Source organism: Brassica napus, chromosome C9, assembly GCF_020379485.1.
Source record: "Brassica napus cultivar Da-Ae chromosome C9, Da-Ae, whole genome shotgun sequence".
In the NCBI taxonomy this organism is placed as follows: Eukaryota; Viridiplantae; Streptophyta; class Magnoliopsida; order Brassicales; family Brassicaceae; genus Brassica; species Brassica napus.
Genome location: NC_063452.1, coordinates 30,040,301 through 30,172,507, shown reverse-complemented (window position 1 = coordinate 30,172,507; position 132,207 = coordinate 30,040,301). Strand labels below are relative to the sequence as shown.

At 38.2% G+C, this 132,207-nt stretch overlaps 6 protein-coding genes, 1 long non-coding RNA gene, 1 other non-coding gene and 3 pseudogenes across 14 annotated transcripts; 5 read left to right on the top strand and 6 right to left on the bottom strand.

Annotated features, from left to right (window-relative positions):
* The first annotated feature begins 5,506 nt into the window (after nt 1-5,506).
* LOC125593639 lies at nt 5,507-5,612 on the top strand. The gene has a single exon (XR_007329539.1). It is a non-coding gene; the product is annotated as a small nucleolar RNA R71 (small nucleolar RNA).
* Nucleotides 5,613-34,620: 29,008 nt separating this feature from the next.
* LOC106359961 lies at nt 34,621-36,402 on the bottom strand. Its single transcript, XM_013799580.3, has one exon. The coding sequence runs from the start codon at nt 35,428-35,430 to the stop codon at nt 34,807-34,809; it is 624 nt and encodes a 207-aa protein (XP_013655034.2). The 5' UTR covers nt 35,431-36,402; the 3' UTR covers nt 34,621-34,806.
* A 50,546-nt stretch (nt 36,403-86,948) lies between these two features.
* Nucleotides 86,949-91,709, bottom strand: LOC106451819. 5 transcript variants are annotated; one of them, XR_001289672.3, is made up of 7 exons: nt 91,534-91,709; nt 91,200-91,450; nt 90,984-91,110; nt 90,787-90,903; nt 90,623-90,715; nt 87,424-89,244; nt 86,949-87,349 (listed from the first exon to the last, which is right to left on the bottom strand). It is a non-coding gene; the product is annotated as an uncharacterized LOC106451819 (long non-coding RNA). The 5 variants fall into 5 exon arrangements; XR_002658720.2 differs by having other exon boundaries at nt 86,949-89,244; nt 91,534-91,706; XR_001289673.3 differs by having other exon boundaries at nt 86,949-89,244; nt 91,200-91,428; nt 91,534-91,703.
* A 181-nt stretch (nt 91,710-91,890) lies between these two features.
* LOC106378022 lies at nt 91,891-94,775 on the top strand (annotated as a pseudogene).
* Nucleotides 94,776-96,715: 1,940 nt separating this feature from the next.
* LOC106378030 lies at nt 96,716-98,697 on the top strand (annotated as a pseudogene).
* A 4,294-nt stretch (nt 98,698-102,991) lies between these two features.
* On the top strand, nt 102,992-105,703 carry BNAC09G24360D (GTP-binding protein BRASSINAZOLE INSENSITIVE PALE GREEN 2, chloroplastic). 2 transcript variants are annotated; one of them, XM_013893782.3, is made up of 4 exons: nt 102,992-104,276; nt 104,344-104,511; nt 104,718-105,118; nt 105,345-105,703. In XM_013893782.3, the coding sequence occupies exons 1-3, from the start codon at nt 103,098-103,100 to the stop codon at nt 105,090-105,092; spliced, it is 1,722 nt and encodes a 573-aa protein (XP_013749236.1). In that variant the 5' UTR covers nt 102,992-103,097; the 3' UTR covers nt 105,093-105,118; nt 105,345-105,703. The 2 variants fall into 2 exon arrangements, with proteins under 2 accessions (XP_013749236.1, XP_048624563.1); XM_048768606.1 differs by having other exon boundaries at nt 104,718-105,703.
* Nucleotides 105,704-116,330: 10,627 nt separating this feature from the next.
* LOC106363331 lies at nt 116,331-116,863 on the bottom strand. Its single transcript, XM_013803088.1, has 2 exons — nt 116,594-116,863; nt 116,331-116,489 (listed from the first exon to the last, which is right to left on the bottom strand). Exons 1-2 carry the CDS (start codon nt 116,861-116,863, stop codon nt 116,331-116,333), a joined length of 429 nt encoding a protein of 142 aa, XP_013658542.1.
* Nucleotides 116,864-117,589: 726 nt separating this feature from the next.
* On the bottom strand, nt 117,590-119,484 carry LOC106451810 (DAR GTPase 2, mitochondrial). Of its 2 annotated transcripts, none has more exons than XM_022703137.2 (7): nt 119,288-119,484; nt 119,014-119,199; nt 118,782-118,914; nt 118,647-118,717; nt 118,400-118,496; nt 118,095-118,285; nt 117,590-118,013 (listed from the first exon to the last, which is right to left on the bottom strand). In XM_022703137.2, the coding sequence occupies exons 1-7, from the start codon at nt 119,456-119,458 to the stop codon at nt 117,771-117,773; spliced, it is 1,092 nt and encodes a 363-aa protein (XP_022558858.1). In that variant the 5' UTR covers nt 119,459-119,484; the 3' UTR covers nt 117,590-117,770. The 2 variants fall into 2 exon arrangements, with proteins under 2 accessions (XP_022558858.1, XP_013749247.1); XM_013893793.3 differs by having other exon boundaries at nt 118,782-118,932; nt 119,288-119,483.
* A 1,919-nt stretch (nt 119,485-121,403) lies between these two features.
* Nucleotides 121,404-123,722, top strand: LOC106363323. The gene is made up of 4 exons (XM_013803082.1): nt 121,404-122,477; nt 122,552-122,966; nt 123,063-123,580; nt 123,660-123,722. The coding sequence occupies exons 1-4, from the start codon at nt 121,404-121,406 to the stop codon at nt 123,720-123,722; spliced, it is 2,070 nt and encodes a 689-aa protein (XP_013658536.1).
* Nucleotides 123,723-123,992: 270 nt separating this feature from the next.
* On the bottom strand, nt 123,993-127,155 carry LOC106363313 (uncharacterized protein At4g04775-like). The gene is made up of 2 exons (XM_013803076.3): nt 124,433-127,155; nt 123,993-124,327 (listed from the first exon to the last, which is right to left on the bottom strand). Exons 1-2 carry the CDS (start codon nt 124,619-124,621, stop codon nt 124,049-124,051), a joined length of 468 nt encoding a protein of 155 aa, XP_013658530.1. The 5' UTR covers nt 124,622-127,155; the 3' UTR covers nt 123,993-124,048.
* A 329-nt stretch (nt 127,156-127,484) lies between these two features.
* Nucleotides 127,485-130,524, bottom strand: LOC106363306 (annotated as a pseudogene).
* Between the last annotated feature and the right edge of the window lie 1,683 nt (nt 130,525-132,207).

The following is a 132,207-nucleotide window of genomic DNA, read 5'->3' as shown; positions in this document are numbered from 1 at the left end:
TACTTTGTTCGGTTGAGAGATTACTGAAAAACTAGATTAAGCTTGAAATCCAAGGAGTTAGAACCAAAATCGTGATAATAGATTGGGAGTTTAAAGTTTTTGAATTTGGGGTTCTTTTTTTTGGGGAGGAGGTTTGCAGCGACTTTTGTGCTAAGTGGGGGAGTGGGGTGGTTTCCTTAAATAGGCAAACCCTAACCGCTTCGCCATCTCTTTTTTTTTTTTTTTTTTTTTTTTTTTTTTTTTTTATATTTGTGTCGAAAACTTAACTGAAGGAGCAGCTGTTATCCAGCGAGAACAGTCTTTACAGGAGCTCCTGTTCTCCAGCGAGAACAGTCTATGGGTGTTCCTCCGAGAATCTTCGATTTTCTTTTCCTACAACAGAATTCAAAACGAACTACAAAGAATTTGAAAGGAAAAATATATATTTACACTCACAAGTGGGTTGCCTCCCACCAAGCGCTCGATTTAAGTCACTAGCTTGACTTTGATCAGTCTATTGAGCTGTGGAGGGATTGCCCAAGGGAATTTCTTCACCTTCTGCAATTGTTGTTTCAGCAAGGTATGGCTTTAGACGCTGACCATTAACGACGAATTCTCTTCCATTCGTATCCAGTAGCACCACTGCTCATATGGTCTGACCTCCTTGACATTGAACCCTCCGGACCATCCGGATTTCAACTTCCCAGGGAACAGCTTCAGCCTGGAGTTGAAGAGCAAGACTCGATCATTCGGTTCAAAGCTTCTGCTGATGATCCGCTTGTCATAATAGGCCTTGGTCTTTTCCTTGTAGATTTTCGTTCTTTCATAAGCCAGGTGCCTGATCTCTTCAAGTTCGTGAATCTGGATGGTACACCTCTCCTGGGCTGATTTGATATCGAAGTTGAGTAGTTTGACAGCCCATGCCGCCTTATACTCGAGTTCCACAGGAAGGTGACAGGCCTTGCCATAGACCAGATGATATGGAGTGGTCCCTAGTGGCGTTTTGTCGCCTGTTCTGTAAGCCCATAGCTCATCATCTAATTTTAGAGACCAGTCCTTGCGTGTAGTTCCGACTGTTTTCTGCAGGATACTCTTGACCTCTATATTAGACACTTCCACTTGGCCACTTGTTTGATGATGGTAAGCTGTAGCAACTTTATGCTTGACACCGTTCTTCTTCAAGAGGCCTTGGAAACCTTGTTGATGAAGTGAGTGCCTACATCGCATATGACCATTCTAGGTACTCCAAACTTGGAAAGATGATGGTTTTAAACATTTTGGTTACAACCCGTGCGTCATTGGTCGGGCTGGCGATTGCCTCTACCACTTGGAAACATAATCCACCCACTAGAATGTACTCTTCTTATACGATGGTGGGAATGGTCCCATGAAGTCGATCCCCCAACAGTCGAACACCTCGATCTCGAGTATGAAGTTCTGGGGCATCTCGTTCCGCTTGCTAATGTTCCCTTGTCTTTGGCATGAATTGCACTTGGAGATGAAAGCTTGTGCATCATGGAACATTGTTGGCCACCAGAAACCGGCTTGCAAGACCTTGGAGACGGTCTTGAATGCCGCAAAGTGCCCGGCGTAAGAAGAACCGTGGCGGTTATGCAGGATCTCTGGAATTTCAGCTTCTGGAACACATCGTCGGAACACTCCATCCTTGCAGTGTCGATACAAGAACGGTTCATCCCAAAAGTAGAGTTTTGCATCCCTCAGGAATTTCCGCTTCTCGTTCCCAGTAAACTCAACTAGTCCCTTCTCTGAAGATAAAAAATTAGCTATCTCAGCGAACCAAGGTAGGTGGGAATATCTCTTCTTTATAGCAGCAATAAAGTGTTCCTGGTCTGCGGAACAGTCGGCGGAACAATCGGAGAAACTTTATGCGGAACAATCAGCAGAACAGTCTGGGGCGTGGGTATCTTGTCTGTTCTCGGCATACAGACCAATCGCGTAGACTTGTTCTTCAGGGAGACTGTCATCAAGAGTGGTCTCTTCGTCGATCTTCATTCTTGACAAATGGTCGGCGACTCCATTCTCAATCCTTTTTTTATTTGATCTCAAGGCCGAATTCCTAGAGTAGGAGGATCCATCAGAGCAGGCGTGGTTTGGCAGCTTTCTTCGTCAGCAAGTACCTCAGAGCTGTGTGATCTGTGTGCACTATCACTTAGAACATACTGGAAAATGGCTAAAAGCTCCTTCTTGGTTGTGCCATATCGGCATTAGGCTTCATCCATCGTCCTGCTCGCGTAGTAGATCACATGCAGTTTCTTATCTTTTCTCTGTCCTAGCACTGCTCCTTCTGCGAAATCACTCGCATCTGTCATGATCTCGAAGGTAAGTCCCAGACCGGAGGCTGAATAACCGGTGCACTAATCAAGGCTCCTTTTATAATGTGGAAAGCAGTCAAACAGTCGCTATCAAACTCGAATTTGGTGTCCTTGCAGAGCAGTCTCGTGAGTGGTCTTACGATCATTGAGAAAGCCTTGATGAATCCCCTGTAAAAACCAGCGTGTCCCAAGAAACTCTTGATTCCCTTGACTCATGTTGGCGGCTGCAAGCTCATCATCACCTCAATCTTTGCCTTGTCGACTTCGATCCCCTTCTTAGAGATCTTGTGCCCGAGAACAATCCCATCCTTGACCATGAAGCGGCACTTCTCCCAGTTCAGTACTAGATCCTTCTCCTCGCAGCGCTGCAACACCCTGCACTAGTTTTTCAAACAAACAGAAAAAGAGCTTCCATAGACACTAAAGTCATCCATGAAAACTTCCATTATGTCTTCAATCAGGTCAGTAAAAATAGACATCATGCAACGTTGAAAGGTCTCAGGAGCATTGCACAAGCCGAATGGCATTCTCCTGTATGCAAACGTGCCATATGGGCATGTGAACGTCGTCTTCTCCTGATCATCAGGGTGGATAGGGATCTGAAAGGAACTTGAATAACCATCTAAAAAGCAATAGTATGAGTGGTTAGCCAACTGTTCAAGCATCTGATCAATGAAAGGTAAAGGAAAGTGATCTTTACGAGTCGCAACATTCAATTTCCAAAAATCTATGCACATGCAATGTCCAGTTACTGTTCGAGTCGGGATTAATTCATTCTTCCTATTTGTTATGACAGTTATTCCACCTTTCTTAGGAACTACAAGAACAGGGCTAACCCAGTTACTATCAGAGATAACATAGATCACACCAACCTCTAGAAGTTTCATTATCTCTTTCTTTACAACATCTTTAAGATTTGGATTTAACCTCCTCTAATGTTCTATAGAAGTCATCGATTCATCTTCTAGGTGTATTCTATACATGCAAAGATCAGGTGAGATGCCATGAATGTAAGCTAGTGAATAACCTAGTGCCTTACGGTACTTTCTTAGCTCACACAAAAGTTTAGATGTTTCCACATTGGTCAGTTCAGAGTTCACAATAACAGGATAAGTGGAATTTGGCCCTAAGAACGTGTACATGAGCCCTGTAGGGAGTGATTTGAGCTCGATCTTTGGAGCTTTCAGTTCGCTCCATGGATCGTCGAGTTGCATGTTCGGCTTAGTAGCGTCTTTCAAAGCGACTGCTCCAGTGGCATCGCTCTCATTGCTCTCGTCTTTCTCCCCCAGACTTAGATAGGCGACAAGCCTTTCCATGCTTTTGGCAGGGTCAAGCATCTTGTCGTAGCCATCCGTGTCCACGCTCATGACGTTATGCTCTGTCTCAGAACTGATCAGGGCTAGCTCGAGTGGATCGTCGGTCAGGATTTCCTCAATCATGCCTTCTTGAGGGAATAGCGCCTGATCTTTATCCTCAACGGTTTAGGTCTGCGTATCTAGCATTGGTTTCTTCAGCAATTTTTTCATTTCAAACTTCATCGCAATGTCTCCTAGGTGAAGATCAATCCTTCCTTGTCGAACATCAATGATCGCACCAGCTGTGCACAAGAAAGGACGACCTAGGATGAGTGGCTCTCTCGGTTCTTCTTCAACCTTCAGAACCAAAAGCTGTCGGAACAAACGTGTTACCCACTCGGACATGAAGGTCTTCCAGAATACCCACCGGTGACTTGACTGATCTATCGGCGAACGCCAGGGAGATTCTTGTCGACTTGAAGTCTGAGAAGCCCAGTCGTTTTGCCACGGAGTAAGGCATGAGATTGATGCTGGAACCCATATCATATAGAGAACAAGCGAATACGGTTCTCCCAATTTGTATGGAGAGAAAAAACTTGCCTGGATCATCCAATTTCTTAATTGGCTTGTTATGAAGTACCGCAGTGCACTTTTTTAAAACCATCAATAGTTCACTGTCTCCAGTTACCTTGCCATAGATCAACCCTTTCATCAAGCTGGTATCATCTGGATCGCATCCACAAGAGGTAACTTGATAGTTAGATCCTCTAGCATCTTTTTACACTTGGTCTCCTCCCGATCCTTACGAGATGTCTTTGCCGGAACAGGATATGGAACCTTAGGGGTGTATTCGCGCGGAGGAACAAGATCAACGGGTTGAGCGACAGGGGTTGGATCAGTCTCAGCAGACTGTTCCAGTTCCTCGTCAGACAAAGGGGGTGGTTCAGATCGTGGTTGCTCACCCTCCTTTTGCTTACCCTTTTCCGCTGCTGATAACTTCTTGGGAATTGTATCCGGTAGGGTTCTTTCACTCCTCAGTGCTACGACATTGCATTCCTTAGGGTTTTTATCGGTCTTTCCAGGTAGAGTACCTTGCTGCCTCTTAATGATCTCGGCTGTCTGCGCGATCTGAACATCCATCTGGCGCATATGACTAGCTATGTTATCATATTTGGTACTCAAGTCATTGAACATGTGGTTCATCTTAGAGTTGAAGTCCGTGGTGACTTGATTCAACGCTTTCCCTTGAATTTGCTGACCCTGGAGCAACTGATGCATCATCGTCGCTAGACCTTTAACTCGTCTTGCGGAGCAATCTCTGGCGAAGGAGCGGTCTATTGAGCAGTTTGCTGTTTCTGGTTTTGGAACTGGTTGTGCTGCGCTTGGCTCAGGACATATGTTCATCCCTGGTATGGTTTCTGATAGCCGATGTTCTGCCCTTGACTGTTCTGCACGTTGTCAACCGGTTTGTCAACCTTGGGATACGCAAAGAGTTGAGGATTGTTCCTAATGTTGGGGTTCGGGTGGTAGTTTTTGTACTGCCATCCTTGTCCATTAACGTAGCTCACTTCTTGCTGATCATCCACGGTATTGTCTCCTTCAGGTGTAGCATCTGAAACATTGTTCTCTGATGCAGCTTCCTCCATGATGAACACTTGGCTCTGATTACCCTTCAACAGCTGGTCAACCTTGGCCGCGAGGTCGTCTATGCTCTTTTACGCTTTTGGAGCGATCATACTCCTTGTTCTTGTTGAGGGAGCTGGACGTTATATGTTCAATCAGTGCGAATGCACCATGTGTTGTTTGTGTCATGAAATCCCCATTGCTCGAGGAATCTAGAGCATTGCAAACTCATAGCTCACTTCATCATAGAACACTTCCAGTATATAGTCATCCTCAAACCCATGGTGAGGGCACTCCCTCGGTATTCCTTGTAATGCTCCCAAGCATCATAGAAAGGTTCGTCGGTCTTTTGCTTGAAATTCGAGATCTTATGCCTCAGAGCTGCAGTTTTGGACTTCGTGTAGAAGTGGCTTAAGAACGCTGCTCTGACTTGTTCCCATGTAGTGAGCGTACCGGTTGGGAGCGAGTCAAGCCAGCGAGCTGCTTGCCCTTCCAAGGAGAATGGGAACAACGTGGATTTGAGGTAGTCTGGTGGCACTCCATTTGCCCGAGAGAATTTGCAGACTCTCTCGAAGTTCTCGATGTGGTCCAAATGGATTTCAGCAGCGAGACCGTTAAACGTTTTCTTCTGCACCAAGCTGATCAAAGCAGGTTTGATTTCATAATCCTGTCAAGTGCAGGGAGGAGGGATGATGGCGGAGCGAGTGCTGGGGATTTTTGCGGAAGGTTCCGCTCTCCGATGGGAGTGCCTTGTTGCTCGACTTGCTGAGCAGCAAAGTCGGCGGCTGCTTGGCGAGCAGCTTCTTGTGCATTGATGGTCTGCTGCATCTGCTGCATCTGTTGTTGCATGAGCGCCATTGCAGCAGTGAGATCATCTTGGCCTCCTTGATCAACCATTGTGGTGTTAGTAGGCCGTGGTTGTTGACGGTTCTGTTTTTCTAATCTTGCGAGCTCTTCGTTACTTAGCGTGAATAATTCCTTGTGCGTTGCTCCGAGTATGTCTACTGGTCATGCACATGGATCATTAGCTGAAACAAAGAGAGAACAGCAAGTTAGATGTTTTAGACTAAATATAGAACTGAAAAACAAAGGTAAAATATCTGGTCCCTGGCAACGGCGCCAAACTTGATACACTAAAACTGAACCTTTCCTACTGTCAAGTTAACAGTGGTAATTGTAGTATTTGAGATTCAATCCAGAGGACCAGTCTATACTTTATTCTTATAAGTTTTCAACTTAGCTAAAACTAAAAGTGGGGTTTTGAATTAAGTTGTGACATGCAAGTAAAGTAAATGATTTCAGATGATTAAAATTTAATATTAGAGATAAGCCGATCTAGGGTTTCTCATTGGGTGTCAAGCTCAACCAAACATTTATTCAAGCTCCTTAAAACACAATCTAAAACACGGATCACTCTTAGTAGAACAACCCACTGTCGTGGTGCTGTTCCTTTGCGGTTCGACCTTGATACCTAAACTGTCGTTTGGATCAAGGATCGATCACAAGTAACAGAGATCAAGTCCGATAGGTTCACCAAGCACTCTGGTATCTACTTTCGCTGACTAGAGATGCGCAGCTCGTTCATTCAATATCAAGCAAACTACTACCACGGTTAATGAGTGGATTAAACCTAAGATCTAGCGGTAAGTGATCAGGTTTAAGCTAGCACTAAGAGCTGAGTGGAACGGAGACACAATAGAGTTGCTTATTATGTTTAGTCTTGCGATTAACACCCTAGAACCCTAGACAAGCTAGCTGACTACTCAGCCATAACACAAGATGAACAAGACATGATAACTGAATAATACTGCATATAAATCAAAGCTAAATCAATAGGGTTCAGGATGATCTTCTCTGTCAAGAAGAGGAGCCGTGTGGGAACCGAAATTCACACCGTCGAGATTTGTTAATCGGAGGAAAGCCAAGCTAACCTAGCCTTCCTGAAGGTCCGGTTATCTGCTGGGCCATGCACAACACAATCAATTTGAAAGAGTCGAAAGTAATAAATCGTAAAAGAGCGAAAAGAGAACAAAGAGGTCTTATTTCCGAATTCGCGTTTGAGCGTGAACAATAGGTAAGATCCTAGGCCACGAGAGCTGTCAGTACGTTCGCTAGTCTAGCCACCCAAGTTCTAACCTAGTCGAGTCGCAGCTCGGTAGTATAAACGGAAAAATGCCTAATTGCTCTAAGTATTAAGTTTGCTCTGAGAAAGCTCTCTCCTGCTCCTCGCCTTAAGCCCTCCTTATATACTCTCTTTAGGTCGGTTTGCACCTTTTCCTGGGCTGGATTCATCGCGAGATGGGCTTTTCCATTTTTTGTCACCCTTCATGATTCTTCGGAAACTTGACATTTATCTTTTCCTGCGAATAAAAAATAGACCGCCATATCAGCCTTGGGCTCAATCCTGTTCTAAAATCGTAAGTGGGCCGTTTAGCCGCGGTTCAGGCCCCTTTTGGGCCGTTTTGGGGCTTAGACGTTTTTACGATTTTTCCTAAGAAACAGCCATTGGTTTTCTGAAAGGATTCCAATTCCCCGTATAGTTAAGGCAACTGGTGTTCAAGCAAACCATAGCCGTTTTTTTGCGGCAGGCGGGAATCCGTTTCAACGACCAAATTTTTATAACTTTTCCCGAAGTCTTTCTTTGATAATCCTAAGCGAGACGAGACATGGGTATTGCGTCCGAGGGCCCGAGGATTGTGTTACGGGAACTTAGGCGAGGATGCACAGTTTCGGGACAGGAGGTCGGTCCTCGCCCATGGGCGAGGTGACCTCGGTGCGGGGTCATCCTCTCCCATGGGTGAGGTGACCTCGGTGCGGGTCGTCCTCTCCCTCGGTGCGGGTCGTCCTCGCCCATGGGCGAGGCGACCTCGGTGCGGGTCGTCCTCGCCCATGGGCGAGGCGACCTCGGTGCGGGTCGTCCTCGCCCATGGGCGAGGCGACCTCGGTGCGGGTCGTCCTCACCCATGGGCAAGGTTACCCGTGTTGAGACGGTCGTCGCCCTAGGGTGAGGTGGTCGGACCTTGATTTCGATTGAGACCTCATCCAGACTGATCCTCTTCTCGACGTTTCTCGGTTCTCATCCGCGAAAAACTGTCTTGTACTTGATTTAACCATATTTCGGGAATGTCTAATTTTCAAGGATCGATCGAGAGTTTGTTTTCCGGTAACTTTCAGGCATTGATTCCGTCATGACCGGTTTTGACCCCAACAGTTAGCCCCCAGCTAGCTAGGATCCGTGGACCTGGGTGAGAGGTCCTAGCTTGCGGTATGACTTGTTTTGGTGGAATTAGACGTAATCGTTTGCCGAAAGTCCGAGAATGAATAGTAACTTTTTTTTTCCTATATATAAGTGGAGTAAGGTTTTTCATAGTCTTTATTAACTTCTCTTCACAAGAAAATTTCTCCAAGGTAGAAATTTCTCTTATCCTCTCTCTCTTTACCTTTGTGTCAAAGTTTTAGTCTTTCAAAAAATGACTTCAAGAAAGAGATCCTCTAAGAAAATACTTCCCCTCAATCATCTTCTGGCAATCCTTGTACCAATGAGGAGATTGTTCCCAAAGAGGAATTCGAGGTCGAGCAAGAAGAGATGGAAGCGTACTGGGACGCTTTATGCGGTTCGATAACTCCTCAGCCCGAAGTCTTCTATCCGGCTATCCCACAAGACCCGCGACGCAGCTTGATCTTACCCTTCCGAGCAGGACCTCTCCCGCCTATCTTAAGACCCTTCAGGAGTTTTACAGAGTCCCGAGCGGGGTTGTGTTTCGAGTCCCGGTGCATGGGGATAGTGCGGAGGATCCCCTGAGGGATTCTTCACATGCTACGATGCGTTCCTGACACGTTTTCGCATGTGGTTCCCGATTCCTGAGGCCATCGTCCGCACACTCGACCGTTTTGAGCTGTCGATCAGTTAGCTAAACGTTGCGGCATTGCAGAACTTTCTTGGTGTATTGATCCTGAGCTACAAGCTCGGAATGGACCTCAGCCCCGATGACTTTGAAGGGCTATGGTCGACACGAAAGACCTCGATTGACTACTCACACCGTATGGCTCCTAAGAGACATATGTCCATAATCCAGGGGCATACTTCAAATGCCAAGGGATGGTTCGAGCGTTTTTTTTATGTTCGAATTGATGGCGCATCCGTCGAGGAGAACTGTCTCCCCTTGTTCTGTGGCAAATGGAGCTTTCATCATGGTACGATGGTTGGAAATTTGGTTCGTATAGATACTCGGAGGTATCTAACGCATTTTTTTTTTCTGTGAACAGTATCCTCCCCGCGACCCGCAGGGACCTGTTTGCTAAGCGCAATCTTCTCCGCAACGGTCCGTTCTTTTGGGATTCCTTCACCCTAGACAGGAACTGGAATGCAATGGCGCTCTACCGATCGCGAGGCATCTTCCGACCTTTACGTGCATTGGATATGGACGAGCCACACCCTGACGCTGTTCCCGATCAGAGCGAGAGAGTTAGGCCCCGAACGGACAAGGGAAGGTTCTCGGTTGATCAACGGGGTTTAGTCTCTGAAAAATTATTTTTTTGGCGAGTCTTTGTTTGTCGCTTCCATGTTAGACCCTTGATTCGTGTAGGGAATGCGGGTCTTTAATTCAGCACTTAACGGAAGTTTCAGAGAGGCGCGTCTTTCGCACTTCAAGGCCAAAGAGATCGAGAGGAAGTTCATCCGTTTTCAGAACGAGGTTGCGGAAAGAGAGCGCAGACAGGCTGAGTCCCATTCCCGAGCTCTCATTCGTGCGGAGAGGAAAGGGAGGAGGGCGATTGCTGCTTAGTTAGTGAGGAGAGCTACATTGTTTGATGCTGAGTTCAGGAGTTTCAAGAACGGTCAAGACTACGTGGGTGACTTCCGCGAATGCCGCGGTTCGGTTGGTACCCTTTGGAAGTCGCAGAACGCTGATTTCTCTTTTCTCTCCGAGGTCGCTGAGATGTCGGGCCTCATGGATGGGTGCGCCCAGGCCGAGTCGATGGTTCCTCCAATCGAGGGGAGGATCCGAGAGCTTTGGGAACCCATCGAGGTTTCGGAGGACACGACGGAAGCGGGAGCCGATGCTGCGGACGAGGGAGGAGAAGTGGATCAGCCCGCGGACTCATTTGGAACCTCGATGTCCGGGTATCTTGACCTTGATCTCTGAAGCTCGTCGGGATTGTTTTCCCTTTGCTTTTATCCCAAGATTTCGTGTAGTGTTTTAGGCCGAGTGTGGCCGTTCATTATTTGAGTGTGCTATGGCCTTGCAAGGTCCTTTGACTATGTATGCGGGACTGGCCATTGGTGGCTTCGAATCCCAGCCGCTCTGCGGCGAATGTTCTTTTAGCATTCTATGGGTTTTAGTTTATACTTATGCCAAGTGTCGAGGAAAAGACACGAGTAGTCACTACGTATCTTAACTCTTAATTTGCCGTTCCGTTCGTTTGCTCTTTCGAGGGTATTCGAAAACGTTTAGGAGTTTTTACGAAGTTTCGTGAGCGTTTTAGATGTGGACGATGAGACATGTTTTAAGATCTCGTATCAGTTTCGATATAATGCCTTAAGATGTTAATGGACCAATAGGACTGGGTTTAGGGCAAGACCTAGGTTTACTTTTGGCTCTAAGGCTATGCGACGACTAATCGGCTTTCGTTTTGCCCGTTGGCGATTTCTATCTGATTCTTTCCGATTAAAGTCTGCGACTGGGCGCCGGCTTATATGACTTGTGTGGGAAGAATCGAGCACTCTCCAGAGCACGTCTGGTGTGCTGACCAAAATTTCGGATTTTCTTGTATAGTGCGCTATGGTATCCTTGTCGGATGTAAGAGAACCTTTAGTTTTTATGAAAGGTTTGACTACGAGTTTTTTTTTAGAGAACGTTTTGGACTTGTCCTTCAGGGCCAATCGACGGGCATTTTGTATTTTAGAGTCACAGATGGACTGTGTATTTGGATAATATCTTTCAAGAAATATTTGCGACGTCTCGCTTTCTCAAAGATATGTCTTTTGCTGTGAGATGGCTACGATCTTCGTTTTTATAGAAGATGCGTTTTTCCGGTCTTGCTTGACCATGAGTATGTGTGAATTATGTAGGAATTAGTTTTCGTCCAAGGACTACTTGGACGGTATGCCCTTATCTTGGGCGTTTCTTAGGCCAACCTTAGATTACTGTGACTTATTGCAAGTGAATCGTGAGATCGGAAGAAGGTAGAATTTATCGAAAAAGTTTCGAAAATATCAAGTACATTCATGGATATTTCGAATTTTGTGGGAGTATACGAGTATACGTACCCACTCCCCCCTCTTTTTAACGAGGGGGATAGCTGAACTTGTCGATATGACAAGCTGCCTATGTACCTTTTCGAATATCAAGTCATCTCGTAGTTCTGCTTGTTGCTGCGGGTGTTCCTACTCGCTGGATGGGATCATTACGGTTACTTCAGCCGTTGGGGATTCAGTTGGATCGACGACCGTTTCAGGAGTCGGGCTGTCTGCTGGCAAGGCGATGGACTCGGGGACTATGTCGCTGTCTGGAGTCGTTGCCTGGTCGGGTGATTCTGGATCACTTTTTATGGAGCTCTCGGGAGCATTTTGAGCTTTCCTAGCCCGCTTTAGGTTGACCGCGGGGTGTTCCGAGTTTGTCGTAGTTTATGCTCGGCCAAGAACAGAGCCTAGACTGTTTCTGGCATCCCTAGGTTACCGCTGTTCCGTTTGGAGTTGGGAACTTGATGCCAAGTCGACGATACCGCTTTCATGGCATTGATCCAAGGAGTTCCCATGATGACATTGTAGATGGCCGGGTTATCGACTACCGCAAAGTCAATGATTTTCGTCACCTCTTTAGCCATCACTGGGAGTTTGATTGATCCGAGGGTCATTGACGTTGCACCTGAGAAACCGGTGAGAGGTGTTGGTTCCGCGACGACTTCTTCAAAATCAATGTTCATCCTCCGGAGGGTATAACCGAAGATGATGTTGACTGCACTTCCCGTGTCGATAAGGATCCTTCCCACTTCCAGGTCTCGGATTACCAGATCGATAACCAATGGGTCGCAGTGAGGTTGTCGATTCCTGTGGTTTCTCGCTCTTCGAAGATGATCTTATCGTTAAGGGCGTCGTCGGTTGGGGACCGAGCCAGCCAGCTTGAACTCGTCTCAGCCTTTCGTCCATAAGCTTTGATCGATGAGATCGAATCGCGATAGAATTGCGATTCCCCGATGATCATGCTCGCCCTTCGACGGTTGCTGTGTTTCCTCGGTCATCCTGCCTCCTTTCGCGTTTCTCGCCCAACTGATTTTCGCGGGTGTCGTTTTTGGGAGACTCTTTATCATATTTGGGAGAGCGATCGGAATCCAGGAGGAGGTCTTTTATGCATGTGACCTTCGAAATTTCGTCGGCGAGGAGCTCCGCAGCAAGCCTTGCGCCGAGAACCTTGTAGTTCATAGTGGAATGACCTCTGGTCGGGTGGAACTCGCAGTAGGAATTATCCTTGAACTGGTTCCTGGTATTTCCAGAAGTCTTTCCCTGTTCGGAGTTGATAGCGTAATTATTCTCGCCCTGGAGATCTTCTCCCTCGTGGTGGACATACCTGTCGTTACGAGGGTTTTTCCTTCTCGCGGACGTCTTCTGCGGGTTGTACTTCTGGGGAGGACTTTCATCTCTTCTTCCATCATGGTGAAGTCCGTTGCCTTGTGAAGAGCGTCCTGGATTGTTGTCGGTCTTTCAAGGGATATCTATTGTCGGAGTTTCGACCTGTACCAGAGAGTTTTCCGCAAAGCGTCGACTGCCACTTTGTTGCTGATTCCAGTGACTCTTGCCATTACCAGCTTGAACCTATTCATGAATTTGCGGAGTGGTTCGTCTTCTCTTTGAGATAGATTCCAAAGGTCGACGTCTGAGGTTTCCCTGTCCATGAACATGGAATACTGTTTGAGATACTCCGAGGCGAGCTGACGGAAATTTCCGATGGAGTTTCGTTTCAGACGAGAAAACCATTCGAGCGCGGCTCCTTTGAGGTTTTCGACAAAGAGGAGGCAGTAGCCAGCGTCTCGTTCGCGTTCCTTGAGTTTGCACCTTCCAATCGCGATCTGGAAAGACTGCAGATGCGCCTTCGGGTCGGTGGTGCCATCGTAGATGCGAATTTTGATCTTCCCAGGATCTGAGATGTTAGTTTTCGTGATCCGGGCAGTGAACGGAGTTTTCCGCGCTTCCTCAAGAAGTCTGTCGATCTCGGGTGCAGCGCTTGTCGCGTGGTGAATCTGCGACTTTACCGCCTTGACTTATGCTGCAGTTTTTGTGATGTACTCGCGGAGATCATGGATCTCATCAGGATTTCTAGCAGCCTGGCGAACCTGTCGGCGTTGGCTGCGGCGGACTGGCTTCGCGTTCTTCTCGGATGGACGTTGGCACCTCCGTCCGAGTGATCGGGCTGGTCCCTTATGTCCAGATCGATCTGCTTGATATCGCCTCCTTCGTTGCTCCTTTCGGGAGGTGGAAGGTTCTCCGCGGTCGGTTGTGCGCCTGGCGGGACTGTTTCGTCAGGGTTTTGATCTGAAGAATCATTGTCTGCCCGTGTGGCCCGATCGCTTGGAGTCTCGAAATCGAGTCTTCTGCCGCTGCGGGCTCTTGTGTCACCGCGCGGGTTTTTACTCTTGGCCTTCGCCGTTAAGGTTTCCACCTCTTTTGCGAGAGAGGCCACGAGCTTTCCTTGTTCGTCCGACTTTTTCTGAGCGGAGGCGAACATTTCTTTCATCTAGTCCAGTATCACGGCGTTCATAGTGACCGTGGATACGTTTCCAGCTGGAGTTCTTTCAGCGTTGGCATTGACGGAAGACCCGTCATGCATTTACTTGTCTTTATCAGCGTCGATCGTCATACATATCTGAGCGTGTGCGGTTGCGTGAGAGATAGATCCGTACCCCCCCCTCCTTCTAGGGCCAAACTGTGGGAACCGGAATTCACACCGTCGAGATTTGTTAATCGGAAGAAAGCCAAGCTAACCTAGCCTTCCCTGAAGGTCCCGGTTATCTGCTGGGCCACGCACAACACAATCAATATGAAAGAGTCGAAAGTAATAAATCGTAAAAGAGCGAAAAGAGAACAAAGAGGTCTTATTTCCGAATTCGCGTTTGAGCGTGAACAATAGGTAAGATCCTAAGTCGGAGCTCGAGCCAAGCTCGGTCGCAACATAGCGACCGAGCATTCGTTCCGCTCGGTCGCTACGTAGCAACCGAGCTCGAGCCGAAGCTCGGTCGCTACGCAGCGACCGAGCCAAGCCGAAGCTCGATTGCTACGCAGAGACCGAGCGTCCGTTCTGCTCGATCGCTATGTAGCGACCGAGCTCTTCCGAAACGTCGATACGACATTAGTCCATGCACTCTCCTCTACACTTCGATGCTATCTCCCGAAGACCATAGCGAACCCATTTCATGTTTCCCGCCATTCTAAGTCATTGATCAAACTTTACGGTAGAAACCGTGGAAAGTTTGTTCTTTATCGAAAGAAGCCGTAATAAATGCTTTGAGTCAGAAGACGGCCCAAAGAGACCTAAGACATGACTCGAGGCCCAACTTACGATTTCTTAACCAACAGTCCGTAAGCCGCATGACGGTTTATGTTTGGTTCGCAAGGAAAGATAAATGTCAAGTTTCCGCGGATAAATACGAAATTTTGAAGATAATTACGATGATAGGAAAAAATGGAATATCTCCATTTTTACGCTATGGCGGCTTTAGGGCAGAAGAGGAAAAACATAAACCGACCGAGGAGTCAGTATATAAGGAGTCCTAGGCGAGAGGCATGGAGGGGAGCTTTTTCTCAAAGCAAACTTAGCACATAGAGCAATTAGGCATATTTCTGTTTTTGTTATTCGAACTGCGACTCAACTAGGTTATTGCCGTCTTAGGATTTTAGAACTAGGAATCTCGCCGACAGCTCTCGTAGCCCAGGCTCTTACCTTGTTGTAATGCTCAAACGCGAATTCAGGATAAGATCTACTTTGCTCTCTTTTCGATTTTTTATACTTTATCGTTGTTATTCTTGTGTTCTGATTGTTTGGCGTGTGGCATTAGCAGATATCCGGGACCTCTGGAAAATTAGGGTTTTCCTAGTTTCCTTATTTTGACGGAAATCGACAGTGCGAATTTCGGTTCCCACAGTTTGGTGCTAGAAGGAAGGGGGGTACGGATCAATCTAACCCGTAAAAGCCACTCAACGATCAGGAACGATATGCAAGACTCAACGTGCGCGAACGTCATCTCGTTCAAGGGGGAGAAACGGTCGATCGAGCCAAACCTCGAAACGATCTCCTTGTTATCGAACTGACGATCCGAGATATCGACGTCGCTAGGGTGCTAATCGACACCGGAAGTTCGGCCGACATCATCTTCAAAGATACTCTCGAGAAAATGGGGATCGATCAATCCGAAATCGTGAAATACCCTACCCCACTAGTGGGACTTTCGGGAGAAACGACCATGGCCTACGGGTCGATTAATGTTGCAGTCAAAGCCGGAACCGTGACAAGAGTCACAGAGTTTCTAGTCGTTGACCGTCCCGCATCTTACAACGTTATCATGGGAACGCCATGGTTGAACACCATGCGCGCCATCCCATCAACGTACCATCTTTGCCTCAAGTTTCCAACCCCTAACGGAGTCGAGGTAATATGGGGAAACCCTTCCCCAAGAGTATCACATGTGTGTTACGCCGCAGAAAAAAAACGAAAAAGACCACACCTCGAGACCACTCCTAGAAAAACGGAGAAAAAGATCTCCAACCAGGATTCGCAAAGTCAAGATTCGGCTGAACTCTTCTGGCAGTCTCGTAACATCACGGCCCTAGAGGAAAAACGCAAACCAACTTGTGAACCTGTGGTCACAGTCTGTCTCGACGAAGAATCTCCGGAATGATGCGTCAAGATCGGAGCCAATCTCCGCGAGCGTTTGAGGACAGAGCTCATAACCTGTCTAAAAAGAACCTCAATACTTTCGCATGGGCCATGGAAGATATGCCAGGGATCGACATTAACATAACGTGTCACGAATTAAAAATCGATACGACCTTCAAACCCGTCAAACAAAAAAAGGCGAAAGCAAGGACCTGAACGGGCTTCCGCGGTAAACGACGAGGTTGAAAAATTGCTCAAAGTCGGGTCAATAACGGAAGTGAGGTATCCAGACTGGCTCGCTAACCCTGTAGTAGTCAAAAAGAAAAACGGAAAATGGCGAGTTTGCGTGGATTTTACCGACCTAAACAAGGTCTGTCCAAAAGATAGTTTCCCTCTGCCACATATCGATCGATTAGTAGAAGCAACGGTGGGTAACGAACTTCTGTCTTTCATGGACGCCTTCTCAGGTTACAATCAAATTATGATGAACCCTGACGATCGCGAGAAGACTGCGTTCATTACCGATCACAGAACCTATTGCTACAAGGTAAAGCCTTTCGGCCTCAAAAACTCTGGTGCAACTTACCAACGACTCGTGAACTGTATGTTCTTCAAACAACTCGGTAAAACGATGGAAGTTTATATCGACGACATGCTCGTCAAATCCCTCCAAGCAAAGGATCACGTTTCACATCTCGAGGAATGTTTCGCGCAGCTAAATTCCCATAACATGAAGCTCAACCCGACAAAATGCAGGTTTGCCGTAGCATTAGGGGAATTCCTCGGTTACCTAGTCACATTCCGCGGCATCGAAGCTAATCCAAAACAGATCAACGCACTGATCGAGATGGCTTCACCGAAGAATAAGCGGGAAGTCCAAAGGCTGACCGGTAGAGTCGCGACACTTAACCGGTTTATTTCACGATCAACGGACACGTGCCTGCCCTTCTACGATGTCTTACGGGGAAATAAAAAAATCGAGTGGTCAGAAGAATGCAAAAACGCTTTCCAACAGCAGAAGCGGTATTTAGCTTCCCCTCCAGTCCTCGCAAAACCCGTGGAGGGGGAACCTTTGTTCTTTTACATCGCTGTATCGGCAACAGCTGTGAGCGGCATGCTGATCAGGGAAGAACGCGGCGAACAGAAACCTATTTTCTATATAAGCAAAACCTTGTTGGATGCCGAATCTAGATACCCGCCAATGGAAAAATAAGCATGCGCGGTCGTAACATCGGCCCAAAAACTAAGACCATATTTCCAATCTCACACGACCGTCGTCCTCACGACTTTTCCCCTACGGACGATTCTGCATAGCCCGAGTGAATCGGGCCGGTTGGCAAAATGGGCGGTCGAATTGAGCGAGTACGATATCGAGTACCGACCGAGAACGAGCGCAAAATCACAAGTTCTGCAGACTTCTTGGTCGAACTACCGACAGAGACCATGACCAACGAGGAACCAAATTCCACTTGGCTCCTCCACGTCGACGGATCCTCATCCAAGCAGGGATCAGGCATCGGAATTCGCCTCACATCTCCGACGAACGAGATCTTAAAGCAGTCATTCAGGCTGGAATTCCACGCCTCAAACAACGAGACCAATTACGAAGCACTCATCGCAGGGGTGCGTTTGGCTCACGGCTTGAAGATACGAAACATCCACGCTTACTGCGACTCCCAGTTAGTGGCAAGTCAGTTCAGCGGAGAGTATGAAGCCAGGGATGAACTGATGGACACGTACCTCAAACTGGTCCAAAAACTAGCTCAAAAGTTGGACTATTTTGCCCTTACACGAATTCCCCGTTCTGAAAACGTCCAGGCAGATGCTCTCGCGGCCTTAGCATCAAGTTCTGACCCAGAACTTAAAAGGGTAATTCCGGTCGAGTTCATCGAACATCCGAGCATCGGACCACCAATCGTCGTCAACCTCATAGAAGGTCAAGATGACGAAGAAGAAGAAGTTACGATACAACCGCAATCGGAGCAATCAGATTACGGCTGCGATACCCCATGGCTGCAGACTATTCGAGACTATATTATCAACGGACAGCTGCCCACCGAGAAATGAACAGTCTGCAAAGTCCAAATACAGGCTGCGCGCTACGTAACAGTGGACGGCGAAATTTACAAATGGATATTCTCCGAACCACTCATGACGTGCCTGGAAGGGGAAAAAGCAAGAAAAGTGATGGAAGAAGTACATTATGGGTCCTGCGCCAATCATTCCGGCGGAAGATCGCTGGCAGTGAAGATCAAACGCCATGGATACTACTGGCCAATAATGATCGGAGATTGCAAGAAGTTAGCACGAAAATGCGAAAAATGCCAGAGGCATGCTCCAACCATCCGACAACCAGCCGAAGTTCTCTCCTCCATCACATCGCCCTATCCTTTTATGCGCTGGGCCAGGGACGTCGTTGGTCCCCTTCATAATTCAAAGCAAAAGCGTTTCCTTTTAGTCCTCACCGATTTCTTTTCAAAGTATAAAAGATGTCCAAGTCGAAAGTTTCGTATGTAGAAACATCATCTGTAGGCATGGAGTTCCTTACGAAATCGTAACCGATAATGGATCTCAGTTTATCTCCACTCGGTTCGAGGCGTTCTGTGAAAAATGGAAGATACGACTTAACAAGTCGACGCCCATGTATCCGCAGTGTAACGGGCAAGCTGAAACGATTAATAAAACAATTCTCGACGGATTAGAGGCCAAAAAAGTCTGGTTGGCCGACGAACTCGAGGGAGTCCTCTGGTCCCACCAAACCACCCCGAGGTGAGCAACAGGAGAAACCCCTTTCGCTCTGGTGTACGGAACGGAATGCTTGATTCCCGCAGAAGTAGAGTTCCCCGGTGTTCGAATAAGATTACTTCCCGAACGAGAGGAGCTCAACAACGCGATGCTCCTCGACGATCTCGATCTCATTAACGAGCGCCGAGATCGAGCGCTCATCCGAATCCAAAATTACCAACACGCAGCCGCTAAGTACTACAATTCCAACGTACGGAATCGCAGATTTAATCAAGGAGATCTGGTCCTTCGCAAAGTCTTCCAAAACACCGCTGAACGAAACGCGGGAAAACTCGGAGCAAACTGGGAAGGACCCTATAAAATCGAAAAAGTCATCCGACCGGGCTCCTACGAAATAGCCAACATGCAAGGCATAAAAATTCCAAGGACCTGGAACGCGATGCCTCTCAAAAAATATTATCACTAAACAAACCAACTCACAACGACCGAACTACGAGACGGCTTGATCTCCATAAGGAGTACGTAGGCAGTTTGTCGAAAGGCAAATTCAGCTATCCCCCCTCATTAAAAAGGGGGGGGGGGAGGGGATACGTATACTCGTATACTCTCAAACTCGAAAACATCCGACCACGCCGTCGATGTTTCCGACATATCTTAATCAAGCAAATTATTTTTCGTTTTTATCCGCAAAACATTTCCGATATTCGAAAATAAATCAGCCGTTAGGGAGAAGCAGCCTTTGGCATCGCGAGACGTCGCGAGAGATGCCTCGAGGGTTACTTCATTCGAACGACAAAAACGGACACTCCGTCAAAAAATGATTAACATTTTAACACATATTTTGCGCAAAAACTCTAAACGACGGCATCTGCCGCCAAGTTCGGTGCTGATCACATCGAACTCTTGAACGTCCAAAACAGACATAGCCATATCGCGAAGATGACTCTCATACATCCGACACAAGGATAATAGCACTATAAAAGAAACCTGAAATTTTGGTCCAACACTTCCGGTTGGCTTAAAAATTGTCTCCGGATAGATAATCAATTCATATCTAACAAGTCATATAAGCCGAAAACCTATCGTGGACTTTAAATCGGTACGAATCAGGTTAAAATCACGACAGATAAATCGATAGCCGGCTAGTCACCGCATAAAATCTTAAAACCGAAAGTAAACATAGGTCTTGCCATAAACCCAGCGCACTGGTCTCTAACATCTCAAGGCATGATATCCAAAAGATATGAGATCCCAAAACCATGCCTCTATGTTTATATTCGACATCTTCAGATATCCCGCGAAGTCGATATCTCGCGGAAAAACTCTCGAAACAGATCTCGAACAAAACATTCCACATCGAAGAAGGATATGAGACGACAACTCATCACCCTTCTTCCACGCCATAAGTAAGCTTATGAAAAATGCAACTCGACCATCTTGTCATAAAAAGAAAGCCGTAGAGCGGCAGGGATTCAAAGCCACAAACGGCCAGTCCCGAAACACGAAATGAGGCCATTTAAGGCCAAAACATCAAACATTAAAAAAAAAATCTCCCGCAAGAGATCTAACAAAAGTCATCCTCAGAGCTCACGCTCCCTTTTCACCCGTCGCTTCATCAAAGCCTGGAGCCGCATCACCTCCGCCTTCTCCAAGCACCGAATCTTTCCCCTCTGGGACTTCTGAACACGTCGGAAGAAAGCACACGGATTTCAGGTCAGCTAGGATGAGATCGAAATCTCCATTCACGACTGCCAAATCTCTCTTGCAGCCGGACAGTCGGACCTCTTCAGCCTCTAAGGTCGGAGGAGTCTCACTCTGGAACGACTGAACCACGGTCATCCCACCCTCAATCGTCGCCAAGGCTAAATCCATGTTCCGGATGCACTCGAGGGAGCCCAGAAAGGCGGAGATCTTCGCCAAGCGAGACTGAAACTCAGAACGAAGAGCGTCCTTGGCCTCCCGAATCCCGCGGCTCGCTAACCCTGCATCGCCCTCGATATGACTCTGAAGACGACGCACCTCCGAAGATTTGGCCTTCCTGGCTTTCTTCTCCTTAAGCAATGAACTCGCCGTCTTCCCGAGGTCCCTCTCGAGCTCCCCTATCGCGACCTCGAGCTTCGACCTCGAGGACGACCTGCAGCTCCAACAACTCCCCGGCGAGACGACTGGTCTCAGAACTGCACTCGCTGATCATCCCGTCGATCAACGACATGAACTGCGAAACGAGAAGAAAGTTAGGGATTCTTTGTCTTTCAAAGAAATATGTAACAATCGAGAAAACAAGTGAGCGACAAACCTTTCCGCAAAGCCCCGACGCTATGCTCGAGTCTCCATGCTGCGAAGATTCCCCGTCACCGCCCTTGGTAAACTTCCTCTTCCGGCCCTTAGGCTGAGCAACCGGAACAACACTAGGAGCACGCAGTGCTAGAACGATCTCTTTCCTGACCGGAGGAGGAGGCATATAGTCAGCAGCCCTCTCCTTATCTTCGATGAGAATCGGAGTCGTGGACGATCCAGCAGGTAAAGCCGAAGCATCTAGAGCGACCGACCCTGCGAAAGTTCCCGTATCTCGCGGAGTTACGACCTCGGTCCCATGCCCCGTAGCAATGGCCAGTGCAGAAGAGAACGGGAACTCGGCGCCGGTTCGAAACTGCTCCTTCTCGGCTTGGCGACGAACTAGTCTCTCTCGAAAGGAGAGATGGTCGGCAACGCATGCCGGCGCTTCGACCGGAGAAGTCGGAATCGGAGCCGGAGAGGTGGCCTCGCCCATCTCAACATCGGAACTTCTCTTGTCACCATGGGAAGAAGACATGTTAATGGCAAAAGATTTGGAGCTAGAGAGGTTTTAGAGGTTTGAAGAAGAGTAGGTGTGAAGCAAATGAATAACAAGAGCTCACTACTTATAGAAATATGGGCTCGGAATTTTATATTTTTTAATATACACTTTCTCGAGAGTTCTCTTCCGCAGAGTTTGAAGTAAACTTCGTTCGATACGCCTAACTTTGCCAAAATCGTCAAACCGCGCGCTAGAGTCTCGACTCTAACGAGTTGGGGGCTAACTGTTGGGGTCAAAAACGGTTACGACGAAGTTAACATTCAAGAACGTCCGAAGAAGAAAATGAAAAACCTTCTTCGACAAATACTTTTTCGGAATAGATTCTTCCTTACGAAAAGCTTTGCAGAGGAAACACGAGACATCAGACAAGAGCTCGAAAAGGGTCTCTACGCAGCGACCGAACGCGTGTTCCGCTCGGTCGCTACGTAGCGACCGAGCTCGTTCCGCTTGGTCTCTACGTAGCGACCAAGCTCGAGACATAATTATTTTTAATTGATTCCCTGATTCTTTGTTAAATAATATTATTTGCAGATTCCGTGATTTTATGGGTATCACGGTTCTCTTCCTTAATGAAAAGTTAAGTTAATCTTCGATTAAAGGCCGAAACATCAAACATTAAAAAAAAAATCTCCCGCAAGAGATCTAACCAATGTCTTCCTCAGAGCTCACGCTCCCTCTTCACCCGTCACTTCGTCCAAGCCTGGAGCCGCATCACCTACGCCTTCTCCAAGCACCGGATCTTTTCCCTCTGGGACTTCTGAACACGTCGGAAAAAAGCACGCGGATTTCAGGTCATCTAGGATCGAAATCTCCATTCACGACTGCCAAATCTCTCCTGCAGCCGGACAGTCGGACCTCTTCAGCCTCTAAGGTCAGAGGAGTCTCACTCTGGAACGACTGAACCACGGCCATCCCACCCTCAATCTTCGCCAAGGCTAAATCCCTTTTCCGGATGCACTCGAGGGAGCCCAGAAAGGCGGAGATCTTCGCCAAGCGAGCCTGAAACTCATAACGAAGAGCGTCCTTGGCCACCCGAATCCCGCGGCTCGCTAACCCTGCATCACCCTCGATCTGACGCTGAAGACGACGCACCTCCGAAGATTTGGCCTTCCTGGCTTTCTTCTTCTTAAGCAATGAACTCGCCGTCTTCCCGAGGTCCCTCTCGAGCTCCCCTATCGCGACCTCGAGCTTCGACACTTTCACGGAGTGAGAATCCTTGACAGCCTTCACTATGGCCTCGGTTTCAGACCGTCTACCCTGCAGATCCAACAACTCCCCGGCGAGACGACTGGTCTCAGAACCGCACTCGCTGATCATCCCGTCACTCAACGACATGAACTGCGAAACGATAAGAAAGTTAGGGATTCTTTGTCTTTCAGAGAAATATGTAACAATCGAGAAAACAAGTGAGCGACAAACCTTTCCGCGAAGCCCCGACGCTATGCTCGAGTCTCCTTGCTGCGAAGATTCCCCGTCACCGCCCTTGGTAAACTTCCTCTTCCAGCCCTTAGGCTGAGCAACCGGAACAACACTAGGAGCACGCAGCGCTAGAACGATCTCTTTCCTGACTGGAGGAGGAGGAATAGAGTCAGCAGCACTCTCCTTATCTTCGACGAGAATCGGTGTCGTGGACGATCCAGCAGGTAAAGCCGAAGCATCTAGAACGACCGACCATGCGAGAGTTCCCGTATCTCGCGGAGTTACGACCTCGGTCCCATGCCCCGTAGCAATGGCCAGTGCAGAAGAGGACGGGAACTCGGCGCCGGCTCGAACCTGCTCCTTCTCGGCTTGGCGACAAACTAGTCTCTCTCGAAAGGAGAGATGGTCGGCAACGCAAGCCGGGCTTTGACCGGAGAAGTCGGAATCGGAGCCGGAGAGGTGGCCTCGCCCATCTCAACATCGGAACTTCTCTTGTCACCATGGGAAGAAGACATGTTATAGGCAAAAGATTTGGAGCTAGAGAGGTTTTAGAGGTTTGAAGAAGAGTAGGTGTGAAGCAAATGAATAACAAGAGCTCACTACTTATAGAAATATGGGCTCGGAATTTTATATTTTTTAATATACACTTTCTCGAGAGTTCTCTTCCGCAGAGTTTGAAGTAAACTTCGTTCGATACGCCTAACTTTGCCAAAATCGTCAAACCGCGCGCTAGAGTCTCGACTCTAACGAGTTGGGGGCTAACTGTTGGGGTCAAAAACGGTTACGACGAAGTTAACATTCAAGAACGTCCGAAGATGAAAATGAAAAACCTTCTTCGACAAATACTTTTTCGGAATAGATTTTTCCTTACGAAAAGCTTTGCAGAGGAAACACGAGACATTGGATAAGAGCTCGAAAAGGGTCGCTACGCAGCGACCGAACGCGTGTTCCGTTCGGTCGCTACGTAGCGACCGAGCTCGAGCCAAAGCCCGGTCGCTACGTAGCGACCGAGCTCGTTCCGCTCGGTCGCTACGTAGCGATCGAGTTCGAGCCGAAGATCGGTCGCTACTTAGTAACCGAGCGTTCGTTCCAGTTGGTCGCTACGTAGCGACCGAGCGTTCTTTCCGGTCGGTCTATACGTAGCGACCGAGCTCGAGCCGAAGATAATTACGAAGCCAGTACATATGAAATTTTGAAGATAATAACGAAGAACGGAAAAAATGGAATATCTCAATTTTTATGCTATGGTGGCTTAAGAGCAGAAGAGGAAAAGCGTAAACCGACCTAGGAGCCGGTATATAAGGAGTCCTAGGTGAGAGGCATGGAGGGGGAGCTTTTTCTCAGATCAAACTTAGCACTTAGAGCAATTAGGCATATTTCCGTTTTTGTTATTCGAGCTGCGACTCAACTAGGTTATTGCCGTCTTAGGGTTTTAGAACTAGGAATCTCGCCGACAGCTCTCGTAGCAGGCTCTTACCTTGTTGTAACGCTCAAACGCGAATTCAGAATAAGATCTACTTTGCTCTCTTTTCGATTTTTTATACTTTATCGTTGTTATTCTTGTGTTCTGATTGCTTGGCGTGTGGTACTAGCAGATATCCGGGACCTCTGGGAAATTAGGGTTTTCCTAGTTTCCTTATTTTGATGGAAATTGACAGTGCGAATTTCGGTTCCACAATGCACAGTTTCGGGACAGGAGGTGACCTCGGTGGGGCACGTCCTCGCCCATGGGTGAGGTGACCTCGGTGCGGGTCGTCCTCGCCCATGGGCGAGGTGACCTCGGTGCGGGTCATCCTCGTCCCTGGGCGAGGTGACCTTGGTGCGGGTCGTCCTCTCCCATGGGCGAGGTGACCTCAGTGCGGGTCATCCTCGCCCATGGGTGAGGTGACCTCGGTGTGGGTCGTCCTTGCCCATGGGCGAGGTGACCTCGGTGTGGGTCGTCCTCGCCCATGGGCAAGGTAACCCGTGTTGAGACGGTCGTCTCCCTAGGGCGAGGTGGTCGGCCCTTGCTTACGATTGAGACCTCATCCAGACAGATCCTCTTCTGAACGTTCCTCGGTTCGCATCCGCGAAAAACTGTCTTTTACTTGATTTAACCGTTTTCCGGAAATGTCTAATTTTCAAGGATCGATCGAGAGTTGGTTTTTCGGGAACTTTCAGGCATTGATTCCGTCGTGACCGGTTTTGACCCCAACAAGCCGTCTCCCTCACAATAGCAATTATTCAAGAATAGGTCTAGGTCTCTTGCAAAACTTGCGTGAAAATAAAAGATAGATAGAGGCCGCTTTTATATGGAGGCGCCCATAGACTTCAAAGTAGGGAATCAGCAATTAGGGAAAATCTTTGAAAGATATGTAAACTTCCATAAATATCGAGAACAATCGTCTGGCTGCTCCTGGTAGGATCGACCGTCAGACTGCTCCGCTGGATTGTTCTTTGGGGAAAATCTCCAATTCTTGCTCCTTTATTCATGCTTCTTCCTTTAGCTCTTCAGTTTCCTTCAGACCTGAAATGACTCTAAAAAGACTAGACTAACTCGATAAAACACTGAAAACAAGTTAGAAAGCACATACACAATGATGTCAAAAACACCATATATCACTTGGTCGTAGTAGTCAGAGCATAGTCGATGGCCTCCTCTGCTTCTGGGATTCCCTGAACTTCAAGAAAGACAGTGAATTTTATGGGAATCATGGTTCTCTTCTTTGATTAAAAGGTAAGTTAATCTTCGATTTATCACACTTATTTAACATAATTATTTTTAATTGATTTCCTGATTCTTTGTTGAATAATATTATTTGCAGATTCCGTGATTCATTGGTTCATTCCGGCCGGACGTGCTAATCATTACAGGCCATCTTTGAAAGCATGTTCCATTGTGAAAGTCGATCGTTTTGAGGTTTCTAGGTGTTCAAGCATATACAAGATAACTGATCATCCATTCCTCATTTTTTTCATCCCACCAACCATTATTGATGAAGTCATCATGGGTGCTCCTGAGATCAATCTCTAGTATGATTAGACTGTTCGACAATCTCCAAGTGATTGCGAATACAAATGTCGAACTCCCAGGTATATTATCATATCGCAGCTGTGTTTATATTATGTTTCGATATCATAATTGATATTTAAACTCGCAGATGTGGTTGGGAAAATCCTTTCTGTTCAGGGCTCTGACCTCACCATAGAAACAACTCGACTCGCTATCTGTCTCCTCATTGAACCGTAAGAAACAATCAACACACAATTCCCTTCATATTGTCTATATTGTGCTAACATCAATGATCAAAAATATTTTCTACCCAAGATCTGTGTTCGTCTATTTATCTCCCTTACTTATCAAACTAATTTCACACAAACCTTTATTTTACAGCTTAAAAGAAACAACAACAATCCAAACAATCAAAACACCAAAAACTAGAATTCCAAAAAGACGAATCATTAATGATCACCTCTTTTAGTTGTCTAATCTTACAAATAAACTTCAAAACAAATATACCAAACCAATCACTTCAACTAAAACTCAACGACACATACATCGAGTCAGCTAAACAAATACAAACTTCACGGCCAGCTATTTAACAATTTACAAACTTACTTTCGCATATGCTTACTAAGAAGACGAAGACGACAACCAAGATCAGTGAAATCACCTAAACGAAAAAGCAGAGTAAGTTACGAACGCTGATAAATACAACTAACAACAATTTTTGTTTACAAATTACCCATCAAATAAAAGAGAAATACACACATGCACACCAAGAGATACAAGAGACAATTCCGAAAGACACAAAGGCGGCAACAATATCTCCACCTGCTCACTCCTCTTGTCTTATGAAAATAGCTTACATGTCCAATGTCAATAGACCAATGCTATTGTCTTCTTATGAGAAATACATAAATTCGTTTAAAATCCATTAAGGCTCAAATGCTCATAATTGTCAATCATTTTATAGTTATTTCTACAAGTCTTCATGTATTTGTTTTAAAGATCCGGTAAAAGCAACAAGTTTAAAAATAAAATAAAAACATATAACAAACATAATAAGGATAATAAAAATTATTACTTAATACACATAACTTACACAACTAAACTGGAGAAAAAATATCCCGAAACAAAAGGTACTCTCAACAACCTTATTATAATTTATGTACTCTCAACAGTACAAGAAACAAATCAAAAAGACAAACAAACAATAATTCTCAGTGACACAGCAAGCAACACCACGAACTATATCAATCACATTACTAACACAGCTTAGTCCTTCATAAGTGGAGAACGATGCCTACACAGTTCATCATCACAACTCTAACCCTATAACAATAAAAAAAAAAACTTGAAAAACAATGATCAACCCAAAACGCAAAATTCACAACTACAATAACCCTAGTAAATATTGAGATGAAACAAGAACTCTATCCACAACCCCGCGCTTGCAAGGAGGCAATGCCCCTACTAATTTATAATTTGTATGATTGAGATGTTTTATTCATTTTTGTATAATCTTTAATTGACTAAATATTTTATAATTACAGCAAAACTAAAAACTATCTACAAAAATATTTTACAAATACATATTATTTTGGGAAAATTGCCAAATATGACTCACAACTTGATTTCAAACACAAAGGTTAACCCAAACTTGAAACAAATGCAAAAGTAACCTAAAAGGCTATTGAAATTACAACCAACCCCTTGTGAACAAACAAAAAAACCGAAATTTTTTTACGTTTCTAACCCCCGTAAGTCGTTTGCCCAGACGACTTTCCAGTAAGTCGTCCAGACGACTTTCCAGGAAGTCGTCCAGACGACTTTCCAGGAAGTCGTCCAGACGACTTACCAGAAAGTCGTCCAGACGACTTATCTGGACAAATTTTACTTAGAAATAATTTAAAAATTTTGTAAAAAATATTTTGATAAGCAAAAAATTGAAATCATGTAATTAACATATGTTTTAAGAGATATAAATTAAGATATAACAAAAGTTAATTGTTTTCAACATAGATGAGTGAAAGTAGTGAGTCATGATATTCTTTGGTTTAGGTTTTGCCAACATATGTTGTAGTATTGTATGTGTTCTTAGGGTTAGATTTTGGAATGCATAAATGTTTTTTTGAAAACTTTAAAATTTACCTAAGTGTTTTAATTCTGTGTATAGTAAACACTATTTAAGTATAACTACGGGTTTATAACGTGGTTAGTTAGTTAATTTAGTCAATTTAGTTTAGGGGTTAAATTTAGGGTCTGGGACGACTTACTAGTAAGTCGTCTGATGTACAGTATTCAACAGACGACTTACTAGTAAGTCGTCCAACCGGACCAAACCTTTAATTTTACAATGTACTTTTAAACCTAACCGGATTATTTACCGGTCATATATAAGGTGTTTTTTTTTTTCACTGTTTATCGAAAATCAGAAGCCGTTTCTCTCAAAGGCGATTTCGAAGGCGATTTCCGTCGATTCTCTCTAATCCATCGTTCTCACCGCCGGTTATCTCTCCGCCGTTATCACCGTCGTTCTCACCACCGTTCTCACAGCCGCTTCCTCTATTTAAGATCCGAGAGGAAACCCTAGCGTGCATTCTCTCAGAGGCGTTTCGTTGAACTCCGCCGCCGGTAAGTTATATCTCTTACTGTCGAGTGATTGATTGAGGAAAAGATGAACATAAAACTGGAAGTCTTGGAAGACTTATAATTAAGTCGTCTGGGAAGTCTTCCAGCTGGAAGACTTTCCGGACGACTTAATTATAAGTCTTTCAGCTGGAAAACTTGCAAGACGACTTAATTATAAGTCTTTGATTGTTTGAGATGGTTGTCTTTGATTGTTTTGCAGGCAGACAAAAAAATGGAGATGCCAGAACTCCCCCGTAGGATATATACATTAGGGGAAGAGCCCCCCGCAGTGCATAGCATTTCGTATCATACTTGTTGGACGTTGCATGCTGCTTTAAAGAAAGCTCTTCATGATGACGAATATAAAGAGCTGAAGGAGTCGAAGTTGGGAGTTTTCATCAAGTTCCAAGAGCTGGGATTTGATTGGGCTTCAAGGCTGGTTCACTACATGCTCGGTTTCCAGCTGGACATAAAGAAGAAGTATGAGCTGTGGAGTCTCGTTGGTCCAGAACCTGTGAGGTTTTCACTGTTAGAGTTTGAACACCTCACTGGTCTAAACTGCGAGTACATCTAGGACCTTGAGAGACCTCACTCTGTTGTTACAAAGGAGTTGACTTCTTTTTGGGAGATGCTGGGAGTTCATGTCGAAGCTGGGCCATCTACTCAGGAGATAATAGCAGCACTTGAGAGATGCGAAGGGTGGTCTCGGGATGATCGCAAGCGGCTCGCGTACCTTGCCATCTTCACTGGATACATTGAAGGGAGAAAGTATTCAACCCCTACACGGGTTAGTCTGGCAAGGCTAGTGATGGAGCTAGAACGGTTTGAGAATTATCCATGGGGGAGAGTCGCGTTTAAGGTGCTGATGGACTCTGTGAAGGGCAGAGATATTTCGGGTTGTTACACTATTAATGGGTTTGCGCAAGCTCTCCAGGTCTGGGTGTACACAGCTCTTCCGGAATTGGGTGCTACTTTTGGTAATCTTCTCCCAAACAATCCGTCTCCCCCGATACTGGCTTACAAGGGTCGCAAAGGACGCATACAGTTTAAAGAGGCTATCCTCAGTCAGGTATTTACTTCAATCTGGACGACTTCGCAGAAAACTTATAATTAAGTCGTCTGATAAGTCTTCGAATTAGACGACTTAGTAGAAGACTTATAATTAAGTCGTCTGGAAAGTCTTCCAGCTGGATGACTTAGTAGAAGCCTTATAATTAAGTCGTCTGGGAAGACTATCCAGACTACTTAATTATAAGTCTTCTACTAAGTCTTCCAGCTGGAAGACTTTACAGACGACTTAATTATAAGTCGTCTACTAAGTCGTCCAGCTGGAAGACTTTCCAGACGACTTAATTATAAGTCGTCTGTGAAGTCTTTTCTTTCCATCTTTCTTAATTCGTCAAATATCTAAGTTCATATCTTCTATTTACTGCAGACTAGGGTGATCAACTTTATTCAAAAGGACACTGGTGAAATGTTTCCAAAATGGGAGTTTGATGTTGAGGACCCGCTCGCGGAGAACATAATTAAACTCATGTTTGTGAAGAAACCGTGGAAGTGGACCATGGATTGCTGGGAAGTCACCGGTACTTGGGTCAATACAAAGTCGGCGGCTGTGAGTCTAGCGAAGAAAAATTTAGTGAAGGAAGACAGTCCAAGACCTCGGAAGAAAGCTCGTGAAGAGGCACCTGCTGAAGCTAGTGAAGAGGCAGCTGCAGAGGCTAGTGAAGAGGCAGCTGCAGAGGCTAGTGAAGAGGTGACTACGACTGTTGGTGGTTTGACCAAAGAGGATATTAAAACTATGTTCAAGGACATAGCTGATGCCATGAGGGAAGGGTTTGGGACGTGCCTTAAGGAGATCAAGTATCTGTCGGAAAGGGTGGAAGCTGTGGAGAAGAAGGTTGGTATCACCACAAAACGGAAAGGGACATCATCTCAAAACACTACCTCTCCATCTAAACCGACGCTCGAACCCGGGGTTAGTAACAAATCCTTGTTATATTTAACTTTACCCAGACGACTTACTTGAAAGTCGTCCAGGCAGACGACAAACAAGAAAGTCGTCCGAGATAAGCAAGGTTTGACCATAATCTAGGAATTAAATCTGGACGACTTTGCTTATCCTGGACGACTTTCAAGTAAGTCGTCTTACTGGACGACTTCCGCGTAAGTCGTCTGGGAAAAGTTAAATTTAAGTTTTATTTTCCAATTGCAAAAGTAACCTGAGACGACTTACAGATAAGTCGTCCAGATTTAATAAAATATTGAAATTTTTGTTTTCCCGGAGAAGACTTACTGGTAAGTCGTCCAGGAATAGTCAAATATCTGACACAATTCGGTCAAATGCAAAACTAACCCATTTATCCTAGACGACTTATCAGTAAGTCGTCTAGGGTATTCTCTAGTTCTTTTTTTAACAAACAAAGATGACGACTTAAAAGTAAGTCGTCCGTTTGACCAGAAGACTTACCCGTAAGTCTTCTTCAGCCAGACTACTTACGAGTAAGTCTTCTACACAAACAGATCTGGAAAAAATTTCAGTTTCATACCTTAAACTAGTGAGATGACTTCCTTAGCACACAGAGTCTTCTCCAACCACCCAGAATCTCAAACGAAAGTAACCCACCAAGAATAGTATGCTTGAATGGCTCTATAAACCATAAAAAATTTTGAATCAAAAGCTTGAGTTTTTTGGATGAATATGGAGGCAAAGTGAAAGAGATGTTGTTTTTAGTTCATAGCAAGTGAGAAAGAGAGAGTGTAAATCGATTATAGGTGCATTAAGAGCTTCAAATTGGTTGTTCATGGTGGTTGGGGTATTGATCACAATGGCAATCTTGTAATTACTTGAAGATGATGAGGGTAAGAGAGTAAAAATATCATTTTCGGAAAAAAAAAATAAAAAAAATGTGATGGTATTTTCGTGAATATCATGAACTTGTGGAGGTGAATAGGACAAAAGAAAAATCCAAGAAAAGCATGGGTTAGTTTTAGGTTTGACTTTGAGTTTTGAGTCAATCTTGCAAAAAGCTCTATTATTTTTGTAGTAATATTTTAATTATTTTATACAAATAAAATACGGATACTTCAAAACATACTAATAACTAAATAAAATATTAACTGTCTATTACAATTTTAAAAATATATATATACATGAGATTTCAAAATATTATTGTTATATTCATTTATGTAATTTTGAATCGATCAAAAATTTAACTTATTTTTTATTTAATTTTGAAAATAATACATATAATGTTATATATAATATTAATAAAAGATATTTACATGTCTAAAAGAAAAATCTTTCTAAATTCAAATAACAAAATTAATCAAAATTTTAAATTATTTAGAACAAAAAATATTATGGCTGAACTCTTAGAAATTGATGCTATCTAATATATCTAGTATATACCAAAGGAATAACCACTCCGAATATATATTAGATAGCCAAAATCACCTGTCTAACTAAAAAAATAATTATTTGTTAAAGATTATTATTATGAATTTTAAAATAATTTTAGATTGAAAATAAATTATTAATTTTATTTTTGGTCCAACTAAATTATTAATTAATTATCAAAATATATTTACTTTCTAATTATGTATATCCGTGCATAAGCACAAGAGAATCACCGAGTATGCAAATATATGTTAAACACGTCTAGGGCTTTCTTTGCAAATACGAAAAGTTCTGGACCAAAATGCAATTCTTGAAACTTAAGCCAGGTTTTGCTAAAACCGATACACAAGGAGTATTGATCGACACTACTTCAAAATATCGACTCCGACTTCAAAACTTCGTGTTTTCTTCACTTAAGCTCCAAATGGCTCCATAATCTCCATACATAAAGACTCTATAAATGGATTTATACCATGGTTAAAACCGGTAAAACCAAGGTATATTAATCATCCTCGGCCCTAACTGTCGACCATAAGGTTCATCATTACGTTTCATCCTGATCTCCAGTTCGTCGAAATAGCTGTTTGCTCCTCTTCCAGATCGGTCATCCGATTGCTAGAAGTACATCGGTTGAGACACATATAACCCTTCTCGAAAATTCTTTCACTCTTTCCTGATCACTTCATTGATCTCGATCAATCTCTATACATCTGAACATCACTCTAGTTTGCTACAGACCCGGTCGATGCTCAATATTCTTGATACATACTCATTCACCATCGATTGTAACCGATATTGATGCAGTTATTCCTTGTGATTCATCTCTCCATCAGTATCACACCCATAAATGACTCAAACTATACCAGATCATCCATCGCTCGACTTTCAGCTAGTCGTCTCCACGGACTGCGATGCCCATCGGTCCTTTGTATCGTGTTTTCGATCAATTCCTCTTTTCTCTCTGCCTTTCATGTTCTTTTTATCTCAGTTCGGTTTCCCGCCAGAAACTCTTCTCTGTGTTTTTCCTACGAAAAGAAAGTTAAAAGAAACTATGGACGGTTTATGGATCACACCATAATCGTTCCCAACTGCTCTCGCCCAAGCAGGCTAATATCTTGATTAATTTGGCCAACTGCCCATAATCGCTAGGTGACGGGTCAAGAATTCAGTAATTTGTCATAGCAGTTAAGCCACTCAGTAACCGTTAATCAATCCAGTAACAATTCCGCCTCAGTCAACTGCCCATAACTGCTCCCTTATCAGTTCAGTAACCGCCACATAACTGCTCAAGTAGGCTAGTAACCGATGTTAATAACTGCTGGGTAACTGATTAGTGGCCACCAAGTAACTGATCCAACCATTTTCTTTGGTCTATTAGTATGCGTTTGGCTCAGTAATCGCTCCCACCAAAACGTATATATGTCATTCCGTAATTGACTAACTGATCTCGGATGACAATTCAAACATCCTCGTCTTTGGACTGTTCCAGCTCAATCCTCGAAACGCAGATGTTATAATATGCCCGTAAAATTTGGTTTATGTGTCGAGAATATTGAATCATTGTAAAACTTTTTTATATTAACATTAAAATATATATTTTATTACTCAAGCTTGAAGTGGTTTGGTAACCAGACCGAAATAAAATAACCAACAAAACAAAGAGTCCTATGAAAACAACTATCCATTATAGCTAAAAAGTCAGCATTCTCATTATGTCCCCGGAAAATGTGGGATAGCCTGAAATATGAAAATTCAGTATCAAATATGTTAAAGGTTCGAGCAGTAACTCAATATGAAAATTCACCTTTTATTGCATGTTTTATAAACACCCCCATACATTGACACAATTAATCCCTATGACAATTCAAAAAATTAATAATTTTAGGATTTGGATATTTTATTAAGTTACAAATTTATTGATTTACAGAAGTTTTTTAGATTTATATCTTTTAAAATATTTTTTATGTAAAAATAAGATGAATACTTTATTTAACAGTATATGTATTGAGTAAATTTTTTAGAGACACATTATATGTTATTCTTATTTGATTATTTGGTGCATAGAAAATATATACTGTAAATGAAAATGTATTTTAAGCATAAAATGAAATATAACATCAAATATTTTGAAATATTGATAAAAATAAAAATACAAATAAACTTTACCGTGAATAAAAAATCAAATATACAATATATTATTCATATTTATATAAACTTTAATTATTAAATTATGTTTATGTTGAGATAATATTATCTTATATTTCGCGAATTGTGTCATAGTTTCGGTGAGTTTATTAATTTATACCTAATGGAGTTTCTACTATTATACAAATGAAATCTATGAACCGCTTGTGGTTAAATTTGACTTGCAATGGCTAGAATATAAACTAGCGCTACGTTAGAAGCCTAACCATTGACAAAGGATTCTAAAACAATTAACATGACCAAGGCTTTCATAATTTCCTCTATATTCCACTTTAAAATAGACTTACTTTATTTTAGAAATTATAGAGTACCAATAGAGATGCTTTAAGAAACCCTACAAGGGTTAAATCTGAATATAAAGTTATAAACATAAGCATGGAGTCATTGACACACAAAAAAATTCAAAAGAAACCTAAACACTGACACAAGAACATTCAAAAGCTTAAACTTGGATAACAACTTTTTGTTGTGAGGACTCCTGTTGCATCCAAGTCAAATACTTCCTATAGCATTTTTCAGGGTTTTGCCCACCAAATCATTTGTATGATCATCTTCTCCCTCTTTATCCGCAACTTTAACCTTCTTCTTTACCCGATCTTTAGAAAAATAAGTCTCTTTGTTTATATCATCACTCTTAAAACATTTCATCTCCATTTGTGTAGAAACAAAATTTCTTATTCTGCCTTCATTCATAGGAGCAGAACCATCTTCTGGGTCCTCAGTTTCACATGCATTTCCCTTCTCATGATCATCCCAACAAGCAAACTCTCTATACTGAAACCTAAACTTCTTAGGCACGCAACCAGAACATTTCCACAGCTGACGTGACGAAACAGACGAAAAGTTTTCAAACAGAGACAAGTCTCCACCAGGAACTCCTTGAACATGAACCCTTTCTTCAATTGGGACCTCCTTGAACATGAACCCTTTGGTGTTTTTGATCTTGCACTTATGACAGGCAAATAGATCATCTCCTTTAGCATAACGAGAGCACCATGTGTGAACCCAAACGCCACATTCATCACAGTTCACCATCTCTTTACCATCATCAAAATTCACACCGCAAACACAATCTACAGTCCAAGATCCATCAACCCAATCATCGTGTGGTTTCATAATCGCGATTACAAGAAAACCCTAACGCCAAATTCTCCGATTTGTTCACCAATTTACCCAGAATCGGTCTAAAGTTGGAAAATTTATAAACCTAAATCCTCTCTTTTAAACGTAGAATTCCAATTCGCTGCTTAACGAGGATAGCTATTTGAAGATTACCGATAGAAAACCGACCCCGACAGGTACCAGTGACTCTCGACTCCGCTTTCTTTGCGGAGAAAAAGAAAAGGACAAATATTCTTCAACAAATGCAGTTCATCAATTTTAAATGGGCTTATGAAATTATGGGCCGGATTAGAAGATGGATTTTTACTTTTTTGTTGTTATTTCTGCTTCTTACTTTTTTCTACCAAATTCTTTTCGACATAAACCTTTAACAGAGAATCGCATAAAAATCTTCGAAATAGCATTTATTTACGGTTTAACGTTTGAAATTATTTAACGAGCATATTAAACTTTCAAATTGACATTTTATCGTAAAAAACCTTTAACTTGGCTTACTTATTCATTAAGTTAAAAATCTAACATGTTAACATGTAAATAAAAAGACATGTCAGTTTTTCTTTTTAAAATTGTTTTTATTTATTTGACTAATAAACTACATAAATATTTTAAGTCATTTTTAAAGAAAATAAAAAAATGCAGTTTTTGAAGAAAAAACAAAAATACTTTAGTTCTTTTTCAAAAATCATAAAATCTCCGATAAATAATTTCGAATATATCACCATTAACAATAAGTCAATAACATTGTTCGTCATGTCACGATTAAAAGTAACATTTTTTTTTTGTACCACCAATGATGATGGTGTCAGAACCAATTTTATTCATAAGTCATAAATTTTATTTTTTTGAAAAAATTATATAAAATAAGAATTCTTTTTTTTGAAAACAATCATATAAGAGCTCTCAAATTCTTTTCAAAAATAATTTTGAACATATGACCATTAACATTAACACTTTTTGTCATATCACCATTAAAAGCAATATTTTCTAAATTGTAAGTCATTTAGTTTTGATATGTTTGAAATAGTGATAGGTTGATATGTTTGAAAATGTTGCATTTTCTGACGTATGGATAACAATGGTTTACGATGCCATCGTCACTGGTGATATGACGAAAAATGTTACTCTTAATCGTGATATGAAAAAAAATGTTATTAATAATGTTGATATGTTCGGAATTATTCTTTTTTTTTTAATAATAAATTAGAGCATTTATATGTTTTTAAAAAAAAATTAAAAAAAAAAACTTTTTTCTTGTGACATTGCATTTCTAAAAATATTTAAAAAAAATAAGAACTTTTAAAATCGATTTATAAAATTTCCTTTTCTAATTTTTATTTATGTTTCATATTTTATTTTAATTGCTTTTATTAATTAAATAATTAAAAAAATATTTTTTAAAAAGAACTTACATGTCATCTTATTTACAGGTCATCAAGTCATATTTTCTACTCGATGAACGAGTAAACCATGTTGAAAGTTTATTACGATACAAAATCTAATTTGAAGGTTTAATTGTTATAAACCAAGTGGTGATCGACCCATATCAGGCCCAAACCGTCCGGCCCATCAACTATCCATCCGGTCCATTCGCTAATGACTTAGGTGAATGCGAGTTTACATTTATCTATACTTGATGTTTATCATTTTCCATATGTATTTAGGATAAGTACTATTTCATATTCCTATTAGGAATAGGATTTTCATTTATCTTATGACGGTCTAAATAAGACGGTCTAATACTTGTATAAATATAGACTTCTGGTCTTGAGTAATAATAAGCTTACATAGCATCTCTTTTATAACACGTTATCAGCACGATAGCCTCTAACCCTAAGCCCCCACGAAATTCCTTAAACTCAGCCGAATATCGCAAAACCCTAATTCCGGCGGAACTTCAAAGAGATCGTTCTCCAAAACCGTAAGGACCCAGACGATGAGCAATATATCAAATTGAAGCTCTCGCCGAGACGAATCAGACGCTGCAAACCACTTGTCGATCCGATCACTGACGCGTCGTCAAGCTCTGCTACACTATTTCTAGACGTGAACAAGTAAACCAGACGTTCTCCTTCTTCCCTGTTCGTGATCCGACCAAGCAAACAGCCCGTCCGCGACCCGACTCGAAGAACGATCAGCTCACGGCCTCCTTCTCTCTTTGGTGGTCCAAATCTACACTCCATAAGTTTCTAAAGGTAAAACTCGAAACTTAAAAGAACCTACACTGAATTTGGTTGATTGATAAAGATCTGAACCATTAAAATTTGAAGAACCCTAATCTAGGATAATAGAAACCCTAACATATGGAACTAAGTTTTGGTTAGATTGTTTTCCTGTTAAGTTGATAGATCAATGGATGTTAGGGTTGCTAGAACATTGATTGATCAATAAAGGGCATTGAAACCCTAAATCTAAATTATATGATCTGTTTCCTTTATGATGTTTTGAAAATCTGAAATATCCAAAATCTAAATTGATCCGACTGTTTTGATTGATTGATTTTGATGTATCTGAGGTTTAGGTTGCTAGATTAAAACCTTGAATTATTTTTGATGATTGTTTGAGTAAATAGAACTGTTTAGAATCAAATTTGATCTTAAAATTGTTAAATTGCTGAAAACCCTAATTTTCCTTTTTGCATAAATCAATTGATAAACAAGTTTCCATATTGTGATTAATTGTTTGAATATCGAATGAACTGATTAGGAAAATTGCTAGTTTTGATTAAAACCATAATCTGTCCAGAATTGTAAATTTCCTTTTTGTTAAAAGTATACAATTTCTTTTTTCCTGAAATTTCCTTTTTTCCTTGCTGGAAAATTTCCTTTTACTGTTAGGATTGCTAGAGAATTGCTAAAATTGACTGATTGATCTGATTTAATTCTTTTGTAAAGCTTGATATTGATAAAATCAAACCGAAAAAAAATGGGCCTTGAAACCCTAATATGATCTGATGATACTTGCATTATTATTCTGATTGCTTGATCATACTAAATGTTTTAAGAAAAGTAAAACATAAGAATTATAGACCTGGTCTCACATTGATTAAAAATCGGCCTGAATATGATTGTTGTTATGATTGATGCTTTGATTGCATTCAGATATAAAATCCGACCTCTAGGGTTGTTGCATCACAATTTTATAAGGTCGTGTGGCCTAAAGCATCATATAAACCTCGCATATTTGTTTTTCTCGCACCATGGTCGAGTAGTTAATTGTTTGGTCGAGACTTGTGAAACCGTATGCATTGATTTTATTGACTCGGTTGCATCTTGAACTGATTAATAATATGTTTCAGATGTCGAAATTTGAGCATTCGGATTATGCTGCCCTAAATCTCTCTGGAGATAATTATCTAGAATGGGTAATGAACACTTCAGTTGCCCTGAAGTCTAGAGGACTCGGGAAATGTATCATTGATGGCAATAATGCAATTGAAAGTGAAAAGCATAGAGCCATAACAATTATGCGCTATCATCTCACTGAGGATCTGAGAGATCAGTACTTAAATATTGAGGATCCTTGTGACCTTTGGACAAAACTAAATTCCAGATACTCAATGGCATTATGGCGAAAAGCCATGAATGAATGGAAGATTCTCAGGTTCCAGGATTTTGAATCCGTGGACGAATATAATTCTGCTCTGATGAAAATCGCCTATAGTCTTGAACTATGTGGTGAAGTGGTAACAAATGAGGATTTACTATATAAAACCTATTCCACATTCCATCCAAAGGATCTGTTGTTATCACATAAGGCTAAGGGTTTCACCACCTATAATGACCTATTGTCATGCCTATTGGCAATTGAGCAAAGAGAGCAGAAAGTTATAGATACCATTAGCAGATTTGAAAAATTTCAGAAAAGATACATTGAGCAACGAAACAGTGAGATGAGACCTCCTGAAGCCAATGAGGCTAAAAATGATAAGGAGGAATCTAAGGAAGCCATGTGGAAATATATGGATTGTGAGGCCGGCTTATACATTGACTAAGAAACGATATTTCGACATTCTGATTTTATGTTTTATGTTTTGCTTTGATTTGCTTGTCGTTTACAATTTTATAGCAATAATAAGATTTGTTTTTAGTTATCATGTTTGATTTGCTTGATGATTTCTTGATTGATAAATGACAATGAAAACTTAATAAAAGGATAGTCAGTCTATTATAGACCACGGCATTGCCTAAAGGGGCACAAATTTATTCACCCAATAAAAGACTCATTGAGTTATAAAGACTTGAGCATGAATGGTTTCCACATTGAACCAATGGGCAAAAGAAACAAAAGTTCATTTCAGATTATAAGAAAATCGCCTAAGGCCTTATAAGAAAGTGGTCAAGACTATACCTACATACTCTACTGATCTAGACTATGCCAAGGATCAGTATGATAAAGGCAAAAGCCATGGTAACCTGTATACCCACGAAATTTTATACACTTTATGGCATGACTGGATTAGCCATCCAGGTCTTTAAAAATTGATGCACATATTGCAAAAGGCACAAAGAGTTATCCCATAAAATCTCACGTTGTGTAACATGTACACAAGGGAAACTCATTAGGCTCTATTGTCCCAAGTACCACGTGATTATAGTATGTCCATGAGGGGGAGTGAGGACAAACTGTGATCCATGAACATACTACAAATCCGTGTGACATGGTCTATGACCATAGTAAGACTTGGCCGAATTCTTTATACTACAAAGGCCACTACCTAATGCTTGGGGACACAAGGATTTACATGTGTAAGGTTAATATGCATCAGGCCATATAAGTGAGCATAGATAATCCCATCTCAGAATGAATACGGGTCATAAACCAGACATATACCATCCTAAGAGATTTTGAATAAACCACCACATACATATGTGCCGTCTAGGATGGAACCTCAGAAGAGGATGAGAAAAAGATTGGGAATATATGTTGGATAGGAACATGTCTTTCTCCCACGTTTTTTAAGAGACCTTGTGCCAAATATGGGTGATCAAATTATGGCCAGGTACACGGATCGCATGACTGATGAATCCGACTATCCAACATCAGGGGGAGAAAGAAATAAGCTGGTAAAAGAGAATAAGAGAAATAGAATGGTATTTACCATCATTGTCTTGGCAAGATCCTCGGACTAGAAAATATGATTTAAGACGTCCAAAGAATGTGATCAAATGATACAAAAGCTAGCAGAACTAGATGCCAGACACATTGACCCGAAAAGAAAAGAATGACTAAGTCATACCAGCTTAGCACCACGAATTTGATGTCCTAAGAGACACAATCAAGTTGCTACAGTGTCTATACAAGATAGACCAATAAGTTCCAAAAGATAAGAAACCTCGGAAAGAAATGAAAGGTGCATAGAATGATACAAATCCGAGTTCAAAGGAAACCAGTCCAGATAGAGAGATAAGGCTGGCCAGCTAAACATCTAAGGTACCAAACCATGTAGTTTGGGACGCCAAACTGCAAGGTAGTAAAGGTCCTGGATAATAAGATCTCAAATCTATTAGATCATGTCTGGAACACTATGGAACTACATAAGAGTGTTAACACCAATGATGTATTTACATATAAGAGAGCTCATAAAAGAAAGTAGCACTTGAGTTTAAAGATATAAAGCGAGGATCATGAACCCACGTAAGAGTACTCATAAAGAATAAAGATCAGATTAAAAGAAAACGTGAGGTTTAAAGAGTTTAAAGAAGAGATGGGCGTATTGGCCAAATATATAGAAACGCCATCTGATGATATAGACCAGTGGATAAATGAGTCTTGTGAGGGAAAGAAAATCATGAGATGTGGAACGTGACCAAGTAGTCAAGAGGTCGTTCACATTACTACTTACAGCATTCAAAGAATGGCTTGTTACACAAGGATACTCATAGAGATCAAAGGAACAAATTATAAGGAAATATGCTCCTATGTGGTGGATGCTACTACACAAACTCGAAATTGATGAAGTCTGGAAACAAAAGAAATAATGATGTAGTAAGCAGTATATTAATCACTGGATAAAGAAAATAAAGGTACAAGAAAGATGAGAAAAGAAGTTCTCAAAGAACAGCATTGTTCCTAAGCTGTTCATTGACTGAAGCAAAAACAGCTGCATTGAATATGATAAAACTAAGTAAAACTTAGTGAAGGAGTTCGATAAAGAACAATCCAAATCAGTCCATATATTCTTATAAAAGAAATTCCTTGTGTTTATAATAAATCAGCACTGGAAGTAGGTCATGAGATGCCATCAAAGAGAGTGTGGACTGCGATGTTTTTCAAGTAGTAAGATTATAGTATGGGACTGCAATGTAAGCACAAGCCATTATGTTTATATCAGTGGATAAAAGAAAACCATAATGGTCCAAGAGAGTGACCAGAAATATGTCTGGTCGAGGTCAAATGGATATGGCATTGCTATGGCATTGCTGAAGGCAAGAAAGATCGATAACCATGTATAAAGGTCCTTAAGTGTATTTGACTGTAGATCCATAGTTTGATGAGATTATAAAACTCATTACAACAATGATTATTAATGATATGACCTTAGACACTCATGGGGTATGGACGAGTATAGACAATGTCTATAACTCAACATGGATCGACCAATGAAGAAAGATCGGCTATAATGGATAAGCCATTAGCACATACGGGTGATGTATGTCCGAATGGACGAAGGCATGTCCGTGAGAAGCCAAGTGATTCATATGTGTTTGGGTTGATGACTCAATATATATTAAAGTGTCCACGGTATGGCAAAGCCATGTGACTAGAGGATCCGTGGGACATGAGAGGACTTGCGAGTAAAGTTTGATCGCAGATTAGAGGTCCATCCGAGTACTGGTCGAGTGCCATCCGTCCGACCAGGACATAGAGTGGTCAGCTGCAAAGATGCACGTCTTGACCATGTCTTAATGAAGTTCCAGAAGATATGAGAGTTACAAGATAACTCAAGTTACAATTCGGCAAGAGCTATTCCTACATCAACGTTCAAGAAGCTCAAAGGACTACAAGTTCAGTCATATGATATGTCAGCCGACTTCTTCACCATGTCTACACCAACCACACGTCCATGAAATTTATCTATCAGTTTGGGACGTGCCAATTAAAGGACCAGTTCAAGACTTGGCGCCCATGAAGCTAAACTATCAAATTGTCCATGCGCCAACTTGAAGAACATGCACGGGGGTACAAGTCAGGGGGAGTTCATGTGTTGTACTTTTTTTCCTTATCCATGGTTTTGTCTCACTAGGTTCTCCTGGAAAGGTTTTAATGAGGCAACATTAAGCATGTTACAAGCCCTGAACCGGATGTGTCGATCAAGGGGGAGTGTTATAAACCAAGTGGTGATCGACCCATATCAGGCCCATCAGCTATCCATCCGGCCCATCAGCTATCCATCCGGCCCATCAGCTAATGACTTAGGCGAATGAGAGTTTACATTTATCTATACTTGATGTTTATCCTTTTCCATATGTATTTAGGATAAGTACTATTTCTTATTCATATTAGGAATAGGATTTCCTTTTCTCTTATGACGGTCTAAATAAGACGGTTTAATACTTGTATAAATATAGACCTCTAGTCATGAGTAATAATAAGCTTACATAGCATCTCTTTTATAACATTAATATATTAGTTGAGTAACTAAATTTTATAGTGTTAGTGAATGCTACTTTGAAGGTTTTTAAGCGATTTCCCTAAATCTTTATATTAACTTCAATATAAGATCGTCCCAATACAACGACCTAATTAACCAATGATCGGGATACAAAAATAAAAGAAATCACACAAGTAATAAAAGGGCAATATACTGATCAGAGAGGACGTCCACGTCGGACAATAAAATCGACCAATCAGGAGATCCCTTTTTGACACGTCATCTCGGCTGTGGGTTGTTGGGCTTCTAGAGTATATAATGTTGGGCTTCCCGAATTATTAGTTAACAATTAAGGGTTTCATTGTTCTATTTCTTCGACCTTTCAACTTTGCCGTCGTAGCTGTTTTAACAGACGATTTGTTTTCTTAAGAGAAGAAGGAGCCAGTGCGCCATAGGATGGAGCAGACGGTGGTGTGGATGAGGATGGCGGCTTTGGTGCATCGTAGGGCACAGCGTAAGGAGAGGAAGTCGATGACCGTACTGTGGATTGTTTCCGTCGGAGGAGTAAGGTAGCTGAGAAGGTGGCTGTTGATTTCCACAACCGTAACAGTAACCTGACATCGCTGGAAACGAAAAGGTAAACAATTTTCAAAAGAGATCGAAGAAGAGAATGATTTAGCCTTAAAGCTCTGTTTCTTTTAGATTTTGATAGACTTTTTTTTTGTTTCTACATGACTTTCCGTCGGAGGAGTAAGGTAGCTGAGGAGGTGGCTGTTGATTTCCACAACCGTAACAGTAACTGACATCGCTGGAAACGAAAAGGAAAACACTTTTCAAAAGAGATCGAAGAAGAGAATGATTTAGCCTTAAAGCTCTGTTTCTTTTAGTTTTTGATAGAGTTTTTTTTTTGTTTCTACATGACTTAGGAGAAAGAAGCTTTCAGGAAGTATTTAGAGTTTGTGGAGTTATTGATTCTCTCACCAAAGGTATTGTTTCTTTTTGTACATTACACCATTACTAAAACATACTGCAACAGTTTCTGTATCAAATAGTTTGATCGTTTTCTGACATAATAATTTGATTTATACTCATTCGTATGTTTTGGAACACAATGTGGGTTTCGAATGTACTTCTGGTTGTTTGTATGAGCAGGATGACAAGCAGTTCCTGGACACCTGCTTTGTTTCCAACCAATATGTACACAGGTGATCATAGCTTTTATGAACTTAATCCTCATATGACTTATGTTCGTATGAATAAGATCTAGGCCTTGCAGTTCAGATAGTTCATATGGTAATTGCTGCAACTTTGTTGAATTTCCCCGTAAACTCTTAACCGGTCAGGTACTGATAACTTTCTATTTGTTCATGAACAAGAACCAAACTACTAATATCTGAATATGTATCTCACACGGATGTTTCTGCGACTGCGGGAATGCAGCGTCCAACGCTCCATCCTTGGAGAGTGGTCAGGTCTAGACTATGGAGTTGAGCTTCAGGTGGATCTTCAGATCTCTTCGTTTTGAATAACAAAACAATCAGAATATTGTTCTGATCAAACGCAGTTTTGGTTTAGGTTTCTTTTTTTGGCAGGATACGTTGATGTTAGGTACAGGTTATTACCTAACTGAATCTGGGATTGCATCTCTATTAGCAGAAGGAAAGGTTCCAATTGGTATTGGTAGAGAGACAAAGATCAGGTAAGTTTTGAAAAGACAAAACTAGAAACTTTTTCAAACATCAATCAAATTATTTTCTGGTGGTTTATACAGGAAATGCATCATTGACAAGAACTCTCATGGAGTTTCAGCGCATCTTTGAACTGAAGGTGATAGTAGTACTCAGATTCTCTAAAAACCAATTAGGTTGAACACATAGTGATGTTCACAATTTCATCTGTTTGAAAGCCATCTTTAATACACAGAAATGTATATATTAATATTTGGACTGCCGGACACTAACTCTGAACCGTTTTGTGGTGTTGATGCAGGGTCTTAAGAAAGCTGATCAGCAGAGCATACTTGATGATTTTAACAAGCATGGACCAGGGTTTACAGAGCCCTCTGTTTCAGGGGCAATGCCACAAGTGGTTCCAACCCACCTGCACTGCCGCTGGTAATCACTAATCTGGGTACAACAGCTAGATTTATAGAAAACAGCAAGGATGTGTTGACGAGGCAGAAGCTCTTGACAGAGGAGCTGCAACCATTAGCTTTAATAATTTCATTGCACTTACTGAAGTTGCCAAAGACCTGAAAGATGGAAGTTTATCACAGTGAATGCTTAACTCCCACTCTCTCTCTCTCTCTCCCTCTCTCCCTCTCCCTCCCTCCCTCTCTCTCTCTCTCTCTCTCTCTCTCCCTCTCCCTCTCTCTCTCTCTCTCTTTTAACAGGACAAACATGCTTTCTTCAGCACTTTCTTCACGTGGCTTAAACCAGGCTCATCAGCGACTGCTGCAGGAGCTTAAAAGTTCCATCTCCTGAATTTTCAGAGTACATCAAACAGAGAAGATATGATCTCCATGATGTTCAAACATATGTGAAGGTTTGTTTCCTTTGTCAATGATGTGTTTCTGTGTGTGTCAAAACGTATGAAGCACGGGGACGGCAGTTTGGTTCACGTACCCGTACAGGAAACGTTTCCGGGACGGAAACACCATAGAAACAGCACGGGGACACTTTGGGGACGTGGTAGTTCATTTATGGAATATTTGAAATGAATTTTCTTCGATATTATTGTATCTTAAGCTAATTAATTTACCTTTTTCCAAAAAATAAAAGGAAGTAAAATTTAAACTGTATTTTTAACTTTCAATCTTGTTTCTAAGTTTATGAACTTTAATTAGATGAACCAAATTTTGATTAAAAAATGTTTAATTATTGTTTTTATTATTATTATTTAAAAATAATATATTGAATTATTTTTATGTTAAGATTTTGGTGTAATCTTTTCTTATTTTGTCCATTATGGATAGCATATATATATTTTTAACATATATATATTTGCCGTACCCGTACCCATAATTTTTTAGTTTTACCGTTTCCCGTCCCCGTTTCCTTACCCGTATCTGTCCCCGTATCCGTCCCGGTGCAACATAGGTCAAAACCCTTTGTCAAATTCTAATCTCTGGAACACAATATTCATTGTATATGCTAAAGACGCCGGTTTTAACGATGTGATATTATGACCGTATTTTGATCAAGTTTGGCTTATTTTTTTTTTTAAATTACTACATGATATATAACTATGAGAACAAAGTGAGGCCTGAGCCGTTCGGCCGATCACTTTTTCTTTGTATTATGAACCTTTAGGTGATCCTATTTTTATTATTAAAAATTAGCCTTTACTTTTCACAAAAAAATCATGAAGTATTAATTCAAACAAGTTAATTTCTAATTTTAAAATACAGCCACATCCACTCAAATATCAAATACAACAGTTCAACCCATAGTTAACTACAATCAAATTATAACTCACACTTTAAAAAGACGGAAATATATTTTTTTAAATATAATTTAATAAAAATATAATTTTTTGGGTATATGATATTATTATATAATTTTATGTCTTTGTATTTACATAAAATATAAAATTTATATATAAGATATTATTTTATTTTGTAATAAAATGTTTGTTAATTTATATTTTATTTAAAAAACTGATATCAAATATATTATAAATTTAAATGTCAATTTATTCATTTTAACATCTTTTTATATACAGTCTTTATTTAAATGAAATTTTGTTATGTTTAAATGAATGTGTTTAATATATGTGAAAATACAACTAAATTAATATATTAACTTAATTTATTTCATATTTTTTGGTATTAAAACCTGAAAAATTGTTTTTATAAATTTAAAATTTATCAAATAATTTGTATCAAGATTAATAAGAAAATGACTAAAAATTGAAATTTAATGTTTTATATGGCATGGACACAAATTTATTTATTATATTGTTTGGTAACAGTATTATTACCTTTCATGAATTTATTGTTTTTTAATTAGTTACATAATTACTCAACTATATTTTAATTTTCTTACCAAAAAAGGGAACATTCAGCTACATAATTTCAATACATCAACTGGTGGAATAAAATAACATGAAATTTGCATTTGTAAAATTTAATTAATAAATATACTTTAATTTTTTTGGGATAAATATATAATTCAAAATATGTAAATCTATAAAATCCTAAAAACTAGAATTCTATAAACTAATAAAATATTTTAATTTGTAGTTTTAATGTATATAAAACTCTAGATATGGAAACAACCCTTATCATAAGTTTACCCCCTAACATATACCCCACACATTAGGTTATTTATCAATTTTATATGATAAAAGTTATAATATATTAAAACAATATAGATAGTAATGTATTTATGAAATTTTAACTGTTATTTATTTAAGAGAGATAAATTTGATGACTGAATGTTATTAATCCAAATATATAGTAATATTTTAACCCGGCTGAAAATAATACAATAAACATTTGGACGAAAGAGGTCTCAACCGGTATAACAGCAAGGTCAGCAATCCTGAGAACAATAACTAAAAACTGAATATAATTGAACCTATAAAAATATAAATATGAAAAGAATTGAAGACAACAATAACTACAAACTGAATATAATTGAACCTATAAAAAATATGAAATTTATATAAACCGAGAACTTACATACTTTGCAAGCATAATTCATACCCTCATACGATCTATCTAGCCTTCTATCTTAAGTCAATATTTTATAACTAAATTTTGTTATACTCAATTTATGATTTTGAACTTTTTTTCTACGATGCAACTTCTTATTGTTTATGCTAGCCGGGCATACATATTATTTTTATTGGGTTAGTTTAAAGCTTAGGAGTTGAAGATATCTGAAACTAGCTTTTGGATTTATTTAATTAAAAAGAAAATAAGCAGAATAATAGGGGAAAGAGACTATATGAAAAAACAGAGAACAAAGAAAATCTCCGAACTAAATCAATAATATAAATGCTTTGTTATTATTATTTTTCAAGAGTAAGATATTGTGTATATATTAATATTATTGTTTTAAAGAGAAAAAATGAATAAAACTTCAGATTGTATAATTTAGTCAATGTATATAAGTATTTAAATGTTAATTTTCCAAAAGAAATAAACAAAGAATTTTTTTCAAACAAATCCAATATAAAAATATTTTTTCAAATTTTATACAATTAGAAAATATAAACCGCACGTAGTGCGGTTAAGAGCTCTAGTATTAATAATAGATAAAAGATTTCCTCGAAAAAGGTAGTTTTTTTGCAATTTTATTCTTGAATATGCACGCTAAACAAGTGGCAACTAATTAATTCCTAATTGTGTACATATCTCCGATAAATCTCAAATCATAGTGACTGTAACGGTATATAAAAAAATAGAATTGGTGAAATATAAAGAAAAAAAAATAAGATGAATGGAATATAGAGAAAAAAAGAAGTACATCTATGCCATTCATTCGTGATCAAAATTGCAATGGAATAATTTTCTTTAAATTTCGTTTTTTTTTGTGGAATTGGTGAAATGAATATTCAATTTCATTCCATACTGTGAGATGTTGGTTCGAGATTCATTAGGAAATGGGTTTGGAATTTGAACCGAAAGCGATAGAGTCGGGTTGAGTTTATTGGGCTATGATATGTTCAAAGGTGGAGTATAGGTATTGGGTTTAGGTGAAATGAAAGAGGCCCAGTACAGAAAGCAAGACGGTGTCATATAAGTTATTGGGTGTTTTCTTTACTTGAGAGAGAGAGAGAGAGAGTACTAGTTCTAAAAGCTCAAAAGAAGAAAATGTCAAAACTAATTGTGAATATTTGAGTTTTCCTTTGCAGAACAAGTTTCATCACCTTCATCGAAGAACCCGCAAGAGGCCCCTGTTAACGCTGACAACTAGCCACAGCTGAAAGATCAGACGGAGGTGAGGACATGAACCCGCTACAAAAACCTGATCACCCCCCACCGACAAAGAAACGCTCATATATTCACAAAAGTTTATCGAATGTAAACATGTAAAAAGTAATAATTATCTGCTTCAGCTTTATTTTTGGTTCATCTCTCCTTATTTTTGTACTTTATTAATGTGAATAATATTCAGTTAGTTATATCGTTAATTAAAAATAATAACAATTTTTTATGTATAGTAATGTTTTTTTTTTAGAAAATGACTAGAATAGTACTAAAAAAGTTTTTGTCACTAATATAACCTTTAAGAATAAAAATGATCAAAATAACATTTAATGTTTTATTAAAAGAGATAAATATACACTTATACCCCAATGGTAAATTAATTTAGACATTAGGGTTTAGAGTTAAGAGGTGAGGTTTATGATTTAGGGTTTAGGGTTTAGAGTTTAGGGTTTATGATTTAGAGTTTAGGGGTGGGATTTAGGGTTTAGAGTTTAGGGTTTACGGTTTAGAGTTAAGGGTTGGGGTTTAGGGTTTAGGGTTTAGGGTTTAGGGTTTAGAGTTTAGAGTTGGGGAGTTGGGTTTTGGGATAAGATTTCAAATTTTGAAAAATAAAAAAAATGTAAATTTTTCAAAAGATAAAATGCTATTTTGGTCATTTTAGTTTTTGAAGGTTATTTTTGTGACATAAACTTAGAAATGTGCTATTTTGGAGATTTGCCCTTTTTTTTTCAGCGATCTATAGTAATGTGAAAATAAAAATAAAAATATTATGTTATATTTATATTGACTATAAATTATAGCCAATTAATAATAAAAATCAGCATAATTAAATGAAAAGTATTAAAATATATTATTTTATATTTGACTTGATGAATAGTATTACACCAAATTTGGTGTAATACTATTCACAAAAAAAATCAAATTTGGTTGGGATGGTGCATTTTTGGTGTTTTGTTGAAAATGAAATTAAGCCGTTTTGGTATTTCATCGGTCTTACTACAAAAGTAAAAGAAGAAAATTTACACAGTAATTAGTTTATGTTGTTTTTCTATCTTTCTGTATTTTTCAAAAACATTTTCTCATATATGTTATCCGTCTCTCTGGCCTCTAGATTTTCCAGCTTTGTGAGAAAGTTTTTAGTCTTTTTTCTTTGTTTTCCTCTTAGCTATGAGCTTCATCTTTTGTTTTATGGATTTTTATTTGGGCCGGTGCCAGATCTGATGAGACTGGCTCGTCTTCTTCCCCTGACTCATATGCTAGTTTATGCCTCCACCCGAAGTAGAACTTTCTCCAGTTTTATTTTTCTCCGAGAAGACTTTTTCCAAATTGCTTCTGAATGTAACCTTCTTCTTAAAATTTGTAACCTCTGTTTCCCATAGACTGTTGTCTCCTTTTTCTAAATCTATGAACAAACAAACCTCGTGAAATACAACATCCTTACTGATAACCACCTTTTGTTCATCCAGCAGCCACACTTGATAACCCTTTGTACCTTAAGCATAATTTAAGAAGATTCCTTTTGTTGTCTAATGACTGATCTTATATCTTATGGTGTGAATATCTTATGGTGTGAACAAAGGCTATACAGCCAAACCTTCCCATGTGATCATACTCTGGATGCCTCCAGTCCAAACTGCTTTTGGAACTTCCATATCAAGAACTTTGGCTGGTGACATGTTGATGATATACACTGTTGTGGAAGCAGTTTACGCCCAAAACTCACCTTTTGATCATGTTTCTGAAAGCATACTTCTCACTTTGTCCATAACTTACCTGGTCACTCTCTCTGAAGTCCCATTTTACTGCAGTGTATAAAGAGATTGTAACATTCTGATATGTAGTATATGGAAAAGTTTAAGAGAATTGATTTGGCTACATGTGCATTTACTTTTTCCGTCACACATTCGTTTAGAACTCCAGGTTAAGCGTGCTTGAACTATAGTAGTAAAATGATGGGTGACCTATCTAGAAGTAATTCATGATACTGTGTGAGTGAGGCTAAAGCACGGGGAAAGCTCATGTGGTGATTGTATGGTCAGTAAAATGATTTCGAGCCTTTGGAAAATTAACGCACCGTCCATCGGATGTGATGGGGCCCATAGGCCGAGTGAGCGGGTGTGGATGACCCATTATCCTGGGTGGTCGGGGCATTACAAGTGCTAACAGAGCTGAACCCAGAAAAGTGTTCAGTGAGGGATCACACTAACATGGGTAACGATCTTGGGCGCAACGAGGGCGTTTCGTTCTTTGAGAGAGTGTGAATTGTAACATCCCAGTTTGTGGTATATGGAAAGGCTTAAGAGAATTGATTTGGCTACGTATGTCACCAAAGTGCACTTAAATTTTTCGTCATACATCTGTTTAAAACTCCAGGGTTAAGCGTACTTGAACTGGAGTAGTGAAAGGATGGGTGACCTATGGAGAAATGATTCGCGATACTGTGTGAGTGAGACCAAAGCACGGAAAAATGTCATGTGGTGATTGCAGGGTCAGTAAAATGATTTTGAGCCTTTGGAAAAATTAACGCACCGTTTGTCGGATGGGATGGAACCAACGGGCCGAGTGAGCGAGCGTGGGTGTCCCATTAGCCGTGGGCGGTCGGGTCATTAAAAAATATCTTGTGCTGCTTTACACATGTTTCTCTACATAGATGATCAAACTGCTTGTTACAGAAGTCCAACTTGTTATCCGTTGTTCGAAACCTCAACCTTTTCTCAGTCTGGTTCTCAACCAGTACATTACCATCAACAATTTTCTAAAATGACTCATCATTTTTTTTTAGGAAATATATCAAACGGTTTTGGAAAAATCATCTATCAATATCAAAAAAATATCGGTATCCTGATACGTTTTGTGTCACATTAGAACTTTCTCACAAATCTGAGTGAACATAGCCTAATATTTCCTTTGTCGTGTTCTAGCAGTCGAGAAGATTTTCTTATGAAACTTCCCCATCGCTCACGCCTTGGAGAACCCTATACCCATTACTTCATCCTTGCTCAAATAATCTTTCCTTACTAAAGCTTCCATCGATGATTGACTCGTATGTGCAAGTCTAGAGTGCCATCGTTTTTCTAGTTCTGTCGAGCCCTTTGCTATATTGACTTGACGAAGATTTGACCTTTAGATAAAAGAGGCCATGTTGATACTTTGTTTTCTTTTTAAACTGAACCAGAAAGTCTCCATCTGAGTACTTGCACCATGATTGCTCGAGTTGACCATATGAAAGGAGATTTCTCCCCATATATGTCATGTACCTCACATTGTTCAAAGTGACAACAGTCCTGTCTTCATTATCGATGGTAATACTCCCCATTTCCTCAGTGTGCCCATTAGCACTTTATTTCAGGTTCGACGGTAACTCCTTCTTCGGGATTGTAAAAATGTACGCCCCGAGTCTAGAACCCACTCATCCTTGGTGTCATGTATGCTCGTTGTTAGAGCAACATGCTTTGGAAGCTTCACCACAAGATTTTTCTGAATCTCCCATACGTGATCCCCATTCACCTTTCTTTCTCTTAGGGAAGTCCTTTCTCCAGTGACTTTCACTGCCACAAACCCAACACATCTTTGGTCCAAAGTTTTGCGTAGATTTAGACATGTGTATACTCTGGTCCCTGCTTTTTGAAGCTTTTATGTTCCCTCAAGCAACCTTTTTGTATTTTCTGCCTCTTGAATCAATATATAACCCTTTTGAACTCTGACTTGACCAATTAAATAAAGTCTTATGTCTCAGCTCCACCTCCTTTGCATATGAAGAAGTTGTTACGCCTCTTATTCGGGGGACATTTGCTAAAAACAACCTAAATATTCAAGTCAAACTTAAAAGTGTATCCCACTTTCAGTCAAATGCAAAGCCAACCTAAAGGGATAATGAAAGTACTATTTAACCCTTATGACCAAACAAAAAAACCAAAATATATTTTACGTTTTTATCCTTCGGAAGTCTACACGTAATAAAAGAAGTCTACATATATATAGATTTTATACGAAGTCTACCTTTTAGACTTATTTTGGAGTCTACACTCTAATTTGATCTAATAATTTAATTTTGAAAATGTATAAAAATAATTATTGTGATATTTTTAACTAATCATCAATATAACGGATAATATGAAGTAAATAAATTAAAATTTCATATAATTGAACAATTTTGAAGAATATATACTAATTTGGTTATCATGTGTTAGACAATGTTCATAGTTTAGAAACAAAAGGTTCTAACATGTTATGTCTTTTAGTGGTTGATTTCATAGGGTTAGATTTTAGATTTTGTTTTGATTTTGTTTTATTAACTTAAATCTGCATATTAATGTTTAGTAGTTTATATTTTGTATAATTGAGACTTTTTGATTATCAAGCAAAACATTTAGAGTTTGAAATTTGTGGTTTAGGGTATCGTAGACCTACAATAAAGTCTATTTATTTGAAGACATCTTTTTAGTCTATATTTTTCAAATTTTTTTACAAAAAGTTATTATATTTAAACTAAGTTAAGTTCCTTAAAAATAAGAAAATGAAATCATAAACTATAACTATTAAAAAATAAAAAAATAAATTTAGTAAATCATATATTAAAATTATTAAAATAATAAAGAATAAGCAACAATAATGAAATTATTATAGTAGACTTCTAAAAAAGTCTACTATGTTATAGTAAAATCTACTCCAAAATTTTAATTTTATTAGACTTCAAAAGAAGTCTACAGCAATCGTAAATTTTAACCTAGTTACATTTTTGTCTCCCTATATAAACAAAATTAATACAGTCTCTCTCTAAAGTGGCTGCACAAGTTTTTAAAATTCTCTCCCTTGTCTCTAAAACTCTCTTCCTTCTCCCTAAAATTCTCTCAATTCTTTCAAAAACTCTCTCATTTCTCTTCTTTCTCTCTAAAATTTTTTCAAGTCTTTCTCACAATGTTATCTTGTCATTTTAGATATTATGATTCATGGTTTTCATCTTCTCCTTTAAAAAATGTAAGTTTTAGATCTATAAATTTTAAATGTATATTTTTATGTTATTTATTTCTAACAATATTATCTTTTTTGTAGGTATTATCACTCATGGATTTCATTTCTCCTCTAAAAATGTAAGTTTTAGATTAATAGATTTTAAATATGTATTTATATGTTTATATTCAAATAAATTTATAGATCAAGCTCTGTGCATTAATTTGCTACTAGTTTATCTTATAAATTCTATTTTGAAAAGTATTTTCAGATTTAAAATTATTTTCAAATTTCAAAATGTATAGATTTTTTCAGATCTGAAAATTATCAGACAGTGTAGACTTCCAAAGAAGTTTACTAAAGCTAGTAGACTTCATATGAAGTTTACTAAACCACAAAGTTTAAGCAGACTTCATTGGAAGCCTACAAAAATATGACTTTAATTCTTTTCTATGTTTTTTAATAATTTTATCTTGTGTTGCAGTTATTTTTTTCCATAGTTGTTTTCTTCTCTTCCCAAAAATGTAAGGTTTACATCTATAGATTTTAAATATGTGTTCTAGTATTTATATTAAAATAAAGTTACATATTCAAATTCTATGTCTTTAATAATTACTATTTTATCTATTAAATTATATTTTTAAAAGTTTTTTAGAATTTAACTTATTTCAGATCTAATTTTTTTTTTTGATAGAGTAGACTTCAAATGAAGTCTACTTAAAAGTTAGGGCTGGTAGACTTGAAAAGAAGTCTACAAACCTTGAATTTTAAGCATATTTCATTAGAAGCTTATTCAAAATATGATTTTAATTTTTAATCTTTTTTTTTGCAGGTATTCTCTTCCAAAGTTTTAAAATCATCTTCCTAAAAATGTAAGCTTTACATATATTCATTATAAGATATTTTGTGTTTATAATGAACTAAATGTAAAGATTCATACTTTATGTTTTTGCTTTGTTACAAGGATGACAAAAAAACTATTTTTGAAATATCTTCCGGAACAGAATATTTTCAAATTTTCTAAATGTACACTTTTAGATATGAAAACTTTACGTAGACTTAATAAAAAGTCTACTAAAATATGATTTATATTTTTATCTTATGTTTTTGTCATAACTCTATCTTATTTTGCAGGTATTTTTTTCAAGACTTTATTTGAGGCATCAAGATTATGAAAAATCAAACATACTCAAGAATATTTTTTAATATATTGCTCTGTAATAATTTCTCATAATAAAATATTAATTTTTAAATAATTGTTTAATGCATAATCTATAAAGATTGTATTCATTTTTAGTTGTGTTTCACTTGTATGATATTATTAATTTTTTGTTAGATATCAATTTTTTCACAAGATCTAATCAACCAAACAAGTAAAACCACCATAGGCTAAAATAATAACTAACACACATGTGAGAAGAAGAAAATCTATACAAAATTCTCAAAAAGTTTCAAGAGTAAAACTAATCAAATTTTTTTGCAATAAGTTCCAAGTGTATAATTATAACACATTAACTTTTGAAATTCACCCAAGACCATTAAATTACTAACATACACTGTAAAATAATTAAATCATGAAAAATATGATGAATAATACACAATTACACTTTTAATAGAATTTACGACGTAGACTTCAACTGCAGTCTACCTTTGTAGATTTACAAAGACGTCTACACTTATTATCTAACACCAGAAATTTCTAGTTGGCTCTGACTTGATACACAAAGGCGTACAAAGTGTGTCTTAGCTAACTCGATCAAGTTCCGCACTTGTCTATCATTCGTGACATGCATAGGAGGAGTATCCGGAGCCATTTGTTGTAAAATGACATCTGATAAGGAATATGTTAGCACCACCTTCTCGATTTTCTTGTCCATACCATAATCATCTAGTGCCATTTCAAGAAGTTCACCATGTGTAAAACCACCCGACATAAGAAACATTATCCCTCATTTCCGATTATTGACCACAAACTCCCACAAAGAGCCTTTCACCACCCATTCTCCGTATACAACAGGTATTTGAGCCATTTCCTGCAAAAAAATACAGGTTTACATAATCAGCAAAGAAATATTTCATGTTTCATAAAACTATAAACGAAGACTTACAAATACGTCTACAATTATTAGCTAACAATATTGTCAAATCAAATGAATTACACTTTCATAATTATAAAACTTTTTTTTTTCAAAATCACTCAAACCCATTAGGATTAACTAACACACACTGTCAAACAAAAAAAACTAAAAAAAACTTAATGAATAATACACAAATTCACATTTTTATAGATTTTTCTATGCAGACTTAATATTCAGTCTCTGAAGATCTAGACGTTCGTTTCAGTTTACAAACGTAGACTGTCAAATAGGTCTACTCTTTGGGTTGGTTTTTGCAATTGACCATTTTACGGGTTGCTTTCTATAGTTGAAAAAAAGCTGTGATTTTGCACATGTAGACTTTCATTTCAGTCTACAATTTAAAAAGGTTAGTTTTTGCAATTGACTAGAATTCATTCAAGATTTGACTTTCAGAACCAGACTTCATATGCAGTATACATGTTTGAATTTTTTTGAAAGAGGTTAGTTTTGCAATTGACCAAGTTTGACTTTCAATCAGTAGATTTAAATGAACGTCTACGGGTTTGTAGACTTCTTGTGAAGTCTACTCTCAAATCCGACGGGTTGGTTTTGCATTTGACCAAAATAAAAAAAGTAGACTTTATATGCAGTCTACATTTTTTTTTTCTAAGATAAGAAGACTGCATATGAAGTCTACAATTTAATAAATTTTTGATTGCTTTTTAAACTTTTTGGTCAAATACAAAACTAACCTATTCAACGAAGTCAAAGTTTTGGTCAAATGCAGAACTGACCTTTTATAGACTTTGTTGGCAGTCTACATTTTGTAGACTTCCGTTGAAGTCTATTTTGAAAAGTCAAAACTTCGGTCAAATGAAAAACTAACCTCTTTTAGGTAGACGTCTTAGTAAGTCTACCGAAAGTTTTATTTTTGTTGTCAAAGGTAAAGACGGAGACTACTGGGGAAGTCTGCGTTAGAAAAAAAATTTGTTTAGTCAATTGCAAAACTAACCCGTGCGTTGACAAATAGTCTGCATCGTAAGTCTCCACGGAGGCGTAAACATACAAAGCAGTCTACCGTCGCGACACAGATCTAAAAAAGAACGAAAACCATGTAAATAGTTACATTTTTCCTGTGTAAAGCTCGTTTCCAACCTTTTCAACCGTCCAAACTCCAAATATGAGCAAAAAGAAACATCTTTGACTATTCACTAATGAAGAAACTCGAAAATATGAAGTTTGTGATTATGAAAATGAAAGTTATGAGAGTTTTTTAGATGGAAATGTATAGGAGATGAGAGGAAATGAAGTTTTTTGGGTTATAATGAAAAAAAAAAGTGGTTGAAAATTGAATTCTTGAGCTTTAGAGCTCAAAAATGGTGGTTCATAGTGGTTGGAAAAATTGATGATGATGACATTTTTGTAAATAAGAAGAAATGGTTAGGGTGTATTTGGTTTTTTGTTAATTTTGAAATTAATAAAAAATTAAATAAAAATGGCAATTTTGTGAATAATTCAAAAATATAGGGATAGTATGAAAATTTTATTGATGAATAGTAATAACAAAAAAAAAGAAGTTGATTTTGAGTTTGACTAGAAATTGTGGGTTGGTTTTGAAAAACACCCCTTATTCGGTCACAATAGTGTGTTACTATTTGTGACAAAATAACCACAATTTAACTAATCACATTATTATGACGAAACTGTTACTTACGTGTGACATAAAATTTTGGTCACTACACCGTATATTTATGTATTTCTGTATATTATTCAAACAGTGTTTTAAATAGTTTTCATATTACTTTAATGATTCAAATATTTAAATTTAAATTGTATTTATTCATATAATTATAACCAAAAACTTATTTATCAACTTAACTAAACATTTAATTAAATCTTTGATTATATTTATTCTGTATCATATTTATAACTAATTTAAATATTTTAATCGCAAACAAAAAAACCAACCTAAACAAAGAAAAATATAAAACAGAAAAATCATAAGAAAAATATTATATGATAACACTAAAAGATATTTTTCCAAAAATAACACTTAAGAGCAAAAAAATTAATTTTTTTTCTATAAAAAATCACATTATTGTAAAAACTTTAAATTTATAAAATATTTCTAAAGATTATACTATTTTAAATATTTATCTAATAAAACCACCAAATATTTTTTTACCAATTTAAATTATTCTGCACCACTTATTTTATCAAAATTACATTTATCATGTAGCATACACCGTAGTTACACGTATACCTTGCCGTATTTTAGTTCTACACTTTATATTAACAAAACCGTAGTTACTATTCGGATATGTGCTCTGCGCTTTATCTTTTTCATTTTTACTGTTTTATGTTTCACCGTTTTCCACATTTGCCAACACCTTAACAGAAAAAAAAAACAATGAATGAGATTTGGTATTTCGGTGGTTGGTATGAAAACGTCCGGTGCGATTCGATGTTCGGAAAACAATACTACAAAATAAGAGTTTGGTGCCTTTTGGGTGGATAGAATAATAATTAGGCAGCACAATTTTAAATACTTATCAATTAAAGAGGTATATAAAAACACTATTCTGATTTCTTTTCATACATAACAACACTTTTTCTTAGAACTAAGTCCCATGTATTTTCAGCTCAAAAACATGATATAGCTTCATGAGATAGTTGGAACAAGAAAAACATGCTCTCATGAATTGTATTCTAGAGTTTTTATCTATCTAGTTCAGTATATAACATTCTTTACGTAATAAGAACAATAACTTGGGAGGGGTGGGGGGAGAGGATTTCAAATTGTGAAATTAATTAGGAAGACATATGGATTAGTCAATTAACTGGCGTTGTCATATTATATAGCATCGCTATTTTATTATTATAGTTCCAAGAAAAAAAGAGCTTTCGTGATGGAACTGATCATTTATACAACCGTACGGATGTAGTGGTTTATTGGTAAGACTGCACGGTAATTTTTATTATTTACTCTTTTTTTAATGCTGGGTAACACATTACATCATCATATAATCTCTAAATCTATTACATATGATGATCAACTACCTGCAACATATGCGATATTGATGAACAGCTCCACGAATAATGATTCCACGATGAAGCTCTCCCCGAAACACTTGAAACCACGGACGGTTCTGCATGTACGACATCCTCGATGGACAGACTCTCACCACAACAGGCGACCACAACGAACGGCTCTGCTTACAGTACTCTGGAACCTCCGAAAGCTTCGCATCCTATAATCTGCAAGAAATTGCATAGTCTGGTATTTGAACCCCAGACTTGGATGTAGAAACCTTTAAACCTTAACCAATAGGTTAGAGTGCTTCCACTATATATTTTCTAAACCTAGAACATGGTGAACGTTATAATCTTCTTAGCCTTATTGATTCTTCCATTGTACAATAATTTATAGCACAAGGCGGAGAATACAGATATATATATCATTATAAATTAGACTTATTTTTATTATTTACTTTGTTATAAGAAATGTGAATATGGATGAGTTGTGTATTTATCAGAAACTGGTTAATTCTGATTACGTAATGTCACGAGAAATTCCGAAGATTGACCTAAAAAAAGTTTTTGTCACAAATATAGACATTAAAAATAAAAATGATCAAAATAGACTTATTTATTGAATCAAGGGTTTTGGAAGCTTTTAGGGTGTTTTAATTTTAATGGGATTTAGGTGAGTTTTGATGTTATTTGGGTGATTTTGATGAAATTTTAAAAATACAAATAAAAATCTTAGGTGATTTGATAAGATACCTTGTATAGATTTTAAAGTTGTTTAGGTGATTTGAAACATGAAATATTAGTTTTGGTCAATATATTTTTCTTCTAGCGGGTTTATCTACCTAATCACTATGAATATGCATAAAGAAATCAAACTTCGCCATTGACATATATTACAATATACTATGCTTGTCGTGAAAGCAACCTGTTCCAATCAATCTGTTTCTAAATTGTTGTCATGATGTTTAAGATTATTAGATTTGGCTTATACAGTCACACTACTTCACATTTCTAAGTACCAACTTATGTGAAACTGATACATGAAAATTACAGTAAGTAGTTCAGGTAGGAGATATATTGGATCGTGGCTGGATGAAATTGAAATATCTCCTTATTGAGGTTACTTAATGAACAGGCCAAAGCTAACGGTGTAGCTGTTTTCCAGGTTTGAATGCTATCATCACATTTGAATTTGACATGTGTTACAGAAAGCACAGAGAAAGATAGGACTAACACTTTACAATATATTGTCCAATATTAAAGTTTAATGGGAACCATGAGACGATGAACGTTGAAGGGGATTTCATATAAGTAGATACAAGAGCATTTGATGAGTGTATAGATATTTTTGACTACTTGGAGGACTATGCACAAGACTGGGACAAAGCATTTAAGAATTATATTTTCGAGTCAAGGCAGTGGAAACAAGATAGGGAGAGTTCTCAAACCTATTGAGATCATGGAATATAGTGAAGGTACTTATATTTTCTGTGCTTTCTCTGAGTCATCTAAAGTTCTGTATTTAAGTCGTTGGAAACTGTAAGTGGGTTGGCCCGTAATCGAGTTATCAGTCCAGCGTCCAGATACAATTTTTCTTTTGGATTTGAACTCTTTTTCTTGTGATGTACTTGTACAGTTGCATAAGGCGTAGAGAGGATAAACAGAGAAGTCTCTGCTTGGATGACGAGCTCTAGTAACGATGAAGACAGTCCTGAGATGCCATTCATTTCAACTCGGGGATATGACAGTGTGGTTTGGAGCATACTTTACTCAAGAGAGACCTCTGATCAGGATGACTATCAATTGAACAGGCAAGTTAAATTCAAGTCACCACAGTCCTGAAAACTGTTATATCATCATCAGCTTGAATTGTCTTGAAGCTGTTGGTGCCAAGGCGATGGTGGTAGGACATACTCTCAGTTATCAGGCGTAACCTGGTTCCTTTTTTTAAACTCATTCCCAAATATCTTAAATAGAAGATTCTGTAGAAAAACTGTAATGAAATATGTTCTTTTTTCCTTGTTAGTGAACACGTTGCGGCATATGGAGAGTTGATGTGGGAATGTCCAGTGGTGCTCTTGACTCTAGACTAGAGGTATTTGACAATCTTGGTTCTTGATTAGTTGTTTTCATGTCTTTCTACAATCTATGGCTGGCTCTGGTGTTGTTTCTTCAGGTTCTGGAGATAAGAGGGGACAAAGCTAGTGTTATAAGAAGCAACTGCGATTCATTAAAAAAAAGAAGCAACTGCGACATAGACCCATGAACTCGCCTATAACGCCCCGACCTGTCCACGGCTAATGGGCCACACACGCCCGCTCTCTCGGCCCGTGGGCCATCCGGTTCCAGCGATCGGTTCGTTAATTTTTCTAAAGGCTCGAAATCATTGTTTACTGACCTTGCAATCACCACCCAACCTTTTCCCATGCTTTGGCCTCACTCGCACGCTATCGCGAATCACTTCCCGATAGGTCACTCATCCTTCCACTACTCCAGCTCAAGCACGCTTAACTCTGGAGTTCTTTCAGGATGTGCTCCGGAAAAGGTAAGTCAACTTTGGTGACATAGGTAGCCAAATCAATTCTCTTAAGCCTTTCCATATATCACAACTCGGGATGTTACAATTCAACCCCTCTCAAAGAACGCAACGTCCTCGTTGCGCCCCACGACAGGTCTCAAGACGCCTCTCAGGTCAGAACTGAGATGGCTAACCAGCTCTGATACCACTTATAACACCTGATGTGCCCCAGTCCGAGGATCAGTCCATGGAATCAGATCAGAACGAGGATCAGAACGTCCGGAACAACGCAACTGAGGTTCAATCCATCGATCGGGCCGAACATACCGCTCGGGCCGTGTATCGTCTTGACCCGCACTAGTCCGGATTGGAGCTTCAGCATAACCCACGACCAGATGGTCAAATCAACCGCACTGAAGTTCGCCTTTCCCGTCCTGTTCGTCATGCTAAGTCCATTGGTCAAGCCAGAAGTGAAGTTGTTCGAGTGGAATCCAAATCCGACCATGGTCTCTCTCTCTTAAGCCGTCTTGGCCGAACCGGCGATCGTTCTGATGAACTGATCCGACACTTCGATCAGTTCATGAACTTTGATCAGCCAAATCTCTCTAAGGCAAGACTCTTGAGGTTGTCCGAAGACTTAGCCACCTTTTGGCCCGGAACAGTCCATGAAAGTCACCCGTCCGTACATGAAGAACGAACCGGCCGTGTACTTCTTCTCACCGCGGGACGTGCTATCAGTTACACCGAACCTGGACAAGAGTAGCCGAAGAGTTCAAATCGACCAGTAAGCATTATTTTCTGTGCTTTGACTAGATCTGGTCTTCTATCTATTTTCTATGTCTCTTTTTCATACATTCTACTTATTATCTTTGACTACAAGTTGTATAAGTATGAGAACACATCTTTGAGATGAAATAATCGATTTTTCCTTATTCATTTTTGAGTGTTCTTTCTTTGTTCTTTGATTAGAACATTCTTGTTCCCTTGGTGAGGCTATCTCCAAGTGAATCCCCTTTCTTTGAGCCGGACTTGTGTGTCAAATTAAGCGGCCATTGAGAATTCTAGTAGTATCATTGGGACTTCCGCATCCCTTTGTGTCACTAAACAATCCATCAGTTCTCTATCTCTTCAGATCGAGTTCATATCATCAGATACCGTTGAGTGTTCGTTCCTTAGGGTTCTTCAAGTGGTATCAGAGCCACTCTTCCGGTATCTCTTCTCATTCCATCTTTCTCATCTATCATTTTCTTCATAAAAAAAAAAGAAGAAATTCTTCTTCTATCTATCTTTGAATCCGGGCCCCTCTTTACCATCCATATATATATATAAAAAAAGATCTAATCAAAAAAAAAAAAAAGAAAGAAAAGATATCAAAAGTTTTCGATTGTGGTTTGGTGGTAGAAGAGTAATCCTGCTGGCCGAGAAGAAATCCGGTCTTGGAGGTGGTTAATACGGATTCCCTTTGTTAAATCTCTTATCTTTCTATCTTGTCTCTTGGGTGTTTCACTTGGGATTCTCATTTTGGGATATCTAGTTTGTTCTCTTAGAACTTTGAGGGAAACTCTCTTGAGTGATTACCAAATTGAGTGAAACACGCGTGTGGGCAAGGACAAACACCTGAGTGTGAGAGGGTTTTAATCTAACTTTACCTTGTCTAAGTTTTCAGGTAGCCATGGATAGTGAAGAAGAAAGAAACCGACCCGGAAACTCATATGCCGGACTATCTAACTTGCAAATGCGTGCTCTCAATGATTCTATGTCAAACTTGTTGAATACAGGTTTGGAGGCGATCCATCAGAGGCTTGATGAACTTCAGGGCCGTCCAACTCAGTCACGTACCAGAACCAGACGTGACCATCCAAGGAGGAACAGCCGGTCCGATCTAGAAATCCGAGAAGAGTCTTATGATGATGATCGATCCATCAACCGTCCATGGAAAGTTCCTAGGCATCAAAACCGAGGTGATGTCAATCCTTTTGGTAGAAATGAAAGAACCAATGATGGCTTGAGTGGTTTGAAATTGAAAATTCCAAGTTTTGATGGCAAAAATGATCCGGATGCTTTTCTTGAATGGGAAAGAAAAATTGAACTTGTGTTTGATTGTCAAAATTTTTCTGATATTAAAAAGGTTAGACTTGTTGCTGCTGAGTTTACTGGCTATGCTATTAACTGGTATGATCGAGTTGTGACTAGCAGGAGGAGAGCAGGTGAGGCGCCAGTTGATACATGGGATGAGCTTTCCATGCTGATGCGGAGACGCTTTGTTCCCGACCATTACCACCGAGTTTTACACCATAAACTTAGGCGTTTGCTTCAAGGTTCTAAGTCAGTTGAGGACTATCACCAGGAGATGGAAACCTTGATGATCAAGGCTGATGTAGAAGAGCCCTTAGACGCCACCATGTCCAGATTTCTTACCGGGCTCAACCGGGACATACAAGACCGCATGGAGCTGGAAGATTATGACAGCATGGAGCAGATGCTACACAAGGCGGTGCTGATCGAGCAACAAATCAAGAGAAAGGGTCTCACTAAATCGACCTTTGCTTCTAAACCGACCTTTGCTTCCAAACCAAACTATCAAGACAAGGGTAAGCCTTCTTCCACAACAAATACAGTTTTTAAGACTAATGTCCCTGCTCGTGTTGATAAAGAAAAGAAAGAAGAGGATACCAAACGAACCAGAGACATCCAATGCTTTAGGTGTCATGGCCTTGGCCACTATGCCAACCGATGTCCAAACCAAAAGGTGATGGTGCTCTTGGAGAATGGAGAAGTCGAATCTGAAGAAGAAAAGAAGGATCTCGAACCAGTGTATGATGATGATGAGGAAGAAGCACTTGACTTTCCGGTTCATGGTCCCCTTCTTGTTACTAGGAGGGTCTTGGACGACACCACTGATCCCATCTTTGATGAGGAGGTCGATGGAGTGATCGATGAGTTTTGCTCGACCTTTGTGGAAAGTTCTGATCCGATCTATGATGAGGATGTTCTTGATGAGCCGAGCCATGGTTCACTACTAGTTACTAGGCGTGCCTTGAGTGTCCAACCAAAATCCAATGACAAAGAACAAAGGGAGAATCTATTTCACTCTAGATGTCTCATTTCTGATAAAGTTTGTTCTTTAATCATTGTTGGAGGTAGTTGCACTAATGTGGCTAGTAACACCCTTGTAAAGAAACTTGGGCTTGTTACTCGGCCTCTTTCTCGTCCTTTCAGGTTGGAATGGCCCAATGAGGCCGGAGAACAGTATGTGAAGGAGCAAGTCACGGTTCCACTCTCCATTGGCCGATATGTAGATGAGGTTGTGTGCAATGTGCTTCCCATGGATGCTTGCCATGTTCTCTTGGGCCGGCCTTGGCAATTTGACAAGAAGGCAGTGCATGATGGTTTCACAAACCGGCATTCATTTGATCATAAGGGAGAGAAGATCACCTTGGTGCCTTTGTCGCCTTCGGAAGTCCATCAAGACCAGGTCCAACTTAAGAAGAACCGAGACCAAGACCCTAAAGCTGATAAACCTGAGACCAGTACCAGAAACTCCAACTTCTTTGTCAAAGAAAGTCAGGTAAGGAAGTCTCTTTGCTCTCAAAAGCCATTTCTCTTACTAATTTATAAAGAGTCTCTCTTGGCCTCACCTTCTTCTGACCTTGCACCGGAGGTTCCGAGTGAGTTTTTAGGTATCTTGCAGGATTATTCTGATGTGTTTCCAGAAGAAAATTCCAAAGGATTGCCACCGGTGAGAGGCATTGAGCATCAGATCGATCTCGTCCCGGGCGCCTCTCTACCGAATCGACCAGTTTACCGCACCAATCCGGCCGAGACCAAGGAGCTGGAAAAACAGATCAACGACTTGCTTGAGAAGGGATACATCAGAGAGAGTCTCAGTCCCTGTGCCGTACCTGTTCTACTTGTACCAAAGAAGGATGGCTCCTGGAGGATGTGTGTGGACTGCCGGGCCATAAACAACATCACGGTAAAGTATCGACATCCTATCCCTCGTCTTGATGATATGCTTGATGAACTCCATGGTTCTAAGTACTTTTCTAAGATAGATTTGAGAAGTGGCTATCATCAGATTAGGATGAAAGAAGGTGATGAATGGAAAACGGCCTTTAAAACAAAACTTGGTTTGTATGAGTGGCTTGTCATGCCCTTTGGTCTCACTAATGCACCAAGCACTTTCATGCGCCTAATGAATCATTTCTTGAGGTCTTTTATTGGTCATTTTGTTGTGGTTTACTTTGATGACATTCTTATTTACAGCAAAAGCCTGGATGAGCACAAACAACACTTGAAATCTGTTCTTGAAGTCCTTAGAAAGGAACATTTGTTTGCTAACCTTGGAAAGTGTTCTTTTGGCACAGATCATGTGGTCTTTCTAGGTTTTGTTGTAGGTGCAGATGGCTTGAGAGTGGACGAGCAGAAGGTCCAAGCAATCCGGGACTGGCCGATTCCGACCACCATTGGTGAAGTAAGAAGCTTCCATGGCCTTGCCGGCTTCTATAGGCGATTTGTTCAAAACTTCAGTACCTTGGCCGCTCCTCTTACTGAAGTAATCAAGAAGAACGTGGGGTTCAAATGGGGACCAGCTCAGGAAGAAGCATTCGAAATCCTTAAAGGGAAGTTGACTCATGCCCCTTTACTTGTACTTCCAGATTTTTCTAAAGCTTTTGAAATCGAATGTGATGCTTCTGGTGTTGGTATTGGTGCTGTGTTGATGCAGGAAGGAAAACCAGTGGCTTATTTCAGTGAGAAGCTTGGAGGAGCCATGCTCAACTACCCCACATACGATCAAGAACTCTATGCCTTGGTGAGGGCCCTTCAAACGTGGCAGCACTATCTTTGGCCTAAGGAGTTCATTATCCACACTGATCATCAGTCTCTAAGACACCTTAAGGGTCAGCAAAAGCTCAACAAGAGGCATGCTCGTTGGATGGAGTTCATTGAGACATTCCCTTATGTGATCAAGTACAAACAAGGTAAGGAGAATGTTGTGGCCGATGCATTGTCTCGAAGGTATACTCTTCTCTCAGCCCTTGAAACTAAATTGCTTGGTTTTGAATTTATCAAGGATCTTTATGCTTCTGATCAGGATTTTAAAGAGATTTTTCGAATATGCCCAAAGGTTGCTTATGGAAAATACTTTCAAAATTCTGGTTTCTTATTCTTTGATAACCGTTTGTGTGTGCCCCAATGTTCTTTGAGGGAGTTGTTTCTCAGGGAAGCTCATGGAGGTGGGCTTATGGGACACTTTGGTGTCAAAAAAACTTACAAGGCGGTTCATGATCACTTCTATTGGCCAAGCTTAATGAAAGATGTGGAACGGATATGTAGCCGTTGTGTGGTGTGCAAGAAGTCTAAGTCCAAATCTTCAAACCACGGTTTGTATTCTGCACTTCCTATTCCTTCTCATCCTTGGGTAGAGATTTCTATGGATTTCGTGTTAGGATTGCCAAGGTCTAAGTCTGGACGAGATTCAATCTTTGTTGTTGTTGACAGATTTTCGAAAATGTCTCATTTCATTCCTTGTCATAAAACTGATGATGCCACACAAGTTGCTGATTTGTTCTTTAGAGAGATTGTTAGATTGCATGGAATGCCTAAGACCATTGTATCTAATCGTGATGCTAAGTTCCTTAGTTATTTTTGGAAAACCTTATGGTCTAAACTAGGAACAAGATTGATGTTTTCCACAGCTTGTCATCCGCAAACTGATGGTCAAACTGAAGTTGTTAATCGAACCTTGTCTGCTCTACTTAGATCTTTGGTTAAAAAGAATCTTAGGCTTTGGGAAGAATGTTTACCACATGTTGAGTTTGCTTACAATCATGCAATGCATTCTGCTACAAAGTTTTCTCCTTTTGAAGTTGTTTATGGGTTTAATCCTTTGTGTCCACTTGATCTTTTACCTTTACCTTTGAGTGAAAGAGTTAGTACAGATGGCAAAAGGAAGGCGGACACTATCAAAAAGCTACATGAACAGGTTCGTGCAAACATTGAAGCCAAGACCGAGATCTATAAAAGATATGCCAATCAGAAAAGAAAAGAGGTTATTTTCAAAGAAGGCAATCTTGTTTGGGTTTACTTGAGGAAGGAGCGATTTCCAGAAGAAAGAAAGTCTAAACTTATGCCTCGGGTCGATGGTCCATTCCAGATCCTTAAAAAGATCAATGACAATGCTTATCAGCTTGATCTTCAAGGTAAGTATGACATTTCTTCGAGCTTTAACGTTTCTAATCTTTCCCCTTTTATTGTAGATGATCCGGATTTGTGGTCAAATCCTTCTGAAGAAGGAGGGAATGATGTGCCCCAGTCCGAGGATCAGTCCATGGAATCAGATCAGAACGAGGATCAGAACGTCCGGAACAACGCAACTGAGGTTCAATCCATCGATCGGGCCGAACATACCGCTCGGGCCGTGTATCGTCTTGACCCGCACTCGTCCGGATTGGAGCTTCAGCATAACCCACGACCAGATGGTCAAATCAACCGCACTGAAGTTCGCCTTTCTCGTCCTGTTCGTCATGCTAAGTACATTGGTCAAGCCAGAAGTGAAATTGTTCGAGTGGAATCCAAATCCGACCATGGTCTCTCTCTCTTAAGCCGTCTTGGCCGAACCGGCGATCGTTCTGATGAACTGATCCGACACTTCGATCAGTTCATGAACTTTGATCAGCCAAATCTCTCTAAGGCAAGACTCTTGAGGTTGTCCGAAGACTTAGCCACCTTTTGGCCCGGAACAGTCCATGAAAGTCACCCGTCCGTACATGAAGAACGAACCGGCCGTGTACTTCTTCTCACCGCGGGACGTGCTATCAGTTACACCAAACCTGGACAAGAGTAGCCGAAGAGTTCAAATCGACCAGTCAACATTATTTTCTGTGCTTTGACTAGATCTGGTCTTCTATCTATTTTCAATGTCTCTTTTTCATACATTCTACTTATTATCTTTGACTACAAGTTGTATAAATATGAGAACACATCTTTGAGATGAAATAATCGATTTTTCCTTATTCATTTTTGAGTGTTCTTTCTTTGTTCTTTGATTAGAACATTCTTGTTCCCTTGGTGAGGCTATCTCCAAGTGAATCCCCTTTCTTTGAGCCGGACTTGTGTGTCAAATCAAGCGGCCATTGAGAGTTCTAGTAGTATCATTGGGACTTCCGCATCCCTTTGTGTCACTAAACAATCCATCAGTTCTCTATCTCTTCAGATCGAGTTCATATCATCAGATACCGTTGAGTGTTCGTTCCTTAGGGTTCTTCAACACCCGTCACCTCCAATCCGGGGAACAGCAGGCCACCAACAAGATCTCGTATAATAAAAGCTCATATACCCAATTACACTCACCCAAAGCCCAAATAAAAATCCGAATAAAAAGTCCAGTAGCACCAATCCGTCCAATTATTATATACTCATCTGTCTCACCTGAAATGAGGAAGAAAGAGGGGTGAGTAACAGGGGAGTCACTCAGTGAGGTATGAGATACTAAACCCAAAGCCCATGGACCCGGACAGAATACTCCGAATAAATATAATTTAATCCTAATACATTGCAAACACGGTACCTAAAGTACCCAGAGATCAAACAAACTGCCCACTAACAGGCCAAAAACACCACCGAATAAGTGCTCGGTAACACACGCCCGTAGACGATTTATCGACCTCCCCGCCTTGGCACAACAAGTCGACTACGTTGTGCCGCGGCAAACACCACACCCAATGTACTGTCTCCAGCCGATACACCCATGGTCGGCTTTCATCCAAATCACATCAATATACTATATATATATATATATATATATATATATATATATATATATTATCAATTATAAATGAACAAGTATGGTTGAACCATCTATAACCCTAGTTTCAGTTTAAGCAAAGAACCTACAAACTAAACAAGCAATGACAGACTCAATTTCACGCAGACGGAAACACATTAGAAATAAATTATACTTATTCGTGGTACTAAGCCGTGTAAGAGAAGCTCGAGAACAGACCCTCACCTCGGGAATGGATACACCTCGTCCAATTAAACTCGGTTTAGAGTTTCACGACTTGAAAATATTACTTCATGTAATTGATGGTCTTGGATGAAGCGTGTTTCATAACTCTTCTTACACCTTCTTTGCACGTGGTGGAGAAGTAACTCCCAAGAGTAAGTTGGTTGGTGGTTAACTACACACATGCAAATACATGCAAGGGCACGATAAGAGTTTGTGTTACAAAGGTTACTTTTTTTTTTGTTAAGCATGTGAATTTCATTAGATGAGTAATGACACAGGGAGATTACAAGTTATTGATGAATCAAAACTGGTAATCTAAGATGCTAATTAAAGCAAATATGCTAGAGAGAGCCACAAAAAAAGTAAAAAAACTCTCTAAAACAAAAAAAGGTTTAGTCTTAGTCCATAGGATATGACTAAAGCTTGGCATTTTACATCTTCAAAGCAGCTTACTTGCTTCAGGAGATCGCAACTTGAGCTTGGTGTCGGAACCTGCACCAAGAGAAGAGATCATTGGGGTTAACAACCGGAGAACGGTCCGAGGCACCGCAGACCGTCCCGAGGGCGACTCCGACAGGAGGACAGGCGAAGCAGGGTTGACAAAGTCCTGGTCCGGCCACCACATCCTTTGAAGTCCACTCTAGACGTTGCTCTCCCCGGAAATGCGATGAACCAACTCCCTGGGAATCCATACCGACACGGAGAGGCAAGCAGATGAAGCGTTGGTGAAGTACGAGCCGACGGAAGCGGAGAAATTTACGGCTCAACATCGGTCCCGTCGAACAAGCAGAGCACAAGAGACACCAGCGACTGAGTATCAAAACGGCAGGAAGCGATGATCGATTTCCTTCTGAAGCAGTGAGAACAGAGGAGGAGAACTCCCATCAACAGGCGAGAATCGCTCAGGATCCATCGCGAGGCAGAGACAAAACAGAGTAACGGCATAAACCCTAAGCTATCTTGAGCCATCAAACAGAGCAGATCCCAACAGAAACCACCATGGTAGCTGCTACAAAGACAGTAACGGAAATAGAAGTCCCCGGCGAAACCCTCAAATCGCCTTTACAATATAGACCCGGAAATCTAATTGGGGAAGTTCTAACAAAGCGACCGGTGACGGAGATAGAGCGAGACAGGGGAGGCAGCAAGCTGACTAGAGCCGCATCAGCAGCGACGCATTACGCTCCAGCGAACCCTCCGAAGTGAACTTGACCCAAATCCACCCGACAGTCTAACCTAGATCTACCATCGAAACGGCGCCTCCTGTTCAGATCCGAGAAGCCATGACCTCGCCATCACTCCGGGGAAACTGGGTACGCACCCAGAGACCGGTTTGGTTCGTCGAGATCCGGCCGCTATCCCGACGAAGAACTAGAGATGATGAAGCAAAGAGGGTGAGGCAAATCGGAGCTTGATAGGGTTGAGGATGGATAAAGGGGCGATTTTAGGGGTGGCGACCGGCGATAACCAACCACCGCCGGCCACCAGAAGCAAGCTACGAAGATCCGGCCGAGAAAAAGAGTGGTTGAGGGGGAGAGAGACTCGAGATGATTTTCTCTCACCTCTCTCTATCTATACTTGGTTGTTGAAACTTCCTTCTTTGGCCAAAAAATAGAGAAGTGACCACTTAACTACCACGGTTTGGGATCACGATAATAGATCTTACGCTTCAACGACGTTGGCTCCATCTATGGCGACTCACGGTTCATGGCGGTGAGAATCGGTGATTGATGGTTCCGAGACGCAACACTCGCGTCTCACTTTCTCCTTCCGCTCACGTTCTCCATGGAACGGATCTGATTTGAACTGAAAACATGGTACATCGATGGATCATGACAATGAGGCTATGTCAGTGGCATGACGACAGCTCCGGTGGTGATAGGTGAAGAATGATGACTCCGGCGGCGGGACATGGCTTGCTCTCCAGCGATGGTGTGAACACAAGAAGAACATGGAGAGAAGGGAAAGGTGGTGAGTGCCTCGTGAAAAGAAGTCAAATGGGTAGGAAAATTAAACGTGACTGAGCTCTCACTCTCTCCACGACGTTGACGGCTCCAAAGGAAGAAGAGAATGTGTAGACTTTTATATAATTAGGTATATATGCACACGTACACAATTAAAATGATTGGGAAAACTTTGGTTTGATAATAATTAAACAATCAAACCGGTTTATTTCAATGAAAATAAATAAAACTAAACCAGCTTGAAACCGGGTCGTTACAATTCTTCTCCACTTAAATGGAATTCGTCCCGAATTCGAGACGAAACTCGGAGAGAACCTCAACAGCTACTAAGGAAAGAAGAACAGGAGATACGGAACAAAGGAAACAAATAGAAACCTGGTTTCTCCTGCAAAAATAAAAGAGTAAGAGACACTATCAACTAACCGAAAGATATTGGACAGAAGAGTGTCAACTTTTTTTTTTTTAAAACTCCCAATCCCAAAACATTGAAAATCGTTGAAATCTGAGTCCCACAAATCGCCGTCCCGGGTCAGAGTCGGCGCCCACAGCTAATGGGCCACCCACGCCCGCTCTCTCGGCCCGTGGGCCCCATCCCGTCTGACGGTCGGTCCGTTAATTTTTCCAAAGGCTCGAAATCATTGTTTACTGACCCTGCAATCACCACCCGACCTTTTCCCATGCTTTGGCCTCACTCGCACGCTATCGCGAATCACTTCCCGATAGGTCACTCATCCTTCCACTACTCCAGCTCAAGCACGCTTAACTCTAGAGTTCTTTCAGGATGTGCTCCGGAAAGGGTAAATTAACTTTGGTGACATAGGTAGCCAAATCAATTCTCTTAAGCCTTTCCATATATCACAACTCGGGATGTTACAATTCACCCCCTCTCAAAGAACGCAACGTCCTCGTTGCGCCCCACGACAGGTCTCAAGACGCCTCTCAGGTCATAACTGAGATGGTTAACCATCTCTGATACCACTTATAACGCCCCGACCTGTCCACGGCTAATGGGCCACCCACGCCCGCTCTCTCGGCCCGTGGGCCCATCCCGTTCTAGCGATCGGTCTGTTAATTTTTCTAAAGGCTCGAAATCATTGTTTAATGACCCTGCAATCACCACCCGACCTTTTCCCATGCTATGGCCTCACTCGCACGCTATCGCGAATCACTTCCCGATAGGTCACCCATCCTTCCACTACTCCAGCTCAAGCACGCTTAACTCTGGAGTTCTTTCAGGATGTGCTCCGGAAAAGGTAAGTCAACTTTGGTGACATAGGTAGCCAAATCAATTCTCTTAAGCCTTTCCATATATTACAACTCGGGATGTTACATCGCCCTCACTCTCTCCGCGGCCGTTCTCCACGATGGCTTTTCTTCAATTGAATCAATATTCGAGGTGTAAGTGATAAGATCACACGTTCAGGTTTCACATAGTTTTAGGTTAAAGAAACCTGGAGATAAGAGTCGTAGGCTTTTTACTGCAAGGCAATGTTTTTTTTTCTTTCAGTTCTCTCAGATAAAATATCTACAGATGTTATTCTATAAGGGTTGTTTTTAACTAAAATATAACGTAAAGTACTCTCAAATCTTCTTATCAATTTTTTTTTTAAAATACTATTTACCTTTCAATAACACTGGATTTGATCAAGTTTTTATAAATTATTAATTGAATAACAGGGGATTTCAAGTGATGTTTAATCATTTTATACAAACTCCATATTGAATAACAGAGGATTTGAAAAAAAAAAATCTGAATCATGACTTGAATAAAAGGGGATTTTAATCAAATCTCATAATCTTTTAAAATACGTGGTTCAATACACTCTCCTATGTTTTATCAAAAGAAATAAATATACACTTATACCCCTAGGGTTAATTAATCTAGACATTAGTGTTTAAAGTTAAGGGGTGGAGTTTAGAGTTTAGGGTATAGGGTTTAGGATTAAGAGTTTAGGGTTTAGGGTTTAGAGTTGAGGAGTGGAGTTTTGGAGATATGATTTCAAATTTTAAAAAAAAAAATTTAAAATTTTCAAAATAAAAATGCCATTTTGATCATTTTAGTTTTTGAGATCCATTTTTGTGATAAAAACTTAAAAAAATCTATGCGATAGAATTGGCCTAATGTCATTGTCATTGCTTTCTTCTTTGTCCCCAAGTAAAGTTGTAGTTTATTTCATGTTTATCTATTAGGATTTTTTTTTTTTTGAAACACGTTTATCTATTAGGATTTTTTCACAATTTACATCGGAGTTTGTCTTTCAGTCACTATAAGAAAACATATTTTTTATGAAGACAATATTCCTTGTTAATTCGTCGTAAAAAGGGTGTTACGACGAATTAACATCGAAAACCGTTTCGTTGTTAAACGTCCGTCGTAACGGAAGTTTCGTCGTAAACACGTGGTAACGTTTACGAGGAACGCTTTCCTCGTAAAACGGAAGGAAACATTTCGTCGTAAACGAGACGTAACATTTTGTTGTAAAGTACTCGTATTATTTCGATGAAAAGTACTTGTATTATTTCGATGTAAACTCCATGTAATATTTACGAGGATTTTACAATGCTGCCCATGTAAGCTCCACGTAAACGTTACGACGATGTTACGAGGATTTCGTTTTAAATTCCATGTAAAGTTTACAACGAATTTACATTATTTCTTACCTTTTAATATTAAATTAAAATAATAATATTATTTAAAATTTGAAATTTTAAAAATTTTAAATATAAAATGAAATATGAAAATGAAAACATATTTTTAAAAACTATTTAAAAGTCATAACATAATATTTAAATTCATAATACAAAAATGAAACAAAAAAAACTACTACATATTATCGAAGTAGTCGGTGGCAGTGCTCGGTTGAGAACGGTCTGGATTGGCATCTTCGGGATTCCGTGTTGGCATTCCGAGAGCTGCTCGTCTCTCATTTAGTGCTCACTACATAGTCGGTTTTTCCACCGCCATCACGTCCAGCAGATCCTCAAGAGAGTCTAAACGATCCTGCTGGCTATCCATCTGAGCTCTCATCTGAGAGTTCTCTTCATCGTGTCTCGAAGCGTATGACGAAGTTGCCTTAGCAACTTCGTTAACAGAACCTATGCCCACTGTCCGTCCCTTCTTTCTAGGAGCCACTTATAAAAACATATTAATATAGTTAAATTTTATTAAATAGTTAAATTTATTTAAATAAATTGATAAAGTTTTACCTCTTCGAAGATCCTATCGACCTCTTCAGTGGTCAGTTTGACGGGTAATCCATCGGGAGACTGCTGGGTTAGATGCGTCTCCCGCTCTTCAACCCGAGAAGCCACTGCGTTGAAGAGCTTCTCGGATGCCAGATCCACAAAAATCATGTTTGATGTGGCGTGAGTCATTTTGAATATATCAGACAGAGATGATAAGACTTCCGTCTTCTCATACTACAAACAAAAAAATTAAATAAAATTAAATATTAAAATTTAAATTAATTACAAAATTCAAAATAAATATTAGAAACAACTTACAGCTTCTAGACGGATTCCGGCGTGAGGCTTTTGTCCGGTTCTGTGAACCATGGGCAAATGACCATCTTTGTCCTTCGTTCTTCGGGAAGCGAAGCACGAGTTGGCCTTACGGATCGAAGAGGGTAACTTCCAATAGGCGATGAGATCATCCCATACTTCCTTCGTGAGCTTGGTGGGCTTTCCGTCATAACCGTAGATCTCCCACTTGTCCTTCCAATCGGAGACAGTGTTGCAAAGGCGGGTCTTTGCCTTTGCAACGAACTCCCTCTTCACCCTCTCGGTGATTCCCAAGGACCAGTGCTACCTTTGCTGAAACAAACAAAATTTTGAAAAATTTACAATAAATATTTAATCAGATATAAATATTTAATTAGATTTTTTTAAAAAAATATATTACCGCAAAACATTTAAACCAAGTCATCTTAACGTGGTCTGGAGTCTTGCTCCAATTTGGGTAGGCTCCGTCGTAGTAGCCCTTGATCATCTCCGACACGCTCCGGCACGCTCCGGCCAACACGGTTGTTGGCCCCAAACCTGAAAAGATAACTTAATTGTTATTTTTTTTTTAATTTTAATGTACTGAAAAATAATAAGTTACCAATAAGTCCCGGCGGTCTATCGGGATCCAGAACATCCATGCCCTCTCGTCCAGGCTGGGCGAGCAAATCCTCCACTGTATATCTCCCGTATGGGGCAGATGGAGGCACACGCAAATCTGGATGAACTGCACCAGCTGGGACAGGCTGAGGTGCAGCGGCTGGAGGAGGAGGTGGTGGAGGCATATGAGGTGCAGGAGGAGGAGGACTCCAAGAAACTCTGTGAGATGTCTGAGAGTCCGGAACTGCCTCGGAAGATGATGGATCGGAAGAAGATGTCCCGACACCATCATGAAACATCTGAAAGTAAGTACGTGTAGTTGGCTTTCTTCTAGGACCCATCTAAATTTTTTAAAAAAGTTACAGTTAGTTTTATCATTAACGATATAATTTAAAAATATTATTCCGATACTTAACTAATCATCACCTAAACTAATTACCTATACTAACCACTTAAACTAATTACCTATACTAACCAACTAAAACTAAAAAAAAATTAGAGAGAGGGAGAGGTTACCTTAGAGGAGTGGAGAGGGCTTTGGGAGGAATGAACGAGCTTTGCTCGTTCTGAGGCATCGCCTATATATAAGAAAAGGTATTCCTCGTAAAGTCGTCGTAAGGTTACGACGAAGTTACCAGGTCCGCATTTTTTCAGTTACGACGAAATTACCAGGCCCACTTTTTTCATTTACGACGAATTTACCAGGTCCGTGTTTTTAACTTTACAACGAATTTACGTGGAATATTTACGACGAATTTACGTGGAACACTCATGATTTTTTCATTTACGACAAATTTACCAGGCCCGTGTTTCTGTTTACGACGACTTTACGAGGCTTAACCCTAAACCCCGAAACCCGAAAACCTAAACCCCAAAGTCACTTATCTTATAACACCATCTTCTTCTTTACATCTTCTTCCTCTTTATCTCTTTATCCAACTTAAACCCTAAACTCCAAATTAATTTTTTAAAACCAAAAGAAAATATATTATATAAAACAACATATGTTACACATACATTAAAATGTGAAAAAGAAAAACAACATTTGTTACACATACATTATAATTAAAATGAGAAAATGAAAAAGAAAAACAACATTTGTTACATAGATTACATCATTCTGAATCGTTTTCGTTCTCATCAACATTAGTACAATGATCATCGTCGCTTCCATCGAACTCGTATTCACGTGCTTCATCTGTCACATCTTCAGGAAGATCTTCATATTGTTGGTTTTCCGGATCGATCAGAAGGATTTCATTGATAGCGTCTTCTTCTTGCAAAGGTGGTTCTTGTCCAGCAACAATTCGTCCACGAGGTGTAATTTTTATAACAGCTAACCAGTTTATCGCAGAACTTCGAAGGCGAGGGTATGGAAGGAAGCTAACCTGCTCGGCTTGAGAAGCTAGGATGAAAAGCTCGAACTTGTTGTATCTTCTCCCAGAATTGACATCCACAACACCAAAATTTGTTAACCCGAACACCTCGGTTCACAACAGGGTCGAACCATTCACATATTAAGAGGACGCATTTTAGCTTCAATAACCCGAAAATTCGACTTCAATAATCTCCTGCAAGATCCCGTAAAAGTCTGTTTCGCCTTTCACACATATTCCGTAGTTACTTGTTGCCCGATGTCTACCATACTCGTATGTGTGAAAGGTAAAACCTCGTGTGAATCACATATATAGGTGATGTGGTGACCTTTGCTATTGGACCTTGGACCAAATCGTGAAACCATATGGAGTAATATGGATCGTCATACTCAACCTACAAAAAGCATCACCGTTAAAATTATCTTATAGCATCACTGTTAAAATGAGATATATATATATATATATATATATATATATATATATATATATATATATATATATACCTGTGATTTTAACCACTTGATAAAGTGCTTATCTTTCCGTGCGTCCACCTCAGTTGACGACATTCCTGGTATTGCTTCTTCAACTTGAGATACAAACATGCTGCAAATAAAATGAATGCTTTAGAGCATATATAATTAACATTTTTCATATAATTAACATTCACAAGAATATTTACCTCTCAAAGGAACGGATTACTGCATCCTCACAGTTGAGCAATATATAAGTGTGGGCACTATGCTTATCTTCTTCACATGACCACCATACTTCTTTCAGTTTACCACCAAACCGTCCAATTTGACAGAAAATGTCAGGAACACCATCAACTACATATGATGTTGGTACTCCTCTATCATCATATCTTCTAGGAACTTTTTTTCTCGTACGAACAGTTGGAGCAAAGTAGTATGATGTGAAGTTAGATGTTTCTGCTGCCAAACTCCCAGAAACTATTGAACATTCGACCTTTGCAAGATTTCTTGCTTTTCCCTTCAAATGTTTCATGAAACGCTCAAATGGATACATCCATCCGTTGTGAACATGTCCACGAAGCAATGCTTCATATGAGAGGTGGACAACTAGATGCTCCATGATGACAAAAAATGAAGGTGGAAATATCTTCTCCAGATTGCACAATATGATCGAAATGTTCTCATGAAGTTTTTCGATGACTTCTTCCTTGAACGTATGTGTGCTTAGATCTCTGAAGAAGGCTCTGATGGCTGTATATTGCAAAAGTAACCCAATTAATAACATTTCATAACATATGTACATATATTATAAATTGATATTTACCTGCAATTCCTTCATGTACGTTTGTTGGAAGGAGCTCGGCAAAAAAAATGGAAGTAGTTGTTGCATAAACACATGACAATCATGACTCTTCATTCCTGAGAATTTTTGACCTCGTTAACACATCTTGACATATTAGAAACATAACCATCAGGAAACTTAACTTCTGATGCAACCCAGTCAAACAAAGTCAAACAAAGTTATTTTGGCTTCTGATGACAACCGAAAGATAGGAACATGAACGTTTCCACTCTTGATATGTAACTCACTTCTTGAGGAAATATTCGGTAAGTCCATCTTTGACTTCTTGTTATCTTTTGTCTTCCCAAGGACGTTCAGTATTGTATTCATGATGTTGTCAAAAAAGTTCTTCTCTATATGCATCACATCGAGGTTGTGACTTAAAAGAAGATCTTTCCTGTAAGGCAACTCCAAAAATATACTCTTCTTATGCCAATTGTGCACCACACCATACCCATCACGCATATTTCCAGAAACATGCCAGGATCCTCCACACTTAACTGTTTCATGAGCTCCGTAATACTCAATGTCCGCTTCGATCTGTTGGCCGGTGAGATATGGAGGAGGATTGTCTCTGACAACTCTTTTGTACCTAAACAATGTCTTATTTTTCTGGACGGATGAGAAATGAGAAGAAAGCGACGATGACAATCAAACCAACAACTCTTCCTACCACTCTTCAGTTGAAAACCATCCATCGATCCAAGACAATATGGACAAGATAATCTTCTATGTGTTGTCCAACCAGGCAACATCCCATAAGCAGGAAAGTCACTTATCGTCCATAGTAGAACTGCTCGCATCGTAAAATTGTTTTTCAACGAACAATCATACGCCCTCACCTCTTCTTGTATCAATGGTTGATGAAAAACATCTAGCGACCATTTTGGATGCTTCGGCCCAGGGATTAATATGGTTAAGAACATAAATTCTTGTTCCATGCACATTTCCGGCGGCAGACTATACGGCGTAGAATGACTGGCCACAAAAAATATTGTCTCCCAGACATTCCGAATGGACTAAATCCATCGGTGCATAACCGAAGATAGACATTCCGAATATTTCTACTGAAATCTGGGTGTACCTTGTTGAAATGTTTCCACGCTCTTGCATCTGATGGATGAGCGACCTCGCCATCCCTCTGGACATGTTCGGCATGCCACCTCATCGATGCAGCAGTCCTCTCAAATTGATATAACTTTTTCAACGTGTCTGTAATTGGTAGGTACCACATCCTTTGGTACAGTAACCTATTCCTCCCACGCCCTTGCTGTTTGAATCGTGGTTTCTTGCATAATCGGCACTTTTCTAGCTTCTCATCATCTTTCCAGTAAATCATGCAATTGTCGATGCAAATATCTATCATCTCCGAAGGCGATCCAAGACTATAAGCCAATTTCTGAATCTCATAATAAGATTCAGCAGACACGTTGTCTTCTGGCAAATACTCTTTAAACAACTCTGTCCATGCATCCATGCAATTCTTAGGTAAATTATGATATGTTTTAATATTCATCATCCTACCTGCTAGAGACAATTTAGAGAGACATTCTCTACAACCAGTGTAGATTGGTTGATTTGCAGCATCTAGCATTTCATAAAACCTTTTTGCATCCAAATTAGGTTCTTCTACATTTCCAGTTCCATCATCTATTGTTGTAGTTGTTTCTAAAAATGCATCAGTAATCATGTCTTGAACTCTATCATGATCTACCATCTGATCTTCTTGATGGTAATTATATGCATTATGCAAATGATTTGGTTCTTCATTATTACCATCATCCTCAAAATTATTATTACTACTACTAGCTTCATTTCCACCATAATCCTCTCTGTGTTGATACCAAATATAATATTGTGGTGTAAATCTTATGTTTACTAAATGCTTCCATACAGTTTGCAAATTTTGAATTCTTGCATTTCTGACAAAGGCAGAACATCTTACCGCTTTCCTACGTGATCGGTGTAGAGCCCGCCTGGTACATGAATGTCTCTAGCCTGCTCAGAAATGCATTCGTCACTCTCTCTTCCAAATCTTTATGGGAATACATCCAACTCCGTAACTCGTAAATATTACAGCCATCCGCCATTTTTTTTATAATTTTTTTGGAATTTTTTTTCCTCGGAATTTTTTTTCTTGTTTTCCTTGGTGTGTTGTGAGAAATGACGTACATAAAGAAAAAATTTCGAGTTTGGTAGGTGAAGTATAACAATGATTTTACTAGGAAAATTTTACTAGGGTTTTACATCTCTCTTACATCAGTTTTACAAAGAATTTACAACGAAATTAGGCAATTCAAAGCGCATTGAATACACGTTTTCACCAATAAATAACGGTAACATGTTTCGTTGTAATATCCTCGCAAATTTACGACGAATATTGTTCGCGACGTACTTTCGTCGTAAATGTACAAGGTATTTACGACGAAACGTTTTCTTTGTAATTTTACGTCTACGTTACGACGAATTTCCTTTTCGTCGTAACATCCTCGTAAACTACTCGTAAGTTTACTAGGAAAAAATTTCCTCGTAACTTTTCGTCATTACGGAAACGTTTTCTTATAGTGAGTGAGTATCTAGTTAACTACACAGATTTGCTAATACAATATAGTTGTGGAATAGCAAAATAATTTTCAAATATCTCATATATATATTAATTGAGAATCATTTAAAAAATTGTAACATATAGTTTATATTAATTACAAAATAGACATGATGATGTGTCAATTAATGAGGTTGTCAATTTACCTTACGTAGCCGCATAAGAATCAATTGAAAAATGGTAAAATTTCATATTTATCACTTTTATGGTACCATTATTCATCATTACCATTACTAAATAGACATTTTCAAAAATATTTTTTTTCATTAAGTGGGAAAAGATTTATATATATGTATATATATATATATATATAATTATTTAAATAAATAAAAATAAAATAATAATTTTTTTATGCTTTTTAATTATACTTTTTCAAATTTGAAATTTTTATGAAAAAAAAAATTTAATTATTTTTTTGAAAATCGAAAATTATGTTTGAAACTATTTTTTATACTTTTTAAGTATTTATTTATATATTTATTAGAATCTTAAATTTCACATTCCAAAAATCATATCTCAACTCTAAACCCTAAGTCTAAATTAGTTAATCCTAGAAGTATAAATATCTTTTACCCTTCATTAAAAATGAAGATAAAAATGGTTAGTGTAAACATGAAAATTGGTAATATAAATGTGGTATTTTTGACAATTTCTCTTGAATAATTTTTAACTCCATATCAATTCACCAGCGCATTATATTAACCAGAGCATAAAAAAATATGTAGTCGACATTATATATATATATATATATATTTTTTTTTTTTTTAAAATATATTGTTGACAAAATATAGTGTTTTAAATCGTTATATTGCGACTTTTTATACTTACAACATGAGTAAATGGCTGACTTTCAAAATTTTATAAAATGAGTTAATTGCCATTTTCTATAGTTATGGTATCCCAGATTTCCACTTTATATGTAATATATTATGCAATAATTGTTGAATATGCATAATTCCTTTCATTGACCCCAACATATAGCTATATATTAAGTGACTACCTATTCTATTTCATTAACACAAACAAACCATCGCAACTATATTGTTTTCATCTCCTATCTTTTGCAAATGGCTGGTTTAAACTTTTTCGACTTGAAAACGTTTAACAATATTAGATTTTTTTTTTTTTGTTTACTTATCTAGATAATAATTAGTAGAATTTTAGCAAGGTTCAAGGTCTGACCCACTAAAATAAAGTCCAGTGTATTTTATGTTTTCAGTTAGATTTTTCAAAAGCTAAGTTGACATATATTTCAGACATTTAAACAATACTTATATTTTCAAATTTTCAACATGAAGCTTAAATTAATTTTTGATGATTATATATTGAGAAAAACACACATTGTAGAACTCATTTGTTTATAATTTGAAAAACATACGTATTGTTTTATAAATTTCAGCCCGAACAGGGTGTGTTATTAAGATACGCCTAGGCTTTGCCGGAAAAAAAAAAACATAAAACTTAACTGAAAAAAAAATTGAAACCAAACTAAAATTCATAAATAACTGATCAGTTTCTATATTAATGGAACAAAAAACAAAACCGAATCGGAACCGAAAAACAAATGGATACCTCTTTATATAGTTAAAAATATTAAAATTACCAAATATTTGATTATATTACTTATAAAATGTAATGTCCGAAAAACCAAACTATCGGGAGATTTTTATCCAAAATATTTAATTTTATCTGCATAACCTCAAAAGAATTGAATTATCCAAATTATTTTTATTCTAAATATTTAGATTTAACCGGAAACCCCAATATTTCATCCGAAAATTTGAAAAAGAGAATATATGTTTTTTACTCGGATGATCCGAAATTAACCGAGAAACTAGAACCAAACCGGAATCGAATTTGAACCAATTTTTTTGGATATTAGTCGGTTTCTAACATTTCTATTCAAACTGAAACAAACAGAAACCAATCCAAATTTCATAGATAACCGAATGGTTCCTATTTCTCTAAAACCAAAACCTAAAAAACTGAACCAGAACCGAAACTAAAACCAAACACCATGCCTATATATGCATATAGCTCAATGTTATGTATTGTACTATATAATGTCTACCAAAATGTAAGTTAAATTTCTTTATTTTCCATACACTTTCACCCCGCGCAAGGCGCAAATTTCTACCTAGTAAAATAGATATATTCAGTGAGATTAACAAAAATGACAGTGAATGTCAAAAAAATACAGTGAAAATATAACCTTTTAATACAATTGTAGGTAAATTATAAAATCTATAAGTTAGATTGATTAGACATATTTTAAGCTTTTGGAATTGAGAAATATTTTTCTTTTTGCTTCCAAAATAACTCTCATCAACTTGTCTATCTTTATACATTCAGAGTTTGATATTTTGATCTAAGTAATGGATTGTATGATCATTTTCACTGAAGCAAACTATTTTGAACTAGATTGTCTGGAGTTGGTAAAATTTATATCTACACCAATGGATCTTATCAAATAGAAGTTTTCTCTTTGGAAAATAGTTAATACAATTCGGTAACATCCAATCTAAAAACTTTTATTTTTTAAAATATAATGAAAGTTTGTAACTTAAGAAATTGACTTAAATGTAAAACTGTTACATTATTGGTTGGCAAAGTATTTATACAAATATATATGAAATTTTATAAATTATATATATATATTCATGTTATTTTACTGTCACACAAAATAAAAATTTACAAAAAAGGATATTTAATATTTTTAAAACGAAATTATGTAAAACAAATATTCAAAGGCTGGTGATCACCTATAGTATTATGTCAATGTCCATTGGCTATTCTTTAGGAAAAGATATTGTACAACTGTGTGTTCCCTTTTGTGCCATATGTTGTTTTACCATATATATGATCTACCATATAATCACAATACCCAACTACTGATTTGATTTGTTTACAAGAGTGGAATTACAAGCATGGAAATTTATTAATTACATCAAATCATATCAAAGTTATTTCGTTTATTATATGCAATGCAATTAAAATCTGGTTGTTTTATAAATATCTCCCACTCGAATTTTGCATAATTGTTATCATGTGTACATATATATGTATATGTGTGTATTTAGAACATTTTATAAAATTTGATAGAGGGCATCAATATATATTTCAGGATGGTTATTTTTGAATAATACAGAATTGTGGATTCGGATTTGGTATGATCTGATCTATATGGTTATTTTTGAATAATACAAAATTGTGGATTCAGGTTTGGTTGATCTGATCTATAGCTTCGTCTTGCAAAAATTGCAAAAAGCAAAAAAGGCAAGTTTCAAAAAAAGAAAGCAGAAAACGACAAAAGAAGTCAGCAATAGGTATATATTTCTATATATTAAGTAGTCGACAGAAAAAAAGGGTTTATATATTAAGCAAAAAAAAAAGACATTAAAAAATGAGCAATATAAGCCTTCTAATAGGTTGATCTTGTTCTCTGTATGCGAACCTCTACTTTATCCGATCGTTTTTTACCTTTTAACAACGGTGAAAACAAAATCAAATTTCAGCTTTAACAGCTCCACAATATTATTTATTTTACTCAAAGAACTTTAGGTAATCTATCTATACTATTAAAACAGGATTTTGCCCTTGGTTTTCATATATAATTACATTACAATGCCATTATCATTTAATTGTCAATTGTCATTTAATTGTTAATTAGAAATTCATTAATGATCATAGTTATTTATACTTCCTAATATAACAACATATTTTGCAACACTATACGTTTTACGAAACATTTAATATAATTAATACAATATGATTTGAACATTAATAAGTTCGTAGTCTTACAACATCACAAATAAACTGAATATATTTTCTAAACCTAGAACATGGTGAACGTTATAATCTTCTTAGCCTTATTGATTCTTCCATTGTACAATAATTTATAGCACAAGGCGGAGAATACAGATATATATATATATATATATATATATCATTATAAATTAGACTTATTACATGCTGAAAAATGTAATATGTTTAATATGCTTGAAATCACAATGTATCAATTTTGTCATTTGTAAAAATATTATTCAAAGCTAATCCCTTAACGATAAATCCAAACTCTAAAACTAAACCATCAGCCCTGTTTTTTTTTTGGATCAAACTACTTGCATTAAACTAAAGAGTGAATTGGTTCATAATCCATAAAGAACATGGAAATAAAGAAACTACCTAAGGTAAAATTTATGTGGGCTTTCGGATTGTTTAAGTGGAGAGGAAATTACGTAAATGTCCTTTTGGTTATTTAGAAATAGAAAATTCTGTAGGCCTGATATAGGTTGGAAGATAAAAGAGTTTGTAAATATAATTGGGGGGATGAGTAATAATTAAGGTAGGATAAATTCCCCCATGCAAGTTACGTGATAGAGGCTATAGATATTTCGGCCAATGAAAGAGTTGAGAAATCTGACACAAGCAGCTGGATGAGAAAAGAGAATCACACCAAAAGATCTTTGTCTGCATGCGAAAAAAATGTACGGGGGAGTGAGCCAGAAAGTTCATGGCGGGTTGCCTATTTAAGGAAGCAAAATGGCGAAGCCTCTACATCAAAACATAGTTAAAGCACATACAAGAGCTGAAAGTATTTAATTCTGACAGTATTAAATGGGGAATTCGATCATACAAATGATACTATTGAGCTAGATGACCATGATGATGAGATGGTTGAAGTTAGCAATGAATGCATCGACATGTAGTATATTCATGTTGTAGTTTTGAAATGTTTTCCATACACATCGAACCTTTATCAGGATAAATTTATTTGAAGCACGATAACAAGAAAAATCAATGGTTAAATAAAGTTTTAATACCTTTAATATGATTGTAAAAAAAAAAATAGTTTACTAGCATTTTAAGTTGCTAAAGTATGAAATTGGCTAAATCAGATTAGCGCTAGACTAATACTAAACGAGAATCACATAAGTGACGTTTTATGAAAGATTACTTTAGATTGTATTGATAATCTATTACATATGTAACAATTATATCAACACAAACTGTAAGAACAAATGCAAATGGCGTTAATGGTGTTGAAGATCCTTCTTTGGTCACACCAAGTAAGAAAGGTACGTGACAACATAAATCAATAATTTAGAAATTCGTGCAATTGTTACCTAACCTTTATGGGATAATGTTTGCAGTTATGGTGACTGGTGAAGGATTGGGATTGCAACAATCCAGTAACATTGAGATGTGTAACACAAGTCTGGAGATGCCAATAGCATGTACTATCACACTGCCACCAATTATGAAGTTGGCTAATTGCGGTGGAACAAAAGGAGGTAGATCAATCAAGGGGGGTGAGAGGGAAAAAGATACATCATCTGGAGGAAGTAGCACCGAAGGTGGGTGTTGAATATTGAAGTTAGATTGGGATGGGCGTATTAGCTTAAGTGTGTTGTAGGGGTCTCATTAAGTAGTATTTTGTTGTATTGTCGTTGTGTTGGTCGGCTAAATCGGATTTTAGCATTTTTAAAGTTGTTTTTGGTTTTCTTCTCTGTTTTCTATCCGGCTATGAAGAATTTTTAACAAAAATATTTATAATGTTAGCTTGTCAACATGAATCACTAGCATTGTCTGTTACTAATTTCCAGTAAGATTGATTTCATATTTCGTTTTGTAGGCCTTGTTTTTGGTTGGTCGGATAAATCAGAAGTTTCTAGTTTGTTTTACTGTGCATTTCTGTATTCTAACCGGCTAAGATGAATTTTAAGAACAAGATTAATGTTTTTAGCTTCGCTACTTGAACTATTTGCATTGTCTGGTAAAAAATCCAAGTTAGCCTGGTTTCATAATCCTTTTGTTTGCGACTGTCTTTGGTCGCGTAAATATCTTTACGCAGTTATAGGTTGTTTTAGCTTTTCGTTGATGTCTAAAACCTGATAATGGGAAGGTTAACTGTGTCGTTAGAAACGTTAGCATGATAGTACGAGATTTTAGCATTGTCTGATAATGATTACAAGTGGGAACGATTTCATAATTCATTTTCGTTGACATATATATTTGTTGACCGTATAATTCATATTTTAGCCGAGTTAAGCTGTCTTGTTAGTTTGATTTTCCATTTTTGTTACAGGTTCTGTAAAGTTTTGACAAAGACATTTTCAAAGTTAGAACTACTTCACAAATCTTTAGCATAGTTTAGAGATATTATTGTCTGCGTCGATTGCATGGGACACATGTTGTTTTGGGTTGGCTCTTGCGGTTTTACAAGTTTTGTTTTCCTTTTTGGCTTCATCACGCATCTGGATAACATCAGCTTTGGTGGCTCCGCCTGTGAAATGGGAATTAGAAAAAGAGAAAACTTCTTCGATACACTTGACAAGATTTTCAACTTGAACATCTTCTTCGTCGTCGGACCAGCCAAGTTCCAGGTTGACATTATTTTGTTCAACACCAGCCGAAATTATGGAAATAACTTGCGCCTGAAAACTCGAAAATATTACAAACAGTTTGATTGAAAATATTCAATTTACTTTAAAGATAGCATAGATGGTACCTTGCAAGAGATATTCTTCGGATATGTATCAAACAAGAGAAGAACAGTTGATTTTTTTTCTTGAATACAGAACAGTTGAATATAAATAGAAGAAGATGTGCTTTTGGGTGTCTAGATTTTTACAATAAGGGGAAACTTTTCAAAAACATTAGAATATTTCAAGTTGTTTGACATGAATAGATTTCGTGTATATTTGGTTTATCAGATATATGATCTACTAAAAGTTGTGGGCATCACGAAAACAAAATGCATGTAGAAAATAATAGGGGTATAATGGTCCATGTAATTGTCGATGATTCCTAAGTAAACACCAAATGTGCATATCGCCAATTACATGGTTTTTCTTATGTGTAGAGTGCAATTACTCTAAACTAAATAGGTCTTTCAATCCATAGGAGGTACATCAGCATATAAGAGAGCCGACTTTGTCACATTGTCGGCCTCAGTGTTTTGTAAACGAGGAACATAACGGAAGGAGATGGTATCAAATAGACGATAAAAGTGATAGATATCAAACATAATGCCATACAACGCCGGTCTTGATTCCTTTTTCTTCAATAGAGAGATGACGACCAATGAATTAAGAGATCATTATGAGACCATCAACCATGTTTTTATTGATAAATTATGAGATCATTTTTAAATTATAAATTTATTATAATTTTCCTAAATCCACGTATTCTAAACAACAGGTTGAGATCAACTATTAGTATCCTTATCTTGACATTTTTAAAAGATCTGATAGCACCAATAATAGAAGGAAACTCCTAAACTACAAGAATATATTTCTAAAAATATATTGTCCATTTTATACCAATCATACAGATATAATCATATTTAAAAGATTTTATTAGATCAATAATATAGTATTTTCTTAAATTAAACAAAAAATATTCCTAAATATCTATTTTTCATTTTTAAATATCAATTAAACAATCTTATATGAATCAGTAATAAATATGTTATCTCTTATAACTTGGGCAGCTCTATATGTACTATCTACACGATTTAAAACTATTTAATTTAAAAATATTTCAACTAAATATTACTATTCCTATTTTATTGTAACTTAAATCCATATATAGTTATGATTTCTATCGACATATTCATATCAATTGTTAGTTTCAACTTCTTGGTAATTTCAAAAGATTTAATAGCACCAAAAATATAGGAACTTCCTAAACTAAACGATTTTATTCCTATAATATATTGTCCATTTAGAATAAAAAGTTGGCTAATCTACACCTATATAAATACAACAATATCTATCATTTCATACATCACCACTATTCCAACCAAACCGATTTAGTTAGGTCTTCATCTATGACAATCAAACAAATGTACACAACCGAAAAGAAAACTGAAGAAATCTTAGAGACATCAAACACAAACCTTCTGAGACTTTGGCGATTCAGTAACAAATCTGCTGATTGTCCAAGAAATTATTTGTAATATAACAACATATTATTTAAATCAGATTTTTAAAAACAAGTAATCCCGCGCGGGTCAAAAATCTAGTTAAAACTATTAAAACATGAGTACAAATAATATTAACCCTGAGTTTTCCTAAAAAATTACAATCTTATGCCATTGACCAAAACAAAACACTGTCGTTTTATATATTTGCTAACCAACAACTTCGCTATCTCATAAATTCACTATACAATACTACGCCAGACCATCTAATTAATAAAAATTGACCACTTTATATAACTCGAAACAAAACCAATGAAACCTAAGATAGTAAAAGTACCTCAGTAAGTATAACATTTTGATCCCCTGATATGTTTCCATACGAAATATTCCTCGGTTAATGTTGGTCTGCAAAACCAAAATCAATGTATTTGATAGATACAAAATTATATACTTAACCACATAATCCTAATCCATTAAATATCAAGATTAAGAAAGCATGAAATCATCAAATTATATTTTCGCATCTTAAAATTGTTTTCATCTATCTATTTGTTTCTCGGTTTGGTATCATGGTTTGTATCAAAATATATATTATGATCAATATTAAGTAACATATTTTGGGTTTCTCGGTTTGGTATCATGGTGTGTTCGGCTTAGTTGATATCCTTAGATTTTTGAAAGTTAGTATTAGTAGATTTTACGCTGCACATAATCAAAACAGAACATTTATTTTTATTTCCTAAACGGAATTACATTCCAAAACAAATTCCTATTTCGAAGCAATGATATCAATCAATTAACACAATATCCATCTTATATTCAAATCTTGCTAATCACGTATGCCTAATTTTTTTTAAAAAAATATTCCGGCTATTATTATAATTTAAATAAATCAAAATCGTATATTCGTTTTTCAATGCCTCAAAATCATAACCAACCAAATCTTTTATGTGTATATCCTTTCGATTTGCCAACTATATATATCTCATCTCCAAAACTTGAAAACCATATCACATTACGCAAAACAACCTAAGAATGTCTACTCCGCTCTCAAAACTCAGACCTTATAAATCCAATTGGCGTGTTCAAGTTAAAAGCTTACATTAGTTGAAGCAAGACACATCTTTTGGAGGAGACAGCTTCGAGATGGTTTTAGCAGACCAATGGGTAACTTACCTTTCTAAACACATGTTGCAAACCTCAGGAAAAAAACTATGAGAGTTGTTTTTAAAGAAGTTTTTGACAACCTTGAACTGTTGGAGTCATAAGGTATGTCATTTTAATCTTAAATGTTTACTCGCGTTTTATATTTAGATGTGTTCTTATTAAAAAAAATAATTGTATGCGTGTTTTATTCTATGTACAATGAAGACAATGAATTGAAATGAATGTCCACTTTTGCTCTTTCCAGGTTTGAGTCGGCCACATGTTCTTCTCGAGTGGAAAAATGCTTGCTGGTTCAGAAAAATTGTTTTAATTTATGCAAACAAACAACATTTGCTTTCAATTTCTTTAATCACACATTTATTTAAATAATTTTCTTATTCTTGAGTTTTGAACAAATAAAGTAATTTTCTTTGGTAATTTGAAACTTTTTGTTTTAAATTTTGGTTTTATACAAGAGTATCATTAACATAAACCAGCACGGCATGCATCACTCAGATAAGTAAAAACCAAACATATATACTTAAGCCAGGGTTCTTTCATACTCGCAACCTATTCTAAATGGTCCAACATTGCATTCATTTTATGGTTTACTTATGATAGATAAGTAATTACTAACCTTAAGTCTGTTATTCATCAAGGTTGTTGTCTTCCTTTGCATCAGAACGTCCAACTCAAACCATTGGTCATCTTTAAAAAGACATAATATTACCTATCAAACGATTGACAGATTCTATGTTATAGAAGATTTTAAAAAGGCAAAAAGGTTTAACAATCTCTTACCATGTCGTTGTAAGTTCACTATTATTTTTCGACAACTTATTCTTATCTTTGTGTCCATCTCCCTTCCCTCGGTTTCTCTAGAAAGAGTAGTTGGTCGGTACTACTAATACTTCAAGCCTGAAAGAAAAGATATAACAAAGTTGACTCTAACTGTTTCTAATATTATTCATCTAATATATTAAACATGATGAACTTACAAGTCCAATGTTGATTCCGTGACTTCTAAACAGTCTACTAGATGGTTCTATCATTAAACAGAGCTTTTACAATTAAGTCAACCTGACTTCTCTAATTAAAAATCATTTATGATCTTCGCCGGAGCTCCTATAATTGGACGTTCAATCTAACAATCGTTAGTTATAAGTTAATTTAGAGTAATAGCTACATAAAAGAAGATCGTTAAATAAAAGTACCTCTGTATGTCGATTCTGAATATGAATATATCAAATCATATATGTCTGTTCTCTGTTCGTCTTCTCCCTTCAACTTCTGTTAGGAGGTTAGGCTTTATAGAACAGATGTTCACGATAGAAGCTCCGGAAGCTTTTTCAACCATTGATGGTGAATCATGTCTAATCACCCAAATATAGAGATTACTTTTATCTTCTCCCATTCAAGTATATATCCTCCAAACTAGCGTTGCTTTACACAATTTTGATCAAATCTGTCAATATCTCAGTAACAAAACAAAACCCTAATCTATTAATAGAAATCGATTATAATATAAATACGAATCAAACTCCTAACCTTTGTTATCAATGTTACTCACTGCCGATCTTTAAAAATTGCTTCGGTTTAGATTTCGATACATAAGTGTTCGGTCTCTATGTCTGGATTTTCGGTGAGGAATAGATAGGAGGAGGTCGACGACAGAGATGAGCTCTGTTTATAATGAAACAAAAAAAAATCCTTTTTGTGAACAAGAAACGTTTGTTGGTTTCCCGTATAAAAAACAAACAGTGTTCTAATGGGCTGATTTCTTTTAAATAATGGATTAATATGGCCCATATTACAATTTTCTTTTTCATCAATTACTATGGCCCAAATTACATTTACCATGTAATAAATGTTTTTGTATGATTGTAATTAATTTTGGTATGATTGTAATTAAGTTGCTGCACTAATATAGATATATGTTTGTATAAAATAGTAAATAACTTATATTTCAATTTTTTTAAAACGTACAAATACAATCATATTTGTATAAACATGTAAATAATTTATATTTCAAACTTTTACAAAGTGCAAATACATTCAAACAACTACTGGAATTGAATAATCTGAACAATAAATCAGAAATATCAAACAAGTAATAAAATGGGAATAAGAGCCTCAGATAGAATGTTCACGTCAGTATAAAAAATTGTCCAATGGGAAGCTGTTTTTTTGCCACGTCACCATGGCTGAAATAGAGAGGACTTTCTTATTGGATCTGTTAAAATTTTTATTGGCCCACCTAGCCCATCTAGACAAACCTGCTTCTTCGTCTTCAAGCTTGACGAGCCTCTCCCGACTCTTCCACTTCATCTTCTCCGATCTCGGTCTTTTGTTTTTTGTGTTACCTTCTTCTCAATCAATGATCATATTCAATACTGGTGTGGAAATACCTTTGGATCCAAAGGGATTTGCTTTCATCCAATCAACGATTCGTTTCCAGGTTTTGCTTTCATCCTATTCTGATTATTCTTATAAAATCTGATGCAGAGATTCATTTGTCGTCTTCTTCTTCGTCTCCCCATTCACTGCAAAGATGACGAAATATGTATTTAGACCTGCCAAATCCGCTCCATGTTCTCCCCCAAAGCCACTAGCTCTCTCCCGCACACGATCTGAATAATTCCATGTCATCCACAAGGTTCCCATCGGAGACAGTCCTTACATCAGAGCCAAAAACGTTCAGGTGATTAAAAGTCTCATCCTTTCTTTCATATCTTGGAATCATAACTTCTCATCTGATTTGGTTGTTTTTACTATTGATTATTGGATTCAGTTGGTAGAGAAGGATCCCGAGAGAGCAATTCCGCTGTTCTGGTCCGCCATTAACGCCGGAGACAGAGTTGACAGTGCTCTGAAAGATATGGCTATGGTGATGAAGCAACAAGATCGGGCAGAAGAAGCTATCGAAGCTATTAAGTCTCTTAGAGTCTGGTGTTCAGATCAAGCACATGAATCGCTTGACAACATCCTCTTAGATCTCTACAAGGTACTCACTTTACAAAAAAAAGCAGAACATCTTCTATTTTTCCTTTGTTTCGTTATGCAATTCTTGAGTTTTTACTGAACCGTTGTGTGTTATTTTTGTTTACAGAGATGTGGGAGAAAGATGACGAGATTGCACTGTTGAAACACAAACTCTTCTTGATACATAAAGGACTCGCCTTTAACAGGCAAACGAACCAAAACCGCTGGATCTCAGGGGAAGAAGTTTCAAGTCTCTTTTGAGCAAGAAGCAACTCGGCTACTTGGGAACTTAGGATGGGCTTTGATGCAAAGAGACAACTTCGTGGAAGCTGAAGACGCCTACAGGAGAGCTCTATCTATCGCACCTGACAGCAACAAGATGTGTAACCTCGGAATCTGTCTTATGAAGCAAGGCATGATCAATGAAACCAAAGAGACGTTACAGCTTGTGAAGCCAGCAGTCGTGGATGGTCCTAGAGGAGTGGATTCACATTTAAAAGCTTGCGAGAGAGCGCAGCAGATGCTTATAACGATCTTGTCTCCGAGATGATGAGAAGAGGAGGGGATGATAGGGTTGAGCAGAGAAGGCTTTTCGACACCATGTTTGGTTCTTCCTCTATATGGCTGCCTCAGCCTTGTAGAGAACAGAGCGTGAAGCCTAAAGCAAAGCCGGATTTGAGCAATGGTGGGTATGGTGACGAGAACGTGAAAACCAATGTGAATGCGAATGTAGTACTAAACAACCCATTAAGGGTTGATGCAAAACCGTTCTTCTCTTCGAAGTTGATCAACAATAAAGAGAAGCTGAAGAGGACAAGATCGTCGAGTCAAACCATGGGAATGTTGAGTTTTGGTGGTGGTGATGAGGGAGAGAGAAACACAAAAGAGAAGAAAGCGATAGACTATGGATTACTAGACAGCAAGGAGTTCGAAGAAGCGGTGATCATGGCTGTTTTGGGGATAGAGACGAAAGTGTTGGACAAGAAGAGGCTCAAGGTTTTTCAGGACATCACATTGTCCTCCATAAGCCCAAGAGCCTGAGTGTGTTATCTCAAATAAGATCCTCTGGTAACAATGGCTGTTATAAACGGGAAATCGATAAAGAATCTTGAGAAATGTTTTTGATTATCTACAGAGAATTTACAAAGCTATATTATTTGAAACATTCTCCAAGTTTCTTTCTTTAAAATTAAAAACTTATCTAATTACAAAATTAGACGTGTTTTCTAATTTATGAACGCTTTGATATATCATGTGTCCGACATAGAAGATTATATAATTTAATAATAAAGTAAAATTGTTGATGTTGAGTTACAGTCATTATGTCTAACTATGATCCATCCAGTACAATTTTGTTTTACACAAAAATACCTTTTTCGCTGCATTTTTAGCCAGTTAAACTTCAACAAACGCTATGCACTTTATAAATATGTTATCACCAATTAAAAATTACAACAAAAAACAAAAAAAAATCTTAAGTTAGGAATATAATCATTATTTTTCTTTTAGAAAAACCTCCAACAATGTTAAATACACTCTAAACACACAACATACACATAACACCAACCGCTAAAAATTAGAACAGTTCATCACTACATCTCAACCATATTACAATACAAATCTTAGAAAATTAGTAACCACGGCAAAACGCTAACTACACAAATACGGCATCACATCTACACATAGAGGTAAAGCAACAACAACGTGTATGAAATTTATTTTGTGCTTTTGTTTGTATAGTGTGGGTTATATACAAACTAAAAATTAAATATGCTCAACGCAAACACACGTAAAAATGAGACATCATATTTGGATATATTTAAATAAATAATTTTAAATATATTATATTCTTGATAATTTTAAAATTACTTAAAAAGAAACTAAATTATTAAAAAAATTAATATACAAATAAAACTAAAGCGATATTTTGTAACGTCAAAATAATAAATGAATAAAAAATATATTATGTTAATAAAATAGATTTTAGATTTTAAAGACATCTAATTCATGTAATATTACAAAATTCAAAATTTGTTTATTACAATTAATATTTTACCATTGGATATATTAAAATAATATTCTAAATAGATATTCAATTGTCAGTTTTCAACTATTACACGTAAAGTTTTTTATTAAGTACGTTTTTTTTTTTGAAAATGGGGTTTTATATTTTAAGTAGGTTATTGAAGTACTTTTTCTTTTCGTGAATTTATTCGAGATGAGATTCCGATCTTTTAAACTAAGATAATTTATGTTCTATACATAATTATATTTTTTTTACATAACTCTAAAATCTCGGACTTGATTCTTCATATTTTATTAGTTAATTATGTTACATATAATAGAAATACTTACTTCAAACTAAAAATATATAAAAAAAATCAAATTTAGAAATTAGTTATATATAATTTAATATACAAAAATTCACATACAAATAAAAATGATAAATGTAACAAATTTAAATATATTATCTGCGCGTAGTGCGGAGAAAGGATCTAGTAAACAATAAAAACATTATTTGTAGACATGTAATGTAAAACAAATATATAATATTGTAAATTTTATATATCTATAAGATTAAAATACATATAAACTATTCATTTTTTCAAAAAAAAAAAAGACATCCGCGAGGATCTGACTCTATAGGAATTAAAAACTAATTACGATTAATAATTCTCTGATTTTTGTTTTTAGAAAAACCGTTTCTGAGGTACACGATGTTTACTCTAATATGGTGGAAACCATCCAATGTATTCGAATGTGTCAACAACTACACCAAATTTATGTTAATACATGCCACATATAAGAAGTAAATAATTATATGATGGCAACATCATAAACGAATTTAATTGATTTTAATCTAAATTAATGGGGTCAATCCATAATATATGAAACTTAAACCCAATCAACAAAACCCACTGACCTAGCTCGTGAACCCGACCTGTGGTCGACTTAAGTGACCTTCATTCATTAAATAAAAAAATAGGGTTCATAACAGAGAAGTAAAAAAGAAACAGAGCGAAAGAGAGGAAACAAAAAGAGAGATGGAATTGGGTGGAGGATCCAACAATGCTTCACTCTCTTCCTGCAATTGAATCTCCAGAAACCATACTATCGCACACTAATTACTCCAATGATACTTCTTAAAACCCGATTTTACATTTTTCCCACTCTCCACATCTTTTTTAAAGAAAAGAAACGAAATTAGGTTGTTGGGTTTAGAAAAGAAACGAAATTAGGTTGTTGGGTTTGTAATCTCTCTCAATCTCTTTCACTCGGTCTCTCTGTCTCGTTCTCTCTGTGTGTTAGAAACCCCCAAATCGATTTTTCTTTACAATGTCGTTGTCTATTTTTTTCGGGTTAGGTAGTTTCTGTGTGTAGGTAAGGTTAAGAGGGTTAGGTTGGATCGGGTATTTGGTTTAAGTTGAGTTTTTTTATTAATTATGGACTGACTCCATTAATTTATATTAAAATGAATTAAATCCGTTTATAATGTTGTCACCACATAATCATTAACTTCGTATACGTGACATGTATTAACGTAAACTTGATGTAGTTTTTGACATGTTCTAATACACTGGCTGGTTTCCTTGTTTTTACTCTCTTGTCCTCTTCCTTTCTTCTCTCTCTTGGTGTCTCCTTCTTATAGAAGTAGAAGCCCTTTTTGCTACTGTTCCCTTCTCATTTCGTGTTACTTGATCGCGGGTTCCCTGAAAAATTCGATCTTTCTTTCTGGGTTTCTTTAATTTCCGATTATCTGATCATGGCGGTCGTTGAGAACGTCGGAACTGATACATAGGTTGGTGCAATCTCCCCGTCGCCGCCGTCTTCCGTCACCAGTCAAGGATCATGAGCCTCTTCCAACGAAGATCAAGGTGAAAATGGAGTCCACGGTGAGATCAGATCCCACGTGGAGGGATCCGACGGTGGAGAGAGATTCAAGCGTGAGATGAGAGAGCTCAATGAGCTTTTAACTAAGCTTAACCCCATGGCTAAAGAGTTTGTTCCTCCCTCACTGACTAAGCAAGGACGTAACGGTGGTTTCTTCACCGTCGCTGACTCTTTCCTTGGTGCAGCCGGATATTTCCCCGTCAACGAAGACGGCGGCTTTCGATGGGTAATATGACACGTCTCTTGTATCTTGTCTCTTCGTGCTTGGTTGTTTGTTAAGCTAAAACTTGTACCTTTGAGGCTTTTGCTTAGATTTGGTCTCACCTTTTCTTTTAGCGACTCTGCTTCTTTTGTGAAATTATTTGATTTTGAGTGTCGTTTTTGTTTCTGTTATTTGAAAAAGAAGAAGTCGTTCGGACCACCACAAGGGAAACTGAGGATTAATCCTCGGACAAGTATCGCTCAGCGTGAAGACGTCATTCGAAGAACTGTCTATGTGTCTGATATTGACCAACAGGTTTCTAAAGGCTTCCACCCTTTCTTCAATGGTTCTTCCACAGGCTTACTATATTCTCACTTATTATACTATCTTAATTTTATTTTTTCGGTTTAGGTTACTGAAGAGCAGCTTGCTGGTTTGTTCATCGGCTTTGGACATGTCTCTAAGTCTCTTCCACAAATTCATCTTTGTTTGCGGTGTGTTCTTTGTCTTAACTTTTTTCTTTTTTTTTTGGTTGTTTAGGTTGTTGACTGTCGCATTTGTGGTGACCCAAACTCAGTACTTAGGTTTGCTTTCATCGAGTTCACTGATGAAGGTATCATTTAGCCTCATTTTTTTTTTCAAAGTGTGTGTAAATGTTGGTTTAATGGGTTTGACGATTTGGGGAATTGTAGTGGGTGCCAGAGCTGCGCTGAATCTGTCTGGGACGATACTGGGATTCTATCATGTGAAGGTTATGCCGTCCAAAACTGCTATTGCACCTGTTAACCCGACATTCTTGCCAAGGGTGAGACACTTTTTTTGGTATTGTGTTTCATCACATTCTGAGTGCAAAGTTATGTGCTTTTTATGACTCAGCACTTGTCCTGTTTTTGGTTATTAGACTGAAGATGAGCGTGAGAAGTGTACGAGAACTATCTACTGCACTAACATCGACAAGAAGGTGATTTTGTTTCCTTCACGGCGCTATAATGAAACATAAAGAAGCTGAACTTTTGATGAGTTGGACAGGTCACTCAAACGGACATAAAACTCTTCTTTGAGGCTGTGTGTGGAGAGGTGTTACGTCTGAGGCTTCTGGGTGATTATCATCATCCAACTAGAATCGGTTTCGTTGAGTTTGTCATGGTAAAGCACTATTGATCTTTACGATTGTATCCTTAGATTAAGTTTCAAAGTATCCTTCTTTTCTCTCTTTGGCAGGTTGAAAGTGCAATAACTGCTCTCAATTGCAGTGGCGTGCTTCTTGGTTCTTTACCGATAAGGTCCCCAAGAACAAACCAGTTTTCTCAAACACTTTCTTGTTATTTGGTTATGATTCCCATCGTTGACGTGTTTTTTATTCACAGGGTGAGTCCCTCAAAGAAACCTGTTCGTTCCCGTGCTGTCCCTCGACAACAACAATAGAAGCTTACAAGTTTATTATACATATATATCTGCTCTTTACAGGCATGTAAAGATGTTTGTCTGAAACTCGTAAAGTCTTTTGTTTTCCCCTGTGTAATGCTTGGAAGCTTGATGATGCTTCTGTTGTCTTTTGCGTTCGGATCTTTTCTGTCGTAGGGAGTTTTAATTTCGGTTTGGTTTTTAACTTGTAGAGAAAAGAGAAAAGTTACACAGAGCAGAAGAGAGAAACATAGAGTGAGAGGGAACAAATTCTGGAATGGAATAGATGGGGTCAAATAATTCTATAATGGACCTCTTCTTTTTTAATTTAATAAATGAATTAAAATTAAATCAAAAATAGAGGGAAAAGACCATGAAACCTAAGAAGCTCTACTTATTTACTAACCCACCTATTTACTATCCTAAGAGCATTTCCAACCCCACTCCATTTTGCAATAAATTATGGAGTGGGGTTGGAGATGCTCTAACCCACTAATCCGATCCTACTTAAACACGATCCCTAAATCTCCAGATTTCTCTATCTCAATCATCACTCTCACGTTCATCGCCATCTTTCGTAACTTTTTTTGAAACATGATTTTTTTTGAAACACAAATGTAAATATTTCACAAAAACCAAACTGAAAATCAAGTAACATTCATCTAATCATTTTTTGTTACTCCATTTTCATCTACTCCATATCAATTCTGATTCACAACCTTAAAACCCCATATATTTTTTTTCAATTTTATCAAAATATTTCCGTCTCAAAATCCAAATCAAATCGAAAAAATTCTCCAAACCTTACAAAATTTCGTTCTTATCCCAAATCGATCAATTCCACATCAATCTAGATCCATTTCCGCTTATATAAAATCAAATCTCATCTTCAATGTACAAAATTTCCAAAAAAGAAGAACACAAAGTATTACTAGTACACCTAGTACAACTAAAACTAGTATAAATAGTACAACTAAAACGTGTATAACTAGTACAACTACAACAAATATACCTAGTATAACTAGTATAATTGGAACAACTATAACGTGTATAACTTTACAATTAATATGGTTATATTAGGTTTTATTTTCAGCGTGCGAATGGTGTTATAGAAGAGGATGATGTAGAATAAATGAAAAAGTTGGTCTAATCTTCCACTGTATGGATTTGTCAAAATATGTTAAAAGTTTGTTTTATATAATATTTATTTGAATAATTATTTGTTTTACTAGTTGTACAAGTAGTACTAGTTGTACTATTTTCAAAAAAAAATCATCTTTAATACCGAAGCCGAAGAAAGCAGTAGTAAAGCCGAAAATGTTACAGTAGAAGAGGATTTAGAAGAGTATACTGAAAAATATAACTTACAGGTCGGATAAGCCTGCTCATTCGTTCAGGTCTCTTTTCAGGTAAGCGATAGCTTTTGGGTTGCTTTGAAAACATATGTTGCTTTTGGTGATAAAACTTATGTTCATTTTGGTATCATTTTTCTCTTGTTCGTTCAGGTCTCATGTTTAGTTGTACAAGTTATATTAGTTATACACATACAAATAAGAGAAATCGTGTGGCCATGATCAAAAAAGAGAAAAATGATCTAGGGATGAGAAAAAGAGGAAGTGGGTCCCAGTCAAAAGAAAGAATGGGAGAAGAAAGGTTGTGAGGTTCAGATTAACGGAGGTGAGATGATCTCATGGTTGAGAATGCATTTTCATCAAGGGTATTATAGTCATTTATAATAAAATAACAAGTAGTTGTACCAATTTTCTAGTTATACCGGTTGTACATAGTTTTACTAGTTTTTGAGTTGTACCAGTTTGTGCATAGTTGTACTTTAGCAGTGAAATCGTAATATATCAGTTGTACCACATAATAAATACAATTACATCAGTTGTACCACTTATTTATGTTTACATGTCTTTGTCCGGTAACAATGAAATCATCAATTTCGTAAAAATACATTTCATGTATGTTTTCCAAAAATTAAGTAGACAAACAAGTTAACAAACTTTAAAAGTATAAGGTAGATCATGTAAGCTTGTGGAGTTCTGTAATAATTTTCAAAAAAAAATTCCAAAACTTCAAATAAATTAAGAGAAACTTATGAGTACATACAAATTGAGATATTTGATTGTTTTTTTTCTCATATGGAATACCAAATTGGTTTTTTCAAATATATGAAATGTCAAAGTTGTACCAGTTATAGCAGTAATACTCGTTTAATATATAATAAAAATGATATCAATTGCTTATATGTCTAGGTTTAGAGATTGTACCAATATTTTCACTTCATAGCTTTGCAAAAATATGTTCGATGTTTGTTTATTATAATAATATGACTAATATAGTTGATAAATTTCAAATAAAATATATGAAATTTTGTCATCATATACAAATTAGGATATTTGTTTGTTTATTTCATATGTAAAACATGATTTACTAGTCAAGTTAATTATAGTAGCTACATATTATATATAGATTATAACATTTATATACCAGTTATAAAATTTCTTAACATGTTCAGTTGCACGAGTTATACCTAGTCGAATTGAAGAATGAGCTAAGGAAAATCCTATGGCTGTAATTGAAGAATGAAGAAATGATTATGTGTGATTTTTCATTTGAATCATTTCTTAAAACACTTATCAAATTTTACATAATTTAATCATAATATCTTCTAATATTTTATTTTGTTTTTTAAATACAAATGAATAATTTTTTAAAGAAAATCTAACAAAAATAGTTTTGGCATCTTTTTAAAATTTATTTCTAAAAATATTTAATTTCAATTCTAATTATCATAAAATATCACCTACATGCTTTTTTATATCAATGATGGAAAAGTAGACATTGGTGTCTGACGGTGGAACTCTTTTTTCACACCAAAGATTTCATTTAATATTGAATGATACATATGCGAAATACAATTTTGAAATACTAAAACAGCACGAACAAGAATTTCTCTGTGGATAAAAGCCAATAGAATTAAAAAAATTCTCTGGAGCCAAACTTAAAACATAAACAACAGAGGCTGTTGCCATCTCTTCGTCTAGTCTCACTCTCCCAAAGCTCTCGTCATCTACGCGTGGTCTCTCTGTTTTGGCGTCCGGCTAGCGTGTGAGCGCGAGCATCCGCACCCGAGGCTTCCCTTTCTCTTTCCCTCCTCCACTTGTTTCTTCCCAGCCGATATGTTTGCGTTTCTGGGGTTGAGCTTTGTCTCCAGTAAGAGCTCTGCTCGAGAAGAGCTAAAGATGGCGGCGATTCGGTTTCTTATAGTCACCAGGCGAGGTTGTGGTAGTGGTTTCCGGTGGTTGGAGTCGGCGTTTAGGATCGTAAGGAACATATCATAAATTTAATTTATCAGATTTTTCTCTTGGTTATCATCTCTCTTTGCGAAGGAGCGAAGGTTCGATATTCCCCAGTAGTGATTTGTCGCTTTTTATGGTGGTGAAATTGTACGGTTCTCAGCGGTTGATTTTTGTGTTCTCCTCGGCGTTGAGGAGTACTAATATCTATCTGATGTTGCTGACCCAGCTCCGGAAGGTTAGTCTACCTCGGAGGTATGTTATGGGTCAAGGTATGCAAGAGGGATGGTGCTCAACTCTATCAGACGCGTGAGGGAAGAACAGCTTGAATGGTAGTCATTTATGGCTTCACAATGGCTGTTCGTCGTCTCTCATCACGGTGGATCTCCTTTGCTCTGTCTCTCTGTAGTCCTTCAGGAAGTTGGCGGCGGCCTTCATTCTAGTGGTGTCTCCTGGTTTAATTTGTGTGCCTCTTTCCATTGACCCCAAAAAGTAGCTTTACAAGTCTCAGTCAACTGCTTCTCGGTTCTCGATAGGCAGCAAATGTATTGGCGGTTTGGGCATTTGTTCTGTGTCGCTTCGTGTCAACATTCGGTTGTTTTGCACATCCCAGTGCCATTGGTGTTTCGCTTGTTCATCTTGGTAGTGCGGTTAGCTCTCTGTGCAGGTTCAAAGACATTTCTAGGAAGAGTTTGGAGACAAATTTAAACCCGGTTTCTTGCATATCTCGGCGTTTGAGGAACTTTGTACAGGAAAGTCTTGACATTTTACTCAGGTGTGCTGTCCTAGACCTTTAGCTACTCGTTCGCCATGCTCATAATTGTTATGAAGATTACAAGCCCAATAAGTTCATCGGAAGTTAGCTACGCCAAAAGTGACATGAGAAGCCCGACATCTGAGTATATGAAGTGAATCTTACCTTCTTGTGGTTCTAGCTAATGGTTGAGAACAGTTTTTAATTCTCTAGGATTTTGGTAACCTACTAGGAGAACATTTTAGGAACCGTTATTATTTTGTTCGAGTCACTTTGTAAGTCAAATCCTTAATTATCCCCGTGTTTCGGGTTCTGTAAAATTTCAATTTCAATTAGAAAAACAGAGGCTAAAGTAAAACCTGATACAGCCTAGAATTGAATAACATAAAACTTTTATATAGTTTATACGGGGACCCTAGTTTACGAAAGCATTATTATTGATGTACTTATTTGTGAAATAAAAAATATCACAGATACTCTTTTGCAATTACCCCAAACAAAACACACTCGTCTTCCTTGTCTCCTCAAAAACCCTAAATCCCAATAATATCTCCGTCCACGATCACGCCGGAGAGAAATGCTTGCGAAAGCAGCAAGAGAGCTTTCTTCATCGAAGCTTAAACCTTTATTCGCTCTTTCTCTCTCCTCCTTGAAATCTTCCACATGGACTGAAACAAACACTTCCAATAGATCGAAATCACCATTCCTCCTTCTCCTTCCGCGTTACTCTTCAACTAATGTTCCGCCGCTTACCCGAGATGGGAACTACAGCGATGCCACTTCAGCCACCGTCTCCGTTTGCCCAGGCTGCGGAGTTCATATGCAGAACTCGAATCCCAAACATCCAGGTTTCTTCATCCGACCATCGATCGAGAAACAGAACAGCGGTTCGGTTCTTCGTAACCTCGTACCAATCTCACAGGAGCCCGAGATCACCAATTCAATCAAACATGGGCTTCTCGTTGAACCAAACAGTTCCGACATAAGCCCTAAAGACGATGAAACAGGAAGACCCTTGGTCTGCGCGAGGTGTCATTCACTCAGACACTACGGGAGAGTTAAAGATCCAACGGTGGAGAATCTACTTCCGGATTTCGATTTCGATCATACGGTGGGAAGACGATTAGGTTCCGCTTCCGGTGCTCGAACCGTCGTTCTGATGGTCGTCGACGCTTCAGATTTCGACGGGTCATTCCCAAAGAGAGTCGCGAAGCTCGTGTCGAGAACCATCGATGAGAACAACACAGCGTGGAAAGAAGGGAGGTCAGGTAACGTCCCTAGAGTCGTCGTCGTGGTGACTAAGATCGATTTACTACCGAGCTCCTTGTCTCCGACGAGGTTTGAGCAATGGGTGAGACAAAGAGCTCGCGAGGGAGGGTTAAGCAAGATCACGAAGCTGCATTTCGTTAGCCCTGTGAAGAACTGGGGGATCAAGGATATGGTGGAAGACGTGGCGGCCATGGCTGGGAAGAGAGGACAGGTCTGGGCTGTTGGGTCCCAGAACGCCGGGAAGAGCACTCTGATCAACGCCGTTGGGAAGGTGTTTGGCGGGAAAGTTTGGCACTTGACGGAGGCTCCGGTGCCAGGAACGACTTTGGGGATCGTCAGGGTGGAAGGTGTTTTGCCTTTTGAGGCGAAGCTCTTTGATACTCCAGGGTTGCTGAATCCGCATCAGATCACGACTAGGCTCACGAGAGAGGAGCAGAAACTTGTTCAGATCAGCAAGGAGCTTAAGCCTAGGACTTACAGGATCAAGGTTTGGCTCAATAACATTCTCCTGTGTAACAATAGTTCCTTGTTGTTGAGTGAGTGTTAATTTGCAGGAAGGTTATACGGTTCATATCGGTGGGCTAATGAGACTTGACATTGATGAGTCTTCCGTAGATTCTATGTATGTAACAGTATGGGCGTCTTCTTCTGTTCCCCTTCACATGGGGAAGAAGGAGAATGCATACAAAACACTTGAGGAACACTTCGGTTCTCGATTGCAGGTAAAAAACCTTTGTTCTTGAGGATACAAATATATTATGATGAATTTCTTGATTGAACACCATATAGATTACAACTTTCCTTTTCTGTAAAACATAACTTGAAGTAGTTAAACACTTGAGGGGTCGTTTTGGTATCCCCATATCATTATATTGACCTCCTCTTCATATAAGTCTTCACCTTTTTTGCATTATGATTCTTGATGAAGCCGCCGATTGGGGAGAAGAGGGTTGAAGAGATGGGGAAATGGGTGAGGAAGGAGTTCCGAGTGAGTGGGAGCAGTTGGGACGCAAGTTCAGTGGATATTGCTGTTTCGGGTCTCGGTTGGTTTGCTATAGGGCTCAAAGGAAACGCGGTATTAGGTGTGTGGACTCACGAAGGGATTGATGTCTTTCTCCGTGACTCATTGGTTCCACAACGAGCGCGCACTTTCGAAGACTCTGGTTTCACTGTCTCGAAGATCGTTGCCAAAGCTGATAGAGATTTTAATATAAATCACAAGGAGAAACGGAGACTCAACAAGAAGTCCACTTCTTCAGATTCTGTGTCGGACATAGAAAATTGCCAAGAGGTGTCCTTGTAGTAAAGTCACAGCCTTTCAGATCTAAGTTAAGTTGTTTTATTTTCTTTGCTTGTTGAATTTACTTGGTTCTGTGAATTTCACCAAGGCTGATGTTTCTGTTTTCCTCCTAGCTTTTTTTTTTATTCATTAAAAAGGTTCGTTTCCCACCACGTGTTTTACGAAAAACTGTTTCTGAACGCTAGAGTTGAATAATCCTTTGATTGTAGCATCTACAAATTTAGCTCAGTGACCGATCGATATGATATTCCACAGGTTTGCTTGTTTGAGTCCATATTGGGCCGGAATGTTGAATCGACGGGTAAACAAGAGAGTTACCTTCCCCTCGACTCACTTGATGCATCAGGATGATGCCATCTGTACAAAGGACGTTTGTAAGAACTAAGAACTGAGTGAATAGAAATCAAGAAAGTTCTTCATTGTCCTCCAGGTTTTGGTTCTATTCTATTATCAAAACAAACATTTATATTTTTCTGTAGAAAAACAAAATTTTAAAACGCAAGAACACATAAAAGGATGATCAATGATGCAACGTCCTTGATGAAACATATGTAAACATTCAGGCATCTTAATGATGTTTCCATACAAACTGAACATGCTGTCGCTTTTTTTTTCTTCTTCTTCCAAATCAATTGATTTCCACTCTCTGTTTGTCCACCAGTCTTTGTAACACATGATCAGAAGCAGATCTTTACGAAACAAATAACAGACGGCCGTAATAAAAACCAAACCTTTCTGATCAACAAGACGTGGACCAACAAGGGAGCTGTAAATGGACGAGTCGATCTCGGATCAGCCAGAAATGAGATGGAACTATGCAATTTGGTGGGGAAATGAAGAATGAGAGTGATGAAGATGATCCAGAGCTGGAAATGACTATGGAAGGACATTTTGTTCGACCAAATGAGAGCAAAAAACATCATAGATGCATCAAAAGAAACTTGGAACGGGAAGATGGACGAAATGGGCTATCGACGGGATTAATGGAGTTTATCGATCAAGTTAAAGATCCACTTGTGTTTACACTTGGGCCAATAACTAAATTACGATGAGCCTAGGGGCTTTGGTTCGACTTGTGCAAGAGGGGAAGGCCGGCTTGACATAAGAGTCGATCCATTGCTACCATTACTCGGTTTACAACCTTAAGTAATAAACCAAGTTAAATTAGGATTAGATAAGTGTAAATCTATTTGGCTTTTATTTTGGTTTTCATAGATAAAGATAGAATTAGTGTTTTACTTAATGTCGGTTTAGAAAGCAAATATAAAACGTTGAATTGAAAACATAACTTTTCAGCTTTAATCTTTTTTTTAAGAATCCAAGAATTTTTTTTTTTGAATTATACAGGGGTATCCTGGCCCCATAGAAGTGGTCCAGACTAATCATGTGTTGCCACGTGTCGGTCTCATGTCCCTGGCGATGCCGAAATGTTAATTCCCCAGTGGTCGGGACTCGAATGCCTTCACCATATTAAGCTTTTTTCCTCAAGTCAATCAATCACCTCCAGGCCACAAGTGAATCCAAGTATTCTTGCCTTCTTTGTTCAACTCAAGAACTTTGATCTCGATCACTAGAAGGGAAACCTTCCATTACGTGAGGCTCAGAACTACAAACAGGGTTACTCCTGTAGGTTATTGATTTTTGAGTCGATACAACACACAAAAATCTCCCTCATCCGAGTGTGAAGCCACCGATCTTGCAAACAAGTGCTAGTAGCCTTGAGATCAAACCATCATCCACCCATCTTTCAAGAGATCAAAGGGAAGCATACGACCGGGGCCCGTATCAAGCTCTTTACGAAACAAATAACAGACGGCCATAACGAAAACCGAACCTTTCTGATCAAAAAGATGTGGACCCACAAAAGAAAACTTGTGCGAATGGAAGCACATTCAAGAGCGATCTTTTGACGTTAATAAAAACAACCAACAAGAATATACACAAAGACCCAATAGAGAGTAGATGTTCTCTCACACATATTCAACGTCAATTAGAAGATTTTAGGTGGATAGTTGCCTTCTTTGACCAGATCCAGATACATGGATGCTAGCATTGTAAAGGTAAGCAGTCTTAGAACCATCATGACCAACGTAACTGTCATCGTCATGATCGCCAAACTCCACATCCGCTCCATGTCTCTTTTGTTTGAGCTTAGAAGTCATGCGTATTTCAATGGAAGTTATATAGGTGAAATTGTGAATGCCTATGTAGACTCTTTATGGCAACCCATTTGTTTGTTCATTTCTCACATTTGAATTTATATATTTATGGAAACTAATTATGTGTGATTAACTGAACGAAACTACAAGGCTATGGAAGTTGTAAAGATATTTCTGGGTAGTTTCATATTCAAACAATAAAAATAATCATCTTCATAGTTTTTTTTTTTTGAACAATAAAAATATGTTTTTCTTAGTTTTATTTTCAAAAATAAAAATAATCATTTAAGGGTAGCTGTAAAAGAAATTAATAAAGAGTAGTTACATATATGGATTCAGTAAATAATTATAAGAACATGAAATTAATAAGAGTAGTTTTGATTATGTGAAAAATTGTTTAATTTAAAAACAAATATAACTTTAAAGTCTTGACACTTTGTTGTATTTACTTAAATTGTATAAATTTTATAATTTCAAATTTCCCGCATTTTATTTAAACTCTATAAATTTTATCGTTTCAAATTTTCCCCAGTTTTATTTAAACTCCAGTCATATGGTTTCAAAATTCTCGCGTTTCTAGTTAACATTTATAACTTCAAAATTCCTGCGTTTTAACCAAAAAAAAGTAAAATAAAACAATTATATGTGACTTATAATTTGTTCATCTGATCATCTTTTTGCATAAAATTTTGAAAGAATTTGACAATAGGCTTTTGATCTTATTTTTTTTTTTCTAGAAAAGAGTCTACATGATGAAAGGCATTGATACACCTTCAATTGCTTTATTCCCTCGGCTCCGTAACCCCAAGCATTTTGTATTTAAAAATTACAAACTTTATAAATTTCATTATATACAGAGCCATAAGCATAAATATACACATAAACCCAATCAAGAGTAAATGCGGGTACACATAGTTAGAGAACGTCAATTTGAAGGTTTTAACTAGATAGTCTCCTTCTTTGACCAATTACAGATTCATGGATGCTACCATTGTAACGGTTAAGCAGTCTTAAAACCATAACCACCATAAGTTTCATCGTCATGATCACCAAAATCCACATGCTCTCCATGTCTCTCTCGTTTCTTTGGGTTTAGATGTCATGTGTAATCCAATGGTCCAATGGAAGTTATATAGGTGAAATGGTGTACACTGTTTATGGCAACCTATTTGTTTGTATATTTCTCACATATGACTAGCTACAATTCATGTTTATAGAAACTGAGTTATGAGTGATTAATTGATTGAAGCTACAACATATGCAATTTGAAGTATTTCTTGGATAATTTCATATACAAACAAACTAAAAATAATCTTTTATAAGAGTAATTGTAAGAAATATTAATAAAGGGTAGTTACATATGGATTCAGATCATTCGTGTAATATTACTCAAATCCTGTTTTGGTAATATTTATATTGACTCAATAAAAAAACAGAATATATTGACCACAATTTCTCTTTATTGAATCAATATAGATATTACCAAAACAACATAATCGGAATTGACGTAATATTACACGAATTATTTACTGATCCATATGTAATAACCCTTTATTAATTCTCATTAGAGTTATACTTATAAAAGATTATTTTTAGTTTGTTTGTATATGAAATTACCCGATCAATAACTTAAATTACACATGTTATAGCTTCGTTCAAATAATCATTCATACTTCAATTTCTATAAACATATGAATAGCGAGTCAAATGTGAGAAATACACAAACAAATGAATTGCCAAAAACGGTGTACACAATTTCACCTCTATATCTTCCATTAGAATACACATGACTTCTAAGCCCAAAGAAATGAGAGAGCCATGGAGAGAATGTGGAATTTGGTGATCATGACGATACTTATGGTGGTGATGGTTTTAAAACTGCTTACCATTACAATGGTAGCATCCATGAATCTGTAATTGGTCAAAGAAGGCAACTATCTACTTAAAACGTTGGTTGGGTCTATGTGTATATTTATGTTTAGTGTCTTAAATTTATGTACAGCAGTAAATGTCCATCATTCATTGGGGGAACCATATAAACATTATCAATTTCCCTATATAAAGCCATAAACATAAATATACACAAAGACCCAATAAAGAGTAGACGTTCTCACACATTGTCAACGTCAATTTGAAGATTTTAAGTGGATGGTTGCCTTTTTTGACCAGATCCAGATACATGGATGCTAGCATTGTAAAGGTAATCAGTCTTAGAACCATCATGACCAACGTAACGTCTATCATCGTCATGATCGCCAAACTCCACATGCGCTTCATGTCTCTTTTGTTTGAGCTTAGAAGTCATCTTTATTTCAATGGAAGTTATATAGGTGAAATTGTGAATACTTATGTAAACATTTTATGGCAACCCATTTGTTTGTTCATTTCTCTCATTTAACTTTATATAATTTATATATTTATTGAAACTAATTATGTGTGATTAATTGAACGAAGCTACAAGGCTATGTTTATATGTGTATATAGAAACTAATTATGTGTGATTAATTGTGAATTACGTTGGTCACTTTTGAACGAAGTTGTAAAAATATTTCTGGGGTAGTTTCAAATTCAAACACTAAAAATAATGATTTTAATAGTTATTTATTTATTTATTTTGAACAATAAAAATAATATTTTAAGGGTAACAGTAATATACAGTTTCATTCATGTATTTTAATAGAGTTTAAATCTAAACACAATTCATTTTTTTCGAATAATGATTATAAATTCTATTTTAAAATCTAGTGTTATTCAATGAATGATTTAGCTCCAGTTTTTTAAAAAGTCTAGTGCTATTCAACTTATATGGATTTTTTTAAAATTTTGTATTTTGGATTGATTTCAAATGGTCTCTTATGAAGTCTCATGAATAAATGATTGAACTCCAAATCCAATGCATTCTGTATAGATTTTAGAATCCATCAACTTAAACTATAAAATTTTAAAATTTGATAGATTACAAAACATTAATAATTTATTTTAAATCACTAATTGAATAACACCCCCTAACAAAGAGTAGTTACATATAGATTCAGTAAATAATTTAAAAAACAAAAATTAATAAATAGACGTTAAATTTTGTAGATAATTAGGGTTTTTTTTAACCAACAGAAGCTTTATTAAACTAAATCGTAAAAGGATAATACAAGAAATTAATCAACCAAACATGGGGAATATGGAAAAACACAGTATAACTACTTTGTTGCAGAGCTTGTTTAGCAAGAGCATCAGCAGCTTGATTCCTTTTCCTATTCACATAATCCAACGAACTTTCCGGTAGAAGCTCCATCCAATAACGAATATCACACAAAAGATTCCCCAAATCCACATGATCCTTCACTTGGTTAATAATCGTACATAACTCCTGATTATCACCTTCAAACCATACCCTTCTCCAATCCCTAACCACATTTGCTGCTAAAAGAAATGCTAAAGCCTCCTCTTCTAGCGATGTCTGCATCTTTTTTACTTGAACACATCCCGCTCCCAAGAATATTCCTTTATCATCCCTTAAAATTCACCCAATACCAGCTTGAGAGTTTCTAGAACTAGAGCTGTAATCAAAATTACACTTGACCAAATCTCTTGGTGGAGGATCCCATTTATACAATTTTACAGGATGTCTTCTTGGTACTAAAGTAGTATGAATATCATTTCTATGCCATTCCATATTAGCATCAATAGCACAACGAACATCTTCAATAGAATGTACATTCCTCTTGTCGAAAAGATACTCATTTCTTGACTTCCATACTACCCAAAGAATCCAAAACACCAACAATCTGTTACTCTCATACTCTGAAAAAGACTCCAAAAACGCAAATAATGTCGTTAAATTATCTTCCAAATTTGACGAAAAACATGGGAAGGGAGAATACCCGAGCATCTCCACACAGCCGTTGAATGAGGGAACAAAAACAAGACATGATTAATTGTCTCATCCTCCTGACAACATGTTGTAGGGGGGGGGGGGGGGGTAACCCACGAATTGGTTGAATGGTGGAACCAAGCTTAAATCGGATCGACCAAAGATGTGGCCGATTGGTCGATATGGCCGGATTATGACTTGATAACCTGAAACAAAGGGGGATGGCAGAATCAATGGGGGGGGGGGGGGGGGGGGGTAACCCACGAATTGGTTGAATGGTGGAACCAAGCTTAAATCGGATCGACCAAAGATGTGGCCAATTGGTCGATATGGCCGGATTATGACTTGATAACCTGAAACAAAGGGGGATGAAATGAGATGCGGTTTATGATATGAACAAAACAAGACAAATAAGAAAAGGGAAAGGGATAGAATGGCGGAATCAAGCTGCTGGTTGTATAACACTCTCAGCTTGATCAATCGATGGACTTGAAGTGGAATTGCGGATGAGGGCTTGATTGAATCTCTCAATCTGGTGGTATGATGGAACGAATTGATTGACTCTCTCAATCTGTGTACTGAGCTTATTTGATTTGCACAAATAAATTAGACTCACGAAATCAATAGAACAACAAAGAATCTATCTTTGAATCCTAAAGACCAATATTTTATACAAAGAACAACTTTGATAAAACTGAATAAAACTTTTATTAACTTGGTGATTGAGGGTTCTCTTTACAATGCACGTCAAGAAGCTTATATAATGCTCAGAGACAAATGTCCTAATGTTCTAAAACAAATAGAAAAGGAAACAAATCAAAACTAAGAAAAAAATCGAAAACTAGCCGTTGGAGCCTTTTGCGGGATTTTGGCTCCAAGTTAAGAATCTGATCTTTCTTGAACCTGGAAGGCTTTAGGGGATAACTAAGCTTCCTGGGAACCTTCTTGACGGATTGAAAGGTTCTGATCTCGTTCATAGCTTGATAGAAAAAGATCTGTTGGACATTAATGTCGGTTTGCTCCAAATAAGACAGTTTTGTGTTAATGATGATCCTCATGATCCTATGTGGGCTGGTGCATGAAATGAACTCATAGAACTCCTCTGGCTCGTGCATAATGTCCTATGAAAGCTTTGGTTTAGTCTTGATGTCTTCTGGTCGGAATTGATTGGCTTGGAAGAGATTAAACCGAAAGATTGTCCAATCTTTCCATAAATGGCTCCGGGTGGGTTTGAGAAATTTTTCAAGGATCCGCCAGATCCTATGGGTTCTGGTGCAGCTAAGGACTTCTGGAATACCTCCTTATTGGTTAAGATGATTTCCTGGTTCCCATAAATAGTTCTGGGTCGAACCAAGCTGAATTGGTTGAAGACTTTCCATAGATGGCGTCAGTTTGGCCGGTTCTGGGAAATTGATCATAACTCCTAATTTTCGTAGCCATTTCTCCTGATCTTGGGCTTTCTGGAAATCTGAGAGATCCCTCTTGAATTCTATAATGGGATTTGCTCAGGACGCTCCTTCCTTGAGCTTGAATCTCCTTCTAAAGTTGGGTACTCGCAGATGGACGGACTGAGAAACCTCTGACTTGTAAAATTCATAACTTTCTGGTCAGTGAAGCTTCTCTTGAAATTCCAAGCCTCAATGACTCCTTGATGAGTTGGACTTCTTGTAAAATTGGTTTCATAGTTAAAATCCTTCTGGTTGTCGAGATAAGTGCCTTGGACCGAACATCTGTTGCTGGTGTCTCCTAGGTGGCCGGTTTGGAAGGATTTGTGAGACTCTGGTCGAACCACAGAATTCAGGGATACAACACAACATCTGTGACAAGTAGGATAAATGTTAATTATACTTGTACATAACTTTGTATAAGTAGGAAGAGCTCCTGAAACAACCCTCCATAAGAAATGTTTGATCTTTGGAAGAATATTAAGTCTCCAAATGTTACGCTTAATATCCAAAGAATCTTCAGGTCTAATGATTTCATCGCCATCATGGTATAAATGAGTAGCTGCCCAATAGCCCGAATTGAATGTATACCTCATATCCTTCGTGAATGGCCAAATCAACTTATATTTAGTAGCAAATCTAGACAGGTTTATCTTTAGAGTCCGAGCAATGTTTAATGGCTTCAGCAATTGTTCCAGTTTCAACACATTCCAAGAACAAGTGTCTTTATCAATAAACTCTTCCACCCTCTTGTTTTGATTATAAGAAACATCTTTATCAATAAAATCTTCCACCCTCTTGTTTTGATTATAAGAAACATGTATTAATTTACAAAGAGGGATCACCGGTGACCAATGATCAAGCCACACATTGGTATTTCTTCCATCACCAATCATTTTACGGAGACCCTGTTGAAGTAGGTCTTTTCCTACTTGAATAGACTTATAGCCATAAGAGGCATACTTAAGATTTGAAGACTATAAAAAAGTCGACGAATGATGGTATCTTTCTTTGTATAATGTACTAATAAGAGAGTTTGGATTTTTCCAGATCCGCCATGCTTTTTTTGCAAGCAACACTTTATTCAAACTGTACAAATCTCGGAAACCCATACCTCCCTCCTTCTTCGGTAGACATAACCTCTTCCAAGAAAACCATAAGATTTTCCTTCTTTCATCTCCTTTACCCCACCAAAATTCTGATAAGATTGCATTGATTTCATCACACGTAGTTTTTGGAAGAAGAAAGCAACTCATTGGATACACCGGCTTAGCTTGAAGAACAGATTTTATTAACACCTCCTTACCAGCCTGAGATAGAAACTGATTATGCCAATGAGAGGTTATAGAATTGATATTCTGAACAATCCCATCAAAATCCTTAACTTAACTCTTTCCAAATTGCTCAGGAAGTCCAAGGTACTTCCCTCCTCCACCAGTAACATGAATATTCAAAATACCCCGAATTCTTGCTCTCTTTTGATGATCCACTTTCGTACCAAAAATGATTGAAGATTTCTCCTAATTAACCTTCTGGCCAAATGCCTTTTCATAGGTATCTATACCAACCATACAAGATGCATTATCTTCAGTGGCTTGACAAAAAATAATGAATCATCAGCAAATAAGAGATAAAAAAACCCGATGGGCAGCGCCTAGCTAGTTTCATACCCTGAAACTTATTTATTCTTTGAGCCTGATCAATCATCTGACTAAGAGCCTCTGCACAAAGAAGAAATAAGTATGGAGATAACGTGTCACCTTGTCGTATACCTCTTAATGGCTTGATCTCTCCAAATGGTACTCCATTAATCAGAACAGAATAAGTCACAGATGTAATACAAGACATTACCCAAGAGATAGAAGTAATATGAAATCCCAGCTTCTGCATAATAGCTTCCAGAAAACTCCACTCTACTCGATCATAGGCTTTACTAATATCAGTCTTGATTGCCACATATTTTTCAGAACAGTATCTTTTCGATTTCATTGCGCTTATCAACTCACGAGCCACTAAAATGTTATCTGAAATTTGTCTTCTTGGAACAAATGCAGCCTGAGATTATGAGATTACTACTTCCAAATACCATTGTAGTCGCAGACCCAAAACTTTCGAAATCAATTTATATGCCACGGAACACAAACTTATAGGCCGATAATCACACATACTTTCTGCCTCCGGGAAGTTCAGTATAAGACATATATTAGTATGATTTTAATCCCACTGTCCACCACACCAGTTTCAAAGAATAAAATGCTACAGTAAAACCATCTGGACCAGGGCCTCTATCAGCTCTAATTAAATCCAAAGCTTCTTTAATCTCTTCAACTTTGATAAGAGCAATAAGTCTAGCATTCATCTCCATCGTAACCTTTGGCTGAATATTAGGCAGACACTCATCAAGGGATATTATCGGAGATGAAGAAAACATATCCTTGAAATATTCTTCAGCAACTTTAGCTATTGTCTCTTCCTGTGAATGAACAATTCCATATTTATCCCTCATTTTTGAGATTTTGTTCGTGCTTTTCTTTATTTTGGTTAATCCATGATAAAAAGGAGTGTTACGATCACCAAGATTTAACCACCGATTTCTGCTTTTCAGCTTCCAGTACTCTTCTTCATTACCTTAGGTATTGGGTGACCCATACACACATGGCAAATAGAACTGAAAACATTGATATTCAACATGCAAATCTACAAGGCGAACATCATTGGAAATACAAGAAACAGAAAGGAAAGACTTCCAAAAGAGAGCTAATCCACCACTTAAGCCAACTGGTGGTATAAGGATCATATGATCAAAACTAAGATAAACTCCAACATCTCTAACATAATTATTATCTTGCTTGGTTTCAATCAGGAACAACAGGTCTGGATGATACAATCTTTGCATCTCCTTCAGACGTCGAACTGTCAAGCGTTGTCCCAAAGCGCCTCTGTCGATCTGTGAAGTGCTTTCGTGATCCTTATCCTGACCATAGTCCTCCTGCAACTTCCTAAGAGCATTAAACTCAGCAGACAACCTTATTCTTCCCACCGGAAACTTGTCAATCACCTCCTCATCAAACTCCTCTCTGTTGCGTTTTCCTAAACAAGTATCAGATGAAAGAGATAGCTGACCATCAACCTCCATACACTAATTTGTATCGTCCTGAAGAAAAGAACCATACTGACTGACATCAACATCAGCATACCTACGGGCCTCCCATTCCAGAATAACATGGTCACTATCTTCATCTGATTCCTTCTCCACCTCTTCCTTAACATGACTTTCAGTTCCTTGATTCTGATGAGAAGAAGTACTCTCCTCTAGCAGAGAATCAATGAAGTCATTCCTCCTCTTCGTTCTAACCACACCCACTCTTCTTTCATACTCTTTTTGGACCTCTTCCATTGGAGCATGCGACCAAAAGTTTTGCAGAAGGCCAACATGAGATCCTATAGCAGAATCTCCAGCTTGTTCCTGATTCGTGTGTACCGAAACCACTGGGCCGCCATGCTGCTTAGGGACTTCCATGTCAACAGGGTCTGGATTACCATCTTCTTCTTCAGCATCATCTCCAATACGAGGATCATCACCCCCCCCCCCCCCCCCCCCCCCCCCCCCCCACAATTATCATTCTCCATCTGGTCTCCTACAACAGGCAGACACTCACCGGAATCATGTGTAATCATACCACATTGATCACAAAATCTCCTTAAACGCTCGTACCTAGACTTCAGCAACGTATTGATTCCATGAGAGAACTGAAAGTTCCTCTGGAACTTAAGGGAATTTTTCAACATTCCAGTTGAGACGCACACGCACAAACTCAACCGCCGCATTCACGTCTGGATTAAAATACACTGACATGACCTCTCCCATCCTATCACCAATGTTACGAATGACCGGTTCGTTGAGATACTTCAATGGAATTCCCCTAATCTGCACCCAAAACGGAATATGATTGAGATCCTGATCATCCATTCCCACACTCCATCGATGATCAGCATCTGATCATTAAAGGCTCAAGGACCCCTTGTTAACACCGATGAAAGCATCTCCTCCTTGGGGAACACAAATTGAAACTTCCTCCTATGAACAATACGCCCTGAGATAAGGCCAGCAAGACCCCACATTTTCGGCAAGGAATTCATGAGCGCTCGTATGTTTTTCTTCGTTTGCATAGAAGGTCTACCCATCATCGAGAACTGGTTCACCCTCCGAACCTCAGAACAAACCGCTGCAGATAAAGCCACCAGAGCATCATCAATTCTAGGATTCAAATCTTGAATAGCCCTTCTCAGATTTTCCCCCATGATCGCAAGAGCACAATCAAATCGATAAGTGCAGAGAATTTGAGTAAAAAGTTTGTAGACCGAAATTGAATACTTATCAAAATATATAAGCCCTATCTCTCGCCAAAAACTTTCGATAACTGTTTCATCGTGGTGAAGAAAACTCCCCACTACAGAAATAGAGGAATCATGGGTACAATTATGTACAAACCACCCCACTGCCAGATCGATATGAAGAATAACTGCTCTAAAATCTTCGGAAAAAATCCAAAAGTTAACGGTAAAATCGTCTTTTCAATCGCCCTAGAAGTCGCCATTACGAACTGTCTTTTCGTTTATTGATTCTTATGAACTAACCTATGTACCTAGATAATTAGGGTTTATATGAACATATGTAAGAACTAAGAACTAAGAAAGTGAAAAGATATCAAGAAAGTTCTTCATTTTTCTCGAGGTTCTGGTACTATTTTCAAAATGAAAATTTTCGGTCTTAAAGAGTTTAGACATTCAATACGAACACATAGAAGGAGAAAAACAAAATTTAAAAGCACAAGAACACATACAATGATGATCAAAGATACAACCTTGATGAAACATATGTAAACATTCAGGCATCTTAATGATGTTTCCTTCCATACAAAACGAACATGCTTTCGCTTCCAAATCAATTGATTCCACTCTCTGTTCGTTTACCAGTCTTTGTAACACATGATCAGAAGCAGCTTTTAACGAAACAAATAACAGACGGAGACGGCCATAACAAAAACCGAACCTTTCTGATCAAAAAAAGATGTGGACCCACAAAAGAAAACTTCCGCGAATGGAAGTACAATCAAGAGCGATCTTTTGACCGTTAATAAAAATTAAGCAACAAGAAGATATCATCACAATCACATAAATCTTATAAATGCTCGTGTTAAGATCTGGCTCAACAAGAAGCATGCTCCAGGGTGTAATGCCCAAGTCTACCAGTTCTATAAAGATTCAATATCTTAGAAGCAACTCTGAGATCAGCAAACTCACTTGCCTCTTCTGTAACCCTAAGCACTGTTCTTAACGCAGCAAATTGCGTCTCTACAAGTTCTCCCATGCTGATATCATCTTCTAAGTTTCCGTTAAATACTGAAATTGTCTCGTACAGAACCCTCCGTACATCGTAAACTATAAAATCCTGCAATCGATAAAACAATGATGCATTCAACAAATGAAAGACAACCGAGTACCAAACAATGCTTTTGTCTTGTTATGGTACCTGTGTATGATCTGTTGGGTACTGCCTCTTACGTTGGGCACTAGAAGTGGAGCTTTCATTGGATAAACTTCCTGTAACATCCTGGGATTTGCACAGTTTTGCCCATTTCTTGTATTCATGGCTCGAGTTTAGTAGGGTCAGACAAAACCGTGCTAGTTCTGTCTCCCCAATTATATCATCCGGAATAGCTCCTACATTGCGGGAAAAAGAACAAACCTGTAAGTTTTCCACACTATCTCTTAGAGTGAACATACATCAAAATTTTTAGTAGGCGAGATATCATGTTTGTTAAGTGCTGATCAGACCTGCTAATGCCAACTTCGAGCATATCTCAGCATCAAGCAGCTTAGGAGGAAAAACTCCAGGCGTGTCTAGAACATAGACGTTAGGATGGCTACCGATCTGAGCCAAATAAACCCCTCAGACTTAAACTAGTAGCAGCATGCACACCTCAAACAAACAGGAAGGCAAGTAGTAGCCTTACAAGGACATATAAACTGAGCCAAGAACATAATAAGCATACAAAGAAACTGAAATAAGAATGGAACAAACCTTCAAGCTCATAATGTCTTTAGTATCTCCAGGCTGTGAACTAACTGTTGTATGCTTTAGCTTCCCTTTCTCTGTAAATGAAACATGTTAGATCAAGAAGCGACGATCATATGAGAGATAAGTGGGTCTACTTGCCTGCAGCACTAATCCTCCCAATCTGATGAAGAGAATTGGCGAGAGCGGATTTTCCTACGTTAGGAACCCCAAGAAGCATCATAGTTGTAGTATGACCAGAATGGCCTGATTTGTGCAATTCCCTAACTTGACTCTGCAAGAAGTTGAGAAACTGAAAACAAAAGTCTTTTTAAGTTTCTCTTAGCCATTGAGAACAACGGAACTGAAGATTATGAAATTAAAAGAGAGTTACATTCTTGACACACTCTTTGTTATGTGAGTTAACTGCATACGAGAGATAGTTTCTCCCTTGAAAGTAAGCCATCCACTTCTTCAACTCCAAAGGATCCGCAAGCTCCATCTTGTTCAGCACAACGATCCGTGTTGAAGAAAAAGGTGAAAACTTTCTCAACAACTCATACTCAGAAGACAAGGGTGTCTACAAAAAGAAAAAAAAAACTTAGCTTGGTTCTCTGAGGCAATTAATCGAACACTTTGAAGACAATGAGATGAAGAAGAAGACGTACACGAGCGTCTCTGATCTCGAGTACGAAATCGACAAGCGGTATACGTTCAGAGATTGCACGAACCGACGCGGCCATGTGAGGCCCGTACCATCTCCGGTTAGGGTTACTAGACGCCTTCACTACGGCGTCTCCGATTTCCCTCCCAATCTTCCAGCTTTTAGCCGTTGTCATTTTCAAAATAAAGTATCTCCTTTTTTCGAAACCTAAAGCCCATAAATACAAAGCACCCTTACGGGCCTTAATACTTCGATCGTAAGGCCCATATATAGCCTATTAGACAGATGATTCTAAAGTGTACCAATTTGATTGATGAGCTATTGAATTTCTCACTGACATGTTCCTGCGTCCCCTTGCATTACCATCAACCTAAGATCAACGTTTAAAATTTACAGTGCAGAATCTACTATAGCTCAAAACTGATAAATTTATCAATAGTAATGCCATAAACACACAAAAATTACTTAAAATTTTGACTTTACTACACAACTTTTAAAAGTATAGTTAATTTCTCCATTATAGTGTTGTTTCAACTTTGAGAAAAAAAGGGTCTCTATGTGAAAAGAAGTGAAGATTGCAGAGATAAGGAGTGGAATGATGTCTGGTTGCTCGAACCAAAGAAGTTTCCAAGTTCAGATTTCTCATTTTAAACATAAGCATATGAGAGCACGTTTATTGTAGGTCTCTTAGAGCACCATTATCGCGGGCTCTTAAGGCCCGTATTTAGTGTTTTCAGATTAAAAAAAAAAAGAAAAATTGGCTAATTAGAGAGGAGACGTCGCTTAATTAAGGCACATAAGAGCATCATTATCCCACATACTCATTCAGGGGTTCTTAATCTTTTTTTAATATTTTTTAGTTGGAAAAGTGGGTTTAAGAGACTTAGTTAAGAGACGGCTATATTTGTGTGGTCTATTGCAAGTCTCTTGTTTAAAAGTTCTTTAAAAAAAAAATAAACATTATTTTATTAAACTTCAAATTTATTTATTAAATTCTTAAACATAACATTTTAAACATAGATTTAAAAAAAAAACACACAATGTAAGAAAAAATATGAAAATTGCATGTTAACCTGAAAATTGAATCCTCATGTAACTCCATCTACATCTAGTACCTGCAAACACAAAAATGTAAGAAAATATATGAATCATATCATATGATGGTCTTGTCATGCGTATATGTATGTGAACGACTAAATAAACATTGTAGCAAATAACGCAATGTTTACCTCTCCTGCAAAGAAAAGATTTGGAACCAATCTGCTCTCCATTGTCTTCAAAGAAATCTTGATACACCAAGAGACGTTGTAAACATCAGGTTCAGTAAAAACCCCAACAAAAAACACAAAGGATTAGAAGTTTTCAAAAAGCAAACCTCGGATAAAGGAACCTCTCCTGCTGTGACTTGAAATGTACAATGTTTAAGAAGATCAGAGATTGAGCTCAAAAAGTTATTTGACAATGAAGCCCACACGGTGTCTTTTGAAGAACCCTGTTATATCATGAAGATAGTCAAGGACATCTGCACAAGATCAACATGCTTTTACGATAGGTTAAAGCTACAAAAGAAAGTTTGATAAGAACCTCGCGGTCTAGAATGTATCTCCAGAATCTATTGACAAGACTGAATTGAGGAGGAAAAGTATTGGATACCTTATGCTTCTGCATTAAACAATGCTCAAAACTTTTCAAATCAAAGACCAACAGAGAGAAAAGAGAGTAAAAGTGTGAAATGTTGCTACTGAGAAGTATCATATAGCGCCAAATCTCTCCGAAACTATTGCCTCTGTCTATATGTCCCCGAAATTAAAGTTTTATATCTATTTCCCCCTGAATACATAGTTCGAGACCTATTTCCCCACAATGATCGAATTAGTTGGTTTATTATCGGTTTACTGTTTAAGTTAAACCATAAACCACTTAAAGTTGATAGTTAACCAAATAAGATCCAATTAAGATCGATTTAAACCCGATTTAAACCCGATTTAAGACCCGGACTCATTAAAAAAAGTGATCCAAACCCATACCCGAGTATTCTCCATCGATACACTTGATAGAAAAATTCCCAACTTGTTGAACCCTAGAAAACAAAATCTCATTCGATTTGGAAGCAGCGATCAATGGAGTCAGTGTCTGAAGCATTTCAAAACGCAGAGGGTCCAAACGTGGAAGATGAGTTCGACGAAGAAGCCGTGGAGAGAGACGCGTTCGAAATCGAACAGCTGGTAGATAACTACGTCAACGAGCCTTCAATTCGACATGATGAGATTCCAGAAAGTGATAGTGATGACAGCGATAACGAGGGTAACAAGAGTGAGAAAGTTTCGAAACAGAAGTCAAGCAACCCTGTGAGGCGTGGTAACGGGATATTGTACAAGGATCAAAGATTCTTCAATGGAGTGGCTTTTAAGGAGTGTGTCCTTGATTACGCACTCAGAACAGGTCGTAATATCAAACAGTACAGGTATGATAAAGATAAGATTGGATTTAAATGTGTTGGTGGATTGAGTGAAGATGAAGGTGAAGCTTGTGAATGGAAAGTATATGCATCTGTGCTTCCTAGTGACAATATATGGAAAGTTAGGGTCTTTGTAGAAAAGCATAGCTGTGTTCCTAATGGATCATGTGAGATGTTGAAGGTTCCACAGATTGCTAGGTTGTTCGTCGATAAGATTAGAGAGGAACCGGAGTATTATATGCCCATGAAAATAGAGGAAATAATTCAGGAGAAATGGGGACTCACTGTCACGAGGCCGCAGTGTCAAGCAGCTAGGATTAAGGCGTTGAAGTGGATTGAATTTGAATATGATCACCAGTTTGCACGGCTCCGTGATTATGCGGCAGAGCTAATTCTGTCAAATAGTGATTCAACAGTGGAGATTGAGACACTGACAAACACCGATGGTAAAGAAGAGTTTAACCGGTTTTACGTTTGTTTTAATAATATCAAACAAACCTGGAAAGATACATGTAGACCACTGATAGGGATGGATGGTTGCTTCCTGAAACACAAAGTAAAGGGTCAGTTTCTGGTTGCATTAGGAAGAGATGCTGATAATGCTATATATCCAATAGCTTGGGGTGTTGTCCAAGTTGAAAATAATGACAACTGGTTATGGTTTGTGAGTAAAGTTAGAGACGACTTGGGGCAGAAGGATGGCAATGATTTTATCTTGGTTTCAGATCGCCAAAAGGTCAGACATTTTATCTTGATATTATGTTTAGGTTAGACGATTTGGGGCTGATTGCTGAGTTGTTTTTTTTTTAGGGATTGATACACGCTGTCAATTTGGCGCTACCAAAGATTGAGCACAGAATGTGTGTGAGACACATCTATGGTAATCTGAAGAAGAAACATGGGAGTAAATCAGACATGAAACCATATATATGGGGCTTGGCATGGAGCTATAACGAAGCAGAGTTCCAACAACGTTTAGACAGAATATTCAATTACGATTCTGCAGTGTATGATGATGTTCAGAGGATGAATCCAAGGACTTGGTGTAGAGCTTTCTACAAGATAGGGAGTTGCTGTGAAGATGTTGAAAACAACTCAACCGAGTCTTTCAATAGCACTATAACAAATGCTAGAGAGAAGCCATTTGTCCCAATGCTGGAAACCGTTAGGCGACTTGCAATGGCACGCATTGCTAAGCGTTCTGCTATTTCTCATAATCACAAAGGTAAAGTCATGTTCTGTTTTTATGTTTTCTTGTGTTGCTTTATTTATATTTTAATGTTCTGTTTTTATTTTTTCATGTTCGGTTTTTATGTTTCAGGTCTTTGTACACCATACGTTGTAGATTTTCTCGCAGAAGAGCATAAGAAAGCTTCACTATGCACAGTGAAAAGAAGCACAAATGGGATGTATGAAGCAAAGGTTGATGGGTGTACTTACCGTGTGAGTTTGGAGAGGAGAACTTGCACTTGCAAGAAATTTGAGATTTGTGGAATTCCCTGCGAGCATGCCTATGGCGTGATGCTACAGAATAAACTCGCTCCAGAAAACTTTGTCTGCCATTGGTTTCGTACTGCTATATGGAGACGGAACTATACTGAAGGTCTTGTTCCAGTGAGAGGTGCTCCGTTTTGGCCTTCCACGAGTGCTCCTAATGTTCACATTCCTCCTGATCCAAAACAACCGGGGAAGAAGAAGATTACCAAAGCAGAAAAGAAAAGAAAGAAAGGAGTTAATGAATCACCGACAAAGAAGCAACCTAAGCACAAGAAACGTACAATGCATTGTGGAATTTGTGGAAAAGCTGACCACAACTCAAGGTTTCACAAAAAGAACCAGGTTTGTTCAATTCTTCATCGCCTATTTTGTGTAGCAAGACAAGGATTCACTAATCTTTCTCTCTTTTGTGTTTTGTCAGCCCTCTCAAGCTCATTCTCCAGCTCCTTCTCAAACAGCTTCACCAACGAATTGTCAAGCTTGATGAGTGTTTGTTCTTTATATGTTGTCTAGACCTTATCTCGTTTTCTGTGGATGTTTGTGGGGTTGAACTTTTTAGGTAGAAAGTATCTAAATCTTATTTGAAAATCAATATCTTTTGCCCTTTTTTATGCGGAGATCACATGGCTCTTTTGTTTACGTTTTATTTGTGCAAGCACATGGCTTTCATGTTTGTTTATGTTATCTTTTGTCGATTTTCAATGCTCATATATTAAAACTTAAAGGTCTTACAATACTACTAGAACACAATAAGAACATGGAACAGTCTTAAAATATTACTTAAAAACACAACAAGCTGAACCATTTTCTTCATACAACCTTGCCCACTATCACTCCCAATACTACACATCCAACAAGTCCTAATACCATCATTTTCTTCATGCTTGCTTTGGCTTCTATCAACACTTGTTCTACCTGATCAAATATCTCTTTTTCCACTGTCATTTGAACTTTCTCAGCCAACAAAGTCTCTGTTTTTGCCATCTCTATCAGTTGTTCTTCATGCCTTGCAATTTTGAATTGGAGTGATTCAACTTCGTTTATCAAAACCTCATCAATCCACTTGAATACATGGTTATCATTCATAAGCTACATCATGAATTGCAGCATAAAACATCAATCATTTATTTGGCTCTCATCGCAAAATCAATTAAACAAAACAGAAACACTTAGGCATAACAAAAAAGAACTCACCTTCTTCGCTGCAGCATGGGCACATCGGAAGTATCTTCTGTATGGGTTATGGTCGGATTTTGACATCAGAGGGACAATTTCAGTGCCACACCAACATCTCTTTGGAATCCCTATTATCTTTCCACCTCTGCGAAGAGAACTACTTCCTCCACTCGATGCTCCAGATACATCACTTGAAGCCCCTGACATTATGATTCTTCAAAAGCAGAGATAGAGAATGTAGGGTTCTTATTTTTGTTTTCAGAGATTTGGGGATGTCTGTGTTTTGGGTTTATGAACATATGTAAGGGTCGGGTTAGTTTTTGTTTTTGCTCGGGTATTACTTTTGGTCGGGTTTTAGTTTGGGTCGTGATTTCGGTTTAGTCTCAAGTAAAGTAGTAAACCGATAATAAACCAACTAATTCGATCATTGTGGGGAAATAGGTCTCGAACTATGTATTCGGGGGGAAATGGATATAAAACTTTAATCTCGGGGACATATAGACAGAGGCAATAGTTTCGGAGAGATTTGGCGCTATATGATACTTCTCGTGGGGAAATAGCTCGTCGACCCGGTTAAAGCTACAAAAGAAAGTTTGATAAGAACCTCGCGGTCTAGAATGTATCTCCAGAATCTATTGACAAGACTGAATTGAGGAGGAAAAGTATTGGATACCTTATGCTTCTGCATTAAACAATGCTCAAAACTTTTCAAATCAAAGACCAACAGAGAGAAAAGAGAGTAAAAGTGTGAAATGTTGCTACTGAGAACTGCAGCTTGTGTTGTTTGAGTAGAGATTTAGCAGTTTCAATATTGATATCGGGTATGAAGTCAACAATAAGAAGCTCTGCAAACAAACCATATCAAAGAGTGATCAGGAACAAAATTTCTACTCTTTGAAGATGGAAGATCTGAACCTTTGTAATCTGAAGTGAAGAGTTGACGTGCACCCCATGCAGAGTATCAGACTCAACAAATGAAGAAAACGAAGGACTTAAATAACCACCACACCAACAACTTCAATTAAGCAAGCTCCCACAAGGGTCAAGAACCAAATTCTCAAAGGTGAAAGCTTTATTACTTTTTCTCAAATCAGATCACACAATCGATGATCCAGAAACATAAACCTAAACCCTATTCAGAAATTTAGCAGAATCACACCCAGAAGCTTAATTCAACAAAACCCGTGTACGAAGAAGACGCCGCGGCGGAGGAAGACGTGAGGTTGACGAGAAGTGAGTCTCTGAGTCGGCTGATGGAGTCGGAGTCGCCGCAGAGAGGTCATCGTCGGAGTCGCCGGTTGATGGAGTCGGAGTCGTCGCGGAGAGGAGAGAGAAAGAGAGAGGACACGTGTGCACAAGAGACGTCTCTTGTGTGGCTTAATTAAGCTACGTCTCCTCTCTAATTAGCCAAATTTTTTTTAAAAAATCAGAAAATACTAAATACGGATCTTAAGAGCCCGCGATAATGGTGCTCTAAGAGACGGGATCTTGTGGACACGTGTCATTATCTCACCCCTCTCTCTCTCTCGACCAAAGCATCCTCTCTCTTTCTCTCGTGTCTCCGCGACGACTCCGACTCCATCAACCGGCGACTCCGACGATGACCTCTCCGCGACGACTCCGACTCCATCAGCCGACTCAGAGACTCATTCTCGTCAACCTCACGTCTTCCTCCGCCGCGGCGTCTTCTTCGCACACAGGTTAGGTTTATGTTTTGAGAAAAAGTAATAAAGCTTTCACCTTTGAGAATTTGGTTCTTGACCCTTGTGGGAGCTTGCTTAATTGAAGTTGTTGGTGTGGTGGTTATTGAAGTCCTTCACTTTCTTCATTTGTTGAGTCTGATACTCTCGGTTTGATAATAATCAATGATCTACTGATTTTGGGAATATATCAAAACCATTTCTTTTGCTTTGAAATTGATCTTTAGTAAGTAAGGATCCTCTAGTTTTTCAAGTGGGTTCATTTCAAGGTCTTTTGGTGTGATGTTTGTTTCTCACTAAAAAGTCTGATCCTTGCATGTTGGTCTTTGTTTATCACCAAATCACGTGTTACAACTTCTATTGTGTTCTATTGTGCTTAGTTATTTATTCTCAGACAAGATTCAGAACAATGGTCTCATTTTGTTTGATTGATTTAGTTGACATGTTTGGCTTTTTCATAAGGTATAAAAAGATTTGTTTTGGAGTGTTAAAGATCTCGTATGAATGCTGGATATGGAAAGAGTTGGTGAGCTTAAGAGGCATAGAGACGAGATGATGGGTCACTTTGGTGGTTATCTGAATCATTTTCAAGAGTTTGAGCCTGTGGTAAGGCCGCCAACGATGGAATCAAACTATCCTTTGCTGGAGATTGAAGAGGTTGTGGCTGCTGGTGATGATGAAGCTGGTTCTAGCTCGTTCCGTGGGGTTAGTCATCCTCCAGAGAAGCCAAGCATAGCTGAGGAGCCTGCAACATCTCTGTCTCCGTTCTCTACGGCTCGTGCAACATCTCTACAGAGCCATAGACAAGGAGTTCCAAAGAGTTTTTGTAGACACAGCCGGAAATTCGTGCAGCTACGTACCTAGTCTAGCTCATCCTCATGGATCCTCCAAGCAAGACACAACCCGCATAAGATATAGGAAAAATAGATTCAACTAGGTGCATGGTGTTTTGCTCTTCTTATGTTTTTTTTTTTTTGAACTTTTCACTTTTTTTAATTTCAACCCCCTTCATATTTTTTTTAAGATAAAAATGTTATAAGAATTTAATAAATAAATTTGAAGTTTAATACAATAATGTTTTAATTTTTTTTTTTTTAAGAACCCTTAAATAAGAGACTTGCAATGGACCACACAAATATATCTCTCTCTTAACTAAGTCTTTTAAACCCACTTTTCCAACTAAAATTTTTTAAAAAAAGATTAAGAACACCATGCTTAAATAAGAAACATAAGAGACGTCTTTTAGCGTTTTTAGTTAAAAGCTAAGAGACCGTATCTTATATTACTCTAAGAGATTCAACCTAAGAAACGTGCAATAAACATGCTATGAGGTTTTACATTAACAGACACACATGAGACACAACAGACCAAATCTTTCCATAGTTTCTGTGAAAGAGTTTAACACCTTGAAGAATAAAGAACTGAAGAAGACATAATCATAAAATGGAAAAACAGACCTCTGGGCTCTGGCTATAGCCCTCTCTCGTTTTATCTGTTTCTTCCTGACACAACGACTTTAGATAGTAAAACAAAGCCAACAAGAACCTCATAATAGCTTAGAAATCAAAAGACCATAGAAAATAACATAGAGATGAACAAAGCATTAACGCATTTTTATTTACTTTCCGAAAAACATATAATAAAAAGTACAAACTTCTGGGTACGACAAAATTAAAGAAAACCCAAAGCTTCAAACTTTCAGTCAATCACGACAAGCTCATTGTACTCTGGTCCAGATATAACAGCGTCCATGATGGTCATGGGATCAATCTCTCCGTCATTATCCAAAAACATTTTGATCAAGTTCTTGGAAAAGCCACTCACCAATGCCACACCTTTATCGCTTCTCGCAACCGGCGTCGACTTCGAGTCCCTCAGGTTCCAAAACACTATCTCCGGCACTCCGTACCCTCTCTCTTTGTACTTGCTCACGATTACCTGATAGTTAGTTTCCCAGCTACTCGTTTCCCTTGTGTTATAACGGGAATAAGACGACGAGGCTTCGTCAAACTCCATGTCGCTGAACACAAACACCCTCTTGATCATCCCCTCCGGCTTCAACTTCCCTTCTACAGCGACTTTCAAGATCAGATCAAACACTTTCTGAAAGTCAGTGTTGGCTCCCCAGTCCATGTCCCTCACGACATGGAGTCCGGCTGAAAGTAATCAGCTTTCCTCTCCACGGCTCCTCCGCTAGCTCAGAGACGAGTAGACCCAGAGCGACGGATACTTCCATGGGAGTACCCTCCATCGATCCCGAAACGTCCGAGATTGCTATGCAGTTCGTCAACGAACCTTTCGTCCTCATATCATCAACCATTCGTTTCCACTGAAGCTCAGCGACTTCTCCGCCGTCTAAGTCACCGATTATCTCGTGTGGCAACACAGCTCCAGCTGCTATCTTCGTCTTCCCTGACTTGTCATCTTCGAGATACTTCTTAAACCTCTCTTCGTCGTGGCTCAAGAATATCTCCTTGTACGACTTCATCGCCACTGATGCTACACGGTTGTACGGAAGAGACCCCCACTCTTTGGCTCCCATGTAAACCTCCGGGAGCTGCAGAGTCTTTCGGAGAGGAACAAGAACGTGTTTCCTTAGCCGTAGTGAGCTTCCTCGACGCCTTCGTATTCAGGGAAGGTCTCTCGCGGGAAGAGCTTTCTAGCGATGCTCTCGCAGAGAAGTGTTGCTTTGTCGAAGGAAGAGTCTATAGATGGACACCATTTAGCTGCTAGAGAGATCTTGTTCGTCTCGCCGGACGTCAGGAACTCGAGATCTCTCCTTAGGAGGTTTGAGAATAGATCGGAGACGCGTTCGTGGAGGAAGCGGTACTCGGCGTCGTGGGAGTATCTTGTAAACGCCTCTTTACCCATAGAGATCTTCTCCAGCTTACGGTTTATACTCGCTATAGCTTTATCAGCTTGGTTCTTCATCTCTGCCGTCGCTACCCTCACCTCTCTCGTCGCTGCCGTCTTCCTTTTTCGGCTACCTTGACCAGTTTTACTGATGAAACCATCAACTCTTCTTCCTCTTCCTCTACAGCTTTTCCTCTGCATCCATTCAGACTTCTGGGTGTCACGGATCTTGGATCCTTTAAGAATCCGGTCAAGAATCTCTGGAAAGTCCTTAAAATAGCCAAACTTGGAGAGAGACTCTAGGTTACAAGCTAGGGTTTTGGGATGGGAACCATGGAGCCATAGCGCCGCCGTGTAAAACCCCTCCTTGTCCGACTTTCCTGTACCACGGACTCCACGTAGGTTACATATAAGTTTGAGAGTTATTAGAGGGTCATGGTCCCAAGCGAGTTGGAGCCGCTCCTCCGATCCACAGATTTCTTGGGCGTGCTGGGAACAACGTGGAAGAAGAAGTCGAGGCAAGGATTGCCTGCGGAGAGGTACGTGCCCGCTCCATTCTCGGTTAGGCCCTTCTGAGGAGAAGATGGATCCTTCACTTTGATTGAATTGTTGAAGTTTTCGACCATCAGGTCTATGAATGGGTTGCGTGGACCAGAAGCTATGATGGGTTTTGGGAGGAGGGGCTTGGAGTCTCGGAGCTCTGGTGGACCAATCAACGGAGAAGCCATGCTTATTAATTTAAAGAGAGCGAAGATTTATTGGCAAGAGTTTTACTGGAAGCGAAAGTGATGAAGGAAGCTGATGTTTTGGCCTTATTTATATAGAAAGAAAAGCCCTAATTAATCTCTAGCCTTGGGGATCACGTTCTTGTAGAGTCGGTGACGTTTAGAGTTGTGCAGTAATTTGCAAAGTCGGCGGGCCAAAGATCAGTGCTTTATGTGATGATAAGAATATCGTAATCTCAAGTTATAATTTACCATACCCGATATCCGAACCCGTAACCGAACTCGACTCGAAAACCAAAACCGAAATCCGAACCGAAGTAGCAAAATACCCGAACGAGTATTGAGTTAGAAGATATTGGATATCCGAACCCGAACGGATAGTATCTGAACCCAAATGGATATTCGATATAACCGAACATATGAATATTTGATCCTTTATTTCTAGTTTAATTCTCTAATTTTATTTCAAATATTAAAATTGATTCTCCATATGGCTTAAAAGCAGATAATATACATATAATTATAGATAAAAGCAGTTGCTATTCAATTACAATATATATTAAGCTCTTGTTTCTTATATTAACAAAAGTTGCATCCAAAGTTTTAAAATAACAACTAAATTAGCGTTTATATTTTTAAAGTTTTATCTTCGAACCTATTAATAGTTTAATATATTATAAATTAGAAAACCAGTTAAGTTAAAGTATGTATTTTAAATACAAAAAACTTAAACAATGAAGAATTTAATTTGTTTTCTTCAAAATCTAAATATCTGAACCGACCCAAAATAACCGAACCCGAACTTAAAATACCCAAACCCGACCAGAAATGTAAAAATATCCGAACGGGTTCTATACTTCTATACTGAAATACCCGAAATTCGAAATACCCGATCCGAACCCGAACGGGTATCCGAACGCCCACCCCTATATTAAAACTGAAGTACCTTTTGGTACTATTTGGAAACATGGATAGCAGTATAAATGAAAATTATTTGGATACATGGATAGTAGTATAAAAAAGAAGTATAATGTCTTTTTAATAATTTCATTAATATAATTACATTAATTGTCTTTCAATTATTCACTCAGTTTAACAATTTTATTAATTATATTATCTTAACAATACATCACATTACTAACTATATTACCATAATAATAATAGTGCCGATTTTTATTTATTAGTTAATCAACATTAACTTTGTGCAAATTATAAAATCAAAAATGTAAAATAACTGGGTTTTGCAAACAGTAAGTGAACTGTTTTTTTGCAATTTTAACCTCTGGTAGTCTTCCATCTTGTTGAGCTTTTCTACATAAGCGTGATAGAACTTCATTGCACAGGATAAAGATGTATTGCGAGAAAAGATCACCCTACCTGATGCCTCTCTATGGGATCACCTTTCCAAGAACAGAATCATTGATTAAGAAGGAGTATGACACCGTTGTTACACACTCTAATATCCAGGTAACAAAAGTGTCATGGAAACCCAGCGTTGATAAGACACATTTAATGAAACTCCACTCTAATATGTCATTTGCTTTATTCATATCAGATTTAACTGCCATGTAGTATCTTTTCTTGGCCTTTGTGGTCTTGAGATAGGGGAGGATCTCATGTGTAATGAGCACATTATCTGAGATCACGGCTAGATATAAAAGCTGACTGATTCTCCGATATAGTGCACTGTAGTAGGGGTTTCAAACGTAAAGATAGTAATTTTGAAATTGCCTTGTAATACACATTGCACAAGGCAATAAGCATGTAGTCGAAAGCCAGTTTAGGGCTTGAAATTTTAGGAATCAGCCTGATATGTGTAGAATTAATAGCTTGTGGCAGTGATCCGTGTATGAAGAAGTTCTGAATCTCTCTTATCATGGCAGGTCCCACTGTGTCACAATTGGATTGAAAGAAACTAGTGAGAAGCCATCTGGCCCGGGTGCCTTATCTGGATGAATAGAGAACATGACTGTTGTGATTTCTTATGCAGATGGGAGTCCTATAAGTGCTTCATTCTGCGTTGCTGAAATTTTCGACTTCAAAGCACTTTGAACTGTAGCAAAACAATCACTAGAAGATGAGGTGAAGATGTCAAAGAAGTAAGCTGCAATGTCAGAGAAGTAAGCTGCGTAAACTTAAAGCTTATTTTGAGATACACATAAAAGTGATATTTTTATTTTCATTTAATTTGTAATCCGTTATACATGAAAAAATTAAGATGAAAAATGTACAATTTTTTAATGGAAATTTTAGGTAGACTATTTCAGTAGATATAAAGCCAATTTAATTATCGAAATCATTAATATATAATGTGATTGCATATATCAAAACCAAAAGGTTATTTTTTGAATAAATTATAAAAAAAAACATTTCCGTTGACGAAGCCCTTTTTGTTCCGTCAAACGTCAACAGTTAAATATAATTAATAAAACTAAATATTCACTTTCCGTCAAGCCATTAGGGCGCAAAAAATATTAGATATATTGTTAGTATCTCAAAACTTTAGAATTTCAAA

Coding starts and splice junctions, on each gene's coding strand:
- LOC106359961 (XM_013799580.3), bottom strand. CDS start 35,430: ATGAAACCACACGATGATTGGGTTGATGGATCTTGGACTGTAGATTGT.
- BNAC09G24360D (XM_013893782.3), top strand. CDS start 103,098: ATGCTTGCGAAAGCAGCAAGAGAGCTTTCTTCATCGAAGCTTAAACCT. Junction 104,277..104,343: donor CTAGGACTTACAGGATCAAG/GTTTGGCTCAAT, acceptor GTTAATTTGCAG/GAAGGTTATACGGTTCATAT. Junction 104,512..104,717: donor ACTTCGGTTCTCGATTGCAG/GTAAAAAACCTT, acceptor TTCTTGATGAAG/CCGCCGATTGGGGAGAAGAG.
- LOC106363331 (XM_013803088.1), bottom strand. CDS start 116,863: ATGGGGGAAAATCTGAGAAGGGCTATTCAAGATTTGAATCCTAGAATT. Junction 116,490..116,593: donor AGGAGGAGATGCTTTCATCG/GTGTTAACAAGG, acceptor TTTTGGGTGCAG/ATTAGGGGAATTCCATTGAA.
- LOC106451810 (XM_013893793.3), bottom strand. CDS start 119,458: ATGACAACGGCTAAAAGCTGGAAGATTGGGAGGGAAATCGGAGACGCC. Junction 118,933..119,013: donor ACAAAGAGTGTGTCAAGAAT/GTAACTCTCTTT, acceptor TTTTGTTTTCAG/TTTCTCAACTTCTTGCAGAG. Junction 118,497..118,646: donor AAGACATTATGAGCTTGAAG/GTTTGTTCCATT, acceptor TATTTGGCTCAG/ATCGGTAGCCATCCTAACGT.
- LOC106363323 (XM_013803082.1), top strand. CDS start 121,404: ATGGAGTCAGTGTCTGAAGCATTTCAAAACGCAGAGGGTCCAAACGTG. Junction 122,967..123,062: donor TATTTCTCATAATCACAAAG/GTAAAGTCATGT, acceptor TTTATGTTTCAG/GTCTTTGTACACCATACGTT. Junction 123,581..123,659: donor GGTTTCACAAAAAGAACCAG/GTTTGTTCAATT, acceptor GTGTTTTGTCAG/CCCTCTCAAGCTCATTCTCC.
- LOC106363313 (XM_013803076.3), bottom strand. CDS start 124,621: ATGTCAGGGGCTTCAAGTGATGTATCTGGAGCATCGAGTGGAGGAAGT. Junction 124,328..124,432: donor CCCATGCTGCAGCGAAGAAG/GTGAGTTCTTTT, acceptor TTCATGATGTAG/CTTATGAATGATAACCATGT.